The sequence below is a fragment of the Calypte anna genome, chromosome 4A (genome assembly GCF_003957555.1).
Source record: "Calypte anna isolate BGI_N300 chromosome 4A, bCalAnn1_v1.p, whole genome shotgun sequence".
Taxonomy (NCBI): domain Eukaryota; kingdom Metazoa; phylum Chordata; class Aves; order Apodiformes; family Trochilidae; genus Calypte; species Calypte anna.
In genome coordinates, this window is record NC_044248.1 from 5,898,318 (window position 1) to 6,042,496 (window position 144,179).

Genomic DNA, 144,179 nt, shown 5'->3' on the forward strand with positions numbered 1-144,179 from the left:
TGAATTCCTCTGTTTCGACTGACAGGTCCTTTACCTCTGGTCAGCTCTTTCCCTTTTGGGAACAAACCAGAGAGATAGAGCACCTGAGGAGCTGCTCTTTGGCTTTGCTCATCAGCATCCCAAGCAGTGAGCAAGCTGGCAAGCAGCAGCTGAAATTCCTGGACTCCTGCAGGTTGCAGACCTTAGCTGAGGATTGCTGGGCACAGAAAAACAGTGCAGAGTGAACTGTTCAGGAGGATGAGGAACTATCATGTTTCCTGGCTGGGTTGAGGATGGTGTCAGTGGAAAAGGTGAAATGCTGAGGTTTGCAAGACATCTTCACCTACTGAGCACTAAGGGAGGGTGTAAGGTGGCATATCTCCCCTTTCTCATGGAAAATAATATGGTTTTGTAGGGAAAAACAGGGTAGAATCAGTAGCTCAGGACTCAGCCCTTCTCCACTGGTGTTGCTGGGCTAGTAAAATGAACTAATTGATCATCCTCTAACTATTTGCCAAGAAATTGCTTAAAACCACCCAGAGAACTCTGTGACTTTCTCATGGTAGGTTTGAACAGAAAGCCTTCGTGATGCTGTGATTGGGATTTTGTACTTGATGCCATTAATGGATTATCCAAAATATTGGATTTCTCAACCCACTTGAGATAGGCAGACACAAAAAAGGTGAAAACCTGTCCTGCAACACAAACTGAATGAGAAATAAGTGAAAAAAATCATGTAGCCTATTATTAGTTCATAAAAAATACATCTAGACTGAGTTACTCTCTGAGCTCCTTCATGAGTCGGTGGAGAAGATGGATGGAATGCCTTGGAGAGGAGGAACTTGTATGTCCTTGTCCTTCCTGACCACAATGACAGCCTAAATGAGAACCTGAGGCTGGATACCTAAAGGGCTAATGTTAACTAAGTTCAACACTATCCAGATTTCTGTAGATAATATAACACTCTTCAGTTTGCCAAACTTTTTCTGAGAAAGGTCACAGGAGAAAGAGAGAGAGCAAAGAGTGGTTATGTGGCTGCTGCACAGCTTTAACACAGTCAGATAAGCAATCTTTTCCCTGTCTCTGATTTTATGATTCCACTATAAAAAGGTATCAGGAATTTTTGGGAAGAAGACATTTATGTTGGTTCAGATGGATCAACAATGACTCCAGAGAAGCTGGACTGGATCTCAACATGCATGTGGTTCCTGGTAGAAGAATCCACTCTGTTCAGATTCTGGTCTCATGTATTCAGATACTATATAGGAACCTAAGAAGTGCTGGACTGGACTGGATTAAACATTTAGCCCAGCTTTGCTCTCCAGCAGTGGCCAAGAGCAGATGCCTAGGGAAAAAAAAATGAGCAATATGATACAGTTATAATGCTCAACAGCCAGAACTTTAAGGACTTATTTGGTCAAAGCTATATCCATACGTTTGTCCTTAGGAATCCCTGATGGAATTTTTTTTTTCCAGCGTAAGTTTTCTTTACAATAAAAACCACTGAGGTTTTGTCAACAAGCCATTTGGGATTTCCCCAGTTTGAATGCTACCCAGAAGAATGAGAGAAAGACTGGCCATGGACTCTGATAGAAAAAGGTTGTGAACTCCTGCCAGAAAATCTGTCCATCCTGCAGGGTGAAGCCAAAGCAAGCTCCAACCTGCTGGGTCTGCAAGTCAGAGGGCAGCAGGGTTTTGTCTCTTGGTCTGAGTTCACAAGTGACTCCTATTCCTCCCTGTTATATAATTCCAAGAAAATACTTGAGGTTGCAGGTTGCTGTGTAAATGTCAGATATTATTTTTACTAACACCAACAGATCATTGTGACAGCTGTTTGCTATTCAAACCAGTCACCAGGAAAATGTTCTGCCTGGGATTTCACTAAGTGTGCTTAGCAAGTGATTCTCCATCACAGAAAGGAGAGAACAAAAGCAGGCTTGAAAAGCTGAGGTGATGAAAAGAAAGCCAACACCTTCACATCCTGATGCTGGGGCATGTGTTGCCAGCACAGCATTTCTCTCCTGACATTCAAGGAGCATATTGCAAACCCTGAGAGGTCCTGAGCTTGAAAGGTGCAGCTATTTCTGAATGAAAGGTACTTCAGAACTCTGAGATCTTTGATGCTCTCTCCTTTGCAAGCCAGAGCAGGGAGAAAGCCTGCCCCTCTCTGTATATCCAGAGAGATTTGTAAAAGAAACAAGTTCCCCAGACAGCAGGGTGGTGGATGAGTGAGCATCATAGCTTGTAACAGATGAAGGGAAATGTCAAGCCCTGTCAGTGCTCTGGTTATGAGGATGGACAGCAACCTGTATCTGTGCAGCCCAGCAGAAATGAATTGTCATTTAAATCACTTACATACATCATGAGAAATGCTGCTGGCAGCTGCTTCCTACCTTTCAAGTATTCCACCACTTTTGGAAGCCAAGGATCAGCTCTGACAATGGGTTTATAACCTCAGTTTCTAATTGCTTGCCCAGCACCCACAGTTGCACCCAAATCTGTCTTGTACAAAATCCACCCTGGTGAGTCTATGGGCTCAAAGAGGTGCAGTGGGATGGCAAGAGGAATCTGTAAGATTTTTTTATTTACTAGACTCAATTTCTGGAAGAAAAAAAAAATGCTAGTCCTCAATTGAATATAGAAGAGCAAGGAATTAAAATTATTCCTTACAGAAGCAAAAGGAAGGCTGAAGGAGGAGGAGGAGGGATTTAGGATGCTCTTGTTGGTGGAACATCATGATGAGTGGCCTAAAAATTGAGGCTAAGCTGGAGATGGAGGCAAGGAGAGTCCTTCAAAGTCTCAAAGACAAAATACCAAAGCAGTGCATGAAAGGCAGGACCAGTAGAGACATTTTTTGCCCTGATTGATGAGGAAAAGACATCTCTGAACTGTCTGCAGTTTGAGTGGAAGGGAGTGGCTGAAATTTCTCATGGCAGAGTTGTTCTCCATCTCTGCAGGCAACTGCCACACTTTCCCTTCACTTTCAATTGCCTCTGCACTTTTTTGTAGTGACATCTTGAATGAAATTTTTCCCCAGAGTGAGATCAATAATAGACAACACTAAGTGACACCAGCCATAACCAACCTTAGAAAACTACAAACAAGTGGAAATCCAGTTTAAGTACATTACCTGCTTTGCTAACTTATCTACTCTGTCCTTTTATTGATAATAAGTCAAAACTTCACATAACACAGCCTGTGACAGGAATGGGAAGCACCTACTGTAAAGCCAGTATCTGAAGGCAGCCTGGTCTCCCTTCTGGGGCAATGCTATGACTCTCAATGTTTGTTTTGAGAGATAACCAGGTCTGCAGAGGTACTTGTATCCTCCCCTTTTTAATTACTGCTTGCTGGTGGCTAGTTTGCACATGTACACCAGATGTTCTCACAGCTTAGACCATAATAAAATAAGAAAAATGGTCAACCACCCCATGAAGAGCAACACCAAGGTCTGTCTGAAGTGACAAAACTCTGCTATGATCAGGGAATTTCACAAGAGATTTTTTTTTTTTACTTACATACAGGGCCTAAACTTCAGCTGTCTTAAGTTACCCTCCAATGCTTGTTTACTCGTCTGGGCACAACAATTCATTTGTATTTCTACACATTTGCTGCCTTAGTTGTCTCATGTTTCCAAAAATGTCTGTTTTGTTCTCCTTTTCTCATGGGAAGGTCACTCAATGTAAGAGCTGATGTAAGGATTTGACTTCCAAAAGTTGCTGGGCACATCTCCTTGAAACCACACTCCCAAAGTTCTCCCCTGGGGCAACCAAAGCCATAGAACCTTTGACTCCTGCAAATGTCAATCTGTTGCAGTCCTTTCAACTTTGGATTTCATACAAGGAGGAAAGTGTTGTGGTTATTCCATAGCAACTCCATAATCCCTTCATTTTGTCCCTTGCCATTTGGTTTTCATACCCCAGTAGGTGCCTCTTCCAACACCCATGGACTGAGCCTCACTGAGACCAAGAGCTCCAAATTATGACTTGAGGCTGCTGGATACCACCAAGGATTTTCTACTTTCACACTGTAGCCATCAAATTGTGCCACAGCCCTTATTTGCTATCTCATATCTATCCAAAAATGAATTTATCACACAGAAGATCACTAAAACAGGAGTTGAAGCAGAGTGTGAAACATGGAACACTGATGATTAGATAAATGGCTCCATTATCTGCACAAATGCAATGCTGCTGAAGTAGTTCATCACAAGATAACAGATCTGAAATCTGCAGCTCAGATTTTCCAAACTGTCCAGGGGATTGAGGGACATCTCCAGCATCAATGTTAATGTGTCTCTGTCCCTTGTATCATCTAAAAAAAAGTCAACCTATGTATCAAGACAAAATAGGAAGCTAAGTACAAGATAATTTCAAGTCTGAAGGTCACACATACCATAAGGGATTCCTGCTGGCCTTTACTACAGTAAAATATCACTCACAGATGCTTTCATGGGAAACTTGTTCCGACCCAAATGCAAAATTAAATCAGTGTCTTCAAAATTCTTTCTGAAAGGAACTCTGGGAAAAACATACTTTGTTAAGTTTCATTGCAGAATTCTCATTTATTTTTTTCTGCATTTTATGAAAAGAATCTTCTTAATTTTTTTTTTTTCACACTAATCTTAGAAGAGAAACATACCACTGTTGATGTGGGATAGGAAGGGGAACAACTGAAGTATTTTCTTTTGGAAAATTTTTGCACTAATTAGCTAGGACTGATAGAAAGGACTTTCTTCTGAATTAAGATGTCACCTAATTCCAGTGTTATGAAATAACACAGCCCTTTTGAAGACCAAAAATAACATAAGCATACAACAAAAATCATAGAATCATAGAATCATAGAATAGGCTGGGTTGGAAGGGACCTCAGAGATCATCGAGTCCAACCTTTGATCAACTACCGCCACAGTCACTAGACCATGGCACTGAGTGCCACATCGAGTCGCTTTTTAAATGTCTCCAGGGACAGAGAATCCACTACTTCCCTGGGCAGCCCATTCCAATGCCTGATCACCCTCTCCATAAAGAAATTCTTTCTAATCTCCAACCTAAACCTCCCCTGGCACAACTTGAGACCATGCCCTCTTGTCTTGCTGAGAGTTGCCTGGGAAAAGAGCCCAACCCCCCCCTGGCTCCAACCTCCTTTCAGGGAGTTGTAGAGAGTGATGAGGTCTCCCCTGAGCCTCCTCTTCTCCAGGCTGAACACCCCCAGCTCCCTCAGCCTCTCCTCATAGGGTCTGTGCTCGAGTCCCTTCACCAGCCTGGTTGCCCTCCTTTGGACCTGCTCCAGGACCTCGATATCCTTCCTGAGCTGAGGGGCCCAGAACTGGACACAGTACTCAAGGTGTGGCCTTACCAGGGCTGAGTATGGGGGCAGAATCACCTCCTTGGACCTGCTGGTGACGCTGTTTCTGATACATGCCAGGATGCCATTGGCCTTCTTGGCCACCTGGGCACACTGCTGGCTCATGTTCAGCTTCCTGGCAATGAATAAATGGAACTGTTTTTTTTTTTTAATATGAGAAAGCTGTTTTTAAAAATAAAATGGCAACAAGCAGGATTTTTTCCCAAAATATTTTTTTAAAAAACATCATTGAATAATAAAATGACAGAAAATTAAAAATCTGACATAAATGAAAGGGGATCATTAATTTAATTTATATGGGATCAAATCATGCACAGTCACACTTACAGAATTGTTTTTAAAAAATTAAAGTATATTTTTGCAGAAATCAAGTGAGAACTGGTTCAGGTATGAAGTGATGTTCTACTCAAGTGGCAATTACAGATTCAGCTCCACTGCCCTCTATCAAAGACTTGCAAATACAGCTGAAAAAATTTATTTTTTGTCAATGCAAAAAAAATCTTATTATATTCTTATGATGGGAAAAGTTTTTACTACAGATGTATTGCTGGTGAACATACCTCCTGTGGAATGGGAAACAACAAGAAGAAAGAAAAGAGATGGTTTTTTCCCAGGTATGTGGAATCAGCATTTTTTGAGCAATGTCACATGGCAGAAATCGTGGCATGTCCAGCAAGACAGGCATAGCTTCAGAGCTCCTGTTAGTTAGCTTGTTAATTAAATGGCTTGGTAAATGCAAGGAGATTAATTATATGATGAATGAGAGGTCATAAATAGCATCTTTCAGTCTTCAGAAAAATGATATTGAGAAATTGCTGGTGAAGATTCAGTTGATAGATGGCAAAGTGAAAAAAAATATGCATATATATAAAAAGTTGAGTTGTATGGTAAAGTACTTTGGAGAGTTGGAATTCACTTGTATGCATGAACAATAAAATGTTTCTTGATGTTACTCTGCCACAGAGTTCATTCGCCTGAAAATCTCTCTTTGCAGCCATCTGGATCAGGTTTAAATAAAATGTAATACTAAGCCCCTAATCTGACAGTGATAAACTGGTGACAATGATTATTCATGAGTTTACAGGGAGAGTAGACCTTGAGAAGCAGATGTGAGTCCTTTCTTTCAGACCCAGTTTTGGTGCTTTGAGTGTATTGGAACAACTTCAGAACATAAGGTTTGTTTTATACAAACTAAAAAAGAAAAGCTACTTTAATTATCTTGACATCTAATTGCTTCCTAATTGTCAGAAGTTGCCCTAAAGAGAAAGAAAGAAATGAATTAATTCCCTGAGGCTTGCTGCACATTCACCCTCAAAAAAAAAAGTTAAATTGATGGCCCAAAGTTAATGAAATGGCTTGGCCTTGTTTCAGAGGGCAACTGCTCTGAAGTGGGGGGATCCCTCTTCATTGTTACTGAAACAGAAGACTTTAGGAGGGTGTTTCAGAAGCACTTAACTTTGAACTTTGCTGTCATGAATTGATCTTCAAGGTTTGGCCAATGCAGAAAACCCTCCTCATTCCTCATGGGCCTAATCCACTCCCTTTTTAAGTCAACAGCCAGTTTTCCAACTACTTCCCTGCACTTTGGATCAGCTTTTAAATTTACTCAGGTTATAATGGGAAAAGAAGGAATGGGGTTTATAGGAAGCTCTTTGCTTTAATCCAGACAGTGTTATGAACTCTTCCTGGTGAAGTTTTGTATTTGTAAGTCCATGCCTTTGTGTGATGCTTTGCAAGAAAATGTAGTGTAGATAAGGAGGAGCTGTGTAATGGCATCAGGAAAGCAGGAGAAAAGAGCTCATCCACCCTTGCAAATGCATCATCTGCATCCAGCATCTTCCCTCCTGAATTCCACATTTCTGCTGCAGGTCCCAGGCAGCCACAGCAGCTCTGCCAGGCTCTGAATGTCTTTTAGGAGCTCATGTTTAATGGAAGTAAAGCTCCTGCTCTTCTCCCTGCTCCCCCAGGAGGACTCCAAGAAGAGAAAAGCATGGAAAGCTCCAGCCCAAGATCAGTCCCAGCATTTGCAGTCTCCCCTGTTTGGCCACGTGAAGTTCTAATGCCCCAAGCTTATTCCCCGTGGCACAACCTCCATGACCATCAGCTGGGTCCCTCGTGGATATTTCAAGTGCCAGGAATCCATGGGAGCAATTTGGAATAAACTAAGAGAAGAAACATTGGTCAGAGAACCCTGGCAGGAAAACCCTTCCCTTCAGAACGGAGGCCACGCACATAAAGTTATCTAACGTGAGGTTTTGGCACTGGTTATGGCTATTTATTTCTTTATTTCTTTATGTATTTACCATGGCAGGTAGATGTTCCAGCTAAGAGTGGGAGCCCACATAAAGAAACTCAGTGCCCAAAGATCTGCTCCAAGAAACTGCAAGCCCAGAATGATGCCAGCTGTATAGGTAAGGCAATCACCTTGCTATCATCCAGCTAGTGGGGGACAGTCTCCAATAGAAACAAAATGACCCCAGTTTCCATCTTCTGCCTAACCAACCAGCCCTGCACTTCTTTTCAGCTATAATGACCTTTTTACTTCAGTTTCTTAAGCTTCCTCTCTCCCCTCCTTCTTCTTGTTTTCTTTGGGACCCAGGGGTAACAAGCAAGAACTAAGCTAAAAGTTCAGCATCACTGAACATACATCCAGAGATATTTTCTCAGCTGTTTGCAGATGTGAGGATAAGGATTTACAGAACTCCAGGCACTAAATGGTCTCTTGGCATCCAGGAAAATGTGGGAATGTGGCTGGATCCAGGATATATATTTCCTCTAGAAGAAGAAGCAATTGTCATACCATGTGGTTAGAAGTAACAACTCTACCTATTGGAGCTAACAAGAGACAACAACCCTTTTGGCCTCCCTGGCAAATCCATACATGATTCTTCCTCTATAACACCAGAGATTGTGGCTTGAGATACTGTGTTTTAATCTTGCTCTGGTGCATGAGGTTGGTACAAGTTCTGCCCTCAGCCCTGTTGGAGTATTAGCAACTCTCATGAAATTACTCTGGGGCTGTCATTTTTCATCTTGCTTTTTTTCCCTGACCATCTTCTTATGTTGCTCATCTGCATTGCAGCCCTTCCCTTTGCTCCCAGGGACTCCAACTTTGCTTTGTAGTTACAAGACTATTCAGGAATGGCCTGAAGGCTCAGTCAAACCAGAATCAGTGGGGGACTGACCTTTAGCAACCTGGGAAAGGGAGAAGGGAAAAATTAATCTTCAGACCAAGTTTCCTTCTTTAATACAGAAAGCCAGTGGGGAAATTACACTGGGTTGCTAAGGGGGCTTAGTTCATTCCAACCAGAGATCCCTTCTGAGCACATCCAGCCATGAACTTGAAGCCAGTTTAGGAGAAGTTCAGCTGGACCTGGTGGTCACAGAAAGCTGGCTTCAAGACTCCTGACACACAGACAGAAATCACAATAAATTCAATCTCTGAGGTCCCTTCCAACCCGGCTAATTCTATGATTCTATGATTCTATGAAGTAGAAAGGAAGATAGATATAAATGGCTTAAAAGGTGTGACACTGATATTCTAGGTGGGTCATGGAGACTTTCCTACTCTTACATGACATGGCCCAGTTCCACAGACCTTTCATTATCCAAAAAAGAAAGAGTGATGATGATGGAGTAGTCACATCCCTGTGATCTGGACAGCAAAGCAGTAGCTGCTCTCCTTGGGAAAATAATACAAATTTTGACTTCAGCATCACTTGGGTTGTATAGACCCCATCTCAGATCTTCTCCTTAGGATTCTGCAAGGATCCATTCCTAAGGACAGCTGTCAGCTGAGGCAGAAATTGCCCATTAGGCCTCAGAATTATTTCAGCACCCTTTTTAGATGTAGCACATAAACTTCAGAATAAAGAAGAAATTATGAACATGCTCCAGAGTGGGATGAGAGTGAGAACAGGCTATAATGGGATGTAAAAAGAAAAAAAAGACTGTAACTATCAGAGAGACTAAGGAAAAAATAATAATTAAATGCATGGCAGGAGATTACATGCATGCACATTTCAGCTTTCCCAGAATTTTTTATATAAATAATTAGAAAAGGTTCCACAAAGCAGAAGAAGAGAAACTTCCAGTAAAGAAGAGACCCTTTCTGCTCAGTGCAGTGCACACATTCTTCGGACAGCAGACATCATACAGTGTCCAAGTAGATCTTGCTGCAGGTGATGAAACAAGCAGAAACCTTCATTTCAGATGGAGCCCCAGCTAGAAATCAGTGCTCTGGGACTGGTCATACAGGGTGGAAAGTGGTAAACTAATTTTTGCAGGAAGGGCCAGTTTGCAGATGGGGTAACAGAACTCAAAGGGCTGGTGCTGACAAATAGATGTTTCCTCAGGCTTTCCTGAAAATGGCAGATGACTACTAATCTTTGCTATATTGTAATATAGACCTAGAATGTATTTGGTTGCAGGCTTTTGTTTTTAGCCAATTTCTAATGGCTGAGAGTCAGTCAGATAAAAAAACAGAGCATCTCATGTTGTGGCATGGTTATGGGCCTGTATCCTCTCAGGGGGGTCCCCATAGTTATTAAAAATCCTTGGGGGGGAAGAAAAAAAAAAACCAAACTGACAGAAAAGGTCTAATTTTCTTGTCCTCTGCCTATTTTTACTCTGGCACACTTCCAAGGATGACTTGGAACCAATGGTAATTGCTGTGATTGAAGAGCCCATACACACACCCCCAAACAAAAAAAGGATTACACAGCAGAGCAACAAGACCAAAGCCCATTTGAAATGGATTGCTCACTCCAAAGGAGCTGTTGCTAGGAAGGGACATGGTTGTGGTAGTTAATCAGGACTCTGGAAATAGATGTCTCTATCATAGCCTGTTATTTATTTTGCATCAAGGAAGCAAGTACCTGGTGAAGTTTAGGAAGAAAACACAAATTGCTTTTCTAGAACTGAGGAGAGCAGATTTATGGAAGAGATTGCTCAAAAAACGCATTGCAATATAACACTGGGGTGAAGGTAAAAAGAAATGTATGTGTAATATTGCTGACTACACTGCTGACAGGACAGTTATTCTGGAAGAAATAATTTTTACTGCACATCTGAAAAAAAAAAAAAAATCAACTAACCATCTCCTGAGATCAGGAACACATAAATACAAAACAAACTTTCCTCTGGCTACAAAGAAAAAACAAACAAAACAAAGGGAAGCTTCTTATTAAAAATTAAATTACCCACATCCACTATTGAGCTTCAGGTTGTCTGCATGCCAGTGAATCATTAATAAAGACCAGCAGGTTCCTCACAGCTACAGCTCCTCCAAAAAAGTAGAGTGTGGAACACAGGGGTTCATTTCCATGGCAGAAACTTGGGTTTGAAGTTATTTTTCCTCATTGGGCTTTGAAATGGGAAGGAAAGGCAGAGCTCAGCTGGGAGCAGCAGCTGCCTGTGCTTCAACTCCATCACATGGGTTACAAGCATGACTGAGGAGAAATAATTTTTGCAGTGTAGAAGTTTAAATTATCACAAAGAAAATCTTCTCAATTCAATAGATATATATTGAATGCATTTTTTTTTCACTCTGTTTTGATACTTCTTTTCTTTTCCAACGATTATTTTATTGAGCTTGTAGATGTGAGCAGGACACTGTGTTCCAAAGCACTGAAAAAGCATTATGGATAATGTTTAGAGCTTAGCTTTAAGATATCCTTCCTGACTCTTATCTGGAATTTAGTTTTCATCTGTTGTCTCCAGAGGATCCTGCTTAGCAAAATGATCCCAGTCCCTAGGTTAAAGTACATACTCCCCATATTTATGCAGACCTGGTTTCTGTACAGAGGATTTTCACATACTGGGTAGAACAAGAGCCTCTAAGTAGTCTTAAAGCCCACACTAAAAGGATGAGAATAGTGAAATTTAATCATAATTTCTCCATTGCTAATAATAAATTATTATTTACAATGCAATCAGACAAAGGAGGAACTTGTTGTATCAAATTAAAGAAGGAGAAGGGGGAAAAAAAAAAAAAAGAGAGATATCACCATGCTATAGCTTCCATCTGTTCAGACATGGAAGGAGATCTTTGTGTGACATTTAGAACAAATATGATATTTGTTTATCCAAAACAGAGACTATCAAATTCTGCAGCCCATTCCTCAGTCACATCTCCCTGAGAGTGCCTGAGCTGCAGGATATCACGCCGAAGGTGACCTCATTCTGAAAGCTGAATCTAAATGAATACAGAAATATTTGTTTATTGGAATGTGTTGTAGCAGTTTTCAAAAAGTGACCTAGTGAGATTTGCAGCAGAGGAAAAAAAGGTCTATTTTAGTTACTTCTCTGCTCAGTAGTTTATGCATCAGCTTAGGGCTCCTTCTACTAAGGCTCTCAAATTGTTTTAGGGAAAAGCAAAATGAATAAAATATATATATATATATGTATATATAAGTATATATATAACTTCTGCAGATCCATTTAGCTCTCAGTTATATCAGGATAAATTCAGAGTAAATCTAATGAAGTTAATGGTTTTCTAATAGTGTAGAAGTGAACAGATCGAGCTCTGAAGCCTCTCATGTTTTATTTGCCAAGAGTTTTCGTGTCATGCTGGCAAATGGACAGTGACAGGATGTACAGGTTTTGGAAGCCCTTTGGCAGGCACCAGAGAAGTTCTATTACACCCCATGACAATGCAGCCATTTGCAAATACTTCCAGAACTGGACTTCCTAGCTAGAAGCATAGCAGTTCCTCTCACTGGTTTGCTGTTCTCATGTGCTTACTTACTAAACTGTAAGTGAAAAAAAAACAGGCATCCTGGATGTTTCCTTGAGGTGGCAATTGGGGCTGAATGGGATTTTTTGTCACTAAACCCCAAACATGAAGGAGAAACATTAGAAACTACAAGCAAGCATCATCTACTCTGTTCCTCTTCCTCTCAAACATGAGCTCAAGTTCTTTCCAAACTCCCTCAATACTCAAGATCGTGGCTCTTTTATTCAGAAGAGATAAGTTCCTTTTGGAGAGAAGCTTTTAACCTTGCATTAAATTATTTGCATTATTTATTAGCAACCTCTATATTTGCTATATTTGCTGAAGGAATACAGAGTAATTTGTCATATTTAATTTCATCTGTGCCTAAGGAATACAGGAACAGATCCAAAAAAAGCCTTGAGAGCCTTAAATCTCTTCCAGAAAAGCTGGCATCCAAAAATCTCAGTTTTCAATCCTGAAAGCAACCTGTGAGTTGTGACTTGGGTGAGGATGCTGGAACTTCTGAGCCACCTCCCTCCAGAGGCCAGAAAATCTTGGTTGCTGGGCCCCTTCTCCAGCCCCACTGTCTGGAGGCTTCAGTGGAAGAGAAAAATCTGAAGTCCTCAGGAGGACCTAGGATTCCACTCCTGCCTAAACTCAGTGGTGATGGCCACTTTTTTCCTAAAGAAAAAAAAAATCACAGGAAGTGTAAGCACCCATTTGGAGACAAACTTATCAGCAGGAGAAACTGCTGGGAACTCTTCTTCTTTTTGGGTCCTCGATGACCCAAGCACAGACATGTTCACTGCTCTTTTTGAACCATGCAGGGAAGTGGGAGAACAGCCACCCAGAAAGAAGTGTGAGCAGAACTGAGACCAAGGGGTTGCAGCTGGGATGGAGAGGGCACTGCTGAGCCTGGGTCTCACCTTGAAGCATTCAAACAGCTGGAATCTACCCCAATTGCCATCCTTGCAGGTTTTGCACAACATCTCCATAGTAATAACCTTGTTTTCCTCCCGCCCCTTGTGATTTCAGCTGTCTCATAACCCCACATTATCTCCATCCCTTAGGCAGCTCAATTCAAGCTATGTATGGGCTAAGTTGCTGCCCCAAAAAAACCTTCCTGCTCACTGCTGGTGAAGAGGACTGAAAATTGTGGTCTAGCAAGGCTGTCTAGGAGGAAGAGTCCAAAACTAGATTTCATGACAACACTGAAGAAACTTCCTTAGTGCTGCCTCAGCTGTCTTCAAGGCTCATCTCCTCTACCAGTGTTGGCTGGAGTTGACCAAGGAGAATCAGAAATTACTATAGGGAACAGCAGCAGCTTAGAATCATAGAATCATAGAATTGGCTGGGTTGGAAGGGACCTCAGAGATCATCGAGTCCAACCCTTGAACCACCGTTGCCGTTGCTGGACTATGGCACTGAGTGCCACATCCAGTCTCTTTTGAAATATCTCCAGACACGGAGAATCCACTACTTCCCTGGGCAGCCCATTCCAATGCCTGATCACTCTCTCAGTAAAGAAATTCTTTCTAATATCTAAGCTAAATTTCCCCTGGCACAACTTAAGACCATGCCCTCTTGTCTTGTTGAAAGTCGTCTGGCAAAAGAGACCAACGTCCACCCGGTTACAGCCTCCTTTCAGGGAGTTGTAGAGAGTGATGAGGTCTCCCCTGAGCCTCCTCTTCTCCAGGCTGAACACCCCCAGCTCCCTCAGCCTCTCCTCATAGGGTCTGTGCTCAAGTCCCTTCACCAGCCTGGTTGCCCTCCTTTGGACCTGGAACCTCACTTGTTGAGCCTCACTTCACCTCAACAATGCCAAACCACTTGTATTTAGCAAGATATTTTCTCTGTCATTATCAGAAAATCAAGCAAAATTAGCTATTTCCATCTCGAAGAAAGTCTCCAATTCCATAATTCATCCCTTTCTGTACACCTTGGACATGGTCCTTGCCCACTGTAGCTCTCCATTTCTTTCCCCAAGTTAGAATGGAGATTCAAGAGAAAGGGAGGGGATTATCAGCTTTGACTCTTGTTAACATATCTGGGCATCAGCCTGTCACCTGCTGTTAGAGTACAGAAACACAGAATAAAGCTGCATTTCTGTAAAAGATATTGGGTGCAGAATTGGACAGGAGAGTGTCAGATTGCAGTTATTCCGTTCTTTCACACAAAATGTGAAATAACATGTTAACTACCCTCTGGGCATACAGTCAGTATCCATTAAAATAATCACCATATGGCTCTTTCTGGGACCTGGTAACTTTCATATTATTTTCCAGTTCATTCAGAGGAACCATTTCACAATGGATCCTACAGGACCTTGAAAAGATTTTATCAGGTTACTGGATTAAGGCTTTGATAGAGAATCTGAGGGAAAAGCAGGTGGAAAGAGCAATCCACACAGCACATCTGCAAAGTGATTGCTGGGTTATATTCTCTGTTCAAATGGGAAAGGAAATCCCTTGAAAGAAAAAGTCTGTCTGCTGCTGATTAGCTGACAAGAACAAAAATTGAACACTATGTGCATGAAACTCTACCAATAGATCCATCATGTCAGCAATTCATTTTCTTATGGTAGCATGGGTTTGGAAAGGAATTCATTAGGGCCCAAATAAATTAATAGCAGAGAAGAGAAATATCCTCTGCCTTGCATGATTTTTTATACTCTTGGTTTACAAGTCCAGATTTGGGTTGTTATTTTTTTATACTTATCCCTTCCTTGCTCATTAACTTTACTGGATTATGCAGCCAGGGTACCAAATATTCTGCTTCTTGCTGTTAACAGCATATAATTTATATCAGTTTCCTTGTTACAGGAATACTGCTCTACATGGAGCTGATAACTCTAGATTTTTGCATGTTTACAGTTCTACCTGGACCTCATAATAAGAAGTAAAGGTACAATAGGTGAACTCTGGTTAAGATTCATCTAGGATTCATCTAAAACACCATAACAGTAATTTATTTTTTTATAAGGTCTGTATCTGTTCTCTCTCTTTTTTTTTTTCCTCTAGTTTTACCCTTTGTAGAGTTGTTAAAATGCATTGTCTGTTGGAGGACTCCAGTTGTGGTTAGGTGGCAATTCCCATGAAGCATGCTAATATACACTAATCTTTTAATAATGATGAATATTTGACTCTTTGTAATGAGGGTATTTTTTTTTCTTTTTATAAAAGAGGCTTCCCACAATAAAAATTAAAAAAAAAAAAACAAAAAAAACATCACAATGGTTGTCACAAGTAAGCTTCCCTCCCCTTTGAAAGAACTGACTGTAGTGGAAAAGATAATTACTCAGTTCCTTTATCTCCGAATTATTTGTAATAAAACCTGAAATCGCACCACAAGGTCTTTCATGAGGATGTCATAAATTAAGATGCATGGATGTATTTGGTGCATCTGTTCAGCTCCATGCTCCTTTGTCTTCTGCAAATAGCACAGCAGCTCCAATACCCAGCAGACAGCATTTACGCAAATGATGTCGTGGTCTGTATCATTAATATTCAGGGATTGTCTGTCATAGACACCTTACTGTACATCTGTTATGCAAATTTATGTTAATGTTTGCTCACTGACAGCTGCCTCGGTTCCCTCCCTAAAATGATCTTTTCCATTTTGAAGTTTGCAATCTGTTCCCCAAAAATGTTAATCTAACAATTAACTGAAATTGCTAAACAGAAATTTTACATGTTAGGTCCAAAATAGAAGGCAGTGTTTTTAAATAGATGGTGAATCTTCTCTTCACATCATTTGTTTTATATGCGATTCAGAAAAGGGTAAACATTGATCTTTGCACAGCCTGTGTTGGGATAAGTGACAATCTCCCTATACAGTAATAGGTTTTGCAGGAAATGATGCCATCTTGGTTCCACATACTCTATGGGCATGGAGCCCTGGAACAGGCTGCCCAGGGAGGTTGTGGAGTCTCCTTCACTGGAGACATTCAAAACCCGTCTGGACACGTTCCTATGTGATGTACTCTAGGTGGCCCTGCTCTGGCAGGGGGGGTTGGACTAGATGATCTTTCGAGGTCCCTTCCAACCCCAAGGATTCTGTGATTCTGTGAAACTGACTCTCATTAAAGGCTGCTCTTCCTACATTGTTTTTCTGTTTAGACTTTTGTTCATGGAGAGGCCACTCTTTGTAAATATATCATTCAGTCAAGCTTTTGGTATTAAATATTATGATCTTCTGTCAAATAAAGACAGCAAGTATTTTAGAAACGTTTTAGAGCACTGACAATACTATGATAGCAGAGCATAGCAGGAAAAGTGAGATACAAATGTCTTGGAAGCCAGGTTCAGACTGCTGGGGCAAATGTTTCGACCCCAAATGCCTCAAACCAGGTTTTTGCTTCCAGAGTCAAGAAGCAGACAAGTTCCATGAAGGGACCAGGGGACATCTGGGCAGGTGGTGTACTGTGTACTCCCTATACAGTACCAGGTTTTGCAGGAAATGATGCCATCTTGGTTCCACATACTCTATGGGCATGAAACTGACTCTCATTAAAGGCTGCTCTTCCTACATTGTTTTTCTGTTTAGACTTTTGTTCATGGAGAGACCACTCTTTGTAAATATATCATTCAGTCAAGCTTTTGGTATTAAAATATTATGATCTTCTGTCAAATAAAGACAGCAAGTATTTTAGAAACGTTTTAGAGCACTGACAATACTATGATAGCAGAGCATAGAAGGAAAAGGGAGATACAAATGTCTTGGAAGCCAGGTTCAGACTGCTGGGGCAAATGCTTCTTCGACCCAAAATGCCTCAAACCAGGTTTTTGCTTCCAGAGTCAAGAAGCAGACAAGTTCCATGAAGGAACCAGGGGACATCTGGGCAGGTGGTGTACAGAAGAGGGTCTGTTAGACATTAGGGAAAGCACACAGGCTGGGACTTGACAGAGAAGTGGTCTCCACCTTAAATCAAAGTGAAAACATATTTTTGGCAGGGTGTTTATGAATTCTGGACTATTGCTGCTTAGACCCAGAGCAAGGGGAGCACTGAGAGGAGCCAGGGAGAGCTTGGGTCAAGCAGACACCTGCAAGAGATGTCAGACCCAATGTTAGCTCTATGTCTCAGAGAGGATGGCTCTGAAATGGGGGATGAAATTGAAAGGGACAGATTGCAGCCCCAGATCAGGCTGTTAGGAAAGGGAATTAAATAAGAAGAGACATATTGCCTGTCCTAGGAAAGAAGCCCCCAGAATGTCCATCCACAGAGGCCAAGAGCTTCCAAACAGAAACCATTTAACTCCGTTGTCTGCCAGGGTAATTGGGCCAGGATGTAATAGATTTTTCAGAAACCTATGTCCAAATAGGGATGTGACAGAATAGTTCAGAACCTGCCTATAAACCATGCAGAAAGAGAAGTTGGAGGCATTAGAAACACCACTACAGTGCACCACAGGTTCAGTATCAGCCTTGGCCACCGAAAATAGAGCCAAGATACCTATCCAAACCCTACCCTTCTCAGGAAATAGAGAGCAGACTATGTCAGGCTGAGCTGTCAAAATAAGAAGAGGAGGAAAATTAAACTGATAAATGAAAGAGCAGCATGGCACCTGACTGATGGCATCCCTCCAGGAGATCTCTTAGAAGCATAGCCACCATTTCTAACAAATACAGAATGGCTCATTAAAAAAACCCCAAAACCAAATAACAGAGTATGGTAGGGTAGTAAACACTTCCCCAGTTTCCCTTTTTGGAAAGAAAGGGATTTCTTGGAGATGCAAGCTATGGACTTTCAGAGATATTTCTGGAGCAATAGCTAAGGTAAAAGTATAAAATCACCAGGATGAGAATGCTACAAGACCAAGCAGAGCTTCTACCAAGGAAGGAGGAAGGAGAAGAATTTTCTTCTCTTCTAGTCTATTGTGATGCATCAAGTGTGTTAAAAAATGGCTGATGAAGGCCATTTTGTAAATAAGTTCAGCTGAAAGCCGATTTATTTAATTGAAAAAGTATTTCCTGAGGAACCAATTAAGAAAACAAAATAATCATGTACGGAGAGTGAATATTCTGCTCTAGTTCAGAAAGTGATTGACAAGCCCACAGTAAATAGAAGGGCATTACTTACTCCCAAATTAGAAACTCAGAGTGAAAAATTGCTGAGCTATTTTAGAAAGTGCAATTAATAAGATTGTTTAGAGAAGGGCTAAACAGCCTGAGCAGTGTTTGCAGGTGACAACGTTTTGTCTAGATGTCTAGACAAAGAAAAGTGCTTGACAGGCTCTGGAAGGCCTTCAAAATAAATTACAAGGCAGCACCTGAATCCCAAATTCAATGTCAAGTGCAAGATAAATTTAGGAAGGAATATCTTGAGACGTCTTGAAGGAATATCAAGGATATCCTGAGACATCTATTTCTACCATTTACTATTACAGGCGACCACATCATACAACTTCTCATAGTTTTTTCAAGTTCCATTTTCATTCCGATGGGGATTTTCAGGTCCATTTTTGGTACACAAACTCCACAGAACAAACGTTAAAGCAAAACTCAGCCATACAACAGAGGCTACAGCTAACCAGATTCATGAATAAAACCCTAAAAATTGAAAAAACAATAATTAAAAAAGTAAACCCTAAAATTTTAAAACCTTGTGTTTTCAGGAAGCACTTTCAATGGTAGTTTTCCAGTCAATGTAGAACCTGTAGTTATAATATTATACTATCCTAATATATAGAAAACTCCAAAAATAAGATGGAGCTGTTATTTAATTAGCTAACACTGTTGGGGATGAGCCATTTCACAGCCAGTTCTTGGCTTTTAGGCACAGGCAGAGAATGGAAGGACTTTTCTTTTGGTCATCCCAGAGTGTCTCTGATGAATGCATTGTAGTTTTCTGCCTTTATGTAGTTTTCTTAATTAATCACAGTAACAAACTGTTACTATTATCAACATTTCCCATGGAAATTTTAGGTTTGGGTTTGGTGTTTTTTTTGTTTTTTGTTTTTGTTTTTTTTTTTTAGTTACAGGACCTTGGCAGGAAAATACACAGAAGGTTATCAGTGTAGCATCACCTGTAATGTTGCAGTCATACGGTTGGGATACCAGTAAGAGAATGGTGCAGGCAGAAAGCTATCAGAGCAGAGCACCAAGCCAAGGTTCTAGAATCCATCTGGCATCCCAGCAAATACATCCTTGCCTGCTGGATGTTCTTCATCATTCCCAAGGCTCAGGACTCTGCCTCTGTTGTGTTAGCTCAGCTTTCAACTTATTTCAAACATCTCAAGTCCAGAGAGATTGTTATTAAATGGAGGTCCACAGAGAGATAGAGTCCTCATGGTTTGAAATAGTTCAGTCACAGCAGTTGAAAGAACAAAATGCCAAAGAGCAGCTACAACATAACTAATCTGAGAGCTTAAATCTGCTATCTCTTTAGTGAGCAGATCTTTCAAAAGTGATTTTTTTCTTTTTTTCTCCTTGATGACATTAAGATTAGATGATGTCTTTTATGATTTATTTATTTAAATACACTGTCATTTTACTGTCACATGGAGGAGTCAGTTCAAAGGAGAAATAATGTGAAGAACTATTTCATTTAATGTCATTAAAACCTTGAGAATATTTTTGTACCATGCAAGCCTCACATTGCTGACTACAGCTCCAGCAGGAACTCAGGGGCCATGCAAGGAATTTTCACCTAAAATATGAGGGGAGACAAAGATAGCTTTGCCATTTCCATTTTCTCCTTCTTCTCATGTTGGAATGAAAAGATATTTTGGTGTTTCCAGAGAAAAAAAGCTGTCATAAATTTGTACCTGATTGATTAGTGTGTTTTGCTTCCAGAAAACAAATATTGTAGCTTAGTTTTCCAGTTTCTGAATATTTTTAAATATACAGGCAAAATGAGTTTCATCAGAAACAGCCTCTTAAAATGAGAAAAAAAAAATCAAAACATTTCTCCAAAACTGGTAAAGCACTTTAATATAATTGTTCTAAAAGTAGTGTTCAAAGCCTTAATGAACTGTATTTCGTTGGAAGTGCTGGAAGAGAATTTCAGAGCTGCTTTTGATGGAAGTTTCCTGAGCTCTGATGTGTGAGAAACTGGGTTTTATGCTGATTCCCACTCAACTGTAACAACTCCCACCCCATACCCATCCCTTTGCCTGAGCTTTTACATACAGATCCCAACCACCCGCAGGACAACCCAGCTTTTCAAGCCCTGCACCTTAGGGAAAAGCAGCAAAACCCTACCCAAAAGTGCATGGAAGACTGTAGGTTGTTGAGGAGACCCTAGAGGTGAGATGGTTGTGGCAGGTGATGGGCAATTCCTGCTGGTCCAGGTCTCCCAGCACCCTTTCCCACCTGGATCTCCCTGCTGCCCCCCTGACATTGCACAGCACCTTCTCTAGATGGAATCTGCAGCCACAAAAGACAAAGATGGTTTCATTGCATTTTGGAATGCTGCTGAACCAGACAAAACCACTGTTGTTTTCACTTCAGCTGCTCTTTATCATGACATCTACCTCCACAACACATCTAGAAAGAGGGACTTAATTAGATTCCTTATTTATGACAAGCACTAGTGCAATAATGTTCTCTCCTCCCTGCCCATGCAGGTCACAGAAAATAAGATTGAAGGGATCTGAAAAGGTTGGAAGTCTGCTAAATTATTCACAGCAGCAGCACTGAGGTCCACCTGTGAGAAGATGCATTTCTTATTATGGGCTGAGTGACTTTCATTACTCAGTTTATTGGCCAGTGTAGAAAAGTCAAAATGCACATGGGGAAAAGCCTCCACCAAACAGAAACTGCTCCAACACCACTCCTCTGTCTGTTGCTAATTAGTCATGATTATTTGGGTTATAATAGGTAATTTCATGGCTCTATTAGCACACTGGTTAGTAAGTAATCAAACGAGCCAGCTAAATACTAGGAATTATTAGGACAGCAGTAAAGAAAAGGTCAGAGGATATCATGATCCTGTTGAATAAATCCATAGCTTGCCTGCATCTCAAATATTATGTTTTATACTTGCCCCCAGCTCTCAGAAAGTAAAAAGAATTCTGTAAATCTAGGAAAATCCCTGAAAAAAACACAAATGGAACAACTTCTGTGTATGAAGTGACTAAAATTGGGTGTCTTCCATCTTCAGATTATAATAATGTGTAGCTATTACTCAGATGGGTGGTTAGGAAGTGACTGCTTGCACTTTGCTCCACTTTGCAAGAGTTGAGGAGCAAAGGGGAGCTGGGCTGAACACAAAGGATGTGAAGCTCCATTCCCTGGCTAGCAAACTGCAAAGCCCTCAGACAAGATACCTGTGATTCAAAAAGCCTCCAGGATGCTACCTGTTGTAAATTAAGAGTAGGGAGGGAGGGCAGGAGGATATATGTCTGTCCCACTGCTCTCTATTTTATTCATTTCTCTCAAATGCAGACATAAGTTGTTAGGAAAAAGAAATAAAGGAGAAAAAACATGGGGGAACAGGTAAATAGAAAAAGTCTATTCCATCCAGAAGAGGCATGAACAAGCACTCAAATTAGGGAAAAGAATGAAAAACATAATGTATTTTTCATTTTTCAGCTCTCAATAAACCATAAAACATTCCTAAAGATAACCAGTGAAGCTTACCTTCAAAGACAGGAATATTTGGTCACCATATGAGAACAAATCTCCTCCTTACCCCCTGCTCAGCAAGTCCCACCACTACATAAACCCCCAGACTGCCCTCCCTCCCCACATTTATGGGCTGCAGGTATGAGCAACCTGTTACCACCCCAAAGGCCTCTGTCTGCCCCTCCCAACTCTCTAAAACCCACTCAATAAATTAAAAATATTTAGCCTACAGGTGATCCTATTTCAGCTGAGAAAGGCACTGCCTTCAGTGGTGGTTCTAGGGGCATCTCCCCTCAGCTCCTGCAGAGCCCTCACCTCATCCATCACCCCTATAATTTTTACAGAATGTGACTTTAACTACAAGAAAACTGAAGTTACCTGTTTCAAAACAGCTCAGTAACTAGAGTTAATACAGCAAAAATAAATCTGTGAGGTTTGCTAGTAAATTATGAGCTAAGAGAAGTTTTTGCCTTAACTTGTTCCTTTCAGTCTATCTTAGTCTAAGTCCAGTTAAATGATTAATATTCCCAGTATTTAGATAAACTTCTGCTAGCCTAAGGTTTAAAAGTCAATGGTTTGGGACACTCTGCTACTTGTATTTAATGGTTTTGCTCCTTTAAAAATACCACAGGGCTAAAGAAGAGCAGAATCAAAATAAAATTTGAATAATTAATGAATTAATATGTGGCTGAGAAGTGGGAAAGTAATTTTGAGAGGTTTTTAATTTGGGCTTAAAACAATAACATCTCCCCAGACTCGTTGGAAAAACTTTCATTTAGCTGCTCAGAAAAAAAGTGGAGCTCACAGCTGAGTAGGAATATGTGACATTTTGAGCCAGGTAATATGAGGATACCCAAAGCATAAATGGTGCTAATTTAGATGTGCAGCAGAGTATGAATGTTTAGAATTTTGCCCAGCAACTTTCATTAAAATGAAGCCCTTTCTCAAATGCCAAATATTCTTTGGGAATAAGTAGAGGTAGCAATGAAAAGAACAAATAAACCCAGGCAAAATTTATCATCAATTACTTAAACAGAGATGGAGGTTACAGAAACTCACAAAGTAATTCCCCTTGTGAAAAGGCAGATATTCACCTTGCTAACTACCTGGGTTTCCTCATTCACACCTCTTTGGTCTTTGTTTTCCATTAATTCTAGTAAATGAGGTTATTTGTAGGAATTGCAAAGAAAAATATGAATTTAAGCAAGAATATTCCCCCCTTCCCCCCAAAAAATAATTAACAGTATTTCAAGCTCGTTTGGGGGTATATATTGATACAGGAATCTTACAAATGATGCTCAGAGCTTTGGCAAGCTGTGCCTTCATGGGGATCAGAGCCCTCTCCAGCCATGTTCATGTTCCTCACATGCTGCCATTTTCACAGAACTCATCAAAGCTCCAGCAGCCAGCAAAACGACTGAATTAAAGGTTTTTAATGTAGACATCTTGCCACATTTCCATTGCATCATATTTGCACTGAAAAGGTCGCAAGCTGAACTTTGTAAAACACAGCAGATCCAGTGTGGGGAATCATTGTATTGCTGGCTAATTTTCACATCTGAATACACTGGGTTTTCCTTAGTTGTGTTTTAATGCAAGCCTTGGGATAACAGCTCCCTGTCCCCCTGTCTGTTGAGGAAAATCAACTGCTACAAAGAGAAGAAAACTCATTTTTTCCCAGGAGCTTTCTGCCAAACCATCATTCAGGAAGGAAGAAATAAGCATTTCCAAAAGGGTAGCTTCTGTCCACTCCATTCTGCAGATTTCTAGGTTTAATTCTGCATGGTCCTGGCAGCTACAGCCTCCCACGTAGACTGGTTGAAGCAAGTAATAAGGAATGGGATTACTGAAAAGATCTTCTTGAGGTGTTGGGTTTTTTTTCTCTATTTGCACTGTAAGGTTTCCTGAATTTTCAGTGTTTCCCTGGAACTCATTCCTGTGATTCCTGTGTACAAGCAACATAATTTGACCTAGCTGGCTGCTGCAAAGTCTTCCTGTAAAATAAAACTGTTAAAGTGGTCACCCCCTTCGATATTATTCTATTATTATTATTATTATTTTATTGCCCAGTATAAGAACTTCTGTATTCTCTGTACCCAACTTCTTTGTTTGGTTTGCAGCTGCTACAAATGGAATCTCTGCAACCATTGTGGACAAATACTGGAGAACAAATTTGAAGTCAAAAGTCCCACAAACTCAGAATGTAGCAAAAATTCTTCAGAGGACTGCAATAAGCACCAATTTTTCACAATCCTTGCAGGCTAAAGCTTGCAAAATTCAGCTGCACACAGCCCATGAGGAGCTTTGGTTCTAATGTGAGGATGATTACAACCTGGAGCCAATTTTGGAGAAGTATCCAAGAGATGAGCCACACAAATAAGCCTTGTTTTCCATGAGGACTCTTTCTACTGTCAGCTCTGTTTACTGTCACTGTAACATTATCCTTCACGCTGTGGAAAGTGTCAGCCACAAAAATAAAGTGGAAATCTATAAAACTGGTTTTGAGCCAGTAAAAGAAATGTCAATTTCGTGGCAGCCTTTATTAATCCTCTTAACTGCACTACTTGGGAATCCACAGGATTTCATAAGGCTCATAATGCAAGCAGTGTTTTCATAAAAGAGGAGGTGCAGAAATCCCAGATATGCATATGCAGAGAAACTGAAAGAAATGACTCAGAGGCTGCCAACCATTTCTTTTGGTGATGTCAAAGGTGCTAAAACTGAGAAGGCTGTGGAGTCTTTTGAAGCTTCTTGTCTTCTCCATGATGCCACCATGGGAAGTTTTAATGTTGTAGGTTAGAGATGTAGCTCCACACAACATCCTCTCCCTCACACATGGGCTGAGATGTCACGTTGAGCTGTATCTCCCTCTGACTCATCCTGCCACACTTCTCTTCCTAAAGAAAAATATGGGTTTCATTAGAGCTAATCCAATCAGCTACTCACATGTAATTACACGAGCATGGTACAAAGTAGGTGAAACACCTTTCAAAATATTTTTCAGGCTCTCAGAATAACTTTTATCTTTTTGCTTTATGTTTTGCATTCAGATTTATTCTTTTTTCCTGAATAATTGTGCTACATGCAGAACTAGCCTAGAGGGCATAGAATTAAATATTTCCCAATTAGAAGCTCCGAAGGAAAAGAAATAAAGATTCTCTCTCTTCAGCAATGTACTTAGCTCTAAGCATATACAATAAACTAAAAGTTGACTGTGAACCTTTCCTTCCCTCTGGGAAATATATTTTCACATAAGTAACCCCATTTATTTACACTGGGAGAAGGACACTAATGATTCCAAAGGCAAGTTTTGGAGCAGAGTGGTTCAGCTGGAGCTGCACATGAGACAACAGGCTGCAAACTGGGGTTTATGAATTCATTTTGGCAGTAAGTGCAAAAGAGCAGTAATGTGAAATATGGTACAGAAAATGTGACTAACAGCAATTATGCTCACTGTGGGTCTAATCTTGGAGAAAGAAGCAATGAGGGATGCTGAGAACCTCAGGACATGCATGGTTAACCTCAGCTAATCCACAGGTTAATCTCCCTGTGCTCTCTGTTATGTTCATGGGGAAGGATGAGCTCATTCAGACCATTATTCTAGAGCAAAAGTCCAACTTTACTTATTTCACCTTACTCCTGAGGACTCTGTGTCTCTCTCTCTTTCCACATGTTGCAGGAGGACTCTTAGGCTGTCTTGGAAAGCTGGGTCTTGTAAATAACCACCCTAGAACTGTGACTTAAAGTAAATACCATTAGTTTAACTGCTCTGATCTGCATATTAATTCACATGTTGTATGTCAAGGGATTACACTGATATTGCCACCACGAAAAATAGGGTACAAAGCACAGAATCACAGAATTACCTCAGTTGGAAAAGACCTTTAAGAAAATCAAGTCCAATCATTAACCAAACACTGAAAAGTCCTTAACTGAGCCATATCCCTAACCCTTATGTTTATACAACTCTTAAACACCTCCAGGGATGGTGACTCCACCACTGCCCTGGGCAGCCTATCCCAATGCCTGGTAACCCTTTCAGTCAAGAAATCCTTCCTAAGATCCAATCTAAACCTCCCCTGGTGGAATTTGAGGCCATTAGCTCTTTTCTTATCACTTGACTGAACAAATCTTCCCCTTGTCTTTCAGCTTCATGGAACAGACTGATCCCCACCTCCCCATAGCCTCCTTCCAGGCAGATGTAGACAGCAAAAAGTTCTCCCCTCAGCCTCCTTTTCTCAAGGTTAAAATCTCCAGCAGTTTTGCTTGTTGGCAAATAGCAAAAAAAAGCAGGAATTCATATACATCAGTTCAAAACACTTATTTCAGCACAGGGAGGTCCCAGGCTGCCCACACTTCCCAGTGCCAGCACTCTGGGATCTGGCCCAGACAAGCCAGTGCTGCCCCACACCATGCTCAGGTCATGCTGAGGGGACCTAAAATCCAGAAGAAATATGTTAATGTGATGTTAATTTCCATACCCTTGCCCATTTCCATGCCCTTCTTCACAGGCTCCTATTTCAGCATCGCTGTAGACTGGTTCACAACCCACTTGAAATTAAAATAAAAAAATACTTCAGTCCTGCCCTTGGCACAGGAGTGTTTCATGACTGAATTATTCCCATATCCGTGATATATTCCTATTAATAACATTCTGCTCTGACTAACAAACAGCTTTATTTTATTGCCATGATTTCTGGCTTTCTCACAGCCTTTAAAAATATGAACTGAAACACTCTCTCCAGGAGTGGCCAAAAAATATTACCACTTCAATACAATATTGCAGGTAGTAAATCTTTTCACAAATGAAAATTAATCCCTCTGCTTGTTTAGAGACACACATATAGCAAAATAAAATCACAACTGTAGGTGATAAGAAAATCTCCACATCTGATAACGCTGCCTGCTTTCAGCTGATAGCAGAAGCACCTGGTGCAAGGAAATCTTCTGCTTTCACAGGAAGATGGAGATGATATTGCTGGGGTGCAGCACATCAGCAAAGAGAGGAGAGGGAATCTTCAATAACAGCATCTCAATGAAATGGGATACTTAGGGTCGATTCTGGGCATAGGGATTTCATTTGTGGTCTTTCCTCTATACAGGCTACAGAGAGAAAGGCAAGTCCTGTCTGAGGACTCCATCACTGAAAACAGCTCTGCAGCAGGACTTTTTTTTTGAGGAGACAAAGCTTGTCTGGTCAAGGACTTCCTTGAAGCTGTGTCTGGACAGTCAAGACACCTAAAGCCTCTGAGGTCTACAATCAATGTCAACACATTCAGCTTCCAGTGCAAGGCGTAAATCCCTCCATCTGCCTCCTCTAACAGGAGCACAAAATAACATGCACATTTATAGAAAAATAAAAATAAAAATAGCCTCATATGCTTTACAGCCCACGTATATGAAACTGAAGTACTTGGGCACTCTGGCAGTGATGGTGATAGAAATTAGTGAAGCCAGAAGGGCTGCAGCTTAGGGTCAGGCAGTGCTCCATGGGTCTCTGGTCACAGAAATGGCATCCTTAGGGTACCTCCTGTGCAGAGAAATCCTTGCACATTGGGCAGCTTTCCCTCAGTGAGTCAGGCCAGTGTCTAAGCTCAATAGTTGAGCCCCTAAAATAATACCCCCGGAGGAACCAGTCACCTTGAGGCTTATGATAGCTTGGTCATATTCAAAAAACCCTAAAAATTATCTTCCTAGTTTCCTTTGCAGTGTTATCCCCATTGATCTGAGTGATTTGCTACGTGGGCAAATGAAGTTGATGAATGAACCTTAAGATTACCTTGTTCTTCACTATATTCCTGGTGACAACCTCTTAAAATGGTATTTGCATTGAGTCAGCTCATATAGCTCCAAAGGGGAATCCCACCTCCTGAGTCACCAGTTCCCTGTCCCATAACATCTTCTCAGCTCTAGTGCAATATTATGACCCCAGTTTACAGGCCAGGTAAGTTGGACCTAATCAATTCTTCTACCCACTTGACTGATAAAATTACATACCATGCAATCTACTTAAAAGCAATCATTTTTTTTTATTAAGTTGAAAATTACCATCGGGAAAGGAAATAAAAGCAAAGTAAACTCTCACAGAAAGCCATGGCCAGTTGAGCTTTAAGGTCATGCATGGTTTCAGAGGTTTGGTATGTTCTGAAGGAGGAAGGAGCACACAAGTGTGTCCTGCTCAGGGTGGCACCTGGCACAGGCTTCTCCACCCAGCCTGGCAGTGGGGGTGCAGCCTGCCAAGCTGCTGCCAAGATTCCTCACCACCTCCTCCCAGGACCTCTGGGATAGCTACTCCCATTCTCTCCTCCATGGGTTGTCAGTGCCACAGTAAAGGGTTTCAGGAGTTGGCTTCTTTTTTTTTTTTTTTTTTCCTTCTTCTTTTATCTCTGTATTCTGAATTACATCCCATTCTTCCTTAAGGGATGTATAGATCCCCTCATAATGGTTTATTCCTCATACATAAGGGACTACCAGATAAAATAAGGAAAACTAGGAACAGAGGCCAAGTATCTGTCCCAATAGTCAAAGTGAGTTTCACCATGGACTGCAAAAGGACTCAGACTTGGCTCTGTTTCTGCAGATAGAGAAAAAATTACTGAAGCTTCAGAACATGCCTGGGGCTCTGTCCTAAGTTGAGCAGCTCTAGGAAAAATGTAGGAAGCATAAATTTCTCCTCTCCTCACAAGCCAGAGTGGGAGACTTGTCCAATGAACCATCTGTGACAGCAGACTTTGAATGTGTCATATTTTTTCCAGGCTATCAGCAGATAAAAATGCTTGTTAGGGAAAGGTGGGCTCCTCCTGGAGAAACTCAACTCATCCCAGGAGGGGTTGAAGCCAAGACACAGAGCCCTGGTGGGAGCTGACAGCCTCTTCAAGGCAGAGGAAACACTTGGCTGTGTTCTTGCTGTATGATCTGGGCAGCTTTTCCTCACTTTATAATTACAAGGGGTGATTTATTTTGTTATCATCACAGAAGCTGAATTAAGGGTCATAGGTCATAAAAGAGGTCCAGAAGACTGGTTTGGATATTGTCATGTATTCAGGAGTAGAGCTTTGCTCCATAGTCTGAGCAGAAATGGACTTGGCAAAGGAGAGGATCTAATCAAGTTCATTTGTACTTTGATTTCTCTAAGAGAAACTGGGAACATGTGTCAAATCAAGCAACCACAGAGGTGTCCAGGTCATGATTTTAGTTTTTCTGGAAAAATAGAACAGACAGATGGCCAAGTATCTACATTTATTCATTGTGAATTTCTCTCATGGGTGTATAAGGGTTAAACTTTATCTTCCTTCAGTTGTTTGCCAGTTTGAGTTTCAGGAGCTTGATAGGGAATTCTTAAAGAATTGTGCATGAGGCTGACTAAACCAGCTAAGCAGGAGGAAAAAAAAAACAACACTGCAGAGTATTTGGGTATATAAGTACAGTAACTTCAAGACTTAAAGAAGATGAGAATTCCTATGGTGTAATGCAATTTTGCTATGGGAGGGAGGTTAAAATCTCTCCATATGGTTTGCTCTTATTTTAGAGAGTGATGCACACAGACACTGCAGTTTCAAACACAACAAGTGGAAAGAGGGATTTCTGCACCACAATATGTCATTCCTTTCTACCCCAAGCTGTTCTGTATTCTGCCCATTCTCCCATGACCTTTCTGGCACTGAAAGCAAGCAGCTCCCTAACAGCACATGTGAGGGGGTCAGCTGTGTTTGGTGTTCAATATAAAGATCCAGGCGTGTCCTTTTGCCATGGCAGATTTAGAGCAAAAGAATGGATTTGTCATGGCAAACATGCTAAGTATAGAAGAATCCCAGTAAAAGCCATGAGCTTGTTTTCTAGTGGCTCAGTGAGGGCTGTGTCATTCTATTTATCAGGGAGGCTTTTGCTGGTGATTGGTTTTCTGCTGGTTTTGGTTTTAAACATAGGGGGGTGATGGATGAGGATGGAACTGAAGGGGTAAAGAACACTTCTCATTTACATCCACATTGCCTCAAATTTCTAGCCAGGGAGCAGGAGTTCATAACATTGTGATGGGCATGGCAAAGACTCTCAAAAGCTCAGACAGGAGGAGCAGATGACTTTGGGCAGATAGCTACAGGGCTATGAAGAAGCAATGTCACAAACCCTGATGCTCAGAAGCATCTCCAGCATACAAGCAGTCTGGTCTCAAAACATATTGGGTGCCCTAGAAAAGGAAAATAAGAGGGAAGTGTTTGAAGGAGAATAACAAAGCAGAATGATGTTATTTTTTCTAGTTCAGAGCATGTCAGAAATAACTCAAAACTTAGGTGGACCACAGCTGGTGATTTGCAGCATGGGACTCAGGACTTGGCAAATGACACTGGGATCAATGAATACATCAATTTTTGTATTGAGAATGAGTGCAAGACTCCCATTTTACTGGTGTGGAGTTTGCTTTCTACCTGGGACAATCCAGACCCAAAGCAAACTTTGTGAAGTTCATAGGTATGCTGTTCAATTTTGCCCTGGGGAATTTAAGTAAATTCCTCAATACTTGTAAAATTAGCATGTCCAACACTTCTGTTTGTCTTCCTTTGATTTTGTGGTGGGTTTTTGTTGGGTTTTTTTCTGGAAAGAACTTTGATTTTCAGGTTGTGATTTTAAACACACAGAAGTCTGGAAATTCTGAGTTACTGTAACTACAGCAACTGGAATTATATACACCAATTAAAGACTGAGTGTAACAATCACACAGAGTAATACCATTTCCTATGGAAGGAGTCTCCATTCTGGCTAAAAAGTCTCTTTTCTTGAGCTCTTGTGGTTTTATATGAATTTGCAGATATGCAAATAATGACATTTCTCCAAAACCAAAGCCTTCCATTAAAAATACTTTATAAACTCTTTATTGTAGATTCTTCTACTTTTCCTTCTACTTTATTCTTTATTTTGGACTTAGCAGATAACAGTTCCTTTTCCCAAAAGCTGGATTTCTAAACACAGGGGAAAAAGAGTACATTTCACTTGAATATTAAATGATAAGATAATTTAAATTCTAATTACCTATGGTTTAGTTCTGCAAGTCTGATTGAAGAGCTTGTGTAGCAGTGAAACTCTGGAAACTTTGGCTTCTCCTTCAAGCAAAGTCTGATGTAAAAGAGCAAGTTAATCCCAGGCTGATTAATCTGTTTCATAGTGGTTGTCATCAATTCATCACCCTGCACCTAGTACTGGTAGACAGCTATGATTAAAAATAATTACTTCCATTTCAAAAATTGAAATACAATTTTTTAATAAAGAATCTGCATGCAAAGGACTCATCTTACTAAGTCAGTCTCTGGAAGAGAGTGACCCTCTCCAATGACCATAAAGAGATCTAGCTGACAAGCTGGAACAGAACCCTATCTTTTTCCCACTGAATTTAGGTGAGATTAATTCCTTTTTTTTTTTTTTTTTTTTGCAGATGATGCACATTAGTGGCACCTGGTTGCCTCATTTCACTACAATGCACTACTCTTTTCCTACCCTTGGATACAAAGTCTACTTGAAACTGACCTCTGTGACTGCCCTCTTCATGCAACCCCCAAGCTTTAATGAAAAATGAATCCAAGGGAGCATTCTGGGACCCCTTAACAAGTGGGCATTTGAAGTTCCCATTCCCTGCTTGATAAACTGTGAAGGAAAAAAATTTAAAAATGTGATTTTCAGGACTTTTGAACTAATATCATGGTCAAGATGGGCATGGTAGGCAAGGCATGAACATAAAAAGGAGATGTAGGAGGGACCACCCAGTTCACCCCAGTGGTAAGACATCCCCACAGAGTCTTCCAAATTATGTGGCCATCTAGTATACTAGCAGGGGATGCTGCTTCATTTTCTCTCTGTATTTAAACTTCATTTCATAGGTACTTACATGCCACCACTGAGCAGCTGAAGCTGCTGAGGATGACAGTCCCCACTTGAACTGTCTTAAGCTCCTGTCATAACTGAAGAAAAAGTGGTTTTTCAATGGGAGCCAGAGATAAATAATAAATGTTAACATTTCAAAGAAAAATATTAATCAGTCAGAGGAAGCAATGTCTCTAGGTTTTAAGCACAAAATATTAATAGATTTCAAGGCCAGGAATGTAATTCTAAAAAACGATGGGCTTTGCCATCCACCAAATCTCACCCAAACTCTCATTTCAAAGTGTCTTGTCTTTCTTTTCCATGAACTGATACAGGAAATCAAAACTGTGTAAAATAACTTCAGTTCTGTAAAATTTGCTAACATCCAGCCACTGCTGCCTGGCTTTACAGATCATCCACATCCACCCTGTTTCTAGTAAGATGTTTATTTATACTCCTTGATGAAACACTTGTGCCTCCTAATCAAGTATATGCAATAAAATCAATTTCCCATGCAAATCACAGAAATTATGGAGCATATTTCACTTCCAAACCATTTGAACTATTAAGGCTCCATGCACCAAGATTCCAGCTCCTGAGACAACCAGGAGGGTGAAGATGCTCTGCATGGATATTTAGTCTCCAGCTGCTGGAAGTTTCACCTGATGGGAAATATTATTTGCTCTGAATCCCCCTTTTTGTGGTTATCCTGAAATGAAGAAAAAATCCCACAGAGACATACAAATACATACTGAGAGGTTGGTGAAACAGCTGCTGGCTTGTTTTAGACTGTGCCCATGTTTTATCTCTCCCATCACTTCTCCTTTTACTCTCTCACACACAGATGCACCCCTGAGGCTAGGAGTCATCTCACTTATCCTTGCTCATCTAAAAAATTGACTCATCTAAAAATTGTCTGGTCTAAACAGGTTATCTAGGTTCCCTCCAGAGTCTGGGGATGTGCAGGCTCATCCAGATGGCAATTCACTCACCTGCATCAGGCACTCAGGATGGGATGAATCAGCCTTCAGAAAGGCTCCTCTCCTGTGGCTGCTGATGGAACACAGACAACCTGCCTGGAGAAGATAATTAACTGGTAAAGTTAGGGAAAGGTGATTTCTACCCCAAAAGTAGGTATAGTCTGCTTTTGGAGCAGAAGAGACAATTTTTTTCCCTCAGACAAAGCAGCAGAGTGGTAGGAATCTAATCAGAGCTCGGACTTCACCTTTGGGCTAGTGAGAAACTTAGGAAAGAGTCTACAAAGTTTCATGCACCAACATGTTTCCTTCAGATTGGAGCTGGACGTGGTGAAATAGCACAAAAAAAAATATTCAGTTTTGGCTCTGCTGCATAGGAGTTCCCATGAGATTTCTTCCCAGGCTGATAAAGTGAAGGATGCTGAATTACTTCAGTCAAACTCTGGGCAACTCTCAGTAAATTGGGGTGCAGCAAACAGAGCAGAGCACTTGTGAGCTTCTTCAAGGTCTTCTTCAAAGGCTGCCTAAACATCCTTTGAAACCACAGCCTGGGGAGTACAGAGGAGCAAGATAGGGCAGATAGAGAACATGAGGCTGAGTGCATTAACTCGCTGGGTAATTCATGGATTTAGTCATTATTTACTACAGCTCTAAAGAGGCTCCCAATAGCCCCCTCAGGAATTACCACTCTCACTGCACTCGTAGCAGCAGCATTCATCCAGTTAAAGCCCAATATACCTCTCAGAGAAGATGAAGCAGAGTGAGATGGAGAGCTGTTTAATGTGTGGCCCCACATTATACACTCCTCAAAGATTTCCTGGAGAGAGAGAACTGCTCCTTTCCTCCCCCAGTTTCAAGCAGTGCTGTACATGGGGCAGCTAAACATGCAGCAGCAGCACAGAGGGATAAAGGTGTAAAATCCCCACCACCCTTGGGTGCCCACCCTAAGACACTTAGCCCATGATATTTTCAGAAGGCACAGCACTATGTAGCATCTGCCATGAAAAAAGGAACAGGGTTTGGCCATGTAAATTGGGACAGCAAGTCCACAGAACTTTCAGAAAGCAGACTTTGGATGCTTTATTTCAACTAAATGTTTAGACAGTACAAAAAAAGAACAATTTATTATTTTTTTTTTTAATTTGATGAGCTGCTGCAAAAGCTTTAGTTTGTATGTCTTGCGTGGCATGAAAACAGAATGTAATGGAAGAGAAAGATTGTTTCATATCAGTAAAGACTTTAATCACAAATTCTCCTTTCTGCAATTTATGCATTGTTTCCTGCACAACCTCATTTCTGCAAAAGTCCTACAGAAAACACAATAAACAAAGTTTTTAGCATTCACTCCTTAACATTACTGACTATATTTTCAATGCCAAGCTGAAGGAGGGCTCAAGATCTCACATAGAATCTTTTGAAATTTTAATCCACAAAGCTTCATGAAAACACAGTCTGCCTGCTCAGTTGTTATGGTTTGTGTTTGGTTGTTTCCTTGGTTTCTTTAGTTTTGTTTTGGTTTCTGTTTTTTGTTGGATTTTTTGGTTTTGTTTGTTTGGTTTTTTGTATGTGAGTTGTTTCTTGTTTTCTCTTTCTTGCCTCCATTTCCAGACAAAAAAGAAGCTTTCAATGGCACTATCTACCTTACAAAAACTCTTTCATAAAATCATAGAATTAGCCGGGTTGGAAGGGACCTCAGAGATCATCTAGTCCAACCCTTGACCCACCGGAGCAGTTGCTAGACCATGGCACTGAGTGCCACATCCAGTCTTTTTTTAAATGTCTCCAGGGACGGAGAATCTACCACCTCACCGGGCAGTCCATTCCATAGCCTAATCACCCTCTCCGTGAAGAAATTCTTTCTAATATCTAACCTAAACCTCCCCTGGCACAACTTAAGGCTGTGTCGTCTTGTTGAAGGTCATCTGTGAAAAGAGTCCAGTTCCCACCTTGCTACAGCCTCCTTTCAGGTAGTTGTAGACAGCAATGAGGTCTCCCCTGAGCCTCCTCTTCTTCAGGCTGAACAGTCCCAGCTCTCTCAGCCTCTCTTCATAGGGCCTGTGCTCGAGTCCCTTCACCAGCCTGGTTGCCCTCCTTTGGACCTGCTCCAGGACCTCTACATCCTTCTTAAACTGAGGGGCCCAGAACTGGACACAGTACTCGAGGTGTGGCCTCACCAGCGCTGAGTACAGGGGCAGAATCACCTCCCTGGACCTGCTGGTGACGCTGTTTTTGATACAGGCCAGGATGCCATTGGCCTTCTTGGCCACCTGGGCACACTGCTGGCTCATGTTCACCCTTTCTTCTTTCCTGCAATAATTTAACTTCTTCTCCCAGATTCAGTACCATCTAGACTTGGCATCATCACACTAAGAAAAATCCTCCTCATTTGAGACTGAAAGTAAAGGTTCTCAAGACAATTGGTTAGGCAATCACAGCCATCAGTGCTGCAATTTAATATTTATTCTCCCTTTAAATAAATTGTCATTATAGGTTTTTTAAGAGGTTCAGAGACTGAGCTCTACACTTCACATTGTCCACTTAAACTTGGAATTTTAAAAATCCTCAATTTCATAAAACTGAGGCAAATTTCAAGGTGCAACTTAAAGGTGTAAAGGCTGTCATGTCCCAATGTGTTGGGAAGAGCTCTTGGACTGATGGAAATCTCTGTTTTGAAGGAGAAGAGTCCTATAAACTGCTTAATCAAAAGAGAGGTCTCCAGGGCATATTCTGGTCACTTCTCTATTAACAAAGCCAGCCTGTGCACCTTGTGGTTATCACCTCCATCAATGACTCAGTTGGAAGAGAAACTGGAAATTTATTTCAAGTTCCAGTTTTATTTTCAAAAGAAAGACCATTTCTTTCTTTGTGATGAAAGCCTTCGACGTGCAAGCTGCTAGGAAACTGATGTAACCAGATTGTCAGGATGGAAAGAAACAAGCAGCTGGGATCCCCATCTGCTGCAATAAGGAGCTAAGCTAAAAACCCTCCCAACATGCTCATCTGAGGTAAAATGAGTCAATAAAACTGTATTTTTATCCATAGAAACACCCCACAAATTCCTCCCTTCTCCTCTACTTCCCTTTCCCCTACCCCTTCACCAGTACCATCCAATAGGGTCAGGGCTTTTAGCCAAGTCCACGGGATGCTCTGTGAACAAAATCTGTAGGATGTAATTTATATTTAGTGATGTCAAGGGCATAATTGGCCTCATTGTCTTCAACAATGCTTCAAAAATGTGGCAATTGTGGTGCTTCCTCTGGCACTAGTGCTCACAATTGCCACTCCAGGATGATGGAGTCACTGGTGTCACTGGGGCAGCATTAGGCATTTGGTGCAGGGCCTCTTCATATTTGATGTAAATAAAGTAGAAACTGAAGTCTTGGGGCCTTCCTGTCTTTGTTATTATAAAATATTTTCCTTTCTTTTAATATAAAAATGTATTTATTTTGTCTTGGTGGGCTTCAAAAGTTTTGGGTTTTTTTATATATATATTTTTATTCTATTCACTTTATGTAAGTTTTTATCTTATTTTTCCTAATTAAAATGTTTTCTTCTATAATCATAAATTATTATATTTATTATTATAAATTATTTCTTCTTTCCTACTTCTTGGTCTTGTTTAGGTGCTCATTTTCTCTTGTTATTTCCATACAAGTCAGGGGATGCCCTCTTAGATGATTTAACTTTTTTTAAGTATGGAGTCTTAGAATGAAAGATATTTCCTTTCATACAATTTAAAATGAAATTAAGAATCAAGATATTAACCACAGCAATCATATGCCTATTTTATATGTTTATGTAATGTTACATCAAAATGCTTATGGCAGAGACAAAAATATTAAATTTTCCCCAGGTAAAACATTTTATAATGCAAACCATTATTATTTTAACACGGAAAACATTCTAATTGAAGTAATTGTAATCTACAAATGCCACTTCCCCTGCCTCTTTGTTCTGAAAAGGAATTTTCTGTTTGTTCTGTAAACAGGGAGAAGCAGAGAAAGAACACAAGTTAAAAACAAAGGAGTAAAGTGATAAGTGTGAAGCTTCAGGGTACATACACCTTTATAAAAAAAAAAATGAAAACCCAGTGTCAGGGTTTAACACTGGCCCGGCAATTAAACCGAATAACAGACACTCTCTATTAATGTCTCTCTCCTCCTTGATAAAGAAAGGAGAAAGAATAAGGGAGAGAGACTGATGAGTTGGAAACTAAACTACCCAACTTTAATGAACAGTAATGATAAATAGGAAAAATTACTAAATATATACAAATATACAGGAAAATGGAAACCACATTCCTCCCCCCTTTCCCCCAATAACTCTCACGTCACCACCGAGGCTGCAGGGCAGCCCTGGGAAAGTCCAGGCTGGACTCCTGGAGTCGGCAGCAGTTGGGAACTGGAGGCAGGAACACACAGATATGGGCTGGGATGGATCAGGACCACAGGCAGACGAACGGACGGGATCCTTCCAGGATGCCGGGTGAAGGAAGGGAAGAAGGGAAATCAGGAAATCCAGAAGTCTGGAAATCTGGAAATCCGGAAAAGATCTGGCTCGGCCCTCATGATGCCTCAAATTTATACTGAGTGTGACGTGTATGGGATGGAATCCTCTGTTTGGTCAATTCTGGCATCTATCTTGTCTGTTCCTCCCCAAAGGAGGGCTCAGGTGGGACCTCTTTATCCTCCTGGACAGTAGAATGTTTTCCTCAGAGCTGAGCAGTGTCCTTGGCTCTGCACACCAGTCTCTAGCAGTAACTCAAGTAACATCAAGTGTTATCAATCCTAGAAGCACACACTGTCTGAGAAACTTGCTGTTCATTTCAGCAAGTGCAACTACTTACAAGAGACTTAGCCAAAAGCAAAAGTACAAGACAGAAAATCACCTTTATCCTGGCCCAAACCAGGACACCCAGGTGCCCAACCCATCCTGCTTTGAGGACTCTTGGCTAGAATGACATTCTCCTTAGTTTAACCAAAAAAAAAAAACCCAAGAAAGGCAATCATTCACATGCATTCCCTGGATACAACTGAATGTTGTCACCAGACATGGAACAAGCCCCTAAAGAGTTCATAAATATATGAATTTATATGAATATGAGTTCATAAATATACTCATATGCAGTTCATAAAAATCAGAATAACACAGTCCTATAGAGGATGTGTAGGCCCTGATGCCATGATTTCAGAGTATTTTTCTATGTACACTTCATTTCTGCTCTTTCACATATTTCTGATGATGGACTTCCCAGTTTTTCCTCTTTTCTCTCTCTGTATCCAACAGCTTCAGCCTCACTTTCCTTAACTACTTCATACTGGGAGGAGAACCCAAGGATCAACATGTTGCACATGTTCAGCAATACTGAGAAAAAGCACTCAGCATCCCTGTGGAAAATAGAAATTTTTCATGGTCTTTACTTTGCCAGCCACCATCAGCAACATCCTCTGACTCAAATCTGAGTGGTTTGGTGGCAGACATCACCACCAAGGCTCAGCAGCACCTGGCTGTGTCTTCACTGCTACCCCAGGGCTGGGATCACACAGCCCATCACCCACCAGCCCCTTGGAATGAGCATGGGCACAGTTCAAAGGACAAAATGACAAAAAAAAGCCAACAAAATAAAATAAAACAAAACACTATGAGAGGGCTCCAAGGTAAACTTATAATGGCTTTTCACTGATGGTCCTAAAGCTGTGTGGAGCTGCCTTTCTCAGCACCTCAACACTTGTACCAGCCCACACCTGGGGGTGATCCCTCTGTGGGACCTGATGGAGACTTAGGGATAATGGCTTTTAGCTGGAAGAGAGGAGATTTAGGTTGGGCATTATGGAGAAATTCTTTAGTCTGAGGGTGATGAGACCCCGGCCCAGGTTGCCCAGGGAGGTTGTGGCTGGTTGTGGTTGGTATCACATAGTCCATCAGCCACCAGCCCCTTGAAAGGAGCATGGGCAATAGGCACAGTTCAAAGGAAAAAATTACAAAAAACCAACAAAACAAAACAAAACAAGCCAAAACACCATGGGAAGGCTCCAAGGTAAACTGATAATGGCTTTCCATTATCTGAAGGAGTCCTCCACGAAAGCTGGGGGAGGGTTTTTGCATGGGTGTGTAGTGAGAGGAAAAGGGGAGATGGTTTAAAGCTTGAAGAAAGGAGATTTAGGTTGGACATTGGGAAAAAATTCTTTCCTGTGAGGGTGGGGAGACCCTGTCCCAGGTTGCCCAGGGAGGCTGTGGCTGCCCCATCCCTGGCAGTGTCCAAGTCCAGGTTGGATGGGGCTTGGAGCAACCTGGGCTGGTGGGAGGTGTCCCTGCCCATGCAGGGGGTTGGGACTGGATGAGCTTTAAGGTCCCTTCCAAACCCTGATTCTATAATTCTATGAAAAAACCTCCAAAACCATGGCTTATTGACCAGGGTAAAAACAAGTTTAAGGAGTATAAACAGCACTCTTCTCTTTTAGCATTGCTGGTGTAGTAAGGATTTTTTTAATAAAAAATTCTCTTCAGATTTGGAGCATGAATTATCACCTTTAATAGCTGATAATTAAACCATTTCAGGGAAGCTGTGAAACAGAGAGGACTAGCAATAAAATCTGGGTCTCACCTGGCAATTATTTTGAAACTCTGCTTCCAATAAGCAGATAAATAAATCTGTCCACATCACAGGCAATTCTTGGCAGACTGGCAATTCCATAAATAAACATGCAGACCCAGATGCACACATGCACAGTCACATCTATATATTTACAAGCCTCAGTGAAATATGGAATAGGTCTTTAAATCAATTACATAATCAAAGAGAAGAATATGATAAAAAGAGAGATGTACTCAATGACCTCTCGAACACTGTGTAACAGGCTCAAGAACATAACACAAAAGGCTAGATAAAAGAAAAGAGTTAATAAGCAGATATATAAACAGATATTTTTTATTTATAGGATCCAAAGAGTTATCTGGCAATCCTGCTCATTGTTCTGTTTTAGAAGGAAAACAAACTGTTCTAGGAACAAGTATTGATTTCACTATTAAATGAAAACTACCCATTCATAAATATTAAGTGATGACATTATCTCTTTCCATGACTGCTTTTTCACAGGCAGCAAAAGAAACATAATCCACATCCAGGAAAACAATAAATAGCTTTAGCAGATACAGAATCTACTCATCCAACATATCTCTTACATGGAAAGCTGGAAGGACATTTAAGGATGATATCCCAGTCTGGAAAAAAGTAACAGCACCCTATAAAAGACTCTATGGTGACACAGACAAACTTCTACAGACACAGAAGGGACAGTATTAAGAATTTTGAGCCTTTTGATCAGATGAAAAAAAGTCCTCTGTGTTTTTTATTTGATGAAAAAAGGAAAACCTTTTTTCTCTGTAGTTCAAGGGTAAAACAACAAGAAAAAAAAAAAACCGACCCCAAAACAAAAACAAGCCTCTTATAGTAATATAATTTGTGTCCATTATCAAGCTTAACATTTAGAATCTTGTAATAAAAAGATGAATTAGAGCTCAGAAATTCCCTGCACTTGTCCTTCCTTAGAAACCAGGAGGTTTAGAGTTTGGAGTCACTTCAGGTAAGGAAGTAAAACACTGGAAAAGTTCACATAGTTGACAGTAAGGCTGTAACAGTTAATTTGTAATCAGGTCCAAGGGCCTCTTTCAATATCTTTAACCTATTCTCAGAATTATGAAATTTGCTTTATAATTAATATATTCAAATCCTGTTGACTTTCAGAAACTGTGGGGAGTTTTGACATTTCAAGATGTACCTGAATTTTTTGTTTCCACCTCTTCTTTCTGAGCACAACTGATAAAAAACCTTGCTTGCTTTTGTTTATACAAAAGATGATCTTCTGAAAGCCACATAATCCAGGAGCTGGGGCTGCAAGAAAAGCACCGAGTGTGGAATCATGGAAAAAAAGGCAGTGGAAGAGAAGAGAACACGAGGGCCAAGTGCAGGAGTAAATTAAGAGGGGAGAAAAAGGTCTCCACTGCTAAAAACATCATAGTCACAGTGCAGAAATATTCAGAAACAGTTTCTGGGGGAAATCTTTATCATTAACCCTGAAAAAAATTAGTCACCACAGAAGAGGGAAGATGAGATAGAATCAATCCTGTTCAAAAGCTCAGTCTCAGATTGGTGATGTCATTCCAAAAGGAAGGTCATTTGGACCAGAATGAAACATTGATTACTCTGCCTTCCCACATGAGACTACCCTCTCTCCTTGACATTTTCCTACATATTTTTTTCCCTGGAAATGCCCGAGAAGATTTGCTTTTGCTAGTCATAAGCATCTAAAAATTGCCCCAAGGTAAATTGTAGTGAGTATTGCAAAAGGAAGCAAAAAAAAAAATAAAATTGGAATGGGAATATGCATGGACAGGCAGAGAGATAAACTAGGATTATATCATTTTCCCTGATTTCTCTTGAGTTATTCCTAATTTGCCCAGCAAGAAGAATATCAGGCCCAACAACTCATAACTATTATTTGATTCAGAAATGTCAGTGCAGAAGGGACCAGTGCAGTGAATAAAGTGATTTCCCTAATGAATACACACATATCATTAGGACTGAACTCTATTTTATAATCTGTACAGTCACTAAAATTAACCATAAACCCAAATGCTTCAGATAAAGCCATCATCCTTTCTGATAGTCATATTTCATGCAGAGGCTTTCATTATAGTGTAGGCAAGCAATGATTTTGTTTTTGCAGCACCAAAACCTCCCACTCTATAATCTACATTAGAATCAAGGAGAGGAGAAGTTTTCAAAAATTCCTCCAGAGCTGACAAGGAGAGAACAGCAGCAAGAACAGCAAACAAAGAACAATTCAGTTTTGAAAAGCTCCTGCAAATCTTGATTTGTTACGAAAGGAACATTTCAGCTTAGTCCTTGTGCATCTGAAGGGAGTTTTTTGGCTGGAAGGAAACTCTGTTCTTCTAGAAGATGGATATATTTACACAGTTTAAATCCGAAATCATAATTCAAGCTCCTTCTTGTGAAGAATGCAGTAAATGGAAGGTCTAAAATTATGCAGCTCCTAAAGAATTCTTTGTCTCTGTGGAGGATATGTCTGGGGTGTAGGCTGCAGACTGTTCTCTCTGTATTTCATCAACAACTGTACTGGTATTATATGGAAGACCTCCTGATATCATCATTTTGTAGCTTCCTGACAAACAATCTCTCATTATTTGACTCTCTTTCCTCCATCTCAAATGCTCTATGCATTTCACAGATCAATGTTGTTTTATATTATTATTTAATATTTTATTAAATTATTATTTAAGATATTATTACTTTATATTATTTTATATTTCATGGTACTGTCTCATAAAACAGCAGCTCAAAATTTAAAATAAAAGAGAACAAGGCCAAAAATAAAAGAAAAGAGGGGAAGCAAACAAAAAAAAAAAGTACTGATATATTATATATATTATTATAATAACGTTCCAAACAGGGCAAGTGGCTTCCGTCCTCAAAAGGCTCATCCTAAGCACTGATGACAAGGTCACACTATTAAAAAAAAAATGTATTAAAGGAAATTCTGAAACAAGTTAAATCCAAAACTATGACCTCAGATAAGCTGTGCTAATACAAAAATTATCTGTACTGGTAAATTAGGAGCAGTGAAAAGCAAGGTGGAAAATGAGATGGCAAAGCCAGTCCTAAGTGGACTGTGAGAAGCTGAGGATGGATCTCCCCATGCTGCCCATCCAAGTGGTTAAATAAAAGAGTAAATTCAGGGCTGTTAAGTTCAGTGTGTGTGAGAAAAACAATTTAAACTGCACGTGTACTTCAAGAGCCTCTAAATTACCTAATAACCCTCAGGAAAGAGGTTTTAGACTCGTTGTGAATGCTCAGAGAAAATGTCAGCTCAGTGCCTAGTGATGGTCAAAAGAGCAAACAGCATCATCTGAATTGTCAGAGCAGGAACACAGAGAGAAGCAGAACAGAAAATATTATGTCTCTGCAGAAATCAGTGGCACATTCTGCAGTTTTGGTCCCACTATTACAAGAATGATAGAGTAGGGCTAGAAAAGTTGCAGAAAAGAGCAATAAAAATCAGATTATTGAATTTTTTTTTAATTTTTTTTTTTTTTTTTAAAAAGAGACTAAATAATGTAGGGCTCTTCAAGCAGTAAGGGGAAAGACAGTAGAGGTTTGTAAAACCAGATTTGCCAGAGAGAAATTACAAGGACAACACATATTAACAACACATGCCATGGGTTATACAAAAATATTAGCAGCCTGAAACCTGACAAAAGGAAGTAGTTTTCCAGACAACATGGGAATTGTAAAACCCATTACCACAAGAAGTCCTGAAAGCCAAAATTATAAACTGGTGAGGGATTAGACTATTTTTTAAATACAGCAGTATGGGTGTGACCTCCAAGAGAGTCCCCAGGCTGCTGGTTGCTGGGAGGCTGAAGAGCATAATTTCCAATACTCCTTTTAAGACCAGAATATTCAGAGGGTGGTATTTTTTTCCTTTCTGGCTTGTGAACAGTAAAAAGCATTACTATGCATTTTCACTCTCTCTCTGGAAATATTGCCTATTAAAATACTCCTCTTCCCAATAAGGCAGAAAAGCTAAATAGCTCATTCTTTCTTTCCATTTCAGGCTGAAACTTGCCTCTCAGAGCAGCAGGGACAGAGGAATAAAAAGACCTTTTGGTTCTTAAGTTCTGGCTAAGTATCTAGTGAGAGATAGCTCAGAAATTCACAGCTTCTTTAATTGTATTTAAACAAATGCCAAAGGGAAAGCAACCTCCACAGAGCATTGCAGTCAGTGCAACTTGCTTGAAGCACCTTGGAAGAGTTTTCTTCCTTGTCACGTCAGCTTCCCCCAGTTTTTTTATGACTTCTAGAAGCTTTGTATCACTCACAGAAAACACATCTGAACTCCTCAACTCAAAATGTTCTGGCATTATACAGCAGTTAAGCCCAAACTCAAGAACCAGAGAAAAGAACAGCACAAAAGTATAACATCTCTTAATGGAAGGATTTTTTTTTTTTTGTCTGACATATAGTTGTGTAGCCAGAAGTCCCTGCAGAAACGGTGTCAAAAAAACTTTTTTTTTTTAGCTTGCCTGTTACCAAAAGAACAAGAACTTCCTCATGATTTATATTTCTATTTCTGGGGGTAGATGGTACTGCCTGTGCTGCTCAGAAAATCAGGTAAATCACAGATCCTCTGCCATTTCTTGAGTTTCCTCACTATACTGATCTTAATGGAGACCCTAATGGATTCTTGCTCTACTTCTGCAATAAATATGTCCTACTCCCTAACTGCTCTGGGTTAAGTTTCCCAGCTTTAAGATCTTGTTGCACTTTTTCAAGCTCAGCAGCTACAGGAGCTGGACACCAACCCAGCTGAGTGTCCTGCCTGCTGCAAGTCTGGAGAGCTCATTAGGCAGAGCTCTAAAAACCACTGGAAGGAGACAGAGGTAACTGACTGAAAAAACATTTGTCTCTGGCCTGCCTTTGGAAAGCAGCCTCTTTTCTAGCAGACCAAGAACCTGCTTGCACAGGTTTTTGTGTAAATAAATTGTGTTAACTTAGGAAAATGTCTCCTGAGATGATGCTACACTTAGAAGTTGTCTGTATATTTTCAGATTTGTTACTATCTTATAATGAACAAGGAATGACAACTCTTTTTTTTTGTTTGTTTCCCCCTATAGACAATTGGTATAGTAAAGATACTATTGGGCAATTGGTAGTAAAGATGGGCATGAAAGCCCCTAGAGAAATGCTGGGTTAGTTGCAGATTTCCTCTATCCCTGACTAAGGGGAGTTGCTCAGGGACAGAGATGCCCTTCAGGATGCAGGGCAGGGTCAATCCCTGGTCTCTGCTGTCCCACTGAAACCTCATGAGATGTCCCAAGCCTTCACCTCTGGCTTGCACAACAGCATCTGAGCAGCTCTGCGCATTTAAAGCAGAGGAACAGACAGTTCTGGGACACAATTCATCTCACATATTTCAGTCTTTTACTTGAGATGGAGATGAATGACCATGAAACACCATGGATTATGCTCTTGAGACACAAAGCTTCAGTGACTGTGTCCCTATACCCACTCTCAGCAATGCTAAGCCACAGCCTTCAACCTCCGAGTCTGAGCCCAGATACATTGGGATTTATGGCAGTGGCACTGGCTCCCTCACAAGTTTTCCAGGTGGCTGCCTAAGCCCATAAAAGAAGAGACAACAGCATGCCCTGTAATCACTCCCATTCCCCAGGGGCTGGTTAGACAGGCTCTGCTTTTTGCTCTTCTCAAAGCATAATTCTGTCCTTAGTCATGGACACAGTCCCAGCAGTGTCCAGGAGAATTACTCCCTTGAGTTAATACTGCTGAACCCCTGTTTCACTTCTCTTTAATCATGTTAATCTTCATCTTTTATTCACCAGCTGGTGACAAAGGAACTGCAAGCTCTGCCTTACCTTCATCTAAATCTTAGGTAATGATCTGTAACCCATACAGAAATTCTAGAGAAGATGGGAGACTTAATTCTGTTGGTGATGCCATAGGTTAGTCATATGATGATCTCCAGTTTAGTAAAGAAAAATCTGATAGGCTAAGCATGCTTTCATTTATTTTTTTTCCTGTTGGCATATTTTTCCATCTTCAAAGTAATTTCACATACTGCTTCATACAATACTGAAAATAAAACTGAGCTCCTGACATCACAATGTTTCACAGGAACAAACTGGCTGGTTTACACACTGAAGCTACAGCTATTCTGATGGTCTGTCAGGAAGCCAATACTATTCAACACCTATATGACTGATTGTACCTCAATCCCTTCCCAGACAACCAAACAGATGTCACCACCAAGGATGCCCAGTGCCTCCTGAATAACATTGCTGCTGCAGTTTCTTGGCCCCAAGAAAGAGGAGAGGGGATTTTCTCAGGGAGAAATTGCTTCTTACTGATCTGAAACCTGCCTGCTGGAAACAGTGAGGCCCCTAAACAGTGCAGTAGAGAGAAAAAATTAAAAAAAGAATAGGGACATCCAACCTTATCTACAAATGGGGAAGATGAGCCTAGCAGCAAATATTTTGCAGAACGAGGCTGAACTCTATTCCAAGAAATAACCTCTCAAAGTGCTGGGGATGACAAATACTGTATTCTTGACTGCACTAACACATTTTTCAGTCAACACAACACATTTGAGTGAAGAAATGCTGTTTGCTTTGAGCTGATATGCAGGAATGCTACCAAGACTCAGGCATGACATTCAAATGCATTTCTAGTATGTTTTGCATAAGCCATTTCTAAGGGAGAGAAAGACTTCTGAAATATGAAATTTGTGCTGGAAACAATGAGTATGCTGATGGTTTCATGACTTATGGAAGAATTAGGATGGTAAACTGTGGTTTTTTTACCCACCTCCTTGAAACGTGCTGTGATAACCATGTTTTTACTGTTAATATAGCAATATGTAGTCCTTTCACACAAGAAGAAATATATTCCAGATATGCATTCAGCACAGATTTAGTAAGCTCTGGATATAAACCAGCATTCTTACCTCTATGTAGTCAGGTTTCTTGATAGAGACAAGAGCAGCATTTTAACAGTCTGCTGAGTCTCTACTTCATTTCACTGCAATGCAACTTTGAAAACTCTTTTTGTCTGACCTCTCATGGATTTTTGTTTCCTGGGCATGTTTTCCTTCATTTTTAGCATCTCAGTAAACTCAATATAGTCAACAGTTAAATGTATAAGTTTTATTTTTTTATTTAGTATTTTGGCTAAGTCCCAGGTAGCTCTTAAAACTTAAGCTTCACTGCTTCATTAATGCTCAAAACACATATTATTATTTACAAGGATTTGGGCTAGAGCTGTTTAATGTGAATAGCTAAAAAAAAAATCATGCACAAATCCATACTGAGTCCTCCCATAAAGAGACTGATTCACAGGAGAGAAACTCTGATCAGATCCCATCCATAGGAGCAAGCACACAAACTCCCTTCAGCTGAACTAGTGACTCACCCAAACTTACACCAAATATCTGTAGCAGAGCATGAAACAAACATTTAAAGACTTAAAAAAAACTCTGGGTTCCTTCACTACACTTTGTAGAACAACAATTTTTTGTTAATATTTTTCATGTGAGTTGCAATACTTGGATGAGGAAACAGAACAGTCCCTCAAGGTAGTGAGAGCATCCCAGATAGTTTTGCACTGTTAAGAAACCTGTCTCTAGGTAGCACATGAAGCCTGCTATTGCTTTGGGCTCCTCTGTTGCCTACAGAGCACTTTGAGTTTCCTTTCAGGGTAGGATGCTCCATCTGAGCAAGGGTGATGAGAGCTGATGGCCAAGCAAGATGCAGGAGCCCCAGAGCTCCTGGGAGCCATTGGAAACATCACAGACTGCTAGAGCCTCAGCTTCTCTCTATGGAACCACAAGATCCACTTACTGTGGTCTTCCTGGGATTGTTTGCATCATGAAGAGGTCAAGTCATGGGTTGCTTTCTCTCCCTCCAGTTTCTCCCAGGCTGTGGTGGTCATTTCCCTGGGCCACTCAATTTTATATTCTGGACACACCAACTGCAGCATTTTGTCTGCCTCTGTCTCAGGAGAATAAGAAAATGAAGATGTTCTTGTAAACTAGGCTTTGAGTAGATCCTTTTTAGGTAGCTTTGTACCTCAAGAAGTCTTACAGATCAGGAAACTGAGAAAAGAAAAATGAAGGCCTGAACCATAAAATTTTGGCTTCTTTTAGCATTGACTCAAACTAGATTTGCACCAGTCCCAAATTATACCGAGTTGTTCAATGAATCAGATTCTTAAACAAAGCCAACAGAGAGGACCTTAGGAGGCTCTGTGCAGGAGACTTTGCCAAATTCCACACATCCAGCAATGTGCAAAAAAGGCCAAATGTTTCTTCAGAAAAAGGCATAGTTTGGAGAAAATACACAGCTTGAAGCAGATCTGTGTTACACTCTAGGCATGAGGATTTTGTTTGACAAGCACAAAGGAAACCTGAAGCTACCTAATTGCAGATCTCTCAGCTCATCCATGCTGATTAAGAACCAGACAGTGATAAGACAGGGGACAAAGGCTGCTCTCTTAGCTCATGCTTGAAAGGCCACGTGCCTTCTCGTTAGCCTTACATGATCCCTGACAGTCTGATGGAGGGGAGCAAGGAGCATCTGTAAGCTTAGGCCCTGTGTCTGGTCACATGAAGAGCAGAAGTACTGAACTATGACTGTGACAACAGGGAAGGCTGAACCCCACATTTACCTCACTGCTGTGGGCACCAGGCAATGTGTTGTTACCTTTTCCAGGGACTTTTTCTGAGGGATTCACAGTTCCTTCTCAATGCATTAAGAGACATGCCCTGCCACCCAGTTCTGAAAGTCATAGAATCATAAATCATCCAATGGTTTAGGTTGGAAGGGACCCTAAAACTCATCCAGTCCCAACCCCCTGCATGGGCAGGGACACCTCCCACCAGCCCAGGTTGCTCCAAGCCCCATGCAGCCTGGACTTGGACACTGCCAGGGATGGGGCAGCCACAGCCTCCCTGGGCAACCTGGGACAGGATCTCCCCACCCTCAGAGGAAAGAATTTTTTCCCAATGTCCAACCTAAATCTCCTCCCTTCAAGCTTTAAACCATCTCCCCTTTTCCTCTCACTACACACCCATGCAAAAAACTCTTACTCCACTCTCTTGGAGGACTCCTTCAGATAATGGAAAGCCATAAGTTTACCTTGGAGCCTTCCTGCACCAAGACAAACCTCTCTTAGGGCACAGCGCTCCACGGTCCAACAGATGTTCCAGCAGAGGTGCACAAAAAGGACCCCAGAGTCTGTTGCCTCAGGATTGCTTAACCTGTCTCAGTGCTACTGCTCCAGAAGTGACAAACCTCTCTGCTGGCTTACTCAGGAATGAGCTGAGCTTGTGTCTCAGGCCTCACCTTTTATTGGCCCCCTAATCCTGCTCATGTAAAGTTGGGGCCCCGCCCTAATTAGGCACAGGTGGGCTTAACACAAGCTCATGCTCACTACCTGGCAATTAGTGGCACCTGGTTGCCTCATTTCACTACACCTTCCCATAGTGTTTTGGGGTTTTTTTTGTTTGTTTTGTTTTGTTTTTTGGGTTTTTTTGTCATTTTGTCCTTTGAACTGTGCCTATTGCCCATGCTCATTTCAAGGGGCTGGTGGCTGATGGACTATGTGATACCAACCACAACCAGCCACAACCTCCCTGGGCAACCTGGGCCAGGGTCTCACCACCCTCAGCGTAAAGAATTTCTCCATAATGCCCAACCTAAATCTCCCCTCTTCCAGCTAAAAGCCATTATCCCTAAGTCTCCATCAGGTCCCACAGAGGAATCACCCCCAGGTGTGGGCTGGTACAAGTGCTGAGGTACAAAGGCAGCTCCACACAGCTTTAGGACCATCAGTGTTTTGAAGCCCCAACTTTGCCATCTCATAGGTGTGCAGCAGTCATCGTAGAGTTGGACACATTCCCAACACGTCAAGCCACCAGGGTTCATTTTGCACTCTTTGTGGACTTAATGTCACATAAATACTTCAGTAAGTGTCAATTTTCTTCTAGTAAATACCTGTTTCCATAAACATCTGCAGCAGATATCCACAGTGAATGTCACTAAGGTAACTGTGAAGCAGTGAAGCAGAATTTTTACTGCTTCTGCTACAAATCTGGTAATGAAACACATTGTCTTTCCTGATGCCAGCATAGCAAGGCTGTTGAAGAGTTGATAATGAACTTCTAGGCTTTATTTGCCAACAAAGAAATTATAACTTGACAAGGAGGAGCAGGCAGTCTGTAGTCATGACTTAAACTTAGAAATTCTACCTCCAGGAGACCTTTTCACTCTGTGAGCAGAACTATTTTAGGTTTTATGCAACACAGTTTAAAAGCTGTAAGGGAGATACTTAACCCAACACAGACCTGGGGTGGAAGAAAAAAGATTCAAATTGTGAATTGGCCTTAAGGGTTTTGCAACCTATGTAAGAATCTCATACAGCTCTCAAGATCCATTGGTAAAGCTCCCTTCTGAGCTTAACCTCAAGTCCATGACACAAAAAGACTGAAAAGGACATGATTACTTTCTGATAGTCATCAGGACAAAGAAACAGATGTAGACACTTAAATATTTGTCTAAATTCCACATGAGGCCCCTGCAGCCCAGCACAGGACCTAGGGTATGACCAAGAAAAAAGGATAATTTAGTGAAGAAACTTTATATGTATATATATATATATATATATACATGCATCATGTGTTCAGAATAAATAAACTGGTGTTTTTCAGATTTTTTTAATGTATTTTGTTTGTTTGTTTTTAAGATTAAGGAAAACCATGATCAGGACTAAAGAAAATACAAACTTTTGCAAGGAAGACCTCAGATCTTGAGCAGCAAGAGCCCTGTTGTCCCCTCAGACAGCAGCACACTATTGCATCCAATGGAAATTGCAGTGGCCTTGCTGACAAAGGAGCTAAAACCTCACATGATTCTAGCTGGTTTGATTTAAAGCCCAGTTTGGCCAGTTTCCAGGAAAGAACATAAAAACTGTGGCTCAATGACTTCCATTCTTTGTGTTCTTCTGAAAAAAAAAATAAAATAAAAAAAAAAAATTCCATCCAGTGTTTACCAAAAAATAAAATCAATAATTTAAAGCAGGTATTTCCAGTAGAGTCAGAAGAATATGGATGATATCATTAAAAGTGCTGGTAAAAATTTCATCTGACTAAACATAAGTCAAAAGCAATTCATTTAAACTGAAATATGGGCATTAGGATCAGGGTAGAAGTTTCAAATTTCCTGCTGGCTCTTTTTTTAGGACCAAATGGCAAAGAAGATACACACCTAAAGAACAAGGAATTCAAGGGGTTTTAAGGAGCTGAAGAATGTGGTAGAGATCAGGATAACTCCATCTATGAAAACTTTGCCTGAGTTTTAGATCAAGTAGTTAAATGTGACTCAATGAACTGAGGATGCTTCCTACCTGTTGTTATTGTTCTTTTTTATGTGCTCAGTGCTGAGAGGACATTCCTGGCTGTGTGTGACACAAAAATGGCCCTTTCCCTGCAAAGCAGAGGGGTCTTGTAAAATTTACATCTCTAATGCATACTTGACACTCCTACACTATTAGCTCTATACTTACAGGCTTTGCATGCAATGGAGAGTTAGTAGGAGGGCTTGGAAAGAGAAGTTGTGGGTAATTTGGCAAACTCTGAGTGGGAATTTGGCTTCCTGCATCTTTTCCATGCATATACTCCATGTCCATGTCTAGCTTTCTTTCCTCATTAATCTAATTTCTTTCTGATTGTTTTTTGCCCCAAAGTTTACAAAAGAAAAGAAAAGAAAAAAAAGACATTTAAAATCAATTCCATCTCATCACACTAGGAAAGTGTTTCAGGGTACCCATAAAAATCACAAGTGTTGTATATAAGAAACATAGTCCTAAAAAGCTGCTGAAACTTCCCAGCTTGGTTTTATTTCATGGAGCCACTGTTTAATTTGCAGCCCATCGAGAGGCAGGAGGGATGATAAAGTTAAGCTCATGCTGTTGAGAACAATTATGCTGTCCCAGGGACATATGTAGCCCCAGAAGGTTGAACAGACCACCATAGCTTAAAGGCACCAAGATAAAAGGACACGTTCTGTGTGGGCCCTCTGGGAGCAAGGCCACAGCCTGCAAACAGAACCCACTCAGCTTTCATTTGATTTGGGCATCTCTCCCCCCATTCTTATTCTTTTTCTTTTTTTTCTTTTTCTTTTTACCTTTCCTTTTCTTTTTCTTTTTTTTTTTCTTCTCTTTTTCTTTTTTTCTTTTTTTTTTCTTTTCCTTTTCTTTTTCTCTTTCTTTTTCTCTTTTTCTCTCTTTCTTTTCTCTTCCTTTTCTTTTTCTCTTTTTCTCTTTCTCTTTCTTTTCTCTTCCTTTTCTTTTTCTTTTTTTCTCTTTCTTTTTCTCTTCCTTGTCTTTTACTTTCTCTTCTCTTTTTCTTCTCTTTCTCTCTTCCTTTTTCTTTTTCTTTTTTCTTTCTTTTTCTCTTTATTTTTCTCTTTCTCTTCCTTCTCTTTCTCTTCCTCTTCCTTTTTCTCCTCCTTTTTCTTTTTCTTTTCTTTTTCTTGTTCTTATTCTTATTCTTATTCTTGTTCTTGTTCTTTTTCTTGTTCTTTTTCCTTTTCTTTTTCTTGTTCTTTTTCCTTTTCTTCTTCTTCTTTTTCTTCTTCTTTTAATTTTTTTAAAAATAATTTTGCTATATTTAATAAGACCCTGGTGCATTCATTGGAAAGAAAAAAAAAGAGAATGGTAGCTGGGAGAGCATGACAATATCAGTCTAATATTTGGCACAGAAAAAAAAAAATCTTCTCCAAGAAGCATGGCAGCCTCTTCCTAAAAGACTGAAGACACTCAAGTAAGATGTAAAGTAAAACAGATGAAGTCAAGAGAAATTTAAATTCTGTACCAACAGAATGGCAGCAACCACTCTCTTCCCCCCTCTCCTCGTCCCTCCCTGCCTCATTAATCATGCTGGTTAATTGTTGGGATAATGATTTCACAAGTTCATGTAGCACACAAAAGGATTATCCTGGAACCACACATAGCACTTGGCATTTACTTCTACATATGCCAGGGTCACTGCTCTAAAACATGAGGATGCTTTTCCTTTTCTATTGCCCAGTTTTCTTGGGAAAGAAATTGTCTGTTGCTCTCAAGGATGGAAATAAATAAAGAGAGAAAACTTCAGATAACCATTAATAAAGGAGATCCCATTGTTTTAAAAGGAAAATAGTAAATGAGATTAAAAAACCAAAGAAACTTGTGTAGTTTAAGGAGCTAAGATGCACCTCTCAAAAAATATTCAATATTTTGTTAGGAGTCTAGGTAATTTTTTATTTTTTTTTTTTATAAAAAGCAATGGAATTTTTAATACCTTTTGGCAGATAAGTTCAGATTTCTAAAACTAACAGAATACCAAGCCCTGTGTTTCTGTGATACCTATGAGTCACTGAGGCTAAAGGGAATTTACTTCTGGATGCCTATAGGAAACAGTGTCCCTACATGTATCCTTAAGCACTTGATGCTTACTGATTAAAAAACTTACATGGTTTTTACAAGCTGAGAGATCAATTAAATTCTTTGATATCCCTCTCACTGTTTTTTTTTTATTTATAGCATCTATTACTTTTTTCCTCTAGTGCTTTTTCCTATTTGCATGTAGAATTTGAATTTTTTTTTTCTGAAACACACAGCCAAACTCATCCTAAATACTGATTCCCATCTCTAAACTGTAAGAAAGATCCACTAGGTTTCTGTGCAGTATTTTGATCTTTGAAAACTTCATAATATTCCAACAAGGGGACATGTAAGGCATTTTTTTTTTCAAGTAATTACCCAGAGAAAACTCATTCCATAAGCTACTGGTCCCAAGCCTTCCCCTTTTAGCTCTGAAAACTTACAGATTTATTTGATTCAAACTCTGCCCACCAAAGGAAGAGTAGATAAAATGTAGCAGGGACAGCCTTTCTTGCTCCTGAGGCTCGACAAGCTGCTGGTCTCTCCATTACCTCTTGCAAGAGTGAGCTTTCTCTCTGTGGGTGTGTGTCCCACCTTTATTGGCCCCCTGGTAATAGGGGGCCTGCCCTAACCAGGCACAGGTGGACTCACACCCACTCTTTGGCAACTCGAGGCACCTGGTTTATCTTGTTTCTCTACAATAAGATATAAAAGAATTCAGTTTCTCATGTTTGTACCCTTTTGTCCCCTACAAAGAGATAAAGAAAATAAACAATGAGTGCTGCCAGAGGAGTATTTAGTGATGTCCAACATACACAACTTCCATTTCACTCTCTCTTCTTGCTGGAGAAGCAGATCTGAAGCAATCCTCCCTATTTATTGGTGTGTGCTTTGAGCTACAGTTTAAGAAATTCATTGGGGCATTTTCTTAGCTGAAAATTTGTAACTTCTTTGGAAAAAAAAAAAATTGGCCCTGTCTGAGGCAAAGCAACAACCTCTCAGGGTGAGATCATAGCCATATATTTTACTACAGCAAGAAAAGAAATACTGGTAAAAACACAACTCAGAGTGACCTGGTTTTCTCCTCTGTTTTACAGTGGAGGCTTCAGGAAATCCTTTGCTTTTTTTTTTTAAGGACACAAAGGTGTGTTTCTCAAAGCAAAAAAAGGTCTAATTTATTTTGATAGAAGTTTCAGAGTGCCCTTTCTCAAGCAGTGACCCCTTTAGGTGTAACCCTGGGTTAAGTATCTAGAGTAAATGATTCAGAAAAATAGTATTTTCTTTTTTTCTCTCAACAGTGACTCCAAGTTAACTTTCCCACACAAAAGACATCAAGGTGTTAACTTTTCCAAAAGGAGACATTCCTGTTTCATGTTTCTACCAGGGAGTAAAAGCCACAACACCCTGTGATCAGCTGAGAGTGTCCTAACACATGGGCATCTCATGAGAATAAATATCTTCTTCTCACCTAAGAACCTGCATGATCTTGAATTGCAAATAAAGTTTGAAACCACTGCAATCAGCACATGGGGACTCCATGAGCAGGAATGAAAGTTAAATTCAAAGGGTAATTTATTTATTGAGAACTATTTGCTTAGCCCTGGCACTGAAGAACAGCAGAACAAATGGAATTGTTAGATGCAATACGTATTAAGAGCAAAGGCTGCAATCCCATTTCTATTACTCCATGCTTAAATTTCCCCTGTGCTTTAAAAACTGCAGTGTTAGCTTTGCTCTTCTCATTAAACAGACTCTCTTCTATATTGAACCCAACAAGTATTTTATTTTTTTTTCCCCATTTTGAGTTTACCTAAAAATTGCCTGTTCTGAAAAAAAGTTCAGTGGTTATAATGAATGAAAACAGAAAAGCTCTACAGAATCACAGAGGTTGGAAAGGACCCCTGAGACCATCAGGTCCAACCTAATGCCCTAACACCATGACCCATGAGTGCCACATCCACTCTGTTCTTAAACACCTCCAGGGACAGTGACTCCCCCACTTCCCTGGGCAGTCCATTCCAATGTCTGATCACCCTTTCCATGAGGAAGAGCTTCCTAATACCCAACCTAAACCTCCTCTGGAACATCTCCAGGCCATGCCCTCCTGTCCCCTGCCTCCGAGGCAGTGTGTGCAGTGATTTGAGAGGTGGCATCTCATGGCTACTGTGACAATGTACTAAAGAGGCTGCAACTCATCCAAAATGCAGAAGCTCCCTTTGCCATGCTGCAGGAAAGCTGCAGTGAACGTGGACATGACAAAATCTCTGCCTTTGGCAAAGTGGAGAGCAATTAATGGGGACCACGACAGCAGCAATCCCCATGACCACCACATGTGGGTCCAACCCACTGCTCTCCATCCAAGCTGTCAGCACAACCTGGTTAATAGCAGAGTGAAATGTTGGTAGCTTCTGAGTGTGGCAGCTCCTCAGCCTTACACCTGAACCCCTGAGTCAGTCTGTGTTGTCCTGAAGAAACTTTTCTGAAGGTCCCCCAGGAAGGAGGAGGCATACGAAGTTGGCTCATCCCCCTTCTTTTTGTTTCTTTTGAAGCTTTCATGTTCTGCATTAATTTTATTCACTCTCTCAGCATATCACAGCCAAAGGAAAGAATATTTGGGTCATTCAGAGCCAAGCTCTGCCCTTTCTTACACCCAGGTAGCTCATGGCCCTGAGAGGCAAATAGATCTTCCAACCATTTCTTAAAAAAACAAACAAACAAATAAACAATAAACAAACAAACAAACCCACCACCAAAACAAACAGAAGGATTTTTCATCCAACACAGTGTGGTCAGTCAAGGGACACTGATCTGAGCTTTGAGCAAGTGATGAAGTAGCTTTCAGCAAGACTTAATAAAAGGTATTATGGACCTGGGAGACTGCAGAGTTGTCAGGGAACTGAGAGGGTTCTGTGGTTACTCAAATGCATGAAAATAAGCCATCTCATTCCACTTTTACAGCTTAAAGATGATTGAGTCCAAGCCTTAACCTAAAACTGATAAGCCCTTAACTAAACCATATCCCTAAGCACTATGCCTGTACAACTCCTAAATATCTCCAGGGATGGTGATTCCACCACTGCCCTGGGCAGCCTCTCCCAATGCCTGATAATCCTTTTAGTGAAAGGATTTATCATTTATCCTTTTGGTGAAGAAATTCTTCCTAACATCCAATCTAAACCTTGCCAATGCTTTTTGAAGTAAATTTCTCTCAGTTGCCCTGCATCTGCATCAAGCATCCTTCTGGCTTTCTACTTAAGAAAACATCCCATTGACCCCAAGAGACTATTTTTTTTTTTTCACATTTATCAAACTGTAAAGATTGTAAGAGGACTTGCAGGGGGATGTCTCACTTAAAATATATATATTTCCACCATTTTTAGAATAAGCTTTTTTGCTAAAGAAAAAACCCAAACATTAATGCCACTGCTCAAGGTTGTGTGAGAAAGTTTTTTGAGCAATGGTTTTGCTCATTTAAAAGCAATCTTTGGAAATGTTCTGAACTCTCTTTTCAGGACATTCTTCCAAAGGAGTGTTGCATATCCAGAAGCTGGAGTAAAGCCTCAGTTTGCTATTTTTTTAGTTCTTCCCAGCACTAACATATTCACACCCATTTTCTAAACAATTTCTGCAGGATTATGCTGCAGCACAAAGGGGTTAAGAGGAGTGTTCTTTCCCACTGAAAACTACCAGGAGGTCACACCACACTCCACAGATGTGGAGCCAAATATCTCCTGCTCCAGATTAGCAGATGTGTTCATAGAAAGACACTTTGATTCAGCTCACTGGTTACTGCTGATCCCTTCAGTGGTAGTTTCATACTGCCAGAGCCAAAAAGATTTTTCTCCTGCTACAGTAACTGATGCAAAACCCTAAAAATCCCAAACTATAAAATTATGCTGCTGTTCTGTTGCCATCAGCCCACATTTATCCACTTTGCATTGCAATCTGTCATAATACTGCCATTCATCTTAGCTTATCACAGCATTTACTTTCATGTTGGTCTAAACATCCTAGGTTTGTAAATTTTGTAGTTTCTCATAGAAAACATCCTTTGAGTCAGGCATTTCCTTCCTTTCAGCATTTTCAAAAACTTTTTAGCCCAGGAATAAATTAATGAGAAGTTGAAAACGTTCAGAATTTTGAAACTGCCATAAAATTTTGGCTGGGTATTTTTCATGACTTGGAGTGTTTATAGCACAAATCATATTTATATATTGTCACGGTTTAACACTGGCCTGGCAATTAAACTGAATAACAGACGCTCTCTATTAATCTCTCTCTCCTTGATAAAGAAAGGAGAGAGAATAAGGGAGAGAGACTTATGGGTTGGAAACTAAACTACACAACTTTAATGAAACAGTAATGATAAATAGGAAAAATTACTAAATATATACAAATATACAGGAAAATGGAAACCACATTCCTCCCCCTTTCCCCCAATAACTCTCACGTCACCACCGAGGCTGCAGGGCAGCCCTGGGAAAGTCCAGGCTGGACTCCTGGAGTCGGCAGCAATCAGGAACCGGAGGCAGGAACACACAGATATGGGCTGGGATGGATCAGGAGCACAGGCAGACGAACAGATGGGATCCTTCCAGGATGCCGGGTGAAAGAAGGGAGGAAGGGAAATCAGGAAATCCAGAAGTCTGGAAATCTGGAAAGATCTGGCTCGGCCCTCGTAATGCCTCAAATTTATACTGAGTGTGACGTATATGGGATGGAATCCTCTGTTTGGTCAATTCTGGCATCTATCTTGTCTGTTCCTCCCCAAAGGAGGGCTCAGGTGGGACCTCTTTATCCTCCTGGACAGTAGAATGTTTTCCTCAGAGCTGAGCAGTGTCCTTGGCTCTGCACACCAGTCTCTAGCAGTAACTCTAAACATCAAGTGTTATCAATCCTAGAAGCACACACTGTCTGAGAAACTTGCTGTTAATTTCAGCAAGTGCAACTACTAACAAGAGACTTGGCTAAAAGCAAAAGTACAAGACAGAAAATCACCTTTATCCTGGCCCAAACCAGGACATATATACAAACAGGTTTATAGAATCATGAGTGGAAGGAATCCCTCTGGGATGTCTTGAGGCCAGATTTCTGCTCAGAGCAGGTCTCTTACTAACAGGAGCCCAGGATGTTTGTACCCTCATTTGTGGAACCTTGAAGACCTCCACGGATGGAGAGACCATTGCTGGTCTTAAACTCCAGAGTTTGCAGCAGATATCAGAGTTATTTGTGCAAAGGTACCAAAGTACTTTTAATTTCCTGTTGGGGAAACAGTTCAGAAATATACAGGTTGTGAGCAATCCTGACTTACTTCAATTTAGGCCACCTTGGGTTAATGGTTATTGAGGCCTAGTTAGAGGCTTTCTGAGAATGAGCTAATGGGAAAGAGATAACTTAATTGGCAACAGAAGAGGAAAATAATTATGTGAGAAGAATCTTTCTGTGAGAATGATATGTGTAATTGGAATACAAAGCCACCTGCATGATAAGATGGTGTAAACAAGACTTCTCTATATAAAGTGAGTGCAAGTTGTTAATAAAGGATTTCATACAATCATATTGAAGTGCACATGGAATCCTTAAGCCTCCGCAGACTGTTTTCCCACAATTTCCCAAACTTAAGTGGAGGTACTTAGAGGGTTCATGTCTTCCCAAGACTGCAACCAGAAAGGAAACCAATAGCAAAAAAACCAGACAAAAAACCATGGGTTTGGTTAAGTGGGGGGGTCACCATCTAAGTCCAAAAAAAAAAAAAAAAAAGAAAAAAGTTAACCACCACCCTTCCAGCACTTCTGTGTGTTTTAGTTTCATTTAACATCCAACCAAAATCTTCAATACAGAGATAAATTCTGCTCCTACAGAACTAAGGAAACTGAGAAATGAGGATCATCCCGGGATATTTGGGTCTGCATTTGACATTTCTGCAGCATTTTGACCACAATAGTCAATCTTATTTCAGTATAACTTTCTGCCTTTTCCTTGATAGTCAATTCCTCTTCCTTTCTGAATGCCTTTTGTGCAGCTAGAATGGCAAATTAATTCCAGCATAGAACTGGCTGCATTTAGTGATGAAAAAAGGCAATTCACATGGATTTACACATCTGAAGAATGCACACATGCCTGTCTTTGTGTATATAGTGCCTACAAATGCAGATCTGAATATCAAATTGATAATATATAGGTAGATATAAATAGACATAATTATAATTACCACGTATTTTCATGTTTGTAACAGAAAATATGCATTAATTCATTTAAAAGTTCTCTAAATATTTACTTAGTGGTGAATTCACCTAAATTGTAGCTTCAAAATACTTTAAGTAGCCACAGTTATTCTATCTAAATGCTTACTTCTCTTTTTTAGCTGCTGTTTCCTTCTCCCTTTCTTCTCAGATATAGGATGCCTCCCAAGTGCATGGAGCCACATTTCAAAATCACCTACAAACCTGTATTAGGTATCCATAGTCATTAGATGTCCCTGATGGAACTATAATGAGATGGCCCTAGCTGATGGATTAGACCTTCTACTCCAGATGAAGTGAATACTGTAACCTTTGAGCTGAAATGTGCCACAAAATAGCACAACACAGCTGATATTTCAAAATTAAATCCCTTTGTGCCCCACCGAGAAAAATATACTGATTTATTAGTCATAAACCAGATTGCTTCCAAATCTATGCTATCAGCACAGAGATGATATAGTTTATACAGTACTCATATGTTTGAGCAGATATTCTGTTGAAGAGATTTTGGTACTTTATGTTATTCACGGTGGGATTTCTATTTGCACCTCAAAAAGCTGATGGGCTCTCCTGACTAGAATAGAGTTGACACTTCCCATGATGTTTCCAGAGCTCCCAGAAGACCTTGTGAGGAGAAAAAGGAAATTTTTTTGCCCCAAAGATTATTTTGTTAAACATCATCCCAGAGTTTTGTCTTGCCTGGGGTGAGTTCTCAACTGGCTGCACTCATCCTGCAAAGTGTGGCTGGGTCCTGGTGGGCATCCAGAGTGCTGGAGAGACACTGGGTGAAATATCTGCCCCTGGAACAGACTCCTGTGTCCCTGTCACACAGCACTTGCCCTGGGTCTCCTCTGGGCATTTGTCCTAAAATGCAAAAATTGTCAGGGAGAAGGTGGTTTCATCCCTAACCTGAACCAAATCAGGTGCAGCCTCATCCATGGTGCCTTTATGAGTGGTTCTTGGAATGAAGTGTCCCCAGAATTATATTCTGACCTTTTTTTTTCAGATAAAACTTGTTGATTGACTCCAAAAGAAAAGAGGCCAAGAGCAAACCAACAGTTATGTAAAACAAACCATCAGGCACCCTGTTTTATTCACGGACATCTCAAGGGAGAGAACTTGGAGGCAAGGTTCACTTGAAATGGTTTTCATCAAGGAATTCCATCACAACAGTTAGGAACTCTGGATGGGAGGGATGGGAAGATTCTGGAAGTAGTTGCTGAGGTTTTTTCGATATCCCAAGCAAAATGTGTTCTGTGTTGCAGCAATAAATAAACTGTTGGTGTATGGGTTGATGGTGATAAATAACTATCAAAGCAAAAATCTGCCTCAGAATAGCTATACTATCATAGCCACACTTCTGTTCAAGGTGAAGGTTACAGAAATGCTGATTTAGAACCCCAGAATGTTCATTTAGAAGCACCTTTCTGAGACAGACATACTGAGATTTGATGTGGCAGTAAAGCAGCTGCATCTATATTATTAAAATGTTCTTCTTCATTATGGAAACGTGACCTTATGACTTCTACAGGCATAATTCTGCATAGCAGCTAACCCAGGAACCCTGGCATTCCCTTCTCCATAACCACATCCAACTGCTGCCTCAACAAGGAGAGTCTGGTGGATTCTTTCCCATAGGATTGTATTTTTCCTTCATATGAAAATCCCCAGTGGCTTCACACTCAAAAGGACATAACCTTACAAAGCAAGTGATGGGAGAAGTAACAGCTATGAGGATACCTGCATTCTTAATTTTCTTGTAATATATTTCCATTTCTTTCATGAGCAGTTTGAAAGTGCTGCACAAAATCTAACACCAAAGACATTATCTCTTCAGCACATTGTAATGCAGAACTTCTATTTATTTCTATGGATATTGCTCACTAAGTCTGCCTTTTCAAGGAAAAAATGTTCTGCTAAACTTTATCTGATACCTGAATGCATATTTTGACCTAAGTCCCACAGGCTTCACATTGACAAAGTTCTCTTTTGGGGGACTTCTTTTTTTTTTTTTTTTTTTCAAGAGCTATTGGGTCAGATTTTATGCTTGTGACTCATGAATAAAAGCTCTCAGCCCTCCCCATAACATTTCACTCAAGGTTATTCATTATGTAACACAGGGACACCTGAGAAAAGGACTCCCCTGCCTGAACACTCTCCAGAATACTTTGAATTCTAAAATCCTTGCCTTCCTCATCAAACTCCCTAATTACTTCATTAAAACGCCACTATGAGTCTAACAAGTTACTGCAGGCTCTCAGAAATTTAGCTTGAAGTAATTAAAGCACAGTGAAGCTGATATAACAGGATACATCTTAAGAGATCCTCTTTTCCATCCCCTTTTCTTACCTCAAAAATCTTCTTGCCTTTCATTTTGCTTCCTCTGCACGTCTTGGTTTCTTTGAAGGCACCTGCAGCCTTGGCACCTACCCAATTGACACAGCTCTTGTCACCCAAAAGCCACCACCATGTGCTATGCTGGGCTGGTTTCATGCTGTCAGCATCCTCTGGTTATCCAGGATACTGCTGGGAAAACAAGACCATTCCCAATTCCTCAGCTCCCTGCTGAGGTTGGTCCCAAGCATCACCCCCCCTCCCCTCCAATCTGCACTCAGGTAATTACCCATCTCTGGGAGCAAAGAGTTAATTGAAAATCGTGGGTTCTTTCAGATGATATCAAGCCTGCAATTCTGCAGAGGATCCAGAAATGGTAATTACTCAGTGAGCACTTTTCCCTGTGCTCTCACCCCCTGAGGGTGACCTTACTCTAAAAAAAAAAAATAAAATAAAAAAGAAAAAAAAAAATCCATCCCTCTCTTGCGTGCTTTCTGCATCTTCCCCATGGAGGATGCATTTTATGTAACAGGATGATTAATTCTTCATATCCACATCAGGGACAAAGAGTTCCTTGAAGAGGCAAAGCAAAAGGGTTGGGGTGATGCAGTTTGCCTTGAAAAAAAGACTTTCATGAGGACTGACTTTGCTTTTGTGCTTCGACATCTTGTTATTTAAATTGACTTGGTGCTGGTTAAGTGAGAACAGAGGAGGTTTTTGCTATGTTATTTGAAGATAATTGATTTTCAGCTTGTCCCCCTGAGTATTTAGTGCCTGCTGGGCATTGCATGATAGACTGTACTCTGTATCTGCTTTTCATCCCAGTTTCACCAGTTTACATAGTGTACCTGGCTCCAGTATGAAGTGATAGTGTGACTGATCCATGGGAGCTTCAGCCCCATGCAAGCTTCAGTTGTTGTAGTGGAATTAATGCCACTGGAGAGGTTCTATTCTTCTGTGCCCTCAGCTCACCTTCCTCTTTTCCCAAATATTTAACCAAGAGTTTTATTCATGCCTATTATTATCTACAGTCAGAGGGACATTTCAGTACAGCACCACTGTCTACAATCTTATCCCATACACTTAAGGAAGTATTAAAAATCAGGCACCTGCATTTGTATATTTCTATATTTCTATATTATTTCTTTATTTCTATATTTCTCTATTTCTATATTTTTAATTTTCTATATTATTTCTATATTTCTATTTCAATTTTTATGATGTATTTATGTATTGACAATGTTTAAAATTTTTGGTTACATATTTATATGTAAATATTAGCCCAGCTACAGAAAGAAAAAAAAAAAAAAAAGAAAAAAAAAAAGAAAGAAAAAAGAGATAGTAATTACTGGCTTCAGGGGAGGTCAATGTCCTTCACTCTTTTTGAGCAGCAAAGAATTTGTAGGTTCCTTCTCACTGCTGGAAATGTTGCTCCTGTACACAGGTGAGCCAGGCCAAATGCTTCTTATCCTACATGCTCCCAGACACCTCTCTTTCCTGTCACAGTGCTTGAAATGAAATCAATCTCTTGCCCCAGGGTCACTCCTGGCTCTAATCCATGAAACCTTCTTGCCTTACCCTCCTCCAGAAAGCAATGCATCTGTTGGGAATCATTACACTTCCAAACCCCAGAAGCTTCCTGGCAGAGGACTAAGAAAAAAAAATATTGATGGGTGTTGCTCATAAAAGCTCCTGCAGACAACCACTCACTCCAAAGATACCAAAGATGCTTTTTCTAAGCAAGTATTTCTGCAGGTGCTGGCACAGCTGAACTGTTTCCAGTATCCTATCAAACTCACTGGCAATTCCAAGCTGCAGCCTTCATTGTAGGGATGCCAAAAAAAAAAAAAAAAAAAAAAATAAAGAAAAAGAAAAAAGACTTTTTGAAGTCACGAGAGAAGTCTGTGAAAGAGCAAGAGTTTAAGTTCAGACCTCCTGCTCCTCATTGCAGACCATAAACCCACTGTTCCCATCAAAAAAACAAACCAAAGCAACCAAACAAAAAAACAAACAAGAAAAAAACCCTGAACCCAGAACCCCCAAACAATGAACAGTAGGGTAAATGCACTTTAATTCTCAGTGGAAATATGCTGTGTTAAGTAGCTTGGAATCATAGAAACAGAATGATTTGCCTTGGAGGGGACCTTAAAAACCATCTCATTCCAACCTCCCTGCATGGGCAGGGACACCTCCCACCAGCCCAGGTTGTTCCAAGCCCCATCCAACCTGGACTTGGACACTTCCAGGGATGGGGCAGCCACAACCTCCCTGTGCAACCTGTGCCAGGGGCTCACATTAAAGAATTTCTTCCTAATAGCTAATCTAAATCTACTCTCCTTCAGATCAAGTTCCCCTCCTTGTCCTGTCACTCCAGACCTTTGTAAGAAGCCCCTTCCCAACTTTTCTGAAGGTCTTTTATGGCACTGAAAGGCCACTCTAAGGTCTCCCTGGGGTTTTCTCTTCTCCAGGCTGAACAGCCCCAACTCTCCCATCCTGTCCTCACAGCAGAGGTTCCCCAGCCCTTGGGTCATCTTCATGGTCCTGCTCTGAACTCACCCCAACAGCTCCATGTCCTTGTGTTGGAGGCTCCAGAAGTGGACAAAGTACCCCAGCTGGGGTTCATTAAACTCTGTTCACTAGTTCTTAGACTATACTACCCTTTTCTCCTGCTTTATTACGGTGTGGCTTATTTTTTATTTAATTCTGGTAAGAATTGCTGGTATGTGCATTGCAGGCAGCAAAGGTGCCACATCTCTTCTATCTCCTTGTCACCACATCTGGGCAATCTCTGCATTCTTCACCTGCCATGACTTGCTGCATGCCACAGATAAACACTCAGAAATAGGAGAGAAGTCCCTGGTTTGTCACATCAGCTCAGTGTCAGCATTTCACCCAACCATGACCCACTCTGAATAGATCCTTCCCATTACACATGGCTCATCCATCTATGAGCTGTACTTGCTTCAGATATTCAAAGATATCTCTCACTAAAAGCCAAGAACACTCTGAGTAATGTGCCCACCCTGGACATGTGTCCCTCATGCAACGTCAGCAAAGGCTGTCACAAGGCTTTGCCAGTCACATCTCCCAGAATAAACCTCGTAATATATGAGCACACCTTCCTTTAACCTCAACTTGTTTCAAGCAATACATCTTCCAGACTTGCCATTTAAAAATATTAGTTGAATGAATAAATAGCATTTTTTAAAAATCAAATAACAAAATTCTGCATGGAAATGCATTGATCTTGTCAGATTTTACTTGAAAAAATTGTTGAAATAAATTATTCCCACCTTATCATTTTCTCTTTCATAACAGAACCTAAAGCAGATAAAACAGTTGAAGCAAAATCTATTGGTGACACTGAAATAATATATTTGGTGATATAGTTATGAAAAAAAATCCTAGGAGTTTTCATATTTCTTTTACTAAAAGGGTAATGGAGTTGTGGAGTCTCCTTCTCTGGAGACATTGAAGACCCATCCAGTCACATTTCCGTGGGACCTGCCCTGGATAATCCTATCTTGGCAGAGGGATTGGACTTGATAATCTCCACAGGTTCCTTCCAACCCCTACCAATCTATGATTTTATGATTCCACGATTAAAATTCCCAAATTCATTAAAATATTGGTATTCCTGAGTGATGGGAATTCTGTGGGTTTTTTTCCTACTCGTTTCTTTCTGGTTACTAGACTGAAAGTTTGCAGTAAGTAAAATATAAAGTCAGACAGATGAAGGGTGTTAGGTTCAAACATAGCTTTAAAACTGCCTGTCTTCCAAAAAAAAAAAAAACAACAAAAAACCCAAGACCCTGAAGATGTGGCTCTAAGAGCTTGTGGGACATCACTGATTTATGTGAAGAGGAGTCATGAAAGTTGAAACTGAGGTCCTGTAGATAATAAGTCTCTTGGCTGTTAAATAATTCCAAGTAGACAGTCACGAGCATTATTAATGATGCCCCATTAACACCTTAGAAAACCTTTAGCTGAACTCTACTTGCAATTTTATTCATTAATAGCAGTAATTAACATTAAGGATTGCAAAATCTTAATAAATGTCTTCATTAATACACAGGATGCTTACAGTGAAGTCAGGTTTGTACAGAGCCATAGCTGTGGAGAGCTTTTGAAGCAACAGCACCTTTCAAACACCACACAAAACACGCAGATTATCTTTCGATATCTGAGAAAAAGAAATCATAATTCAAACTAAGGAGGCTTCCTATCACTCTGATAGCATGGCAGAATTTATTTTTCTATCTATTCCTAACTGCTATGCTACAAATTTTTTCTTTTTTTCCTTTTTTTTTTCTCTAGTATAATGTGTAAGCTTTGGGAACAACTTGGCTGTGTTTTATTTCAGCAAATAATCACAATAATGATGACTGTAATACAAACTGGATTCATCATCATTCAAACAGAATGAGAAGCCAGGACAGAAAACAGCTCAGCTGAGAGAAAAAAAAAAAAAAAATCAACCTTGCTGCAGAGATTAGGCATAACTCCTCAAACAGATGTGCAAAGAATTAAAGGATGGAGAGGATATTATCAGTTATTAGATTAAAAAGAGCAAAACTAAATGCCAAAAAACCCACAAACCACATTAAATGAACAGACATAATCAGCTTATTCTACTTTCTCTCAAGAACTTTCAAAACTTGGAAATGGTCCACCAGGGAAAATAAAGACAACTGTTGCAGGGAGGAGCCTTTCTTGCTCCTGAGGCTCGATGAGCTGCTGGCCTCTCCATTGCCTCGCACAAGAGTGACCTTCTCTCTGTGGGTGTGTGTCCCACCTTTATTGGTCCCCTGGTCTTGCTCATGCTCAACAGGGAGCCTGTCCTAACCAGGCACAGGTGGACTCACACCCACTCATTGGCGACTCAAGGCACCTGGATGTCTTGTTTCTCTACATTTCCCCACCCTTTTTTTTTTTTTTTTTTTACAAACATTTTACACTTATAGCTTACGGGATTTAACCCTAGCTTCTCACAACACAACACTGTTTACAGGATTTTGACATATTTTTTTCAACTGACACAAACACTTATACACTTATAGCTTACAGGATTTAACCCTAGCTTACAAATACTTTTCACAAAGTCTCTGCCTTTCCGACTCGAGTTGTTCTTCTCCCTCCTGTATCTGCTCTTCTCTTGGCTTCCCTCTGCTCAGGGGTTCCCAAAGAGCTTGCTGGTTCCTCATGGGTTTCTGGTTCCTCATGGGATTACGGGATTTAACCCTTCCTCATGGGATTCCATACATGGGTTTTAACCCTTCCTCATGGGATTCCATCCTCCTGGCTTCCCTCTGCTCAGGGGTTTCCAAAGAGAGAATCCTTATCTTGGCTTCCCTCTGCTCAGGGGTTTCCAATCCAAAGAGCTTGCTGGTCATACCTTTCAGGGAGAGTGTTAGCCCAGGCACTTTTTCAAATCAGGGAGAATGTTCCTGTTGCCAGCTCCTCACACTGCTGCTTCTTTAGACGACTGTATGTTGCCCACATTCTCCACCAAATGTTGCAGGGAGGAGCCTTTCTTGCTCCTGAGGCTCCTTGAGCTGCTGGGCTCTCCATTGCCTCACACAAGAGTGAGCTTCTCTCTGTGGGTGTGTGTCCCACCTTTATTGGTCCCCTGGTCTTGCTCATGCTCAATAGGGGCCTGTCCTAACCAGGCACAGGTGGACTCACACCCACTCATTGGCAACTCGAGGCACCTGGATGTCTTGTTTCTCTACAGACAACAGGCAGTATTGCCACCAGGAAGAACAGGTAGGGTTTCATTTTGGCTGGCTCTTTTTGAGGAATAATGCATCAATATCCATGAGAATATGATTACAGAACCCATAGGATGAAATCAGTGAGACAAATTTAGAAAAAAAACACGTTAGGATTGATTATTCAAGTTGCAATCAACCAATTTTTCTTCCTAGTGAGGAAAGGATGATGTGAAGTTGGTTTATTTCAACAAAAACAAAATCCTGAAGAAGCAAGCCTGATTCAGGGATTTCTAGCTCCATCTGGAGCATGTAGATCCCACCATTTTCTTTAGAAAAACTATTAATAAGTTCATGAAAAAGTCCCTCTCAAATTCCAGCTGGATAATCGCATTTTCTCTACTTATATTTTGCCTCAAAAAATGGAAAAATGTTTTATTCACCTGCTGGTTTAATCTATTGTGTACTTTTACTATTAATTAGTTGCTACACTTCACCCCAGAAGCAGCTGCATTTCACAAGTGGATTTACAAGACTCCTGGACATTCTTTTTACAGCTACACAAAAAGGTACTTTGATGCTTTAGAGTATATGGCTGTAAGATGATTTTAATTAACACATAATTCTGACAAATATTTGTCTAGTCCTTTGGAATTTGTGATGGCTTCACGAGTGGAATCTTTTTCTTCTTTACAGATCTGAGTAAAGTGCCATATGTAATAGAAATTTATAAGGCAAGATCCCAGCTACTGATAGAAAGATAAAGCACATGCTCTTGCTTTTATTCAGTTGCTGTGTAAAAATGTGGGGGAAAATGTATTTTTACCTACTTTTAGTTGTCAAACTCATGCTCAATCCAAAGATACAGCACATTTTTACCCCATTAAAATAACATCTTTTTCTTTTTTTTTTTTTTTTTTTTTCCCTTCAAGCCTAGGGGGTTAAACAGTTCCAGATTCATCACAGCAAAAGTATATCTTTGATTAAAATTGATTCACACCTTGTCAGAATATTGTGTCATAAAATAATCTTTTCACTACCCTCTGGAGAACTTCATGATCTGGGCCTTCCAGGCACCTTTGTCATCTTTACCTTGAGATCAGACAGCTACCTAGAAATCTTGTAGCTTAAGTGAAGCATTTTTGTGCCATTCTGAAACCTTATTGACTGTAAATCTGAGGTGAAGTGGACATAGAAACCAGCTGTCCTGATTGATACAGCCATTATCAGCTTGTTATTAATACTTCAGCTGAGTATTAATCATCTATATTATTCCCATGCAGGGAATGCTGTTCCTTCTCAGGTTTCTGTGTTTGTAACAGTATTTTAAATACTGAAGTTAATAGTAGCAGAACTCTATTTCCCTGGCAATGAGAAGAGCAACTCACAAAGGACTTTGGACTGGGAAAATCACAGCCATGAACTGGTGAGAGGATGACATCTGATTTCAGTGCATTCTTACGGGAGCCAGGATTCAGACAAACGTGGATGAAAAGAAACTGCCTTTCATTACTGCCTCAGGTAACACCATGATTTAGTAGCAGGTGAATTTTTCTTCTGGTAAGCCATGACAATTTTGCCTTGGGCCAACCTACAGAGGTGATGAATCTCATATGTTCAGTACAGGATGGATACAAGCAAGCACTGGCAGCTGTTCCAAGGTCTCCCTGGAGCCTTCCCTTCTCCAGGCTAAACACCCCCCCAACTCTCTCAACCTACCCTCACAGGAGAGGTGCTCCAGCCCTTTGATCATCTTTGAGCCCCTCCTCTGGACTTGCTTTGAGAATTGAAAAAGTCAAAGAAGGATCATGAGATCTTGCTTTTTTTTTCCCAGATGAAGATCAAGAGATGAGAGCAGTGCCTTAGAGCACAGTGGGTGATGGCTACCTGGGAGGTGTTCCTGCCCACATGCAGAGAATTTGGAAATAATAGATCTTTAAGGCCCCTTCCAAGCTAAACCATTCTATGTTTTTTGGGTAATGTCCTCTCATAGAATCATAGAATCATAGAATTGGCTGGGTTGGGAGGGACCTCATAGATCATCGAGTCCAACCCTTGCACCACCGTTGTGGTTGCTAGACCATGGCACTGAGTGCCACATCCAGTCTCTTTTGAAATATCTCCAGACATGGAGAATCCACTACTTCCCTGGGCAGCCCATTTCAATGCTTGATCACTCTCTCCAGAAAGAAATTCTTTCTAATATCCAACCTAAACTTCCCCTGGCACAACTTAAGACCCTGCCCTCTTGTCTTGTTGAAAGTCGTCTGGCAAAAGAGCCCAACTCCCCCCTGGCCCCAACCTCCTTTCAGGGAGTTGTAGAGAGTGATGAGGTCTCCCCTGAGCCTCCTCTTCTCCAGCCTCAACACCCCCAGCTCCCTCAGCCTCTCCTCATAGGATCTGTGCTCGAGTCCCTTCAGCAGCCTGGTTGCCCTCCTTTGGACCTGCTCCAGAACCTCGATATCCTTCCTGAGCTGAGGGGCCCAGAACTCTCAAGAGCTATGGAAGCCTTCTGAGCCATTTTTGGATGTTTTCTTGTCCACCAGCCTGCAAGGCAAAAGTTCTTTCCCCACCAGAGTCCACTGATAGGAATGGGTTTCCTCAAAGATTTGTGTACACAGAGATAAAGTGCTTAATTTATATCATTAGTACCATGAAGAAAAATAATGCTGGAGAATCATGTTTTGTGAAACTTATCTATTCCTTGCCATCATTGGCACTTAAATAATATTAGCCAACTGCTGATCAATAAAAATGGACTTCATGGGTGCTGTGAGTTGCAAAGCACTGTTTTATTCCAAAAGTTTTCTGGAGCTGTATTTACTTTATATCCTACTTTTCTCTTCTTTCTCCTTAACAGCTTTTATTCACATGTGAATTTGTGGCAGTTTCAATATGTTAAAACCCATTTAGACAACATTAAAACTGAGAATTCTCCACTGTATAAATTTAATTCCAATTACTCTTATTCCCTTGTTATCTGCTGGTTATAATGTGAAGTACTTTCAAAACTGGCATATTAAAGAAGCTATAATTTGCTCAACAGCTGTAGAAACTGTGATAATTAAAAGAAAAATTAATTAGTTTTATTTTGATGTTTCTTTTATTATATTGCAAGTGTGAGAATTTTCTCTTCAAGGCAGGAAGTCATCAGTTCTCATCTGTCCATCCAGCCTCAGCATCACACTTCTCTGAGCACCTTCCAAAAATGAAAATGTAGAAATAATCTTGATTTCTTCTCCCCTCAGCCTGTAGAAGAAATAGATTGCTAAATTTTTCAAGTTGAGCAGGACCACAAGGTTATTTAGTATGAGGTCCTTGATCAAGCATGGCTTTTGGGAATGCCTTTATTGAGCATAATGATGGGATAGCAACTCGGGCAGTTCCAGACAGGCATTCAGTTTTGATATGAAGGCTTCAAAAAATGAAAAATTCAGCATTTCCTTCAGCAGTTTGTTCCAGTGTGTGTTGAATCCCTGTGTACCTCTCATCTGGTTGAAGCTCTGAAAATTTCCCTTGTAGCTGCTGGTTCTCACAGGGTTTTCCTCCAGCAGATTTGAAAGATTTTTAGCAGTGACTATTTTCTCTTCACAGTGGTGTGGCTACCATCAAATCAAAGCTTATCTCAGTGTCCTCTGGGTAAATTAAATTAAATTTCAATGTTTTCCATTGTAAGAGATTATCTTTTGGACTATGAGTAGATGCATTCAATATCGTCTGTTCTTTTGTTTGTTTGTTTGTTTGTTTTAAATTACAAGCTCCAAAACCAGACTCAGCATCTGAATTTGGCACAGTTATTAACAAGTGAAATGGCAAAAGAAGTTTCCAGCTCTTACCTGCTTCCTTGTTTACACATTCAAGGAGCACTCAGTCTTTGCAGTGGCTTTAGGCAAGTTGCTCACAGGGAACTGCTTCATCAGCAGGATTCCTAAACCATTTGATATCTATTTGCACAGTCCTTTCCTCAACTTTAGCCAACAAGGGCATACTTCTACTAGCCCAGACACTAATTTCTAGTAAATGCTCAGTATCCATGAAGGATGTCTTATATATTGATTCTTACTACACAAGGCACTTTAATCTCTAGAAGCTACAAGGAAAATTCACTTCAGGGAAGACCTGAAGATACAGAGATGAGTGGAGAGTGGACCTATGTGTCTAATTCATGACTGGGCCAGATCAGTTCAATTTGATAAAATAAGTGGTGTGGAACCCTCTGAAAATTAAAATTAAAGAAGCATTGGCAGATACTGGCCTGAGCCTTTCTGTTTCTTAAACTACCACTTAATACAACAAGCATACAAATATCTCTAGAAGTATTTTTCATTAAAAGATACTTAAAGTATATTTCTGCAGCTAACTATTAGCTGCTTTAACTATATATCTTACAAGCTTACACTAAATCAAGAGCATCACTGTTAACAAGGTAAGAGAATTGTTTTAAAGGCAAGTTTAATTCCACTTAAACAAAATGTACTGTAAATGTCCCCTTATACATTCGTTTGACATCCAACTCTCTGGAGAACTTTTTGCTCTTTTTCCCTACTTTGCTCTGCATCCAATTTCCCATCCCCTCTGGACATCCATTACCAAGAGGAATTGAGTTGCCCTGCTCAGCCACCCTGCTTGCAGCACTGCTCTGAGCTATCTGTTTCTTCAGCTTGCACATTCAGTTCTGGTTGTTTATTGACTTTCTCCTGGTTTCTCAGAACACCTCTTCTGGCTGATTGCAGGCTGACTGCTCTGCCAGCTGGAGCTCTGAGTCTGGAAAGGGCAGGGGGAAGCCTGTCCCTGGGGGTAAGGAGGCCAAGCAGCATCACAGAGACAGGAGATTTCACTCTGAATTCCAGGAATAAGTCAATAACAGACTAAACATCCTTTCCCTAGCTGGACCATAAAAATTAATTGAGCAGCATGTAGGAAAAAAGCCATAAATGAGAATGAATGATTTTTGGTATCTTAGTTGTCACAACAGGGAGAAAAAATGGGAAAGCTGCATATTTCTCTCTCCAGGTTGCTAACTTGTGTACTGGAAGCTTTTTACCCCACAAAAAACTCAGTTCTGCCTAGAAGAAATACCAGTTGTGAGTGAAACCTAATGCAAATGGGGTTAGTATCTCCTTACTACCTGGTAATCTGTCTAAAGACAGATGTCTAAAGGGTTAGACAAGAGAGTGGTAATGATGTTTGAGCATGCTTAAACTGCAGAGAAGGAGAAACCAGTTCCATTTTTTGCCACTGCAGATAAGAATCAAGAGAATTAATCTGTGGAGAGACAGAGGAACATCTCACCTTCCACAAGCAATTACTTCCACTGAGAAAAGTTGTTATAACAAAAGCTTCCTACTTTCAAAGTGTGAAATCTGCTTTCAACTGCATGTATCTGCCAAAGGAAAAAAAATAACAAAGCTTTGAATTACCAGACTGCTACTCCCAATGAAATACAATGAAGATCTATATCTGCTTTAAAACAGTTTAGAATCCTTCCCATACTCAATCACTTAAGTTTTACTTCAGTTTTGTCCATTATACAGGTTGACCAAAGAAAGACACATACTATTTGTCAGGTCTCACGTGCAATTGACATCAAAGGACCCTCCCAGAAGTTTCACTGAGATTTTAGATATAGGTTTTAAAATGCCCTTTGAAAGGAAGCTGTGTTCCCAAAGTAAAAAGAGTCATAAAGAAGCCAAGATATTTTCTTGATGACTCTTTGACTGTTCAGGCTTTCTTGGAGACTTGGAAACAAGTCCTGGAAAGCTTTTCTTTCAGCAGTTTGATTCTTTGCTTTGTGGTATTAAGGTATTAAGAGCAAAGGAACAAATTTATAACAACAAAAACCTGCCATAAAAAATGATCCACTGGCAAAAGGACACCATACATTTTTTCCATTTTCTTCCTGTCTTTTTTTTCCCTTTTTTCTTTTTTTTTTTTTCCCCCATACAAACTGTTCTACTGTTTCAATATCTGAAGGAGGAGATGCAGTAGGGTTGACTGCTCAGAGGGGACCTGGTCCACCAGGGTGTGCTGGGACCACTGGCTCGTGCAAAACAAACTGCAAAAGATACAAAACGTTTTCACTTCTGCTGCTGATCTCACATTGCTTTTACACTTTGGCTGAGCAAAGAGCAGGAAACACCATCAGTCAGGACCTAGTATTTCTTCCACCATGTTGTACATCTTTAATATAGTAGGAGGAAACCAGACAAGCTATGTTATGAAAAAAAAAAAAAAGAAGTTTCAGAATCGTGAGAAGTCTTTTGAAGAATTGCTCTAAAAATATTCAAGTTGTTGGCTTAGTATTCTCTGGAAAAAATAATTAAAAATTGATTGGAATACTGACTTTAAGCTACTTAGATGTAAGTCCAGAGGTGGTATTAAAAAAGTGAGATTTCTTTAGTGATTATCTAGACAGCTGAAAGGGAAATATTTACTTATTTCTCACTTGTCATTTAAAAAAAAAGGATGAGCTCTTTCATGTTCAACTTTTACTCAACATGCTTTGTTTTGTGTATTCTTTTGCTTTTTGTTTTGGGTATTTTGGGGGTTTTTTGGGGTTTTGTTTGTTTGTTTGTTTTTAAATATCACTGTATGTGCTAAAAGCTCTTTGGCTTCTTTTTTCATGATTCTGTTTATTAGCAATGCACTATAATGTTAAAGTGCCTGAAATCAGTTGAAAGGCATTAGGGGTCAGAAAGCTCATTTATACCCTTTCAGTCCAACATATCTCATGAAACAAACCAAATCCATGGAATAGACTTTGCAAAAAAAAAAAAAAAAAAAAAAGGGTCACTAAGTAGAGGGACTTTTTTTTTTTACTCATTAACACAAAAGAAACCACTTCTGACATATAAAAGTGCCATTTCCGTGTCTCTTCCTTCAGATGTGTAAACAACAAAGTAATCCTGAATTGTACACTGTTTCTTGTGGAAATGAAAGCCAAATGGCCAATTTGAGTCATTTTATGTCTTTCAGATGAATAGTTGTGAGGAGCATCCTTTGAGGCAGACGAGTGATCTGAGACAGTTCCCAAAAGGTATGATTATATATATAAGCACCTGCTTGCTGTTATGATGATTCAGTCAAGAACAATTGTGAATGCTTTTATGAGTTCTGCAAAGCTATTAACCTCAGCAGAGTGCAAACCAGCCTTTTCCTTCAGTGTCAGAGCTCTGAAAACCCTTCAGCAACTCTTGTGTATAATATGATGAGCAAGACTTTGTGTAGAAAATAGTGCAGAAGAACAAAGCTTCAGCCTGCTGGACAAAGACAGGAGTGAGCAGACAACCTCCAAATGGGTGAAACTCTTTGGAAACTGAAATTGGTCTAACTCCAGTAAAATGGGATCTGTGAAAGGCCTTTTCTGGCCCTCTGGGCTACCTGAACTGCTGAAACTCAGGATACAGATTTTTCAGATTTTTGCAGCAAGGTAAGCAGGGACTACGTAGCATGAAGCCCAGATTTAATTCAGACTAAGTCACAAGGGCACAAAATCCAGAAAAACAGAGTGAGACTGATAGAGAGATGTGAAAAAAAAGTTCTCACCTTGTATGTGTTTGTGAGGCAATGCCAATGAAACAAAGAAGGATGAGAGAGGTGTTCCAGGAGAAAGAAAAAGCTGTTACTACCTATATGCAAGATGGACGAGGAGAAAGGTCTTAAATGTCAGAATGTAATAGCACATCCTGCTTTCCTTTGTGTCTCTCTCTTAAAAATCAAAGACAAGAGGAAAAACAATGTTTTGTGAGGCAGCATGAATAGTGAAACTTTACACTTAGTGAAGCCACAGGTTAAGGACCTTGCACAAGCTTAGGACCTCCTACCAGAAGACACCAATGGAAAAGAATGTGGCTTAACAACAGCCCATCTTAAAATGTGGTGAGTGTATTTCAAAATGGATGAAATAATATTTATGTTTTTATGTTTGACAAAAGCCTTGTCATCCACACCAGCTGATGACAGCTTTACTTCAAAGCCAGTGAGTAAGCAGCAAAGGGGCTTGAGCTCCTGAGGCCAGAATAGTTGTGCTCTGACCCCTTCTTAAATGAAGAGAAAAGTAATAGTTTGGGCCATGAGCTTCTGTTCTGTCGTCAGTGATCTCCAGTTTCATTAGGAGCCTTGGCAGAGCTTCAGATCTCAAACACTTGGACAGGAAGGATTTGTATAGATGCATTCAGTAATATTTTTCTGCTTCATGGAAAGTTGGGGTTATTAAGCTGCCACATGTCTTAGCTCTAAATATTCACCTGTTTTACAAAAAATTTCCCATGTTAAGCCTGGGTCATTGGTAGCTTGCATGTAGTTGAACTTGAAAAATCATTTTCTTGTAGGACTCATAAGAAAAAGCCCTTTTCCACAGAGAAATGTGACCTGAACAGGCACTGATTTAGGACAGGAGAATGTTTCTATCCATCTATGTTTCTATCCATCTTACTATGATGTGAGTACTTTGATAAAACAGATTTTGATTCAGTAAAGAGCACCTGGTCTCCCAGTCCCACTGAATGAGTGATCAGCAGAAAGACACTTTTAGAGGTTTCCTGTCTCAGTCCTTTGCTTCTGGAGCTTCACTGCAGTAGCTGAAGTCTGCACAGCCATAACCTCTTTTCCCTCTTTCTTTTTTCTTATTTCTCTTTCCAACCTTGGTAGGACACAGCCTGATGCTAGCATCACCCAGATCAGTGCTACTTTCCAGAGAGATGGAGTGGAGCATGTAAAATTCCTCCCTTCAGCCTGCACTCTGGAGCTTGCATAACCTTGATTGGCACATGTGAAGTGGTTCAGTGAGCTGTGATCAACTAGGGATTAGTCTGATCTTGAGAGTCATGCACAGATGAAGGGATTGGATAAGGGAAGTCAATTTATTTTTTTTTTTCTGCTTATTTGGGCTTTTTTTATGAGTGGAAATATCCATCTTGTTTGCAAAGGCTGTCAGTAAAGAGGTGGATATTGACCATTTCTCCCCAGCTGCACAAAAGGAATGGAAGAAAAGGCTTCAATTGCCTGTGTTTTGCTGCTCTTTCAGGCTGAGGCTTTGCTGCATTAACCCAGATGTTCAACCCTGAATTAGACCCCTCCAGCCATCAATCATAGAATTTTTAGGGCTGAAAGGGACCTTTAACATCATCTATTTCCAACCCCCAAGCAATGGCTGAGACACCAAACCTGTGTACTAAGAGCAACGTCTGTTCTGACTGCAACAAGAATAAATACACCCAGCTTAGTTTTAATCTTGGGAGTTTGTGTTCTGATGCAGCAAAAAAAGATGTGTTTACACAGTTCAGCTCCTCAAGAATTCACAGTCTCTGCTAGACCTGCTCAGAATATCATTATTAAAATTCCTGCCACCATCTCCTTTATTGGTCAGTGTAGTTAGATTAAATCCAGCTTGGCCTCATACCCCAAAGCAGTTCACCCATTACACCCATTGCCATCTAAATTTACTCCTGAAGAGTGGAAGCATTTTCAACCTCAGCAACTACTTCACCTGAGGTGTCTATAAGCAAATGCAGCCCACAAGGAAAAAAATATTCCACCAATTTGGCACAGCCTAAACCTGGTGTCACAATTTCTACTGGAGACTCAAAAGAGCAGTCACATTTTCCTCTGAATAGCAGTGAAAATATCCCAGAATGGCTCAACAAGTGGACCTGATGAATGATATGCCACCAATTTTGAATACAACAGAGTTGATGTACTTGGTGAGGGCTGCAAAAACCCCCTGCTCACCAAGATCAATTCTTTAGCTCCTACCAAAAGTCAGGCTTTGATCCTCACGTGTGTACACAGCTTGTGAGAAATTACCCAAATAAATTATTTTTTCAGCAATTGTTGCTTCACTAAGATGGTTGGAAAAAAGTTGTGATATACAACAAAACATTTCCCTGGAAATCTCTTAAGCACTTGATATCTCCTGAAAAGAAAGTTCCAGATTTAAGGCCTTGGTTGTGTCCTGACAAGGCAGTTGTTTTGCAGAGGTTATTTCTCCAATATTCTTTGCTAAATGGAAAGTGAAAGATTTCAGAAGTCATCACAGTCCTCACAGGGTAAGCAAGCTGCTTCCCACTGAATATGAACCACACAGAGATGCAAAAGGTTGGAGGGGTTCATAACAGCTGATTTTAGCCTCTTTTAGGGGTTAAATAATTTTCCTTTTGGTGGTTAAATACTTTTGAAGACTCTAGCTCTAAAAAATCCCAGTTTTTTTGTCTAAGATTTTTTTTAAGAGGGAAACATAATTACAGCTTTTCAGTCAACTTTATTTTATACATCCAAGCTTTAACCTTCTCTTTATTTGCTGAATGGGTGGGTCGTGACTCATTGACATCAACTCTTCCAAGGCTGCCAGCCTGGGTGCTTTCCCTAATGATATTGCTTGTTTTGTACATTGATACAGTGACAGATGAGAAAAATGCTTATTCTTTGAAAGGTCAGTGTACAGCTTAATCTACATCAGAGCAATCAGTTTCTGCAAAGCCTATTGCTGAAACACAGTTTTTAACCTTTTTACATCTCAGCTTTTCAGCCCCCTTTTGCTGTGCTCTGGACAGACTCTTTGATGTTCAGGTTTGGAGTCTTCTCTCCAAAATATTAAGTTTGGTAAGGCCAGGGCTATATCTGGTCCTCCTTATTCTCAAGAGTATTTTAATGAAAGACCAGCATTACACAGATCAGTGCTAAAAGGATTATAGGAACTGCAGAGCAGCTCCCAGCTCTGTTTCATGTGGAGAATCAAAGCCAAAAGCAATGTGGTTTTTCCACTTGAAATAACATCCCATCCTAACTGGACAGAGCCTGGAGAGGTTTTTTTATGTATCCACCTGTATTATTGTTTTCCTGCCACTTGCCATCAAGCTGGGGACAATTTGCAACTTGGGGGAAAACAGAAGTTGCTGAGTGAAGAGTCTGCAATCAGCATAGAAAGCAAAAACCTCAACATTCCTCTGCCTGAAGGTCTTCAAAATAGTGCTGGGCTTTTCAGAGTGGTTGATGCTGTGCATGCACACACACAGAGAATGAATATAAATTGTTGGGAAAACAGGGTCTTTTGAGATTGCAAGTGTTTTCAAGACAACTTGAGAAATTCTTCAGGTGGGCCAGATGTAGGTGTAGAAACATCCAGTGAGAAAACCAGGAGAAAGGCAGTGAAGCTTTTAGAATCCTACCCCATGATTCTACTTGAAATTTATTATGTGAATTAAATAACACAGTTCAAAACCTTTTTACATCACTTTGCTGTTCTCCCTTGACACAAGAGAATGAATTAGACAGCTGTCATCTTGTCTGTAAATAATGTTCAAAGCTAATTTCTTTGAAGATGTTCCTTTATGTGCATTTCAGTAAGACGAATGTAGATAATTAAATATTAAGATATTTAAATCAAGTTGAGTAGAGACAGCAACCAAAGTAAATTATCACCTTGTACTGAACCTTTATCACACGAATCTGCTTGTTTTGCTTTATCTTATTCCATTCAGACAGCTACACCAGTGAATTTCACTACTTTTGGATATGGTGTTGAGCTTACAAACCTCCCTTCTTTTTTCAGAGAAAATATTTTTTCCCTGGTTTGTGTCTTTCTGGACATGGTATAAGATGTGAGAGGTGAGGATCAAATTCTGATGTGAGGCTGTGCCTTGTACTTGGAGTAAGTTACTGAGCAAAACATTGGTGTGAAAGCCCTTCTGAGGTCAGGGGGAGCAACACAGAGTTTATAAAGTGCAGTGCCAAGGAGAAAGATGACCCTGAGGCCAGAGAGAAACTTCAAAGAAGGCATAGTGGGGTTTTTAATGCCCATGGAGAAGTAATCAGGACTTAGGTGTTTAATATCCCAGTTCCACCTCATCAAAGTCAAAGAGAAGATTTCTAATTGGGCTTTGCCTGGTGCCTTAAGACACAGCTCACTAAGGCTTTGCCTTGGCGGGAGGAGATGCTCAGAGAGCTGTACCAGAACCCAGAGCTCCCAGCTCCAAGACCCCAGTAAGCCACATTTGCTGGATTTATTGCTCAGACTTGTCAAATTCATATGGCACATGACAAGCCATGTGAAGCCTGGACTGACTGGGAGACTGTTTGGTATGGACTCAGTAACAGTTACTTTTTACTCCATGAATTTTATGCTAGGCACTTAAGCATTCACAGGCTAAGGAATTTCAGAGCCCCAAATTATTTGCAGCCATCATCCACAGCCTATGAATGTGACCTGGTCCTACAGGAAACCAGACACCTCTGGCAAATTAAATAAAATTTAATTCATATTTATTGATGCCAGCACTAAAATGGGGAAGGAAGGGGGGAAGGGGGGCATGTGTACAAGCTCTCAACAGAACAGAGCCCTATGGAGGTGAGAACAGCAGAGCTGTCCAAAACTGACACTCTTTTTTTCCTTAGTTCCAGGCTGTTTTGTGTACCATACGCTGTTATGTCAAGTCATCCCACATGCAGTCTGGTTTGAGTTGATTTTTTAAGAGTCTCACACTCCCTGGGTCAGGAGAACACTGCCAAAAATACACATTTAGCAGCAACAGGATAGAGCCTCTTCTCCATTTGCATCTTCTTTACCTACAGCCCATAATTTCATGGAGCAGAATGAAGGTGCATAATGTAAGGGTATGATGAAAAATAAAGGATTTTAGGAAAACAAGACATTTGCTTTATGCTTTAGCAGCTCATTTCTATGCATATTAATAATACAGTATTTGTTCAAGCATATATTGTTCATGTAAGGAAGATGGAGCTTCATTTTGGAATGGCACTGCTACACTGCAACACATTTGCAGCCTTTACACTTCAGTAATTAAGTTATTTATTGGGAGAACTAGTCTATAAATTCTCCTCAAACAGGCAGTAAAGACCCCATATCCACACAGAGTGAATGAGTGATTTATAGGGGCTGGTTGCCTTTAAGATGTGGAGCAAAATAATGATTCCTTCAAGTTAGGGGGCTGGTTTTAGAGACATATAAACTAAACAGTTGCCATGTAATGCCTCCCTGTAAGCTGATCCATTGCAAGTTGTCATGGCTCTTTGCAGTGTAAAAATTGTGACAAACATACTGAGAGAGTGATCTATTTTCTCTTTTAGCTGACTGTTCTTCCAAGTTTGTGAGGGGAATAGCAAGCATGTTTGTAATTAAAGATAACACAATTCTTCTGTGTTATCAGTTTACCTACAAAACCCCAGGGTAAAATAGCTTTAGCATGAAAAGAAACACATGTGGAGCTGCTGATGGGATATTCTCTGCTTGAAGTACAGCTCAGAGAGAGCACAAATTTTGAGCACTGATCCTACCAATAGAAATATAAATGGGATTTCATTCTCTGCCTCTGTCTGCTCAGTACCCTGGTCAAATATCTCTCTCCAAAGCTCTGAAATAAGACTTATCCTGAGCAACCATCACCTGCTAGTATCATGCAGGGAAGATAGGGCTGCCTGTAACCTCCCTGGATGTTCTGCAGTGGTCAGCAAACCCTCTGAGAGCCTGGAGGCTTTCAGGGGTTCCCTTTCCACAAAGGGCAAGGCAGAGAGAAGGTCTCCTCCTGCCTCCTGTGAGCAGATGGGAGCGATGGAGACAATAGGAAAAAATGTGTACTCTTGGAATAACAGCAAACTTGCATGCAAAACATGAAAATTTCCTCCTCAGAAGCAGCATGGAGATGTTAATATCCTACAGAAAGAAAGAAAAAGAGATACACCCTACCATGAAATTTTAACCAAAGACAATTTGTTCAAGGAAGAACAAATTCATTCTCTTTCACAGAAACTGTGGAATTTCTGGATTACTTATGAGCAAAACTCTCTGCTGCAGCCAGGTCTTGATTAGCAGGGCACACAGAAGTGGACTGATGAGACTTGAAGTCTGTCCCTGGCCATAGCCCAGTTTTTATCCCATCTTCAAGCTGGTTGTGGGAAGGTTTGTGATGCCTTATTCTCATCCCATCAGGAATGGCCCCTTGGTATCCAGTTCAGAAAACAGAGTTCTTATTTAAAAAGATCACCTTACCACTATCACCTCTCACTGTTCCCATATTAAATAATCACAGTTGTCTTTTCTGTTTTTCAAATCTACCTATTTATGACCTGGGATTTTAAAATTCATCAAGGCTTTGGAATATTTGGATCCTGTTTTTTTCTATTGATTAATCTCTATATTATAATATGATCCACACACACACTTATGCCAGTATCAACCCCCATACCTATGCTTTCACCAGAAAAAAGGAGCACCAGTTCATTACACTCCAATTTATTAACATGCCTCTGTAATTCCCAGTGGGAACCAGGCCTGGCTTTTCATGGGAGTTTGCAAAAAGCATTTAGGAACACAATAACAATCTGATATGTGACATCTTTTAGACACTGTAATAGAAAAGACCATGGCAATTTTATGTGGACTTTATGGAAAATAATGAAGTATTGAAAATGTATGAGTAGCACTGCCAATGAAACTCTGCAATCAGATTATTTTTCTACCAGGCTCTAACTCCTGCTTCATGATGCATAACGCATATCACAACCTGGGATTTCCCAGTAGAGCCCATAACAGTGAGAACTATTGATTAAATGTTAACCCCTTGACTTGGTAAGTTGAAATTTCACAAAGTGCATCCCATTACCAACAATGCTAATCTGTCAGGAAAGATCAACACTTCCAAATAGTCGCTGGAATATTTATTTAATTTTTTTTTCCCGTGGGTTTGATTTTAAATTTAAAGAGTTCCACCTTCTTTTTCATTGTGCATAACTGTAAATCAAGTCTACTTCAAAATACAAGATTGGAGAGTGTAGCCTGTGCACACATGCACAAAAATTTAAATGGTAGTGATAAAATATTGTTTGCAAATTGACAAGTAGAAAAATAAACATCAGTTTGCATATGGATTTCAACATACAGTTGTACTAAAATGTCTCTGTGTGTTTTCAGCTTCTCAGCACACAGCTGGTTATTAATAGTGGGTAATTTGCATATATAACTATGGGGATTGCACAAACTGTTTAAATAGATAGGTGCACACAATGTATTTCTTTTCTACCTTGCAGTACATTAGTTTACTTTGAATTTCTTTATTGGTTCTCTTTCTGAAATTCAAGTCCTGCCTGGCAATTTTTGCCTAAAACCTTGACATCTTATCTATAAGACAAGCTCACATGTTTTCATTTTTGTAATGAAATATTTATGAGAAGTAGGATTTTCTTTATCTGGAGAAAATATATAATTTAAGTCAGAAAACGTTCAGCTCCTACAAGTGTAATTGGCAAATTTAGAAATAGGCAATTCTCAAAATATTCATTCAGATGAAAATCTCTGGAGTTCACACTGCAGAGCAAAACCTCTCTGTTTTGGTGAAAAGGTGAAAAATACTGATATTCTCTCTAATGCTTTCTCTGGGTGAGTACTTCTGACTTTGTGTTGCAACAATGATTTTATTTACACTTCCTTATACTAAAAATGCTGTCAACAGAAGGGGCTTCAAGAGAAAAAACACATATTAAGTTGTAGAAATTAAAACTGGGTCAAATCTTTGTGGTTTTGTTCATTCACTTGGTTTCATTCTTTTTAACTTCATTGCATAAGGAAATATTATCACTGATCATAAGCATTGCAATTAGTTTCATTGATGCTCCAGACATCAATGCTCAGACATTTAGATGTCTATATTCATGAGAAGTTACTTCTAAAATATGTCAGAGGAGAGATGTTTCTGCATTTCCCAGTGGCACTGAATCAAGACCCAGCCTGAGGAATCAGTGTGTGAAGCATTGTTAATCTGCCTCAGAAATATTTGCAGGACACCCTAAAAATATCTTCAGCATCACACTGATGTGCTCAGGGACTCTACACATCAAATCCCTGTTTATTCAGTAACCCATGAGGTTACTCCTTTGGAAAGTCCTTACCAAGTTGTATTTAATTTAATGTATTTCATGTAATTTAGGGGTAACCCTACAAATATCTTCAGCATCACACTGGTGTGGTCAGGGGCTCTGCACATCAAATCCATGTTTATGCTGTAACCCATAAGGTTACTCCTTTGGAAAGTCCTTACCAAGTTGTATTTAATTTAATGTATTTCATGTAATTTAGGGGTAACCCTACAAATATCTTTAGCATCACACTGGTGTCCTCAGGGGCTCTGCACATCAAATCCATGTTTATGCTGTAACCCATAAGGTTACTCCTTTGGAAAGGGTTTACCAAGTTGTATTTAATTTAATGTATTTCATGTAATTTAGGGGTAACCCTACAAATATCTTCAGCATCACACTGGTGTGGTCAGGGGCTCTGCACATCAAATCCATGTTTATGCTGTAACCCATAAGGTTACTCCTTTGGAAAGTCCTTACCAAGTTGTATTTAATGGTGACAATATGAAGATTGTCATTTATCAGGAACTGTGGAAAACCCAAGTATTGTACTAAATAAGGAGGAAAAGTGTGAGAGGCTCTGCAGAATTTTGTCTTTCATTACAGGGAAGTTCCACTGTAGTGGAATTTATGAGCTCGTGATTTTATGGAGTGTGCTTTTGATTTCTTATTTTTTTATCTAAATCTCTTCGATCAATTAGTTTAATTTACTCTCTGAGGTACAGGTTATTGAATGACAAGTTTCAGTGCCTACAAAGAATACAGGGTAATATTCATCAAAAAAAAAAAAAAGAGCTGTGACCTGAAGGGCTTTCTGGGACCCTGTTCTGCCTCCCCTCATTCCTGTATTTTTGGGGGATGAGAAATTATTGACACTATATAGAAAGTGGTCAGAAGTCCTTACATTTTTTGGAGTTGTGATATATTGTTCATAATCATACTATTACTATTGAACATTAGCAAATGTTTAGCTTAATCAATGGAGAGATTGCAATTAATAAAAGACTTATATGCAAAAAATTTTGATGTGACTCCACAAACCCAACCTGAGGCTTTGTCAGAGAAGGTATCACAACACACCTAGCATCCCTTACTCTAGTTCTTTAAAATCCAAGCTAATTATTGGAAAGCATTGCACAAACAGGGAAATCAGGACCTTGGTGCCTCAGTTCCCTTTGTTTCCCATACTGGGAAATCAGCCACAGGTTTTGTCGTCAGTAGGTTCACTTTGCAAAGGCATGGGAAGGAGGATGTTGGGTGCATGTCTCAGTGTGGACACCCTTTCTTAGTCTGAACCTGATGGGTCAGCCTGGTTAGAGTAGGTGTCCTGGTGCTCCATCTCCTTTCTTTAGACTGTCCCCAGGAAGGCCACCAACTGTGCAGAATAATTGCTTTCTCCTTCCTTAGAAGCATAGGATCATTTACATTGGAAAGGGTGGTTCAGCTTGTCAAGTTCAACTTTAAACCTAACCTGCCAAGTTCACCTCTGAACCATGTCCCCAGGCACTACATCTACATGTTTTTTAAATACCTGCAGGGATGGTGACTCAACCACTTCCCTGGGCAACCTATTCCAGAGGGTGATAATATTTTTAGTGAAGACATTTTTCCTGATACTTAATCCAAACCCCCCTGGCACAACTCAAGGCCATTTCCTCTTGTTCTCTCTCTTGCTACTTGGGAGAAGAGGCCAAACCCCCTCCCACCACAGCCTCCTTTCAGGTAGCTGTGGAGGGCAAGGTCTCCCCCTCAGCCTCCTCTTCTGAGGCTAAAAAATATCAGTTCCCTCAGCCACTCCTCATGAAGTTGACCCAGGCTCTTCACCAGCTTCATTGCCCTTCTCTGGATGTGCTCCAGCACCCCAATGCCTTTCTTGTAGTGAGGTGCCCAAAACTGAACCCAAATGTTTAAGGTGAAGGGAAGATTAAAGCATGCACACAAGAAATGGGAAGTCTGTAGTTTTAAGCCCTTCACAGCTATTGGAAAACCTACATGTTTCCATTTCCCTAGGAAATGTCCAGACATGTCCAGAAATGTCCCTGGGCTGTGATTCAGCCAGGACATTTGGTTCTCCTACTGAAGTTGTGACTCCTGAGACAGGCATGGAAAATTGATGGAAGTGGAAAGAGAAGGTAATGGGCAGGAAGGAGCCCAGCAAAAATACAGATGTGTTCCAGAAGGGATTAGGCCAATTCATGGATGATAAGTCCATCAGGAGTTATTCAATACAAAGGAAGGGACAGCTTCCTCTTGCTCAGAAAGTCTTCAAATCACTGATGGCTGGGGGAAGATGTATATCAATAGAAGGATAATTCCACATTGATCTTCTTTAGCATGATCTTCCCTGAACATTGACTCAGAACAAGGAGCTGTGTTAGGCAGACTTCAGATCTATGCCAGAAGGACTGTTCTACTGGGCCTTCTTCTACAAGGGAGCTGGTTCTGGTGACAGAAAGGAGGAAAACCAGCAGAAATACCCCTAGTATCAAAGTCAACATGAAATAAAAGCTGGAACCACGCAGAAGAGGAACAGCCATGAATGAGGGGAGCCAGTTCAACATCATTGCTATAAGAGATCTTAGTGCTGCCCTTGCCAATGTGCCATTTTGTGCCATTTTGGCTGGCTGCACTTGTGTGGTGTCCATGTTTCTCACAGGCAATGGAGGACAATATTCATTTCACATAGACCACTAAGCAGCTGATGGATGATAATGACTTCATGTCACAGGTGACCCAAAGGTGAAGGTCTCCATATGTCATTACACAGCCCCTCAGCTCTCCAGTCATCCCCAGTATTTTTTCTCAGGTCCACATTTTTTTTTTTCTGTTGTTGAGGAATAAAACATTCAATCATGCAGAATATTTCTCCACCTTTAGAGATCTTCCCTTCAGGATGGGAAGCCCCTCAGGCTTTTTAGGTCTGAGATACTGCATTTGGAAGGTTATTTTCACCAGCTTGTAAAGCCTGAAGCAAGCATCACTAGTCCCAGGCAAACAGAGCTCTAATTGAAACCATTCCCAGCAGCTCTGTATCTACATATACACATCCTGATTATGACAAAGCTCATGAATAATCACTGCTATGAACTTGTTCCTCATTGTCACAAGTTCAGGAAAGCAATGGGGATCCAATTGCATCACCTGATCCCTCTGCATGGCAAAGATGACAAAGTTCCCATTTCCTAAAAATAATTACATAGCCCAGTGTGAATTTCAGCTGTAAAGGACGTGAGGATAACTCACAAGCACAGAGATTATGAAAATGCATTCATGCTGCAACATTAGGATTAAGAGGGAGCGAAGCTGTAAATATTCAACCTCACTTCAGGTTTCATCTCAGCTCTTCAAACTTCTGGCTAACCCCATTTGCAGAATTAAATCTCAGTTGTTGTTTCCTTAAGCACCCAAAAAACATTCCTTTCCAAAAGCTCTGACATGCGAGGCAGCAAGTTCTGCTTTTTAGCTCTGTGCTCTCCTTCCCTCGGTAACACGCGTGGGATTCCAAAGGGGGGAAATATAAGTCAGGCAATTTCTGCTTTCTGACCCCATGAATCTAAAATGAGATGGTTTCATTGTCTTTCTTTATCCACACTTTAATTGCTGTTCCTGGTGTATTTCCAGAATGTAGCTCTCTGGGGATCCATACCCAGCCCCAGTATATCAGATCATTTCAATGCTTTTGTTTTCTTCATGGCTCTCGTTCACACTCCTGATCCTCACCACCACCTGCCTACCTTTGGACCAGCACTCAACTCCATGAAATGCCATTTATTTGGACCTGCTGAGGATTTGATCTGAGACCTGCAGCTTTAGATGTGTTCTACCACAGCCTAAAAAGTTCATCATCTGTTTTGCTCTTCTGAAGAACGTAGATATCTATAGTTATTTATGCAAGCTTCATATCAAACACTCAAGTAAAACATGGATGACCATCTCCTGATCATACAAAATAAAAGGGAGTATTAACAAAGAAGAAATTTTTTTCAATATCCTAAATAAGCCCAAGTATTATATATAGTGATATATATATATAGTGATATATATATAGTGAGATATATATATATATATATAAATAGAGATATATATATATAGTGATATATAGTGAAATCTTGTCTCAAGATGGAACAAATAATGAGATCAATAATATTCATGTTGTTTTCCCAGAAAAGTGAGATCTTTTCTATGGATTAGTCTGAACTTCCAAATCAACAGTTTCAAAAAACAGCTGGTATATGGAATTCAGGATTAGGTCTGATCAAACTGGGTATATTCATTTTAAGAGACTTTTGGGTTCCCCCCCCCCGTATTAATAGAAAATAATGCTTAGGAAATATTGCTATAACAGTACCTGGAAAATTATATTTAGGAAAATTATTGATCCCGTTTGCAAATTAAAAAAATTATTGCAAAATGCAAACAATTTTACCTGCTCATTGTTCATTTATGGTTTGTCATTATTTTATTTCATCCTTCTTAACAGGTCACAACAAAATATCATATCATGTCCTTCCTAGCACTGATAATTTAGGGAAAACCAAAGCATATGATGACAGTAATTACAAAAAAAAAAAATGCTTCCAACTGCATTTTTTTTCCAAACTGCATTTAAATCACAGGATTATAGAGCTGTTTGGGTTAGAAGGGACCTTAAAAATCCCTTCCCTCCAGTGTGTCAAAGACACCACACAAGTTGGTGCCACCAACTCAGTTCATGCCACTGTACTCAGTTCATGCGACTGACAAATTTATTAAACAGCACCAGTCCCAGTAGTGACCCCTGAGGAATGTCACTCCTCACTGGTCTCCACTTGGACATGATGCTTTGTCCACAAGACTTTGTGTAATCATCCAGCCAGTTCCCTACCCATCCAAGTGGTCCATCCATCAAATCCACACCCTTCCAACATAGAGAGCAGGATGTCGTGGGAGACAGTGGTGAACACTTTGCACAAGCCCAGGGAGATGATTCCAGTTGGATTCCTCAATGTAAGTCAGTAAACGTGCTACAGATCAAACTTTTGGAAAAATTTATATTTTTTCTTACTCACAGAATGATGTTTCTTTACAAGAGTCACCAGTAAGAGCTACTTTAACTGGCTGGATGTATTAAAGACTGAGAAAACTATAAACTCAAATTAATCACTACAAAGTCTTCTGGAAGCCAACCACAATTCCAGACCAGAAATTCTAGTATTCTAACATTCTAGCAGATGTATGAAACATCATGGACAATGTCTTACCACGATCTATAACAGGAGTGCTGAAGGGTCAGAGATAAAATTATATGGTAGATATAGCATTAGAGGAGAAGAAATAGACTCAGGAGCTACTGGTCTGGTACCATTCTCACTGAATCCTCAGCTATAAATCAGTCTGTAGTGATGGGACCTTCCAAAGCCAGGTTACTCTCAGGATTGTAATATTAAATATGAACCATCATAAAAGAAATACCACATATTTATTATTTTCAGCTTCACAAATGCCAAGCTATTTGTTCTGTCTTATCTAAAATACAGAGCAACATCAGAAGAACACCTTAGAACTATCAAAGATGATAGAATGAAGAAACTGAAATAAATATAGAAGCACAGCACTTTGTCAGAAATGTAGGTATCTATAAAGCTGAAAGTACTTTTTGGCTCCAAATTTTTGCTTTCATCTGCTTTCTCAGAAGCCCAGGATGAAAGATTATCTCCTGCTTCCTCTTGCAAGCACTGCATTTGGGATATTATAAAATGTTGCCTGCACCTTGCAAACTTTCATCTTTCTATCCAGCTGTAGCCTTATTATTAGTGACCACCTGTGAAGCTGAGGATACAAGTAGAAGCAGCTATGAATTAACTGTACCTGGTTGATTTTGGAAGCTCAGGCCCAACCTATGGCTTCCTGAGTTCACATGCATGAATATTCTGATATTTCTGATATGAAGGATATTTTGGCCCAGTGGGAGCCTAAAAATTTTCCTTCGAGTTCATTGATTTTGGACATGAGCAGGTCCACTTATAGAGAAAACATGCTAAGATCTCAGACATTAAAAAAAAAAACAAAACCACAACAAACCCTCCAAAAAACAACCCCCCCCCAAAAAAAAGAAACAAAAAAACAAACAAAAAAAAAACAATCAAAAAACCCCAAACCCAAAAAAAACCAAAATAGTCCCTCAAAAAAACCAACCAAACATGATATTTGAACCAAAGTAGGAAAGTAGAAAAGAAAGTAGAAAAGTAGAAAAGTAGAAAAGTAGAAAAGTAGAAAAGTAAATGTGGTTATTAAATATTTTTTCTAATATTTTCTACTGAAAGGGATTGTGGATCCCAGGGCAGCTATAAATAACAGCCAGCAGACCACCAAACTGAAAGGAATTTTGACTGGGCAATGGAAACCCAATAATTTTTTTGATCTTAGTAACTCCAGCTCAATGAATTAGCAGCTTGACAATCTGTACAAAATGTTCTGTACAAGACAAGAGACAATTCCTAGTGAGGTTGGTGTGGCAGTGATATTATTCCATAATCGTGGCCCTATGGTGTTCAGTGATTTAAACACACACAGAGAAAATCTTCAGGCCTCCAGGATCTGCAGTCCAGACACTCTGAAGCAGAAGATCATCACGGTCATCTCAGGACCTACAAATGCCCAGGGATGCCCACTGAGGTTTCCAAAAGGAAAAACAGGTGGAAATCACAGTGTCTGACTTGAAACAAAGCTGTTTTGGTTAAACTGCTTTCCTAGGTTCCACCCCTTCTAATGGCAGAAGAAGATGAGTATTGGAGCTCTCAAGGTAGAGATGATTTCATGGTTCTCAGGAAAAACATTTACAACTTAAACACACTTTCATTAAAAGAAATCCCACCTGATTTTTTTAAATAAAACCCCTAAATATTAATATTAAATTCTGAAATAACATTATAAATAGTTCCCGTTTCATACCCTTTTATTTTTATTCTTTATTCCTTTGTGAGACTTTTTAACAGCAGAAGTGAAATCTAATTTTTTTAAAGTTGATATTAACTTTCTTCCTGCCTCTCCAGCTTTTCAGAAACACCTACAGTTTTTAAATTTTCAAAGAGTATAATGATTTGAAATGTATCATTGGACTTTGTAACAGTGCTCTCAAGTATAACTGGAGCATAACAATTTCAGAAAAGAAGGAGCAAGGGGAAAAAAGGGAAGAATTAGGAAGCAAAGGTGCAGACTATTCCTACTGACAGAAGGGATGAAATGCTACCTGCTCCATTTTGATACACTAAGAGGATAAAACTTTAAAAATATATAAAATACTTAATTTCAAAGCTTTTTATTTCAATCTGAAACCTTGAATAAAATGTATTTATCAATTTCTCTCTAGTTTACAACTATAACTGATTTGAACAGCTGTGGGTTGTCTTTTGGAAAAAAAAAAATTTATGCTGACAGCTAGAAGGAGATACTTGTAAGAATTTCCAAAGAGAGTGAAGAACCTTCCCATCCAAAAGTCAGGCAATTCAGAGAGATTTATGGGACCTTAGCAACTTGGCCAGACACTTACAGATTGCCTGCAGACCTTTGGTGCAAAGCTGATGATCTAGAAAAGATCAGGAGAGGCTCCAACTGCTACTGATCTATATTCAGCATCTCTTGTGTGCTTGACAAGGGTCTCTGCAGCAAAATAAGCTATGCTGAGAGAATATAAGTAGATATTTAGATGAAAGCATTGTTCCCAGCATTAAAAAGGTGTTAATGTTACATTCAAGTCATCGCCACCACTTGCTGGTGTTGCAAGTCCTGTATAAAATGCTTTTGATAATCAGATAAGGTGGTGCTCAACCCCACGGCTGGCAGAAAGTGAAAGGGTAAACCTCTGAGAAAAGCTGAGCAGAACTGTAGCTAATTTATAATGGGCTTTCTGCCCTGAATATAGGGAATTTTGAAGACTGGATAAGTCAGGAAAAGGGCAGTGTGGAGGACAAAATATCATCTTGGGTACTTTGTGATTTGAACTGATTGCAAACAAGGTGTCCCCACTATGTTTTGTTGTTTCCTATAAATCTGTGCTCTCTCTGTTAAGAAATGGCTAATGCTGACATGTCCTGTACAGAATATAAAGGGCAACCAAGGTAAATCAGTGCCAGGACATGCAATAGGTGCTGAAAAATTCTAGGCTACAGCATCCATTTTAAACGTGTGCCTTGCTCCTTTCACCTCACTGCAGCCTGGATGTTCATCACTGTGCTGCTTATTGACCTTGTGCTCATATACTGAACCAAAGTATTACATCATCACAGATTTTTTTCTTGTCTTGACTGTGTTTATAATACACCTTGTGAATATCCACATCTCAGGAGAGGATGCAATGCTGAAACGAATTGTAACAAGAGGGAGAATCATATAAACAAAACATTCAAAAGCTTCAGAATTGAGACCACTATCAAAGAACTCAGCCTAAAAATACATTTCAGACATCACCAAAACCCCTTGCAGCAAGCTGTTTCTTGCTTTCAATAAAGGTAATAAAGATTCTGACTTCAGAGCCTTTTAACTAAAGCACATTTCTAATACCATAGTCCACTGAGAACCATAACACCTTCTAGCTTTCATTTCTAATGCTCCACATTTAAGAGTCCCCCTGTTTGTTCTGGTGGGTAATAGGAATTGTATTTATGGGTGAGGAAGGCTACCAACAGCTCCTGTCCTTGAGAAGCCATTTGCATTCATATTTAAGAAGCTGCTCACATGTACAACACATCTTCAATGCCAGGGTTGAAAATCTTTCCCTCTCCAAAGCAGAAATCACTGTACCTATGTCTGCCTGAATAAACTTCAGAAAACTTTGTGGGGAGCAGTTCTGAGTGCTCAGTGCCCACCTCCTTAGTATTGGACAAAGATATGAGATGCTTAAAGGACGGGGAAAATGTAGGTTTTATGGTCAGCAGTGGCTGGTACAAAGAAATAAATCAGCAGAAATATCTGGATTTGTACATCTATTTTTTTAATGGGGATTATTTGCTCTGATGATGTAGAGGCCATAAACATAATCCTTGGTGATGGCTCCACAGGAGCACTGCAGAGAGGCATTTAAAGACACTTGAACTACCAGGTTACCTGGTTGAAGATGTTTCAGTCAAGATGTCACATCTATGGGGACCTTGGCTCTTTTACCTTCATATTTATTTATTTATTTATTTATTTCTAAGCCAAACTTCTTTCTTTTCCCTGAGTTTGGATGAGAGAAAACCAAACCCAGACTGAGCAGAATATTTATTGTACAAGAGCATTAGGATGGGGTGTGGTAGAACTCAGAGAGCTGAGCAGAGGCAGACTCAGTAGGTAAATTGCAAGTCTCACAGATGACAGATAAATCATGATGCCAAAATATTTGGAACTTTTTACCTATCATTAAGGAGGGGTATCCCTCATTATCTTACCTCTCTAATGCACTTTTAGGATTCTGTCTTTGCAGTAGGCTGGGTACTTTTAAGGAATTCATGAACTCTATCACACTTGCTTAATGGATATTCCTGAGATGTAATTGGTCTACACAGCCTTTTGAAAATGTTTTTCCTTTCTAGAGTGCAGTCTCTGTTCATCCTCCCCAGTAACACAAAACCCTTCTGTGACTGGTAGGAGGGAGCTGTGCCCTCTGTGCATTGTCACACCAGAGAAGGGGCAATGCCAAAACCTCTGAGTGTCTTTAACTTCACTTTCCTGGGAATTCCTGCTGTTGCACTTGCTTGTTTTGAAAAACTCCAAGGACTGCAGACACTTCTGTAACCAAAGGGGAAATACCCACACAATACACCTTTTCTTTTCATTGTATGAAGTGAGAAATCTTTACAAGAAAAGCAAATGATGTTATTCAATTACAAAAAGGAAACATACCCTGACCAGGGCACAGCCACCACTCCCTATCCAGTAGGTTTCTCCAGAGCATACATGCATTTTTGTTTCTTTAAAAAAAATCAGAACTGAGCGTTTTGTACTTCTACTATTGCTGAAAAGTCCTTGCAGAAAGCTAAGTATAAAACAGGCAAGGTCAGATAAGCCTAAAGCAAGCAGCTGAATACCCTATCTGTAGAAATCCTGAGGCCATTTCTTATAGAGCAAGATCCATTAAAATACAGATTGTATCAGGGAAGACATGTAGGTTTGTACTTTAAAACCTGCCTATTGTGCAAAAGGCATTAGGCTTATATCAGCCTAGCTGAGATTTTTATGGCAATTTAGATGATGGCAAATTATTAATGTAGAAGTACCTGTTTTATCAGGAATATCATTTTGGGTTTTGTCTGATTTTCATCATGTGCCATATGGACAGCAGTTGATCAAAGGCTGTGAATGCATTATCTTGTGCCTCACTTATCATTTCTGAGAAAAGATGAGAAGGAGGAGAAAGGAGGGACAGAAGATGATGATCAGAAATAGAAAAGTTTCAAAGCAGATCAAATAAGGCTGTCCATAATAGTTTCCCTTTCATGAAAGGCATCATTAATCAGCTGTAATGGTGGCTAAGAGTGTTGGGGAAACAGTACATAAGCTGAAAAAAGCAGTCTCCAGGAATAAATGTACACTGCATTGCAGCAGACATGAGTCTCATTAGTTTAACTCAAATGTCAGGACTTAATGGGGAAAGCCATTTAGCAACTGTCCTACATGCTAACACTCTGGTTTCTTCATCAGCCTCTCTCCAGTGTCTCTCCAGGCACCTGACATACACGTGTACCCTGCCAACAGAAGATATTCACTTCTGAATACTTTTCAGACCCTTTTTTCCCCCTCCCCCCCTGGTGAAATAAATAAGTAAATAAATAAACGGGTGGTAGAAGAATGAGAGCTTGGTTCCTGCCTGCGACTGACAAAAATCTCTTCTTGAAAGCCCCAGAAGAAGGATTCACATTGCAGCCCAGCCAGAGAACAGCTGGGAGATGAAATGAGATGAGCAGATCAATAGCATTGATAATCTTTGGGCAGTGACTGTCTCAGCCAGAGGTGGGCACCATGTAGAAGCATCCCTTGCCTGCCATGATGCCCCCAACCCCTGGCACCCACCTGGATGCTGTCCTCACTGGGAAGCAGAGAAACTTGTTTTTTCAATAGTCCCTCAGGAAAGTACCTCTGATAGCCTTACCTTCAGAGAGCCATATAGCTCTAGTGATGGTAAAAGTGGTGTCTCCTTCTCTGCTGTTCTGCAGAGCTGTTAAAAACCTCTCCTGTGGCTCCTATGTGGGCAAGAAGAAGGCTGGAGCTGGAGCAGAGCCATAACAGGAGAGCAGATATCATCCTGAAAAGCCCCAAAAGCTAGACCAAGGCAGCAGGGATTAAAAAGAGTTCAAAGCTGCCCTAACTGCTTATGCCAAAGTCCAGCAAAAAAAAAAACAAACCCAAGGGGAAGCATCCCACAGCTCTGTTTTACACTACTCTCCTCTATCTGCAAGAGTCACAATATTAATGGCTAAGAAAATTACCTTTTAAACATTAATTTCCAGGATAAATATATAGATTTTTTGCATTTACTTGGGTATAAAAAAATAATAGGTGTGCTATCCAAGTGAATCTAACAATCTGAAAACTTGTGGTAGAGCAACAAGGGGAAACCCTCAATAAGAAATACTCAGCTATAAAATCAGGACTTTGTTTCGTTCAGCCAGCAGTACTACATTATCATGCACAATGCAAGGTGAAAGACAACTAATGGGAATGGAAATGTATTTTAAAAAGTGAACTTAAAACTGTATAGCCAGAGGTGACAGAATGGTAGGTGTTGTTCACCCAAATGTGTGTGAAAAAAGCACAGAAAAGTTTTAGGGAGCTTCTGAGGATGACAAAGCACAAATGGGTGCCTGTAAGCTTAGGCTTAATCATTAAATGAGAGGTTTTGCTTCACTGTTGAACTTTTTCAGAAATTTTTCATACAGAGGAGAAGGACACTTTTTTCTGTGTCCTAAATTAAGACTAAGATTTAGGCAATCCCTCCTGCTTTGCTTTTCATCACTGGAACTGCAGCTGAACGACACCTACTCTGAATTTGCCACTCGGTGCATGGAAGGGAAGCATGAAAAGACTTCAACTCACTAATTGACAGGCATCAGATAGAACCTTTTCCACCCTTCCCTTAAGTGCAGAAGTTGCTTTTGGCAACACTGAAACTGAAAGTACAGAAGTATATTTAGAGCAGAACCTGGGATTTGTGTATAAGGAAAGACTATTAAAAAAGGACAAGCACACCTGGATACTCTCCCTGATAGATTCTCTAAGCTGTCAGAATTCTTAGTATCCTCAGCTAGATGTTACATCCAGCTCTGTACTTAACAGCCCTTGAGAATCTTTTCTTTTTTCCCATTTATTCCACAAATTGCCTTTTGCAGTTACTTAGGCTTTTATCATCCACAACATCCTCTGATAAAAAGGCAAAAGGTTCCCCAGATTGGCTCAAGTCATGTAAGCATTAGAAAGCAGCAGGTGAAACTGCAAGAAATAGTAAATATTTTTTCCACACTTGCTTTTTTCTGCCCCTTGCCCACTTTTATAGAGTATTATCATCTTGCTTTCAATGTGCCAGCCCAGTCTCTTCTCATAACAAGCCAGGCACTTTTATTAAAAGGGTTTGCTGATCTTACCTGATATTTCCCATTTTGCCATTTACCTGCAGAATTCTAGGGGAAATGTATATATAGTATTCTGCTGTTTTATTTTTGCTCTGTGATTTCAGTCATATTTATACTCCCTTCTTATCTTTCTCATATGTTCTGTTTTGTTGGGTTTTTTCCCTGAAAAGAAGAAAGTGGGAAGAGTGATTTGTTATCCCAGCTCTCTGTGGCTGCCTGCCATGCCTCTGGGTACCTCTGCTTCCCCAGGGACCCTGTGGATGCTGCAGCATCCAACAGCCCACAAAGCCATAATCTTCCTCTTCAATGTTTTATGTAAATGGTGTTAATCATCTTCAACAGCTTGTTATCAAATTACTCAGCTACTTTAAAAAAAAAAAAAGTTTAGATAAGTGTCAAATAAGCAGTGCTAGCTGCCTCTACAGATATTCCTGATCACACATCAAGTTCTCCTAGGAGAAGGAGCTCTACCAGAGCATGAATGTGGCTGAGGTTCTGTCATTCCCAAAGCAAAACTCTATCCATTCACCTACAGCACCAGGGAAGAATGAGTTCTCACAGAGAACATGCAAAAAGCCTCATGTCCTGGTGATTTGCTTTACTAACTGTGGGACTTGAAACACTCCTTCTGACCTGTCAGAACAGCTGATCTTATCATTCACTTCAAGAAATAAATGATCTGAACAAAAATAAAATAAAATAAAATAAAATAAAATTAAAATTTCCTGCTTTATTTTTTGTTTAAACAATCTCAAAAGGCCAGTGCACTGAACAAGTGAAGAAAATGTTTGGCTGAGCTGCAGCTGGAGAAGGCAGCTTGTTCTCACTTTCTTTTACTGCTCCTTTGAAAAGAGTTGGAACTCTTTATTTGCAAAGCTATTGGAACCAGATTTTGGCAGTGTGCTCATGCAAAGTGTGTGTAGCAAATAGGAGCTTCTGTCTGCACACAGGATGCACATCAGCTTCTCAGCATCTTGGCTGAGAAGGAACTGGTTGCACCCAGATATCTACCCTTATCTTGCAGCATCCTTTCTCTTCTGTACCCTGGGTTAAAGCTCTGCAGAAACCTTTAATGTGACAAAGAGGAGGAGTTATTACCCTACTTTGAAAAGACTCCTTGAGCTTTCTTTACCTCTGACTAATCCCATATCTTTACCAGAGAGAACTGGCAGCAAGCAGGGACAATAACCTCAACTGCAAATCTTTACTAAGTAGTAGAGAGCTGAAGCCTGACAAACTGAGATAGGAAGCACTCCAACAGGGTCAGCAGCAGGGCAGGTGCTGGAAGCAGCATCTAAAGCATCAGCAATGGCTCCGTGGTCCTACCCATCCAGTCAATTCATTGTGTGAGGGATGTTAAAGGCTTTCCAAGAGCAGAGTTACAATAGGCTGGAATTAAAACACTGCCCAGGTGGTTTGGGTCTTCCCCAGGGGTGTTGCCATTAGAGTCAGTGGAATTTTTATTTTAAAACAGAGACAATGGAACAAGGCTGTGTATCCACACTAAGGATCCTTCTCAGAAGGAAGGTTCCTTCTTCCAGGGAAACAACCCCTGCTCAGGCAAAACAAAAATAAATAAATTGGGAGTGAGCAGTCAGGCTTTTTGTGCAATGTTGCTCTAGGTCAGACCTCATTTTCTTCATCTGTGCTGCACACTGAGCCAGCAGACTGCTTTGAGAGCTATGAAGAAAGAGAAAACTCAAACTACAAAGCCAGGAGCCCAAAACCCAAAAGGCTGCACTAAAAGCTGTTGACAAACACCCAGTGGAAAGATCCCAGAAACCAGCAGCATGTAATCAACCAAATGTATGGACTTTGCTGGGAGAGGTTAAGAAATAGCCACCCTCCTGAAGTCATGTTCCCAACATTCTCCCAATGTTTACACTTTGAGATTCAGCCATGAGATCCTCCTGGTCCTGTCTATTTTCTGGTTCCCCAGGTTCAACCTGCAGCACACTTGAGATTCTCATCAAATATCACCCTGAGCTGAAAAGCACCCAGCTCTGTAGCATTCAACTCCATTTAGTTCTTCTAAAAAAGAGAGTTGGTTTTGTCTAATCTGGTAGAATTCAATACTTAGCATTGCCATCTGCCAGAGATACAGCCCCAAGTGTCACATTTCCATTTGAACACTTGAAATGCCATGTACAGACTTACCTAGATGCTTCCCTGCCTTTTTGCTGCTCAGGAGAGGGATGCTTAGCTCTATCAGTTTATGGTGGCAGAGAGGAAAAGGCACAGTGCCAAAATGTTTCAGATCAGATCACCATCATCAGCTCTGCTATCTCAGAAGGGGGAAAAAAAAAATAATCTTGCCTGCAGGTGGGCAAAATTCAATGCTGCCAAGAAAAATGCAAGCAAAACTACTTTTACCTCTAAGGAAAGTGTCTCCAGCTGCTGCATTATGGTACCAAACAAGTTCCACATGTCAGATGAGGAATGCAGCGTGGAGCTGAAAAAAAGAAATGGCAGGGACCATCTGTATGAATAGAGATTCAGAGGTTGCCTGGAGAGCTGCTGCCATGGGAAGAAGCAAGATTACTTCTCTGCTATTAATAAGGAAAGCTGACAAGACTGAAAAGGGCTTGAAGGAGCAGTCATTAGAGAAGTTTACATCCCATAGCATGTCCCAGCAAAGCAGATGCAGGACAGAGATATGTAAGTACTCACCATCCTGTGCCTGTCTGCCAAAAATTTCCAGTGAGTAGAACCTGGTTCTTGAAGAAAAAAGAACTGGGGAAGCAGCAGATCTGCATCTTTTTAAAGCAATATTTTGCACTGCTTGATTTCACTTCTTATGAAGAATTCTGAGCAGCTCTGTCAGTGAGTAGGGGGATCAAATGTTTACTGGGCATCCCTGCATGAATCAGCCTTGAAATCTGTAGCATGGAATCAGGACAGACTTGTTCTGCAGCTTTGCTGTCAGCACATGTAAGAAGATCTTCCAAGACAAGGACCACCTGGCTGTGTCCACACTTCCAGGTGATGAGAAATGGGTGTGAAATAAAAGGAGGATGGAAGGGATGGGTCAGGGAATCAGCAGAAGATGAAGCATTTTGCATGGGTAAATAGTCTGCTTGTGGATGTGAGAGAAGGGAAGGGAGGGTTGTGTCATGTTCAATGAACTCTGGGGCTTTCACCTGCCAGGGCTGCCTGCCTGAATGCCGCTGTCTCATGTCCCCTAAAAGTCAGTGAAGTTCTGTGGAGTCACATGGAGGTGGGCATGGCAAGCAGCTCATTAGCCTAATGCTGCTGCACTGCTTGTAGTTGAGATGCCAATTCCCAGTTTGAGACCAGAGGGTATGCAAAAGGCAGGTAAACAGTTAATGAACACTGCTGTTGGAATTGAGAGGCTGGATCTGTGCTGAACTTTTAAATCTTTTATAGCTGTGATATTTCAGAGCCCTAAAAATGAATCAGAACATCTGACAGGTATGCCATGGAGCTCCACGTCCACGCCGTGCCCAGATTTAGCACTGAGCATTTTCCTTCTGATCTGCTGACAAAGGGAAATTGGTTTATGCTGTTATGGCTTTGGGCTGTGGGCTGGTTTGCACCTAAAAGAAACTGGTAAAAATTGGGCTTTTTACTGTTTCTTTTCTCCCAGAGAAAAATTCCATTGAAAGACATGGAGTGGTTTCCCAGTACTACCACAAGGAAAAGGTTACTTCATCAATAAAATAATGTTGGCTCTCCAAGACATAAGATATACATTACTGAGGAGGTGGTGCCCAAGGTCAATATTGAAATACAGTCAGCAGTGTCCCAAATGTTAAACTAATCCTCTACCCTTACATTGCCCAGTTCATCTCAAAGCTCCTTCCTCTCTAAACAGAGACAGTTTCCCAGCTTGAATTATAGGTATAATTGCAATGAAGACCCTTCCTGGCATCAATTTACCATCCTGCAGTAAAACTGCATGATTTGTTGACCAGAAAAATCACATCTTTCCTGGAAAAGCAGGCAGCAAGCTTTCAAGGAATTTCTCATTTTTCCAGAGACAAGGAAAAATGAGAATTTAATGTTTCATTTTGATCTAAAACATCCCTGCTGCTTAGATTGCTGATTTCAGGTTTGCAGATTCCCTGTTTCTGACCTCTCCTGTGTTTTTGGGGACTTTCACACACTGCCCCTTTCCCTGTGCTCCCATGCTGATGCCTTAAGCTCTGCTCTTTCTGCCCTGAACCTTGCCCAGCACCCAGCTGCTGCCACCCCCCTGTCCCCAAACCAGTGTGGGCCATGAACCTGTTGAAGTTCTGGCTTCATGACACCTTCAGCAACCCAGGGCTGACCTCAGGGCTGACCCTGCTTTGAGGGGATGCTGAGCTAGAGACCTCCTGAGCTCCCTTCCAGATGGAGCTACCTGTGACCCTGATCTGATTCTGGAGCATATGCAGGGGTATAAGGAAAGATTAATCATAGAATCATAGAATTGGCTGGGTTGGAAGGGACCTCAGAGATCATCAAGTCCAACCCTTGATCCACTCCCGCTGCAGTTCCCAGCCCATGGCACTCAGTGCCACATCCAGGCTCTTTTGAAATATCTCCAGACACGGAGAATCCACTACTTCCCTGGGCAGCCCATTCCAATGCCTGATCACCCTCTCCAGAAAGAAATTCTTTCTAATATCCAACCTAAACCTCCCCTGGCACAACTTGAGACCCTGCCCTCTTGTCTTGCTGAGAGTTGCCTGGGAAAAGAGCACAACCCCCCCCCCTCGGCTCCAACCTCCTTTCAGGGAGTTGGAGAGAGTGATGAGGTCTCCCCTGAGCCTCCTCTTCTCCAGGCTGAACACCCCCAGCTCTCTCAGCCTCCCCCCATAGGATCTGTGCTCGAGTCCCTTCACCAGCTTAGTTGCCCTGTAGTTACTCTTTCTGAAGGATTTGGGGTTACAGGGAAAAAAAAATAAAACAGAATTTGCTACTTCAGATGTTAACCTCTAAAATTTTCTCAAGGGATTTTTTTTTCCACTTAATTCCTCTCCAGAATATTATCACATAGAGAACTGGAACTCCTGGCAAAGCTGCAGGTGGATTGTGCTGAGGAAGAAGGGAGGGGAAAGGAAGGGCTTGTTTTTCACACATATGCCATGAATGTGTTCTTGTGATGTGATATTGAGAACTCCTGAATCTCATCTAGACATCTTCAGCTGCATCCCAAGCCCTGGTGCTGTAGTGTGAACCCCTCTTTCCTTCAGCAGACACAGATATTATGGCAGATGTTTCTGTTCAAATCCACATGAATAAGAATCAACCATAAGAAAAAAGAAAACAAAAAAATGATGTTAAATAAAAAAGACATTCACAACAAAAATCTGGCAGAGAGAAAATAAATATTTCTGTCCCTTCCTTATTTGAGTAAAAGTACACAGAGAAGCAATTAAAAAGGGCTTAACTTAAATTGGTTTTCCAGATGAACAATGGTTTGGATAGCAGTGATTGCATATATAACATTTATCCCTTGGGTTAATGGTGCTCTCTTCCAATTCTCCTTAATCCCATTACAAAGTCAATAAACATTTCTCTTTTCCCAGCACTGTTCTCCAGCATTGTTTAGAAAAATGAAGAGAGGAGAGGAGAGGAGAGGAGAGGAGAGGAGAGGAGAGGAGAGGAGAGGAGAGGAGAGGAGAGGAGAGGAGAGGAGAGGAGAGGGAGAGGAGAGGAGAGGAGAGGAGAGGAGAGGAGAGGGAGAGGAGAGGAGAGGAGAGGAGAGGAGAGGAGAGGAGAGGAGAGGAGAGGGAGAGAGGAGAGGAGAGGAGAGAGAGAGGAGAGGAGAGAAGAGAGAGAAGAGAAGAGAAGAGAAGAAGAGAAGAGAAGAGAAGAAGAAGAGAAGAGAAGAGAAGAGAAGAGAAGAGAAGAGAAGAGAAGAGAAGAGAAGAGAAGAGAAGAGAAGAGAAGAGAAGAAGGAAACTAAATTTAGAATTTTAGTTTGAGGAAGCTGCTATCTCTGGAAAATCTCTGCATTAAAATTACACATCTGATCTTGAACTTCCTCTCTCAATGGCATTTCAGCAGTTTGCTCCAAGGACTGTCAGAGCCCATATGATGTGTTATGCCTCAATGAAGGACTCTTGGCGCAAAGCACCCAACAGCAGAGAGGAAAAACTTCCAATAGTGCAATGGTGTTGCCTGTATCCCCCCTCATACAAATATTACTCATACATGGCTGCTACAGCTCTTAAATGTTGGTTTCCTACCACTGGGTTTGGTTTCTCAATCTTCTAAAGATTTCTGGCTCTTCATTTTTTAGCTGCTGGTCTTTAAACCCAGAAAAAACACCCTGTGGTCATCAGGTGCCTTTCTGTGATTATATATTTAATTTGTGTGTATATATATACACATGCATATGTATGCATGATCTTGTTGATCACATATATATATGCAAATATATGTAGCTCTTCTTTTCAAAGCTACTTAGTGATACCCTAATTATGTAAATTATTAAGTCAAGTCCATTTATAGCTATGATTACAGCACATAATCCATGGCAAAGACAACTCAATGGACTGGACAGAAAAAAAACCTGTCTGATCTCTTTTATCTTAAAGATTTTGATGTCTTTTGTGCTTCCCACTGTATTTAGTCCATGTAGAAAATCTCTACCCACAACAACACAGTCAACTATTTGCACATTTTTTTTAAAGATACCTCAGTTAAAATGCCATCAGAACACAATCTGGTTTTGTTATGCCCACTGACAAACAACAAAGCTTTTCTTTGTCCCTTGAACTGTGCTTATCAGCTAGACCACAAGTGGGAAGCACAACAAATGCTACAGAACAATACCATCAGATAGAGAAACTTTGTGATTGCTCTTGTCCAACCAGCTCTTTATGAAAACTGCAGGTTGCAAAAGATTAAAATTCTGCCTTCAGATGAACCCAGGTTCATTTTTTAATAAAGATGGGAAAAAGAGGCAGGGAGCCTTGGGAGGATCAGAAGAACAGATTAGCTGTTTATAGAAACACTAGTTATGTATCATTAACTCCACTGAAGCTATTCATAGTTAAAGCTGAAAAATGCCCAAGTTGACATTCCTTCCTCCCATGCTGTCAAGAGGGAGGCCAGACACAAGATTTTTCCACTTCATCTCCCAGTTTCCTTTTATATAGAGGCTCTCAGCAAACTGCTCATGTTGCCACAGCAGAGACCTTGAACCTTCAAAGCTCTGTACAGAGCCAGACCCTTATGCCCAATCAATATGGCTCAGCAAAGAGGGAGAGGCTGCCCACACATCTCTCTTTGCAGGACTGGGAATCAGGTTTTTTTCCTATAGGCTTCATTAAAGGGCAGAATGTCACTGCCAATTGGTGTCTGCAAAGTGAGCTTAAAAAGTCTATTTTCATCGAAGAGTGAGAATGGGGGAGAGACAGTCCCCCATCTGTCTCTTTGGAGAGGCAATCATCACTATCACAGAGAAAAGCTAGCTCATATCCACACCTGATTCCCTTTCTGCATCAGGAAGTACAGCCCAGCTAATGACAGAGGAGGTGACTTTTCTCCAGAGGAGAGAATTCTGCATGAGCTCAAGTCTGAACACCGACATTCATGACCTGAAAGAAAAAAAAAAAGATGCTCCACTAATTCATTTTTTAAATAATCCTGAGCACTGATGAAGGATAAACATATTGTGCCCTTCAGAGAATGGGGAGAGAGCAACAAGATAAAAATTTGCTTGAAAACAGACCATCCAAGAGAAGAACCACTCATTTTGTGGACAGTGGTAAGGAGTGGAAAACCTGAGAATCATGACCCTCATGGAAATGCACAATGGAAGGTGGTAGCTAGACAAAACCAAGATGCTTTAAAAATGCTTAAGACCTAAGGGGCTTGGCTGAAATGATCCCATTAACTTTTTCCCCAAATATTTTTTAGGGATAGGAGCTTAGCTGAGCCTCCACTGGCCAGAGAAGTTACCAGCAGAGGTGGCTGCAGAACCAAAAGGAAGATTGCAGGTTCAAGTCAGCACGGTCTCCAAGCTCCACCATGCTGTCCAGCTAATATTTTTTTACATGTCAGATACCAGTTTAGGGGTACCAGTTTGTTCTTTTTGCTTTGGGTCTCCCCATATGCCTTTTGCCCTCTGGCACCCCACTCCTCCATGGCAATTCTCTGCCCAACCCATGCTGATGCATAGTGGCTTCTATGGAAGATCAAAGTGTCACTTTTAGAAATGAGGAACTGAGGAGTTCATGGTGTTCCTCTGATGTTTTTCCTTAAAGTCATTCAGTTGCCAAGGGTATGACTGCACTTTGTACCAGAGGAAGATGTAAACTTGTTCTGGGGAGGGTGCTGATGGAAGGACTGCCTCCCACAGAGGACTTGCTTGTATTAAATATGTATAGGCTGACTAAACAAGATCCATAGGGAATATTAAAGTCTTTTAATAACTGGAGTGGAAGGGCAAAGAAGAGGGAGGAACGTAGGTGCATATTAATTGCAAACCCAAAATGAACAAATATGATAAAACTATCTTTGACATTTGCATCCTTGTGAAACTCTTAATACCAGACCTGATCACAGGCAGCAGGGAAACATTCTGCATAGACTAAGAAAAGCTGCCTGTGAAAGCCCACAGAACTGCAACTAATTCTTCTAGATTTCTTTCTCTATTTTTATATCTACAAAGGCAATGGAAGACATAGAGACCCCTGCCAAAACTCTGTTGTTGGGATGTGATTTATGAGACCCCAGCAACTGTGAATCTACCCTAATGGGTAGCAAGCCAGAGCATGCCTCTGCTGTATTGTTTGTATTGAAAGCCTTATGATGGCAGGGGAAATATCCAGGGTCAGTATCCACATGATAAGAATGAAACACAAATCGAATGCATCCCTGTTGTCTACTCAGCAAGGCCACTCTGTGTTTTGCTTCATGAAAAATCACTCAGTGTTGCTGATAATCACTGCAGCACTGATTATCACTGCTTAGAGATGAAAGGATGGGAACAAAACCCCTAAAAAGAGCCAGAGACTGCAAACAAATATCCCTTCTCAGATGCTGGGGACCCCAGGGTCTCTGTGTATGACACATACAGGGGGTGACACCCTGCCACATGTGAGTGGGACGTGGTGCTCAGCCAAGAAAATATTTCTGTACTCATTACAGTCGACTCAGATTTTGTCCATCTGCTAAGTCAGATGGAGCTTGTTCTATCTAAACAAAGTAGAGGCAGGTCTATCCCTCTTGTGCCTTTAGGAAGAGCTTAAATACAATTCTGGAACATACTTCTTGCAAAATCCCTTTAGGTTTGCCTTCATGGGGATGGAAAATGCTGCCCTCTGCACACACACATGAAACAACCAGGGAACCATTCACCAGGCAAACTGGATGCTGGGATCCTGCCAGAAAAAAAAGTCCAGTTCACCTTTTGTACCCAATACTGGACCCTTGAGCTTAGGGTCAGGCAACCCATCATTTGCAGAACTGCAGAGGCTGAGATGTCAGCCTTCAAAGCCAGGCACCACTCAGAGGCCACTGATGCACAGTGAGCACAGAAACTTGCTCTACACAATTTTGATAACACCACATTGGTGTTCTGGGCACAATAAGACATCTTTAGCATCCAAGGAGAAGCAATAATGGTGTCAGCCCGCTCAAGCCCCTGGCCACAGAAGACCAAGCATGAATGCTATCCATGTAGATTTAATTTTAAGCAGCACAGAGTCAAGATTTTCTTATTGTTTGTTTCTCTTTTCATTACAATCAACAAAAAACAGCCTCCAGTAATCCTGGTTACACATTACTATGAAGTTTTCTTTACTTTGTGTTGGCCATTCCCTGCACACTGTATGTTAATCTTTTTCAAAACAAGCCTAGAGCTCACTCCAGAGTATAAGAAGATTTGCTTGGTTTGTTTTTTTTTTTTCCTTAAGGGAGATATGCAGATGATCTCCTTCCAAGTAGAGATCAATCACCTTTAAAGAAATTTTGTATTGGATTGTTCCCTCTTTTTGCTTAGTTCCCCTTTGAAATAAGAAAAGAACAACTCAATTTGAATGTTATTTCAGTGACTGTCTCACAATAAAACCACAACTCAATAGCTATGGATGAATGCAGGGTGAGAAGTGTCTTTCAAACCAGAAAAAAAAAAGAAAAAGAGGTTGTCATGTTGTCATTAGCAAAGAGAGCAAAATAAATCTCTGGAGAAACAAGGCAAAACTATCTTTTCACTGTAGGTCTTCTCCCTTCCTTACAGCAAGAAACTGTAATTCTCCAGCATTTCAATGGACTCTGCCACTACTCAGCCCCTAAAATACCAGAATAAAACTGCAGAATCTTCCCATGGTACCCATGCAGCCAATGCTTCTCATTTCAAACTCATTCCTCAGATTTTGTTTTGTTTTTTTTTTTTTAAAAGCAGTGTTTTCAACTACAGCTTTCTTGTATAATCCATCAGATATTAGAGGAGTTTGTGCAGGGTTATCTTAGCACTTTTCCCAAACATCCCACTCTATAATGATGCCTGCAGTCCTCATATTAAGGGAGAGGAAGAGGGCTGGAGGAACTTCTTCCATGCTGTGGAGATGTTTCTATCTAAATGGTCAAGTGAAAACCTTCTATTTCTGATGCCTTCATCTTGTTTTGCTAAATATTGGCATTACAGCTTCCATTTCTCAGTGTTCTTACCCAGTGGGCTGTCCATGACATGCAGAGATGAAAAGGCTGAGCCCACTGCTCTCTCACAGCCCAGGAGCCAGGCTGATAGGAATGAGCCAGACAAGCTGGCAGGAGACAGGTTTAGGTTTTCTTCCCTGAGATTTTTTTTCCATCATTAACTACATCTTAAAGTGTCCACAAACAAGATGCAGACATGCAGGAGGGGTCCAAAAATTAATCTTCTGTATATGCCATAGGGAAAATTTGTAAAATTTATAGGAATAGGTCTTCTCATGCTAAACTGAACCAGGTGGGTGTTGGAAATGACTGCATTCTGCCTGGGATTCTATCTTGTAGCAGTAAAAAAACCCCTTCCTAGTGAGCTATCATTGCTTTATGTCAGATCTTACCAGAGGGGGGCTTTGCACAGAGGAATCCCTGCAGACACAGAGCTTCTGCAAGCCAGGGGCTGCCTGGGACACATCTGTGCTGTACCCCCAGCTTCAGCCCAGTTTGAAGCCTTTTCTCCTCCCCATTAGAAGCCCCAAGGCTGGGGTGGTTGCCCAGGGTTTTGTCCACCCTCCCAGCCCTGCATCCCATCTCTGACTTTCCTGCTGCTTGGTAAGACCCAGGAATCTGCCTCCCCTCTTGCAGTTTTTCCCAGTTTTAGCAGCTCTGCATCCTCCCCCATCAACCTCTTTGTCCCCGTGTTCTTGAAGCCAGTTTCATTATGCAACTTGCCAAAGCTCTTGGGCAATCTGCTTTCATTCTCTGGCTTTCCCTATCCTTATCAGTATTTATACTCTTAACTCCAGCACCTCATTCTTTACACATGGCATGTCCCTCTTTCTAAGGCTTGATTACCTTTTGCACTCACTTATTCAGAGTGACCTTTCTCACTCTGGGTGTATTTATCGCTTGATGGCTCTCATAACCCTTGGGCATATTGTCATTTATCTTTCAGTTCTCTCCCCTTCCAGTTCCTCTCTTTCTCAGTATCCTTTTTGTTCCTCCAAACATTGTGCTGCTGAAAGCAAAGCATTTTAAATAATTTTAAAAAATATAATAGTAAATTAATGAATCGTTGCCTAGCTGCCCCCCCCAACTCTTACGTTTCCAGTGGTTGCATTTCCTTAGAGGAAGAATAACCAGATGCTTTCAATATCAGTGACTTAAACACTAGGCTGAGGAAAACAGCAGCAAAGCCAAAAATCTGGAGGATGTCACTGCAGAGGAGCTGGGAGGACAGGATGGCTGCTGCCTTTGCCATCCAGCTGCCAGTGCAATGGATGGCACAGAAATGTCAAATAGCATCAGGCTCCAAATGATTCACCTGGCACATCTTCCCCAGGAGAAAAGTAAGGCAAGGACTCATTCATTCCAGAGAGAGTCTGAACACAACTTCTTTATCTTAATAACCTGTGACATTTCTGAAGCCAAGCTTCAGGAAGTGGTGCAATCCTTAAATCCAGGCTTCACTTCTCCTCTCATGCATTGTGAAGGAAATTAGGCACACCCTAAACTGGAAACCATATTGTTCAGTTCTCTGGTGCATCTCATTGTATTTCTATCTATTGTATTTCTATCTATCTAGATCTGCTTCTAGCAAGCTGCTTTAAAAATCACTTCATGAAAAGTGTCCCAAATTTTTTGTGGTGCTGGACAAGCATCTTTGAAGCATAAACAGAACCCCTGGACCACACCTGTCAGAAGTTTTAGTGCCCTCACTTTTTCTGGCCATGACAGACAATATTTTTTGCAGCCCAATTGCAAAGCAGATGGGCTCCAAGAGCTGGCAGTCTTCTCCTTAATACAGTGAGTCAGGCAACTCTTTGTTCTGTACAGAAAGGTAAAATGAACTCCTCTTTTCTCCCTACTTGAAGATAAAACATAGCCTGAGCAGTCTATGGATTTTTCTGCTCCACAAAGATAGTAAATACAAAATGGAAGCTATGACTGGGAGTAAAATATCAACCAGCTGTGCTGATTGAGCTGTGGTGCAGTAACCCAGACATTGCACAGAAAATTTGTTTGCAGTACTGGTAAATGGCACAGTCCCACAATATCCATCAGCCAGAATGTAGTCATATATTTGCTTAAGGAAGTTTAATCCCTGAAAGCAAGCTTCAAAAGACACATAGTAAAAGAGAGAGGCTTGCAGAGTGACTGACATCCATCACCAGGATTTTAGTCTACCAAGGTAAAAATGTAAAGGTCAATGGAGGACATACCCACATTTGAACATTTGGGCAGGTCAAAAAATGGTTCTGCAATTTCCTACCCAGAAAAACAGCTGTACTTAAGTTTATGTGGCTATTTGTTGCCAACAAACATTGTTCCTACTGAGCAGACCAGGCAATCCAAAAGTTCTAACCCCCTGCAAGTGTCCCTTTCCATTTCAAGAGGTGAAAAGCACACTTTGCCTCCCCTCAGCCATGGCAGAGGAGTTTTCCTTCTCTATTTTCCTTCCTGCAGGAAATATTTCTATGCTTAAATTAAGCAACATATGTTAGTTTAAGCCTCCTGTGTTCTTCTCTTTCTCTTTTAGTTGGGCTGGTGCTGAGCTCCATGAATTATTGCCTCCCCAGTTTATCTCACCAGCACTGTGTGCACATCTCAGAGCTTTTGTTTCTGCAGACTCATGCAGGCACCAGGTTGCAAAGACACTCATAGAATCATGGAATTATTTGGGTTGGAAGGGACCTCTCAAGGTCACCCAGTCCAGCCTCTGCAGTATCAGGGACACCCTCACCCAGATCAGGTTGCTCAGAGCCTCCTCAAGCCTCACCTTGAACATCTCCAGAGATGAGGCCTCAACCACCTCCCTGGGCAACCTGGGACATTCTCCACTAAAAAAAATCACTTTATCTGGTAAAGAACTTTTTCTTAACATCCGCTCTAAATCAACTCTAATTTAAAACCACTGTCCCTCATCTTGTCAAGTTCCCCCTTGCAACTGTATCAGAGAGAAACCTGATTTTTATTATGAATTTTAGTTTAAATAGGGGCCTAACCTGAGCCAGGGCTTTAGCAAGGGTATTTAGGACCTGTGATTTAATCAGCAGAGACATCTCTGTGAAACACAGGGAGCAGCAAGTTTGATAGTCCTGTTTTTTTGCTTTTACCCCAATATAAGTTTCACTATAACTGGGCAGCAGCAGAGAGGAATTCTCCTGACATAGACCTTAATGCCCAACCAGCAGTAACACTCTGCAGGCTTCACTGGACTGCAACTCTGGATGAAATATTTCCACAGTTCTTGAAATGTATTTTTTGTCTCTTTTATTTTTTGCCATTCTGATTAAATGAGCTTTTTACTCCTTCCATATATTCAGGTTGTCTCACAAGTGTTAAAACCCTATAGTGTGTTTCAATGTCTAAAATAACACAGAGCAAGCAAAATACCAGTGTAAAATAATAAAATATTAACTTCATGCTTGGAAACTGTGATTCAATCAGTGCTGCACTCATCCACTGAGCTGCACACAAAGAATCTGGAATCCCCAAATGAACTTGTTTCATGCTCTAAGTATGTCCTGACTTCTTTTCTGAGGATGGAAATTATATCCCATAACATCCATTGCTTTGGGGAATGAGGATGAGGAAGGTTGGCCTTACAGAGGAAATCTCATGCTTTTCCTTGAGAGGAACCAAGGCTGATGGTTTCTTTTCTCTGTGCTTTTCATTAACTTCCTTGCTCTCTCCAAATCCTCTCCAAGGATTTTTTTTCTCTATTCAGCTCCTGCTTTATTTCTAAGGAAAAAATAATTATGGAATAGAGGAGAAACAAGAAATGTTATTAAGAAGTGGTTCCTCCAAGTCGAAAGAGAGGACTAAATTAAAGACCCTGTGTGAATGACCCTGCTTTGGCTGCACCCAGGACCAGACATTGCTCTGTGGACTTCAAAGCTGAACAGCCCTTTGGGTGACAAAGTTTTTGGTTTCAGTAGCCAAATGAATATGCAGGAGCCCAACTGGAGGTAACTCCAGAGTGATCGATTCCTCCAGTGACTCCTTCACACTTGTCTGTCTTTCCAAGCCTTACCTGGGCTTTATTATGAGATATCTTTCCCTCTGCAGCTTCTGGGGACTTTTTTTGCTGTCATTTGGTTGTATGTCCAAACCCCCACCCATGACACAACCTGACACAGAAGCTCACTGAAGAAGCAGCTCAAGGAAACTTAATTTGGATTCATAGTATTAGAGGAAGTAACCCTCAGAGAATCCATTCTTGTATCTAAAATGCCCAACAAATCCACCAGATTTCCTTGCCCTAGGGACAAAATCCTGGACTGAGTGCTGCATGAGTAAAGGACAGTGACAAAGCTGTGGTTAAACCAGGATTTGAAGCAATTAAAGTTTCAACAGTTGGAGGGATTGCATATATGTTATGAAAGTAAATTTAGGAATTCCCAGACTAATTTTTACAGGTTGGGTAATTTAGAAAATCCCATTTCCTCTCCAGGATTCTTCCCTTAGGTAATTGATAAATATTTATAAACCAAACTCCCTCTTAATGAAGATTTTTGTCAGGGAATAACAATTAAGAGTCTTTGTCAAAATCCCAGGTTGACAAGAACTGTCATTCAAATGTTATTGGTTTTGAGCATGTGTAAAATATTGCTTTCCAAGATCCAAGTCAAAATCTTTGTTTGGCAAGTTGTTTGAAACAAAGCCTAACTAAATGTGAAGGGGCTTGTCTTAACAGCATACCAATGAGGTGGAACTGGCAATCAGGTGTGACTTGTTTAACAAATTAACAATATGTTTCTCTAATAGGAAATTTGTTGCTCCCTATTCAGCGTTGAAGATTTGCAGCTACTTAAAAAATCTACAGAGACTTTCAATATAATCAAGCTTAAATTTGCTTTGAAATTCGTGACGGAAAAAAAGCAAGAAAAAAGAAAAAGAAAGAAAAGCAATCGATGTACACCTCAAAAAATAAATGACAATTCATGAAACCATCAGTGAGAGCTCTATCTGATTCTGAAGAGTTTTTTATTAAAATTCAAATGTCTTAACCTTATCCTTATTTGCTTTGTGAGCAGTTTTAAAGATGAGAGGAAGAGGAATTTGGGGTTATCTAGATAACTCATTCCCTAGTAAGCTACTGATCTATTGCTGTTTGGCAACTCCACACCATCCTGAGGTGTTTATCAACTTGCTGGGGTGGCCATTTCTGAACAAATTTGATGTAATCATAGATTTCTGTTCTTATTAAACTCAGCTAAATGAGTAGATGTCTCTCCCCCCCCACCCCCCCCAAAAAAAAAAACCAACCAACCAACCAACCAAAAAAAACCCCAAACCAAACAGAACTGTAGGGGATGTGGCCAATTTTTAACTTTTCAGTATAAACTGAGAAATAAATATTTATCAGACATTTCATAGGAGTTTTCTCTTAAACTCAACCAAGACTGAAGGGTTCTTAAGATACCATATGAATGTATCATATATAGGATATCACAGATCATAAAAAGCATGCAGCATAATGCACATTTTTCTTTCTTTTAAGCCAGCCTTCAGCTTGAGATGTTATTTTTTTTTCAAAGCCAGGTTTTAAAATCAAAATCCATGGAAATAACCTGGACTGAAACTGAACATTTATGTCTTATCATAAAGCCAAAGACAGCATAGCACAATCTCCTGTTTCTGCTCCCAGCAATCAGTGCTGAAAGTTTACAGGGCCATAGCAGATCTGAATACCTAGCAGCATAAACACAAAATGGAAATATCTAGGTGCATTCTTATTTAATATTATTGTATTAACCCACACATACTCAAAACATCTGAAATATTTTTGATGGAAAATTTGTTCCTTGGGTTAATTTTCACAGAAAAAAAAAGTCTTTCATTGTACATTTTATGACATTGCTTGAGCAAAACCAGCCAGGGCAGGTTCTTTTAGTATGGCAAAGAAAAAGGCTTACTCTAACCCAATGAATATCTATCAGTGTTGAAATCACATCCTAAGTTATTAAATCCTCCTGCTCCTGCTAAGCGTAGGTTATCTTTTAATTGCATTATTCTACAGATGCTATTAACTTTTATGAACTTGAGACCAAGTTTGGCTTTCAGGTATATCCAAGTAACTCTGGTGACATCTCTGCAAGCTCTGCAAATATAAGACAAGATTTTAGCCTGATCACTGCTTTCTGGACATATTGCCAGATGTCTGGCTTGAAAATTCATTCACAGAAAAGGTTAGACAAGTTCATCCAGTGGATGCATATAAACATATACATATATACACACACAGATACGGTTAGAGACACCCAGACTTATGGAAAATTATACTTCTTAGAACTCCTAAGAGAGCATCAGACTCACAGAGACAAGATAAGTGCAGCTCTTGGGCTGAAGTAGTCAAAACCCAGAAGATGCTGAGTGTCCTCCTTGCCCTCTGCAGTGATCTCCTGTCACTCCTGGAGTGACCAATCCATCAACAAGAACTGAGCACCTCTCTGCTCACCAAAGCAGATGTGAGATGGTGATTCTGAGTTAATTATGAAAACTAAAAACCAGACAGCCCCTTTTTGGTCATTCACTGCATCCCAGTAGTACTACAGGAGCTCAAGCACTAGAGAAAACATCTGTTGTAATACATTTAAACTATCAAAGTGGAACAAACTCAGTGATACATTTTAGATTCTTTAGAATCACACTTTTCTGCACAGTGATATAGTTTTTTGCTTTTCAAGCCTCAGACCCCAGAGGCTTGATCTGACAATGTTTTGTGTGGTGTTGGCATCTTCATATGTCCTCCATAAACTGGGAATACAACTTGTTGCTTGTCACAGTCAGATCATTTTTGTATCTTTACAAAATGCCACTGATCACTGCAATTCTCTCTGTTATGACTTCAATATCACTTGTTTTCTATGCTCTTTCCAGCCCAGAGAACTCACACTGCTCTGATTTGAAGAATAAAAAAACCAAACATGATTTGCATTAGAAAATGAGCCCCAAAACTAAACTGACCATTCCTGTCTTCATCCCAGCACTGAATGTGTCAACTGAGAAATGCAGAGCCTGCTGGTAGAAGGCAAGAAGTTAGTAATGAGCCAGATGAATCCCTGGTGTGACTTCACTCACTTCATTAGTTATCCCCAGGATAAATTTGTCCCAGCCTCCTGAAGCCTCTCAAAACTTTGAGCTGCAGCAAGCAGCAGTCCATGGGAAACTGTCAGTCCTTCCCCTGAATATTTCAAGTGGATTGTTAAACTAGTGAAGCTGATTCCAAATTATGTTTTTATATATATATATATATATATAGTCTCTTGAATCACTTCTACAGTTCCAGAAAGTGTTGCATGATCCAGCCAGCCCCACGGTGCATTAATAAGCAATGAGCTATGCAGTCCTGTCAAAACAATCTCATTAGTAAGTTGGCTGCTGGGTTTTTGCAACCACTGGCTAAACTTTGGCACTATAAACAGGGGCACCCACAGGGAGGTCCCACAAGGTTTTCTGGACTTTAAAAGATTTAAGGACTCATATTTAAACATATAAATAGGAGCCAGCATCAATTTTCAACAGTGCAAAAGAATTTTGGAAAAAAAAGTCTCACAAAAGCTTTATTTGCAGTGATTGGGTAAGAAAGTATCTCCTCGTGCCATAAAAAAGTATATATCCCATAGTATAAACCAAAAATGGTGCTTCCTGGTATCTTGTTAAGCTTGTAAAACCTGATTCTGTTTTTTCAGGCCTGTAAACAAAGTCAGGCACTTTGATGCTCTGATGATTGGATGGTAATGAGAGGGCCACACAAGTTCATTATATACGTGAAGAGCACAATGCATTGAAAGTCCCAGTTTATGAACAGCTCACTGAACACTTCTCCAATGACTCAAGCAAGCTTCTCCATGAAAATTAAAGGGTATCATGCCTAGGATTTCTTTGAAAGACTGCAAGGGCACACCCTGGGCAAGCACAAGAAAATCCCAGCAGACACTTCAGGTCACAAAGAGAAATTACTAAAAGATTTGAGTCTAAAGAAATACTTGCCACGACAGAAGCTCTGAATGTATCTATTTGTCTTTGTATGTATATATACACATTTTTAACACCCCTTTACACCTGATAAAAGTTGTTCTATTTTATGTATTTAGCTCCAGCCTTGGGATTTTGGAGAAGGCAATTATGCCACTGACATCACCTCCTCACTGTCTAAGGGGAGAATCCCAAGTGTTTCTACACCACAAGTAAACAGCAACAACCTGGGTGATTTTTAGAACTCCCTGCTAGGCCAGGAGGCAGGGCAGCATTTTTCTTGCCTGCAGACTCTGCCTCCCCAGCTGCAGCCCTTGACACCTGAAAGCTGTAATTCCAGTGCTCCACCCATAACCTACCTGGAAAATTGCTCTTTGGCAGCCTCACCTCCAGTGGTGATAAGTGTGCTGCCACCAGGATATGGGATTGGGCTGTGCCTTTTCTGAGTGTGTTACCTTGGACCAGTGAAGCTTGAACTGGATGTTATCTGACTGCTGTGGAAATCACCTCTCTCCAAAAAAAAAAAAAATGCTTCAGCCTTATTAGAATCATAAAATTATTAAAGTTGGAAAAGACCTCTAAGATTATCAGTCCAAACTAACAGCCAGTTAAACCATACCCCCGAATGCTACATCCACACCTTTTTTTGAACACCTCCAGGGACATAGAATCAAGAAATCATAACATGGTTTGTGTTGGAAGGGACCTTAAAGCTCATCCAGTCCCAACCCCCTGCATGGGCAGGGACACCTCCCACCAGCCCAGGTTGCTCCAAGCCCCATCCAACCTGGACTTGGACACTTCCAGGGATGGTGCAGCCACAGCTTCCTTGGGCAACCTGTGCCAGTGTCTCACCACCTCTCAGGAAAGAATTTTTTTCTTAATGCCCAACCTAAATCTCCCCTCTTCAAGTTTGAAACCATTTCCCTTTGTCCTCTCCCTACTCACCCATGTAAAATCCCTACCCCAACTTTCCTGTGTCCCCCTCCAGATACTGGAAGGTTGCTCTGAGGTCACCTGAGTGACTCCACCAACACATATGTTAGAATGCAATGATTTTCATGCATGGACACACCTTATCCCTGCCTGCAAGAAGAACACATTGGGGTCTGTAATGAACAGATTCTACTTCACTGTCTTTTCCCTGAGCCCTTTTCCACTCCATGCTTCTGCAAAAGCAGCTACGTGCCCACTACTGGGGCAAGAGGGATGGGTGAAAATCAACATCAGCAGAGGTCAGACTTTGGCCTTATATCTAAAAACATACCATAGATCAATGTTTACTTCCTGTGACAGCAGTAGAAAAAGGAAATGAGGTTTTTAATTTTCACTGAAGTCTCTGTAGCAGTATTCACTTTAAAAAGCAGAAATTAAAAGTATCCCTTTTGAAAAAGAAAGTGTATATTAATACTATTTTATACTATTTTATAAATGCAGTCCTGGCTGTGTAATGGTGATGCTAGTAGATCTTATCCAACATCCAAACTGTGTAAATGTGTCTATATAGTTTTTTTTCAGTGGTTAGCAGTATAAAACCTTGTATTTTGCTCTATTGTGTAAACTTTCCCATTCAGGTGACAGGCAATTCATTGCAGCACTTCAATGGATTGTAATGGCTGTAGTAACTGTGCAGTTAAGTGCTGTTTCTAAAAAGTAGAACTGGCAAAATATTTAATGAAGCATTTGGCTTTCTGTGTGACAAGATGAGAGCACCCTGTTGTATGCCAAATCAATCTGATTTTGCACAATATATCCATTCAAGCAGCAATTCTGGAGGCTGGAGAGCCAGAGGAGCTGAGAGACTAGATTTTTCTAGGCTGTAGAGAAAATACTATTTCCAGATGTAATTTCCAAGTACTAAGAAGTGCCATTTACTTTGAGAGACCTGGATTTGCAGCATGATTTGGAAAAATTCTTTGGAAGCTCTTCAATTTTTTGCTGAAAGTCAGCAAGAATTTTCTTCAACGTTACTGCTGCTGCTTTGGGTTTAATATTTTAATACCAACATTTAACACTGCTAAATCCCTGGGCAATGTGCAAGGTGAGACACAAAGATTGGGTCACTGCTGAATGAGCAGCTAGTTCCACATTACATGAGCAAAAATCATGCAAAAATTATTTTTTACTCTCCCCTTTTCTTTTGGAGGTAAAAGTTTGCTGCTGCTTAATGATTCTTTTGGGCCAAATTCCACTCCACATTCAATTTCAAGGCAATTCATCTCCATGTATTTCAAGAGCACAGACCTTGACAGGGGCAATATTTCATCTGCTGTCATTATGAAAATTTTACAATTATCACTTCATCCAGGCACCTAAACCCCTCCATATATTTCTTCCATAAATAGTGGTAAGAAAGAGCAGAGCATCATTAAACTCTCAGTACATACCATTCCATTGAAGTCAGAGCTGATCCCACTGGGTCCTGGATCCCAGAATTATCTCAGATTTCTGGGCCCAAAAAATCAGCTCAGGGCAGCTGTTCTTCAAGTTTCTTTGTACCAGACTTCCCTGTATATTGTAGAGGTGCCTGGAAAACAGTTTTTCACAAAAACTGTAAAAGAAAAGCAGTGAGAAAACAGCTGAGTTGACAGTGCTATGTTCTCATTTTTAGAAAGGAGAAATAAACTGTTAGTTGTAGAGGCAGCAAAGTTGTCACCTGCACTGTTACCAGTGCTTTTAGCACCCTCAGAAGTCTCTCTTTAGCCAAAAAAAAAAAAAAAAAAAAATTAAATGATGTCACGGGATTGATATTTTAAATGGTGTCTCAATCTCTTCTGTAATGCTGGAAGTTTTTTTCCAGTCTCAGCACAGAAACTGGAAACATTCAGAGGTCTGAATGTTCAGAGGAACAAACCTCCACAGCTTGAACTCAAAAATTATCCCCTTGTGCTGCTGGAGCAAACAGCACTATGTCTTCTGCCTGGCAAGCACTGGGTAGGCCAGGCAGAAAACAACACAGTGAGCTTGGAGAATTAGGATGGAAATGTAGAAACTCTTTCTGGTTCACTGTGGAAAGGTCAACGTGACACAAGAGCAGCCACCAAGGCAGTGATGAGGTGAGGGAGCCCTGGGAACAAGTGCCAAAGGGAAACAATGCACTTGGCACAAAAAGGAAATCCAGAGAAGCCACCTTCCCACAAGCAGAACTAACTCACAGGTATGAGAACATGCTGCTAACTCAGTGCATTTTTTTTTTCCCTTAAGAATATGGGGAAGATTTTAAAAAGTGACAAAAAAAAAATTTCGAGGCCACTCAATAGTGAAGTTATATCACCATTCCCCAAGGAATTTTCAAGCCAGACAACTTTTGTGGTGAGTATTAATTAATAAGCTGCCTTTCAGCTTCAGAGCATCACGGGAATGGGAACTGGGACAAGAAAGTTGCTGAGAGATTACAAAGTCATCCTGCAGCAGCACCAAGACCAGCACTGCTGTGAGCAAGAGGTTCCCTGGATTTTGGCAGGAGTGTGGTTGAGACTATGGCTGGGACAAGACTGAGCCAACTTTCAGGCTCCTTTAAGCAAACAAATAAAGCAAAACAAGTTTTGCTAGGTGCTGCTACCTCTTGCTCTTTCACAGCTCCTCGGATCCATTTTTTGTTGGGGGTGGTTTTCTTTTAATTGGAAATAGAGCTGGTATTTTTCATAGTCTCATAAATTTTTAAATAACCCCTGAGCTTAATAAAGTCTTTTCTTCTGCTCCGTGTTCATAACACCTGCATTTAATCAAGCCAAAGTCTCCTTTTTTTTCCATCTTTTGCATGGGTCTCCTGCATGTGTTCAAAAGACCTTGGGGTCCCCTGCCTTTGACTCCTTTGCAACTATTTCTTGCAGCTACCACCAGTTCAGTGGTTATCACCCAAGATAAGAATATTTCTGGATCTGAATTCTCAAACCAGAGCCATTGAAGACATACCCATTCCAAGAATAAGGATGAATCATCTGGAAAACAGAAGATAACATACAAATGTCCTGCAGTACTTAAGCTTTCAATTTGTTTAAAAAAACCAAAAACCAAAACACAACAACAATAAAAAAACCAACCCCACAGATTTAAAAAGAAATCAAATACAGTTTTCTTTTTAATTCAGCTAGCTGTGTTTTTTAAAAGGTTGAAATTTCTTATTTCTTATTGAAGTAACCTACAGAAACAGGTCAGAACTGCATGGTCGGTTCTGTAGGGTACATTGTTTTGGACCATTACTGTAGAACACAGATATGTCATCCCAGGGGGTACACGTTCCTCCTGGAAAAATAACATCATGTCAAGAAAACCATCAGGGAGTGAGCAAAAGCTCTCCCAGGAAAAAATGGAGTTTGTTCAATTTTATTACAAAAAGGTTTCACTGAATTATTTTGCAGATTGAAGGAGATACCAAAAGCACAGAGGCAGGAGATCCAGGGGACAATTGTCCAGGGAGGAAGCTCATTCCCCTTTCCTGGTACAGTTCTAGCAGGAAGGTTTGACACAGCACAAGAAATCTACAAATGGGTATCAAGTGAACGATGTTGCTGTAAACAAGGCAAATAATGGCTCAGAGAAGGAAGATCAAAAATAAGCAAATGGAATTAAAGCACTGTAAGAATCCACTTGTTGTTTTCTTTAAAAACATGAATAGAGGTGAAAATCTGGAATTCAATGCAAAGCGAAATAGTACTTGGTTATTTTCTGCTAGAGTCTCTGCACTGAACAGCTTAGGTATAACTGGAGTAAAGATCTCAAACTTGAGTGAGGATGTAAACCACCTGGAGGGTACAGAATCAGTTCAGAAAATTAATTTGGAAATTGATAGTGATCTTCCAGTATCTGAAAGGGGTCTATAGGAAGATGGAGAGGGACTGTTTGAAAGGGCCTGGAGTGATAGGAGCAGGGGCAATGGTTTTAAATTAGAAAAAAGTAGATTAAGATTGAATGTTAGGAAAACGTTCTTTCCCATGAGGGCAGTGGAACAATGTCCCAGGTTGCCCAGGGAGGTGGTTGAGGCCTCATCCCTGGAGATGCTCAAGGTGAGGCTTGAGGAGGCTTTGAGCAACCTGATCTGGGTGAGGGTGTCCCTGATACTGCAGGGGTTGGACTGGGTGAGCTTTAGGGGTCCTTTCCAACCCCAATTATTCTGTGGTTCTGTGAAACAGAACTGTGTGTGATCTGCCTTGGTGTCAGCTCTCCTGATGAGATGTTCTTCAAGTAACTGTGGGATGTGGGCAAGCAGCACTATTTTCTTATGGAAAATACAGATTATTCTCCACACATATCCTGCTAAGTTACGAAGTTGCCACCATAACTGCAAACATTTCAAGGGGAACAAAAATGGATTAAAATCAAAGGAGAAAAGTTAGGATGAGCATTATGAGAACATAACCTACGATGTTTCTTCAGCCCTACCTCATACAGCTCAGGTCTGGCAAGAGAAGTAAATTCTGATTAAGCTTACTTGAAATCCATAGGTCCAATAAGGGAACAAAGTGCTCTTCATCATGACTGAATGTCTCTGATTTTGACTTCTGTGCTTCGTTTCTGTCACGTAACAACCTCTCTCTGCAGTAACAACAGATTCCTCACAATTACAATTGAAGAGCTTTAGGAATTTGTTTGCTTACTGAATGAATTATTATTGTACAAAACAGATGACATATTTCTGTGCACTTTCACACTTTTCTCAATCACCTCTTTCAAAAGATCTGGGATGGTTCTAATTTGTGAGACAACTTTCCCAAATTACCTATTTTTAATTTTATTTTTTTTAACACACACACGAAGTAACCCAAAACTTTGATTGTAAGGAAAACCATAACACATGAACAAAAGATTTAAATCCTTTCCCATTTGTTACCACAAGCACACAGGGACTGATCTGAATTTCACGTTGGTTTAACCTGCACAGTTACTATTGAATCAGGAGAGGCTCTGGTGTGAAATCAAAGCAGGCCTCTAATAGGTACCATAGCTAGAGGGGAAGAGTGGAAATTTAAAAACTTAATATCCATCATTCATTTCAGTTCATCACTTGCATTATCAGCAGCAGCTGTTCTACCAGAAATCACATTTTCCTACCCTTTGGGTATGCAGTGCTGCATCTCTAAATAGCTGCAAATATTGATGTACCCTGTTGAGAAGAACTGACTGTCATCTAAGGTTGCTGGGGAATCTTGCAAAGGTCCATTTCACCCTCTTTCTAGCAGAAGATGCTCTGTGTGAGGTTTATCCACCTGTTTATTCATAAGTGATTTCAAAAATATTCTCCTCAAACATCAGGAGAGCTCCAGTGAAGTCCTGTTCATCCATATCCCAAATAACTCAGTGGTTCTAACAATTTTTTTAAAAACATTTGTCAATGTTGCAATTATTAGCAAGAAAACTTAATTGATCTATCCCATAGCTGAAGAATGGGCATCCCTGCAGACAAATAAGATACTTCTTCCAATCATGGAAGTATTTTCTTTAGGAAAGGTGACATGTAGAAGGAACAAAGGGACCAATCTGCAGGGAACTGCAGATCATAGAATCCTAGAATTGGCTGGGTTGGAAGGAACCTCAGAGATCATCAAGTCCAACCCTTGATCCACTCCCGCTGCAGTTCCCAGCCCATGGCACTCAGTGCCACATCCAGGCTCTTTGGAAATATCTCCAGACACGGAGAATCCACTACTTCCCTGGGCAGCCCATTCCAATGCCTGATCACCCTCTCCAGAAAGAAATTCTTTCTCATGTCCAACCTAAACCTCCCCTGGCACAACTTGAGACCGTGCCCTCTTGTCTTGCTGAGAGTTGCCTGGGAAAAGAGCCCAACCCCCCCCTGGCTCCAACCTCCTTTCAGGGAGTTGTAGAGAGTGATGAGGTCTCCCCTGAGCCTCCTCTTCTCCAGCCTCAACACCCCCAGCTCCCTCAGCCTCTCTTCATAGGTTATTTGCTTAAGTCCCTTCACCAGCCTGGTTGCCCTCCTTTGGACCTGCTCCAGGACCTCAATCTCCTTCCTAAACTGAGGGGCCCAGAACTGGACACAGGACTCAAGCTGTGGCCTCACCAGGGCTGAGTACAGGGGCAGAATCCCTTCCCTGGACCTGCTGGCCACGCTGTTCCTGAAATCAATGCTCTTCTAAGAGATTCATGAAAAGCCAGGGAAAAGGAGCAAGGGAATCAAAATCATCTCAATTTTAGGCTGAAGGTTTTGTAGGTTGTTAGAAGAGAGATTAGATTTGAATCAATCTGCTTTGTCTATCCTTAACCTAAGTATTTCCATCTCATGAGAGAAAAATATTCATTGTTTTCTTGAGACATTTCTATTTCCATTTCTTGCCAAAGAAATATTATTCCATAAGCCACAGACAAATTTTAACTAAAGAAAGGAGTTTTAAAACTACACGGATCTCACAAATCTTGCCTAATAATAAGCCAAATATAATAATTATCCACCCAAACCATCAAAACCAGTCCATGCTCCCCATCTATGACATTATGCTATCTAATGTTTTCTTTCACCTTTTCTTCCTTGGCAGGAAGATTTGCAGAAGGAACAGCAGTAACATTGCAGTGGAAGGAAACTCATAGCTCACCCAGTGAAAATTCCTGCTGTCATGGATAACTATGTCTGATATCTCATCCATAAATTGTTTCAGCTCCACCTTTTTCCCACTGCAGAGACTTTCCAGAACCTCACAGCTCTCATGGTCAGAAACTTTCCCCCTCTTTCCACAATGAACTTTCATTCCTCTGTGGTGCCTTCCCACCCAGCTGTGTTTGCAGACAGCATTCATCTATCCCTTCCAAGCTTTCTCAGGTTAAAATCTTGTTTTACCTGTGCAAAATGCCCCCATTTTAATCAGACTGAAAGGACCAGTTATAGAGTTCCTTGACCTAAGTTTTATGTCGTAAATCTTTTTTTCTCTATTCCTTTTAAAATCCTTTCCCAGTCCTAACTTATATAAGCTTCCAGCTCTATTATTTATACACCACTAGTCCCTGACTTGCAAAAACCAGATTTGTTGCTTAGGTCCCCATTTGTTTCAAGTACTTTTCTGATTTGTAAGCCTAGGAAAGAGGTTTCTGGGAGTCTGCATACTTCTGGCAGAAAGACATCCCCAGAGCCCTTTGCAGTCAGTTCCCACATTCCTCAGGCTGGGCTGCTCTGTTCCCACTTGGAATTGTGAATCCTGGCCACAGAGTTACCTGTGCACCAGGTTCTTGGTTCATGTCTAAATGATTTTGACCAAAACTTGTTCTGAAATGATCAAAAATGTTCTGAAACATTTTCGTTCTGAAACAAAAATGGACCAAAAATGTTCTGAAACAGACAGAAGTAATGAAGGTAACCAGGTTACCTTAATTCAAGACCTGTTGTCTCTGAACCAAGTCATACATTAATATTTGAGTCCTGACTGGTATCCCAGGAGGTTTCTCTGGCCTCTGGATGGTCAGTGCCCCATACAAGCAGCACAAGTCCCTCCACTTGGTTTTCCAGACTCTGTTATTCAATACACATCCTTTTCATTCTTTTTTTTCCTAACTTCATCCAGCTCCCCATTCCCACCAGTACCTGAGTGCTGAGCACTCTTTCTGCCTGCTCTCTCCTAAACTATGGTATTCCCTTCTGGCTGTCATTTTTCTTTCCTTGTGTAGAAACATCAGGAGGGTTGACCATGAACCTCCTCCATTCCAGCTTTATTTTCTCCCACTTTCTAGTTACCTACATTTTTCTTAGCCATAGCCCAAACCTTGATCATGGAGCATAATTTCATGAGATTTTCCAGGGCTCATACCTTGATCATGGGACATAATTTCCTGAGATTTTCCAGGGGTATTTTTTCTGTGATTCCCCAGAGATTACAAAACATGTTTCTCTGCAGTGGCAGAGGTTGGATTCCTTAATCCAAAGGTCTGCTTCAATCTGATAGTGCAAAGCTCAAATATCCTGAGATTTACAGCATCTGTGATTGACTGTGTTGAACTGCATTCCACTCTCTCACATCTTCATCCTCTTCTGAGGACTAAAAATAACCTAAACCATCAATTCCTTGGGACCAAGGTCACCTGGCAGTGTAACTTGTCCTGATATGAAGATGAGCCATGAATTCAGTTATCCACAATTTCTGACCTGCCCTTGCAGTTTCCTATCCCTTTTTCTCCTCGTTTTTAAACCCTTGAATTCCCACAGCCTTGAATTTTCTCACAAGAACCCTTTCCAGTGTTATTTCATTTAAAAATTCTTTCTGGGGTAGCCCCTCAAGGTGAGTATTAACCTCTTGTTTATTCCCCCTACCAATATAACAAACATCAAGCACAAGAATCCCACCAAAAATTCTGCAGTTCACTGCTCTTTGGGCTCTTTCAGTCACTTGTCACTTGGGTTTTTAATACTTTCAGCTAAGACATTCCTGTCCCCCTCAACAGCTGAATATTCATTAGCAGCAATTAAAGGCAGGAAACAGAACTCCCATATAGCTACAAGGCTTTTGACCTCTCACCACACGCAAATACAAAACTACTTTTAAACCACAAATGACAACTGGACCTTCTCATTAAGAACTGTGGCCAAACCACTGAACCTACAAATGATGCTGTGCAACCTAATAAACCACTAAGGAAGAGAAAATGCCAGTTAACTTCCCCTCAGAACACAAAAACTTATTTATCCTCCAGCAAGGGCAACTCCCACCCAGACTCCCTTGTTTACTCTGCTCCCATCAGTGGGCTCCTTCATGCCACAGAAAACCCAAGGTGCAATACAGTGTCCAAAAATGTTGGTTTGGGGTTTTTTTCATTTATTGCTTCATCAGATGGGTAAATCTGGACATTTCTGTCCAGTTTTTCAACTACATCCCAATAGAAAGCACAAGAGGTACCGTGGGCTAAGGAGTGCAATCATATGATACAAAATATTAAAAGATGATGATAACTCAGTTTAATAACACCCACAGATTAATCAAGGACTATGTTACCATTAGTGAAAGAAAACAGGAAACTTTGGTACCATCCCTCCTCATACAAATAAGAATAAAATAACCTAAGGGCCATTTTGTTTATTTATTATTGCCATCTAAGTCATTATGAGATGCTGTGACTTTCCATAGAAAAGCCACACAGTGCAAATGCCATTAATTCATTTTCCCTTCTAATCCAAAATTAAGAACATTAAAATGCATTAAATTCAAGACATTAGAATTTAAAGGGAGACTTTATAAAGGCTATTTGTAGTCAAGGCTATACTGGCATTTTCTGTCTAAGTTTTAAGTGCTTATAAATCAGCCATAAATGCTGCTCATTTTGAAACCTGCTATCCAAGTTTTCAAGCCACAACCAATCTTTTCTTACCTATTTTCCTGAAAATGTGATTCAGATCAATCTTTCAGCTCAGTAAGGAGATTTTTTGGATTCTGGTGATCTGCAACACTGTGCCAGAAAGACAGAAAAATGCATCATAATGAAGTTTTAGTGTAAAACAGAACTCTTGCTGATTTGAAATAATGCTCTTTGTAGTCTGCAAGAAAAGAAAACCAAATAAATTATTATGTTCTCTTAAGCCATAATGTAAATTTGTAGGGTTGGAAAATTAATTAAGAGTCAAGGACGTAAAATGGTGAGGACATCTTTATTTTGCATAATTAATTCTCAGCTTCCTAACTCCTACAGCTCCTACAGCTACATGGGGAGCTCTGGATCTGTCAAAGCTGGAAGCAAGCTACCTATGTTTAAGACATTTTTTTAATTTATTTTTTTTTTCATGTTGTTGTCCTGCATTTTAAAAAGCAATCACCAATGCTAATTTTCAGGGGGTGATCACTTCCTAACCAGGCTTCTTCATATTTTGACTCCCCCTCTACAAGAGGAAGGGAAAGAGGAGCATGAATACTTCTCTTTTCAAGTTCCAAATATTCTGTGACAGCAATACAGGAATAAAACTGTGTTAGATAGATCCAAAACCTTTTAACAGCAGTCAGGAGAAGAGGAAATGTTGAGGGATAGAGCCACCACCCCATCTATTTGTCTTCTTTATTGTGCTGCTCACAACCATGCTCAGTTGGTTCTTATGGTACTTTAAAAGAAAAAGCCACTGGACCTGGAGATATATTTGCAGCTGGGAAGAGGATTCTTGTATCACCCAGCTCAGCTTTGAGACACATTTTGCACTCTGGAAACCACTTTAATTTTTAGTGAATCTTGGTCAGTTCTTATGATGGGTCAAAAAACCACAGGGCAAGAACAGGACTGAAATCAAATAGAATCTTCTGTCTCACTAAAACTTATTGTGCTTATTAGTATTCTTTCTATAATTATTATGTGTTAATATTGGCATTAGGAGGCCTCCAAATGAATTTTATCCCCATTGTACTCCCAGCTGCCTGAGCATCATGAAAATAAGGGGACTATGGCCAAAGAGCTGGCACTTCAAACCCATTGATCAAAATATATACCAGCAATAATACTAAAGCTTGAAAGGCTTATTAACATCAGAAACAAACAAACAAAAAAATTAAAAAAACCTTCCAGAACTGAGCAAGATGATCTTTTGACTCTGAATCTGGATTAATGTTCAGTTAGGAAGGAGAAATATGCTTTAATAAAGTCAAGAACACTTTCAGCTCTCTATGGAGGCATTCATTGATGTGATTAAAGAATGGCTCTGTGGGATAGACAGCTTTCAACTAATAGGTGAAGAATCTTGTGCTGAGATCTTTTGAAATGGAACAGGAAGCCTGGAAAAATTGATTACATTTTTCACAAAAATATAACACCAGAGTTAATTAAGATTTCAACACCCCCAAAAAATCACATGCATGGAAAAAAATACGGTTTCAAGACAGACTTCAGAGGTTTTTATAATCTCCAGTTGTAAATATCATGCTTATTTTATAAATATGTCAATATAGCCCAAAGAATTGTTGCACTGTAGAGATGGTTCAATTATTATTGAGGATACACTCTCTTGTTTATAGGTATTTTTTTTTCCTGTTTGCAGCTTATTCTTGATATTAGTTTTAGTAGATCATAGTTCATCTTTTTTCATTTTATAAACTGTTTCTTTTTCTTTAGATCACTGGAGGTACTCAGTTGTCTACAATCATTGTTTCTCTTTCTTGCTAGGGTGACTTTTTTTTAATATGTTTTAAGCTGAGTGCTGAACAGTTTTACTACTGCCTTGCAGCTACAACCTGAGTTTTCAAGGTTGGAGAAGTGATTATATCAAGAAACTTAAATCAGCCTTCAGTAGATTTTCCTTTTAGGTTTTTTTTTTTGCTTGTTTGTTTTTTCCAGAAGAAAAAGCCTAAACTCATCCCTACTTGTTTAAACACTGTCTCTGTATTCATCCTGGGTGATCTGACCCTGCTTACACCTCACCTTTCTGTTTACATCTGGGTTTATTCAGGTGCTCTTTGCTCATCCATCCAGGCCTCCTACCATTTTTTTTTTTTTTTTTTTTGCTTTCCTACATATCAGGATGAACGATTCTTGAACTTGGAAAAAGTGATCTTGAAAATCAATCATCTGCCCAGAATCCTTTTTTCTCTTCAGGACCAAGTTCCATGGGATCCTTCCAAGCAGTTCTTTAAAAAAGACAAAATGTGTTCTGAAGTTCAGAACTGTGACCCTTCTTTTTGTGCTCTATCACCAGAATCATAGAATCACAGAATTGGCTGGGTTGGAAGGGACCTCAGAGATCATCAAGTCCAACCCTTGAACCACCGTTGCGGTTGCTAGACCATGGCACTGAGTGCCACATCCAGTCTCTTTTGAAATATCTCCAGACACGGAGAATCCACTACTTCCCTGGGCAGCCCATTCCAATGCCTGATCACCCTCTCCAGAAAGAAATTCTTTCTAATCTCCAACCTAAACCTCCCCTGACACAACTTGAGACCCTGCCCTCTTGTCTTGCTGAGAGTTGCCTGGGAAAAGAGCCCAACGCCCCCCTGGCTCCAACCTCCTTTCAGGGAGTTGGAGAGAGTGATGAGGTCTCCCCTGAGCCTCCTCTTCTTTAGGCTGAACACCCCCAGCTCCCTCAGCCTCTCTTCATAGGATCTGTGCTTGAGTCCCTTCACCAGCCTGGTTGCCTCCTTTGGACCTGCTCCAGGACCTCGATATCCTTCCTGAACTGAGGGGTCCAGAACTGGACACAGTACTCGAGGTGTGGCCTCACCAGGGCTGAGTACAGGGGCAGAATCACCTCCTTGCACCTGCTGGCCACGCTGTTCTGGATACAGGCCAGGATGCCATTGGCCTTCTATCCAGAAGTTACCACCAGTGCACTCCAGAAAGGTTCTGGATTGCCCCATCTCCATCTCCATCTGCATCCATCTGCTCCTTCCAGCTGGAACCAGGGTGATTCAATTCCCCCTTGAGGACCAGGACTGATCAGGCTGCCAGGACCAGGTACCCACCCCAGTCACTTTTATCACCCACTAATCCTAACCTGCAGGCTCTGAGGTGGCAGATCACCCATCCCAGATCCATTCATCCCTCCTGCTCTCACAGGGCAGGATAACTCTGTGCCATCAGCCCAGATGTTCCTTCCTGAGAAGCCCCAGTCCAACCATGACTTTCTGCTTCAGCCCAGATCTATGCCTGTGTGGACACCAAGATGCTGTTAAACAACTGAGCCATTCCCAGGGTTAAGGCACCATAAATTTTTTTGTCTAAGGTTTATGCCTCTTCATGAATTAAGGCAATTCAGGCAGCAGCCAGAATTCTTGTTAACAGTTCGTTGTCTCTCCCCTCTCCATCTTCTGTCAGGAAACAGCTTATGGGGTCTTCCTGACAGTCTTCTAGGAGGAGTCACTGTTACACAGAGAATTTTAGAAACAAGAAATTCTGGGGGAGGCAGAAGGGAAAAGGGAAGGGAAGGGAAGGGGAAGGGAAGGGAAGGGAAGGGAAGGAAGGGAAGGGAAGGGAAGGGAAGGGAAGGGAAGGGAAGGAAGGGAAGGGAAGGGAGGGAAGGGAAGGGAAGGGAAGGGAGGAAGGGAAGGGAAGGGAAGGGAAGGAAGGAAGGGAAGGGAAGGGGAAGGGAAGGAAGGGAAGGGAAGGGAGGGAAGGGAAGGGAAGGGAAGGGAGGGAAGGAAGGGAAAGGAAAGGGAAAGGAAAGGAAAGGAAAGGAAAGGAAAGGAAAGGAAAGGAAAGGAAAGGAAAGGAAAGGAAAGGAAAGGAAAGGAAGGAAGGAAAGGGAAAGGAAAGGAAAGGAAAGGAAAGGAAAAAGGAGAGGAGAGGAGAAGGAAAGGAAAAAGGAAAGGAAAAAAGGAAAAAGGAAAAAGGAAAAGGAAAAAGGGAAAAAGGAAAAAGGAAAAAGGAAAAAGGAAAAGGAAAAAGGAAAAAGGAAAAAGGAAAAAGGAAAAAGGAAAAAGAGAAAAAGAAGATAAAAGAAAAAGAAAAAAGAGCAAAAAAAAAGAAAAAAGAAAAAAGAAAAAAAAGAAAAAGGGAGAAAAAAAGAAAAGAAAGAAAAGAAAAAAGAGAAGAAAAAAAAAAAAAAAGAATAAAGACTTTGAAGTGTTGTTGCAGAACATGAAGTTAAAACCAGGAAATTTTACTGCTGTACCAGCATCCTCACTCATTTTTATTCCTGGTCCTGGGCTAACAATGCTGGAGTGAAATAAGTGCTGTTCATAGAGTTTCCATCATGGTTTGGGTCAGCTTCTGGAGAGTTAGTGCTTTTTGGAAGCTGTTTAATCCATTTCTGGCTGAGTCAGGACCATTTGCCTTTATGACCTCTACCTGAGCACAACTTACTGGGGAACCACCTCCTGGCTCCTTCCTACATCCACTCTCCTGACTTCATATATCAAACGCTGGGCTCAGAAATCTGGAAATATTTATGACTGGACAGCTTTATTTTTCCCTTTTTTTGGGGGGGTGTGGTGGGGGGAGGAGGTGGGATTAATAAAAGCTAAACTGTGTAACACTAAGTACTGACTATTCCAAGAAAATATGGGAGTAAATATTCATCCTGTATTCATCCTCATCAAAAACCAAAGCAAGCCATAAAAAAATTGACCTGTAAACCACCTACAAGTTGGTTAGAAAAGGCTGAATTACTGCAGATATCCAGCTACCAGGAAAGCTCTGCTCTGTATTGAGTGTTCCCAGCTGCTTCTCCTGCACCATAAGGCATAACAAAACCTCTCCACACTTGCATGAGAACAAATTCTTGACTTATGAAGTGATGGGCTGCACAAACCCCACTCATTCATGAGTCTTCTCCCTGCTAAGAGCAGTGATGACCACATCTAGCCCTGCAGTCACTGCACTTGCTGGCTCTGTTAGCAGCTTTGCCTGCCTGTACTCCTTCAAGGACTGCAGCTGTCTTGATTACTGGACACAAAATCCATCTCCCTGGACCTTTTAGTATTCAAATAGATGTAATTCACCCCTGATAACCATGGAAAACAGCAAAAGAGAATGGCATTTCCCTGAACTCAGCATCCAGCTATCTGCTGCCACCAGGACATGGTGCTCCAGAGGAGGGAGGGAATATTCTTCCTTTGGCCCCTACCCCCCCATCTATTAATCTGAAACCCTGCTAACCACAACAAAGCTTCCTGCAGAAATCCTGAACTCTCTTAATTCAATGGAAGGACTCAAGCAGTGATATTCATTAGAAGACATTAGAAACCACTTATTCCAGCAGAGCTCTAGAGTCTCCCAAGCTCCACACCTGTCCCTCATAGAAAAAGCCAACAGCAAAGCAGAATTAATAGGTGAGCAACAGGTAATTCCTACACAGTGGTGGAATGAAGCCTAGCTAGAAACAGAAATTGCTTACAGAATGATCCTGGGAAGACAAGGCAAAACATACAAAATAAATGTTTAATATTTCCTTATTAAAGTCTATGTTGGTTTTTTTTTTCCCCCTTAACTACAAAGAGGTGACACTTAGAGAGCACATAACCAATGAGCTCAGCTCTGCAGCTCTTCTGGTTTCTTGTGGAGTGTGTGGTAATCCTAAACTACAATATTTTTCTTGTTTGATCTTCAAGTTTTAAGCAAGAGAACAGATCATGAAGGCATATTCAGGAATTTTTTTTTTTTTTTGGGGGGTGTCTTTTAATTCAGTCGCTTTCTGCTCTTTATCTTTTAAATTATTCATAGAAAATTGTGCAGATTCAGATGTCAGCAAGTTGCTGGCTGAATAGCAAATTCAAAAAGGACTTTGCAGTCATTCTCATGACATATCAGAGGCATCTGATATATCTGATGTTATCGTATCAGAGCCAGGGCAGGAGGGATCATTCTTTTTCAAGTAACATTTACAACTAATTCTTTAATGACTTTAACTCTACTTGATGCTCTAAATGCCCAAGTACATGGTCTGTTCTGTTTAAAAACTTGCCTGCATGTGATTAAATGGCATTCCCAGATGAAATTAGTTAACTGGAGAATCCATGGGACCATTTACCCAGTTTACTCTGTCAAAAAAAACCCCAACAAACCAACTTTCAAAGTGTGTAAGGAGGAGTCTTCAGATATTATCTTGGATTGTTTGTTAATTTTTTTTCAGCAAAATTAAACTATTTTAATCTCAGTCATTAGCCTGTGAAGCTCCTTGGTATGGATGTTCACAGATGACATCCTCTTTCCCACATCCACTGTAGCAATCAACACCCAGTAATCCTCAACCTCTTCTTCCCAGGACAAACAAATTAAGCCAAATTTTGTCCAGAAAATTCAAACTGCTAAAACCAGCAGACATGCTTCTCATTTCTCCTGAGGGCACTTTAGGCATGGTAGATGTGGATGGTTCAGATGGGGGACATGGAAGCACAAGTTCAACTTGTGAGTAATCAAACTTCTGAAGATGAAGCTTGGTCCTTCTTAGGACCAAGCATCTTAGGATAACTTAGGACATCTCCAGGCTGTAGCAGCCTGTCTGGAAGTTGACAACAGAGCAGTTCTGGAGAGAGGTGGTGGGCTGGCAGGCCAAGCCCATGTCCCTGGGACACTGGATTTCCTGAGAAGTGCAGGCATCTGCAGAAGCTCTTCCAGTACACTGGGCTTATAAAAGACAACACATAAAGCAAACCTCAGCCAGAGGAGTTTATGATCTAAAAGACTGGATGGACCATTCAGTGTGTTTTATGTCCTGGGACCAGTCAGAAGGAGAGGGGAGAATGTGAAACAAATGCAGGGGGATTTTTTTTTTTTTTTCCATTAATCATTTTAAGGGTCTAGAGTAACATCCATATGTCTTGGATGCCTAATGCTTGGCTCTATATAAGGTATCTGTATAGGAATAAGGGCAGTTAGGCAGCTACCTGGTCACCCAGGGATGAAAGCAGATGATTTATGTGAGCACAATTTACACACATAAATTACACAGTTACTCAGAGAGTAGATGCCTGGGTTTGAAAGCCCAGGTCCCAGTTAGCAAAGAAAGGGGAGGAGAGTTGAAGACAACTGATTGATAAACAATAAAATCCTTTTAATGTCAGATCTCAGGGGCTGGGGATGTCCAGAGTACCAGTAAGAGATAACTCAGCTGACAGAGAGTCTGGGCCAGAAGAGATGCTTCCAGCTGTGACAGCAGAACACACAGACAGAAGCAGAGCATCAGGCTTGTCCTATTTACCAGCCTTTTCTTCTATCCCATGAGCCCATGGTTTTCTCACAACCTTGCCTAGTTTTGAATAAAACACAAAATGATCTCCAAAATTAGACCAATCAATGCACAGAAAGCACTCTAAGCACTCTGTCTGTGCCTGACCTGGGACTGAATACTCACCATTATATTTAGCTTCACCATTTGCAAGTCTGTGATGTTGAACAAATGCTCTACTTTCCACTAGTTTTTTTTTTTTTCAAAGTGCTCCTAATTTTAACTCTGAGTCAACACTGTGCAACTGCACATTTAAGTTAACCTGCATAGTCAGCTTATAAATTTTTAAGGAGCTTTTCCTTCACTAACAGCCAATGTAAATGCAAGTTGTTTGAACAAAGACACTAATTTATCAGTTAGAACAATGAATCCACCTCTCTGGCTACTCCTGACTGCTTGAAATGTGCATTTTCTATTAACATTAATTGAGAAAAATAACAAAAATGAGGTGTGAAATACAGAATAAAAATCAGAAGTCTGGTAGAAATTGCCATACTTCAAGCAACCTCAGCACTGTTATGCCCATTTTTTGTAGCTGAAGATCTCACCATTAATTTCTGACTTCTCAAGATACTTTTTTGTGATGCATGATGATAATATCTTTCCACCTAGTGCTGAATTTCTTTTGATGTGAAACAATGGTAATAAATTGTTTTATTTTCATTCTGTCTGTAAACATACAGTCAACAAGCTTTGGACAGGGGTTGTCATAAGAATAAGCTCAAGAGAAGCATTGTCACCACTTTTATTCTTAACTTGCAACCCAGGCAGAAGAGCATTATTTAAGAAAAAATTCAGGAAAAGGGAATCACACAGACACAGAATCACAGAATCCTTGGGGTTGGAAGGGACTTCGAAAGATCATCTAGTCCAACCCCCCCTGCCAGAGCAGGGCCACCTAGAGTACATCACATAGGAACGTGTCCAGGCGGGTTTTGAATGTCTCCAGTGAAGGAGACTCCACAACCCCCCTGGGCAGCCTGTTCCAGGGCTCTGTCACCCTTACAGGAAAAAAATTCCCTCGAATATTCAACTTGAACCTCCTGTGCTCCAATTTACACCCATTACCCCTTGTCCTATCACTGGTCACCACTGAGAAAAGCCTAACTCCATCTCCCTGACACTCACCCCTTACATATTTGAAAACATTGATGAGGTCACCCCTCAGTCTCCTTTTCTCCAAACTAAAGAGACCCAGCTCCCTCAGCCTTTCCTCATAAGGGAGATGTTCCACTCCCTTAATCATCTTAGTAGCTCTGCGCTGGACTCTTTCAAGCACTTCCCTGTCCTTCTTGAACTGAGGGGCCCAGAACTGGACACAATACTCCAGGTGCAGCCTCACCAATGGAGTAAGTAAATCAAATAATTAATATTCCATGATAGACCTGCATGGGATAAAAGGGTGAAACTACCTGGGAAGAATTTAGGGCAGTAATGCTACATTTGTTTTAAATAGCACTTTATCCAAAATCAACTAGCATGTGCTTTGCACAAGATCATATTCATAACCACAGAAAAATCAGCAAATACTACAAATAAATAAAATATATAAATTATATAAAAAATATAGAAAATACCTCTGTGAGCCTTCCCTCTTACAGCAGTAGCATCATGCACTGAGCACATAGATGGGGTCTATGCTATGAATTAAGGACTCACTGAACCAAATGCTGTGCATTGATGGCCCCACACCTGGGGTTTTGCAAGGAAAGAATCAGAATGGATCCTCTGCTCCCAGTACATCAACCCATGGCTGGCAGTTTTCTCAGCTCTTACCCTTCTTGCTCTATTTCCAGCAACTGGTGGTTGCAGCAAGTGAAAAAAGAAGACTCCACACTTGCCTAGGTTTTAATTTCAAATCATGTTTTCCTGTCGAATAAATGGATGATTTCTTCAAACACATCATTACTCATCAGCTGTCTCAGCCACACCCATTCTTACCTAATATGTACAGACTTCCAATGACTTCCAGTCTTCTATTTTAGATTTACTCTCACTGGCAGAATTTAATTAAATCCTTTTTTTTATTGCTGTTAATTATATGCACAGTCCAAGAGAATGACAGAAACCAAGCGTGGGTTTCACCAACCTAGATCAAGCTCTTTGGCATGTATGAAAAGCTGAGGAAAATAAAATGTAGCTGCATGTAATTATCTTGTTTATGTCCAAATTGGTGCTTAATGAACTAAAAAAAAGCCCAACTATCTTGAAGAGGTAGAAGGGGCAAGAGCATTCACCTGTTCCAGTTTTGAGATGGTGAAGCTCTACTGAAGTCAGCTGGATTTTACATGGAGATACTTACATGGGAATAAAGCAAGGTTTCCCTCTGCCAGGATGCACACTCTGAGAAAGAAGGGACTTAGTTTTCTGCTACATTAGCACAGGAAGAGATTTACTTGGATAATAATCACACAAAAAAAGTCTCACCTACCTTTTAACCCAGCACCTGGGGAAACCCGATGGATCCTGGGTCTTTCTTTGGACCAGCTGAGGCAGGATTACCCTTGGGCTCATCAACAAGCAGCACAGGAACCTTAATCAGCAAGGTTGCTCAGCACTGCATTTTCACATCCCCCAACCACCTCCCCCTTACTGTGCTTTGATTTGCACACCAGGGTTGTCTCAGAGCACACAAAACTCAATTCCTTTCAGCTGAAGGAAAACCCAAAGACCTTCTCCAGCCACTAATGAGCATTCAGCCTGCAGGTCCAGGCTACAAGTGAGCATGAAGTCCCCAAACCCACAGGTGGTGCAGAGGTCAGTGCAAGATGTTTCACCCAGTAGATCCCTTCCTAATGGAGCAGGCTGCTTGCTAATAAAGAGTTGTGTCCAACCAGCACACAAAGGGACAATGACAAGTGGGGACAAGGCTGATTATAGTCAGCCAGAATCAACTGTCAAGCCCTAACAAGGTTGTGATGAAGTACAGCTAATGTAATTATCACCTGAGGGGCCACAGAGAAGTGCACTGATATTGGAGAAGACAAATGGGCCAGTAAGCAAGAGGCTGACTTGAGGAAAAAGCAAGGATTTCCAAAGTAAAGGCTGTGATCAACTCAGCTGCATGGGGACAAGCAAGAGACACTGCAGTGAGACAAAATTCAAGGTAGTGCAGCCAGCAGAGTGTCAGTGAGCAGTTACTTGTGTAAGGAACCCATGGGTTATGTTTAGTTACATAGTCACTGGTAGTATCTTAGCTCCTCTGGCAGAAAAAAATTATTAACAGAGCCATCTCTCTCTAATTTCTTCCATTTTCTCCTTTTCCTCTGCTCTCATATTACATTGTCATCATGCAGGCTGCAATTCCCAAGGCAGGGATGATGGTTTTTCCTGTTGACATTACCAGTGAACCACACATGAATCCATAACAGCTCCCATGTCCAAAGGAGACCACATAAGAAATTACCCTCACACAAACAACTTTTTTCCCCTTGATTTCTGATCCCTTCAACCTGTTACTTCCCTCATGGATTGGAGGTGAAAAACCAAGTGGGCAGGAATTTCTACAGAGAGAAAAGGGTAGAGTTTCTGCTGAGGAACTTTACACACTTCTTCCCTTACATCACAAAGAAGGCAAGAAAACAAACTCTGAAGCATCACATTTGTAGGTCACCTCTAAAGAGTAAATAACAAATAAGTGTACATACTCCATCATACTGAGTTCTGCATATCACATTGATGTTCCTCACTTCATCTGTCTTTCATACTGAGGGGACCCATCCATCAGCTTGTCATCAACAAGCCTGTCATGTGGGGGTGATAGAAGTTATCTTCAAGGTAACTCACTGACACTACTTAATTAAATACCTTGAAATATTGCATACTATTTTCCCGTGCCACCACTGGAGACAATGGTAATTACATGGTGATTCCAACAAACCCTTTATGAATCCTCAATTATTCTGCTACTAGCCAGACTTGATATTATTACTGCTAGGCTGTAATGAATTATTTGTAGTTAACTCTTCGAAATATTCAGCCACCTTTTTCTGTTTACCCTAAAAGAGGGCAGATTTAGGTCAGACATTAGGACAAATTTTTTCACCCTGAGGGTAGTAAGATACTGGAGCAGGCTGCCTAGGGAGGTTGTTGATGACCATTCCCTGGAAGTGTTTAAGGCCAGGTTGGATGAGACCTTGTGCAGCCTGATGTAGTGGGAGGTTGTAGTGGAAGGGTTGGAACTAAATGGTTTTTAAGGTCTCTTCCAACCCAAACCATTCTATGATTCCATTATTTTCTTCCCTGCCCCAGAAGCCAATCCATTTAACAAGTGTTGCTTTATGAGGCCAAGGTGGGGCTTTTTTCTCACCTTTACAGCTCATGGGCATCTGGAACCCATCGTAAGATCCATAATTTCTTTCTAGAACTCCAAGGATCAGAGTGGTTGATGTTTCTGCCTGCCCAGCTCCTTCATGAAGTTTCAGGGCAAACTAAAAACTTCCAGGGAGCTGAGAGTCATAAGGAAAATATCATCAATACTCTTGTAGCACAGCAAAGCAGAGCATTTGCTGAGGGTTAATATGCCCATTCCAGTTGCCACATCCTGTTTATTTGTGGGTGCTACTTCTGGCCAGGCAATTTCTTGTTATTATATCATGTTTGTTCCAAATGAATCTTGCAATTTCTCCAGACTTTTCTTCCTGCTTTGTCTTCCTCTGATGACTGCAGTCCATCCCTGGGTGCATCACAGACAAGGCACTTTCTAGGAAGGCTAGAAATGGTATGAGAGAATTCAGAGAGACATTAACAGATGTGGAAAATACACAACTTACTTAAAAACTTGGAAATGGGTCTGTGTTCCTAAAAATTCAAAATCTCATTTTATCCCCTCATTTTCACTAATTATAATTGCAGGACATAAATCCACACTAGTATCCCCTAGGGTGTCCTCCAGATATTTTGTTTCCATATGCTGTGAGGCTATTTTCTCCTTTTAGTTTCCAGCTTTCTCATTCTCCCTAACTCCTGCTATTTGCTCTATCACATCTCTGCTAAGCTCCAGGTCTCAGCGGATCCTCCGCCTCCAGTTCTTTATTTGCTTTAATATGCTCCTTGCCTGAAAAAAAATATCTTATCTGGTTTTCTCCACTTCCACTAATTTTCTTCTCCTCTTCATCCTAAACATCACTATTTCCTGAAGCACACTGAGCCAACTGAATATTTAACTGCCACTATAAAGCCTCACCTAAGCACTTCATACATTTTTTTCATTCCCTTTTTTTAATCTCTCCAGGGTTTTTCTACTTCATGTCTGAATTGCTGGTTTAAATATACCTCAGCTACTGTTCACCTCATCCCATGAGCATATTAAAATCCATCTACTTTGCCCATGGATGCTACAGCACTGAGTAACTGGAGCTGAATAATTGGCGTGGTGAATCACTGGAACAGGTTGCCCAGGGAGGTGGTGGAGTTGCCATCCCAGGAGGTATTAAAAAAAAAACAAAACAGGGAGATGTGGCACTTCAGGAGATGATTTAAGGGTTAAGGTGGTGTAGGACTGAAAGTTGGACTCAATGATCTTGAAGGTCCTTTCCAACCAGGATGGCTCTGATCCTAGGATTCTATGATCCTAATCAATATCAGTATCTGCTGTCCTGGTCCCTCAGCCAGAAACCATGAAGTCCACCAGACCCTGAAGAGAGCTTATGGGGCTCTCTCCAACTTTTATGATTATTTCCCACCCCTGGGAATCTTTATGAAAAAACAGACATTTTTCTGAAAGATAACTTCTAGGTGTTTCCTGTGCTGAGCCAGCATCACTTCGTGTTCCTAATCCCAGTATTTCTGCCATGCTTTTCCTTTACTCTATGTTGTACTTCACGGAGTAGAGGCAGGGAATGCTTATCACCTGCAGAAGTGTTATGATCATTTCCTCCTGACATTTTATGCTATCAAGGGGTATAAACTAGGATGAAATGTCACCATTCCAACACATCAGCAAAAAGAAGACGACTGAATATGAGCTGACTCCAGAGTATGTGGTAAACACCCACCCTTTATCAGCAAATAGTGGAAAAGTAGTTGATAATTTATGTCATAGCATACAAAGCCTCTGAAGTCATACATTATTCATGGCAAAAGTCATCTACTTTGTGTCTTTAAAGAAGACACATTAAAAAGTACAGTGTTAAAAATAGATGGCATTTTATTGGAGATCATAATTATTTCAAAAGTTGGCAACAGGGCTTTTTAGTTCCTAAAATGACCTTTCAAGATGAAATGAGGAGAAGAAAAGCTGCTCTGAGGAAGAAGCTATGAAAAACCCCTGTGCATAAAGAAGGCATTCATCTTTAGTCTGAATTTGAGTATATTCCCCAATGAGAATAGGGGCCAGTAAAATCACATTCAGAAGTGCTGCTAAATGAGCAGCATTGGTCTGTTGAATGATACAGCATTTGGAACCTCATTGTGACTAAAATTGTCATGATACATCTGTAATTTGGAAATCCAAACTTCTCCTGAGCAGTAAATGAGAAATGCACAAATGATGAGTTATAAAAACATAAAATAAATTTTAAAAAATTCCTGAGAATTCTGAGAAGACCCTACTGTAGCCTTCCAGTATCTGAAGGGGGCCCACAAGAAAGCTGGTGAAAGGCTTTTTAGGATGCCAGGTAGTGATAGGAAATGGGGGAATGGATTCAAAGAGAAAGGTAGATTGAAGTAGGAAGTTAGGAAGTTCTTCACCATGGGGATGCTGAGACACTGGCACAGGTTGCCCAGAGAGGTGGTGGAAGCCCCATCCATCCCTGGAAGTTAAGGCCAGGCTGGATGAGGCTCTGAGCAACCTGATCTGTGGGAGGTGTCCCTGCCCATGGCAGGGGGGTTGGAACTGGATGATCTTAAAGGTCCCTTCCAACCCTGAAAATTCTGTGATTCTATGATTCTGTAATATACTGAAGATCATAAACATGACCAGAAAGCAATCCCTGAGTACCATTTCCATGTCTCAGTGTTGCTACATATATTATCAGTAAACAGATTTGCTTTCATTTCCCTTAATCAGTGTTCATTTTTCTGCTCACTTCCCTCCAAAGCAAAGACCATGCAGAAATATTGATAATGTTACACTTTAAATCAACAGTAACAGCATAATCAGAGCTGGACAGATAATCAGCCAAAATTATGCAGAAAAGCAGGTGGGAATTCTAAATTGCTTTTTGACTCCTCTCTCCCTGCCCTTGCTTCATTTTCTCTGTGGTAGATCATGTATGGTCAGTCTGGTGGGACCCCAGTTTGACCCACAGCGTTTACTGGGCAAAGTCCAAGTGAGAGTGAATGAAAGAAATCCTCATTTGTGAGCAGCCAGAGTGCTATGAAAAGATATGATGCCAACTGATTATCTTTTGCCTTTATTCTTCACCTACCTAGAGCACAGCCAGCTCCTCCCAAGTGCTGCAGAAGAGCTGAGACATGAAGAGCATCAGCAAAAGGAATTAGTGAGCTCCCCTGCTAAGACCACCTCCAGGAAAGTATCCTTGTTCAGAGAGGATGCTCAGTGCCCTGTTAAATCCTTTTGGGGATGATGGGACTGGAAAAAGAAAAAAAGATTAAAGTAAAGCACGTTGTTAAATATTTTCTAGACTTAAGCTTCTGACTAGAGTCTTGTTCTTGGAGGCTGTTTCATCCCTCAGGGGCAATGCAAAAAAGGCACAAGGATGTTGTGTCTGCAAAGGGGGTGGTGACTCTTTGCCCATGTTTCTACCCTGTAAAGTTCCAGCAGAGAAACCAAATATCTTGTATTTCACCCTTATTCAGATTTTTTTAGATTTATTCCCATGTATATATATATATATATAAACAACAACAAAACCAAAAAACCAAAACCAAACAAAACCAAAGTTTTTAATTAATGCATTTAATCAATGCATTAATTAAATAACTTTTCCTCTGGGACAGTTTCCTCCTGTTTACAGCTGTCTAAATGGGAAATAAGAGTCCCATAACACGGCGCCTTCAAAGATGAACGAGAGGGACAGAGGTGCAGTGAGCAACCCACTGGCTCCAAAGAGACCTAGCTTAAAAAAAGATAAATCTGGGGCACAATTAGCATGCTCACAAACTTCAGTCTCCCACTGGATAGCTAAAAGGGACTAAATTGTCTAGTGAATGCTTAATATGCCTATTAACTGCAATGATCAGGGTGGCAAACTCGATGCTGGTGGTATGGACAATATGTAGCAGGCATGGCCACAAAGAGATATTACAGCAGCAAAATAATAACTTTCATCTCTGCCTTCCAAAAAACACCACAAGTTCCATATTTTATCAGTCACAGGAAATATCCTGCATGAAAAAATATAAACATGGCTTTAATGCAACAATATTGCCTTGTCAGCTCTTGGTAATAGGTTTAATTTTAACTCAGGAAAGCCACAAAAAACAAATCAAGCTTTTTGTGTCCCTGTGCATTCTTATGGTTACAAATGAGATTTCCAGCAGCTTAAATTCCAGTGTATGGTGGCTGCACACTGAATCATTAATTACCTAAGTAGGTAGCACAGTCTAGCTCTCTTCTGGTAGAAAATAAAAAATATATAAATCTGACTGAAACCTTAAGCTATGGTTTGTATCTTTTTAAAGAAATTCCATCTGTTAGTTTCCACTCCAGAACATTCAGAGATGCTTGCCTGAAGGGGAAAAAAAAAAAAAAACAAACAAAAACCCCAAATGACAACAACAAAAAAACCCTAAAAATGAAAATATTGCAGTAGTAAGAGGTGGGCTTATATCCCACCATGTTTCAAATTCAGTACTGGAGTTCTGGCCCTCAAACCCATCCTGTGCAGTGGCAGAACTGAGCTGCAATATTGAACTTAGGTTTGGGGAGCCCAAACTTTACATTTCTCATGCACAGATAAAAAAAGGTGCTTATAAGGAGTGGTTTGGAAAAACAGATGAAAACAGAAGGGCATTTAAGGACGTGCAAGAACGTGAGGCTATGAAAGTATAAGCAAAAGTTATTATTTTAGAATAGAAGAAAAGCTTCTCTTGTTATTTATGTTGCTGCCTGTGCCAGGGGGAGCACTGAGTGCTCAAGGCTCCCTCTGCTAAGCAATGTTTAAACACACAAGAAGATAGTCCCATCCTTGGGATTTTTTTTGTAAGGCTTTGCCTCCTCATTTAATGGCAATGAAGTGCTGTCAAACTAGATAAAGCAAACTGCATGCTGTGCTTACCAGCCCTTTCAGAACCCATTTTATAATCCATAACAATAAAGTATAATTTATGCATTTTTATCAAACTCTGCATTATTTTAATAACATCTGCAAAGATCAGATTGCAATATGTTCTGGGAGATATTGTTTTGCCCTGAGTTCATAAAATGCTACGTTTTTCAGTTAGATCTCCTGCCACAATTTAATCTGCACTCACCAGTAATTTTTTATCTATTTTGCCAGATCTCGTTTTCAGGGGCAAGATTTCTCAAAGCCAGGTGACTTGCAAAACTTTCCTCAGTTGACTGTGAATACAGATTTCAAGCAGGACAGAACCAATGACCATGGTTCATGTCTTGGTTCTCTCTTAAAAGGAGATATGGAAAAGAGGCAGCAAGAAAATCAATCTTTTCACAAGGTTTTAATTTATTTAAGCAAAACTTACCCTGATGGAGCACTGTGCCCAAGCATAAGCTTTTCCAACCTTTCCATAGAGTACCTTAAAAAGGATTTCCCACTGAAATATTGATTATCCACCACCCTCAGAGTTCACTTCTCTGACAGGGAAAAAGCAGGCACCTGGAGTAAGCACTTGCATCAGTTCAATTCAACAGGAAATAGATGCATCCCTCACCCCTGCCCAAATTACTGCTGTACCTCAGCATTTCCTCACACTTCCATGCACTGATGGGATTTCCAGAGAACATTCCCTGTTTTTCTGTGTTGTGATAAGCTGAGCTGCTTCAGGGTCCTTCCTTGATGCATTTGGGTAAAATCTGTCTCTCCTTCCTAAAGCAGACTGAAAAGTGACTGAAGTCGATCATTATTTGCAAAGTGGCCAGGTCATTTCCATCAGAGAAAGAGATGCTGCTAGTCTGTGGTTCTGAAAACCATCTGGGACTAAAAGCATGTTTGCTCTTGGATCGATACTTCAGGCAATAGGATTTTCAGCAAAACCACCACAGGAGCCAAAATTACATTTGCAATGAAAACCTGGCCAGGGTAAGGAGTCTGCATCTCATTTCCTGAGAAAAAAATAATCACTGTCTTCAGTCTTTTCTTCCAGGGAAGACTCAGAACTGAACAGTTTCACCTCTTATTTCGGGCTATCTAGATTGAACAGCTTAGTGAACCCATCAGGATTTTCCTTCTCAGAATCCTACCAGAGAATGCCTGTGGCAAGCTGGAAAAACAAACTCCTTATGTATTAAATATCAGTTCTTGAGAGGTACTGAATTACTGAGGGACTGAAGCCTCTTGCCACGTCCGGAGCTGAGGTCTCCAGTTACTCACCTGGACTTTTCAGCAGGATCCATGCCTTGAATCCCACTGAAAGGACACAAGCTTTTCACTCCTGCCTCACTGCCCCCTCTCTCCATCACCAGTCTGACTCTGCAGTAAGCAAGAGCCTTATTTGAGGAACCAAGGGTTGTCTCCATTCTGTTGTGTGTACATGGAATTTCCACGCTGTAATTAAGGAAGGATTAGCTGGTAGTTTGCACTAGAGACTGAACCAGCTTCAGAAAATGAGGTCTTTATTCTAGAGGTAGTTCAAAGAACTGCTTTGCTTTATGGCTCACACATGAGCAAGTACAGGAGTCTTCTTTGTTGTAATAGAAACCCTAAGAATTTTAGAGCTCAAGTTGTCTTCAAGGAAATTATACCAGGAATTTTTGAACCACTGAAAAGACAAGAATGTTGCATTTTCTTGCCCTTTAAAACATGTGCTCCACATTTCTGCCATTTTTCTCAACAACAAAACACAAATATGCTTTTAAAGAGGTAATTCCATCCCTGGGTTCTGAGTTTTATAAACAAATGCAACTTTGCTTTCCTTGTTACAGGCATCTTATGATCAAGTTATACAACCAGACATAGTTCAACATAATGGGTGGCTAAGCCCATTTAAAATGATTTGGGGCTAAGGAAGCCTGTTTGGAATGCACTGCTGTTATCCAAAGATGTAAAGTTGTAATATCCCAATGGTATAAACAAGGAGAGAGTAGGAATTTATATTAGGCTGTGTATAGTACACTAGAGTCTCCCTGGGCAGAGAGCAGGAGTAGGTTAAGTAGTGGGGCAGTGCTAGGGGAGGCCAGGAGGAAGATGAGCTTGAGATGTAGCAGCTTTGGATTGCCTGGGTTTATCTAGAGGTGGATGAAGAAAACATTTATTTCAAAAGAGGACTTCAGTACTTCAGAATGCATCTGTGCTTTCCATAGGCAAGAAGAAGGTGAGGCCAAGCCAGGGTGAACCTACCAGGAGCACCAGCTGTCTCAGAGAGAGGACCACGTAGAAACACCCACCAGGAAAATAAACAGAATTCAAGGGAAAAGGGGGAAGATTGAACAGATAGACCTAGAAACATGTATACGTACCCTGCCAACCATAAATGGCCTCCATTGTTCTGGATCCTACTCTTTTATTCCCACCATAAAAAAAATTATGAGACCCAACTATACAGGATTTCCAGAGGTTCAATAGAGCGTAGAGATTAAACTCTGAGGGCCAAGCACTGGTGTCAGATACACCCAATGAAACCCCATCTGAGAACAGAATTTGGCTCAGATTCAGCAGGCAAATGAAAGGTTTTTTTTCCACTTTCGGAAGAAACCCAAGTATGTAAAGTTTATAGGCACTAGTAGGAGAATAAATCAATTTAAGTCCATGTCACACCATTCTTTACAGTTTTGTAACAAGGTGTACTTTGTTAGATTTTAATCTGCATACATTTGAGACAGCAAAGCTCTTCAAAATCATCTTTTAATGGCATCGCAATTTATAGACAGTAACTAATTTCAAACTTCATAGCACTTGGCTTTTATGATTATTTCAAATCATTTAAATGCAAATGAATTTCCAGAGAGAGAAAACATCAAATGCCCTTGAGTGGCAACATGTAATAGAACTGCGAGCAGAAATCACAGTAGGAATTTGAAGCAGTCTGATAGGGTTTGACGGGAGGTCTGTATAAAAGTGTTTGCCTAAATCCAATTTACATTTCATTTCACATTATATTCTATTTACCCATTTTGTCATTTTACTATGACTTATTTACTTAATCCTGCTCTGAAATCCAATCTGCTATCAAAAGCAAATGTGGAATTCTGGTCAGGATAGGACTCAGAACTATTTTGTGTTTTAGGACAATGGTAATGTAGTTTCTAAAATAGAGCTAACTCTCTTTTTTCCCTGCAGTTAATAACCTTACAGCACCATGCAGCCAAAAACATTTGTGCATGCCTTAAATAATTACATTTCTTTCAAGCTAAGCAATTGTTTGCCTACTGACAGAGTAATATTTCCTGGGAGGTATTGCTAAGCTACAGTACATACAAAATATTTGGACACAAACTGTTGAGAAAGATCTGAACTTAATGTGATTGCACTCAGAAGGATGAGAACCATCTTGGAACTCTTCATTCAGCAGTGGTAACAACAAAGCACCACGGGTTGTTTTATTTCCAGCCAGCTGGATTTGCAGGAGCCATCTAGAGCTGCTCTACCTCTTGTGCTTCCAGTGCTTGGGAATCATAGAATCATAGAATCGACTGGGTTGGAAGGGACCTCAGAGATCAACAGGTCCAACCCTTGATCCACTACCACTGCAGTTCCCAGCCCATGGCACTGAGTGCCACATCCAGTCTCTTTG